This window comes from Lithobates pipiens, unplaced genomic scaffold (assembly GCF_037356315.1).
Source record: "Lithobates pipiens isolate NorthernLeopardFrog02 unplaced genomic scaffold, aLitPip1_a1.2 Scaffold_23, whole genome shotgun sequence".
In the NCBI taxonomy this organism is placed as follows: Eukaryota; Metazoa; Chordata; class Amphibia; order Anura; family Ranidae; genus Lithobates; species Lithobates pipiens.
In genome coordinates this window covers 68,234,389-68,378,567 of record NW_027507785.1, presented here as the reverse complement: position 1 = coordinate 68,378,567, position 144,179 = coordinate 68,234,389, and the positions used below count along the sequence as shown (strand labels likewise).

At 46.1% G+C, this 144,179-nt stretch overlaps 2 protein-coding genes across 2 annotated transcripts; one reads left to right on the top strand and one right to left on the bottom strand.

Annotated features, from left to right (window-relative positions):
- The first annotated feature begins 35,148 nt into the window (after window positions 1-35,148).
- Window positions 35,149-59,118, top strand: CCDC51 (coiled-coil domain containing 51). Its single transcript, XM_077451818.1, has 4 exons — window positions 35,149-35,483; window positions 45,008-45,335; window positions 48,242-48,406; window positions 58,294-59,118. The coding sequence occupies exons 2-4, from the start codon at window positions 45,036-45,038 to the stop codon at window positions 59,068-59,070; spliced, it is 1,242 nt and encodes a 413-aa protein (XP_077307944.1). The 5' UTR covers window positions 35,149-35,483; window positions 45,008-45,035; the 3' UTR covers window positions 59,071-59,118.
- A 4,603-nt stretch (window positions 59,119-63,721) lies between these two features.
- LOC143927635 (mitogen-activated protein kinase 12-like) lies at window positions 63,722-143,726 on the bottom strand. The gene is made up of 12 exons (XM_077451817.1): window positions 143,558-143,726; window positions 137,140-137,269; window positions 135,990-136,048; window positions 128,757-128,868; window positions 116,043-116,072; window positions 114,669-114,716; window positions 92,543-92,657; window positions 92,025-92,096; window positions 77,211-77,290; window positions 75,818-75,896; window positions 70,572-70,745; window positions 63,722-63,996 (listed from the first exon to the last, which is right to left on the bottom strand). Exons 1-12 carry the CDS (start codon window positions 143,674-143,676, stop codon window positions 63,935-63,937), a joined length of 1,080 nt encoding a protein of 359 aa, XP_077307943.1. The 5' UTR covers window positions 143,677-143,726; the 3' UTR covers window positions 63,722-63,934.
- Window positions 143,727-144,179: the final 453 nt, after the last annotated feature.

The window sequence follows — 144,179 nt, the reverse complement described above, 5'->3', positions numbered from 1 at the left end:
CATCAGATAGTGTTCCTCCATCAGATAGTGTCCCCCCATCAGATAGTGTCTTCCATCAGATAGTGTTCCTCCATCAGATAGTGTCCCCCCGTCAGATAGTGTCTTCCATCAGATAGTGTTCCTCCATCAGATAGTGTCCCCCCGTCAGATAGTGTCTTCCATCAGATAGTGCTCCTCCATCAGATAGTGTCCCCCCGTCAGATAGTGCCCCGCTTTAGATAGTGCTCCCCCATCAGATAGTGCGATAGTATCCCCCCATCAGATACTGTCCCCCATCAGATAGTGTCCCCCCGTCAGATAGTGTCTTCCATCAGATAGTGTTCCTCCATCAGATAGTGTCCCCCCGTCAGATAGTGTCTTCCATCAGATAGTGCTCCTCCATCAGATAGTGTCCCCCCATCAGATAGTGTCCGCCGTCAGATAGTGCTCCCCTGTCAGATAGTGCTCCTCCATCAGATAGTGTCCCCCCGTCAGATAGTGTCTTCCATCAGATAGTCTTCCTCCATCAGATAGTGTCCCCGTCAGATAGTGTCTTCCATCAGATAGTGCTCCTCCATCAGATAGTGTCCCCCCGTCAGATAGTGCCCCCCCGTCAGATAGTGCCCCCCGTCAGATAGTGCTCCCCCATCAGATAGTTTCCCCCATCAGATAGTGTCCCCCCATCAGATAGTGTCTCCCCGACAGATAGTGCGATAGTGCCTCCCATTAGATAGTATCCCCCCATCAGATAGTGTCCCCCATCAGATAGTGCCCTCCCATCAGATAGTGCCCCCCATCAGATAGTGTCCCCCATCAGATAGTGCCCCCCGTCAGATAGTGCCCCCCGTCAGATAGTGTCCCCCCATCAGATAGTGCTCCCCGTCAGATAGTGCTCCTCCATCAGATAGTGTCCCCCCGTCAGACAGTGTCTTCCATCAGATAGTGCTCCTCCATCAGACAGTGTCCCCCTGTCAGATAGTGCTCCCACGTCAGATAGTGTCCCCCCGTGAGATAGTGTCCCCTCGTCAGATAGTGTCCCCCCGTCAGATAGTGCTCCCCGTCAGATAGTGCTCCTCCATCAGATAGTGTCCCCCCATCAGATAGTGTCCCCCGTCAGATAGTGTCTTCCATCAGATAGTGCTCCTCCATCAGATAGTGTCCCCCCGTCAGATAGTGCTCCCCCGTCAGATAGTGTCCCCCCGTCAGAAAGTGTCACCCCGTCAGATAGTGCTACCCAGTCAGATAGTGCTCCTCCATCAGATAGTGTCCCCCCGTCAGACAGTGTCTTCCATCAGATAGTGTTCCTCCATCAGATAGTGTCCCCCCATCAGATAGTGTCTTCCATCAGATAGTGTTCCTCCATCAGATAGTGTCCCCCCGTCAGATAGTGTCTTCCATCAGATAGTGTTCCTCCATCAGATAGTGTCCCCCCATCAGATAGTGTCTTCCATCAGATAGTGCTCCCCCGTCAGATAGTGCTCCCCCGTCAGATAGTGCTCCTCCATCAGATAGTGTCCCCCCGTCAGATTGTGTCTTCCATCAGATAGTCGTCCTACATCAGATAGTGTCCCCCCGTCAGATAGTGTCTTCCATCAGATAGTGCTCCTCCATCAGATAGTGTCCCCCCGTCAGATAGTGCTCCCCCGTCAGATAGTGCGATAGTGCCCCCATCAGATAGTGTCCCCGTCAGATAGTGTCCCCCGTCAGATAGTGCTCCCCCGTCAGATTGTGCTCCTCTGTCAGATAGTGTCCCCCGTCAGATAGTGTCTTCCATCAGATAGTGTTCCTCCATCAGATAGTGTCCCCCCCGTCAGATAGTGTCTTCCAACAGATAGTGCTCCTCCATCAGATAGTGTCCCCCGTCAGATAGTGCCCCCCGTCAGATAGTGCCCCCCCGTCAGATAGTGCTCCCTCATCAGATAGTGCCCTCCCATCAGATAGTGTCCCCCCGTCAGATAGTGTCCCCCATCAGATAGTGCCCTCGCATCAGATAGTGCCCCCCCCATCAGATAGTGTCCCCGCGTCAGATAGTGCTCCCCCGTCAGATAATGTGGTAGTGCCCCCCATCAGATAGTGCCCCCCATCAGATAGTGTCCCCCCGTCAGATAGTGCTCCTCCGTCAGATAGTGCTCCTCCATCAGATAGTGTCCTCCGTCAGATAGTGCCCCCCCGTAAGATAGTGCCCCCTATCAGATAGTGCTCCCTCATCAGATAGTGCCCTCCCATCAGATAGTGTCCCCCCATCAGATAGTGCCCTCCCATCAGATAGTGCGATAGTGCCCCCGTCAGATAGTGCTCCCCCGTCAGATAGTGCTCCTCCATCAGATAGTGTCCCCCGTCAGATAGTGTCCCCCCGTCAGATAGTGCTCCTCCATCAGATAGTGTTCCTCCATCAGATAGTGTCCCCCCGTCGGATAGTGTCTTCCATCAGATAGTGTTCCTCCATTAGATAGTGTGCCCCGTCAGATAGTGTATTCCATCAGATAGTGTTCCTCCATCAGATAGTGTCCCCCCGTCAGATAGTGTCTTCCATCAGATAGTGCTCCTCCATCAGATAGTGTCCCCCCGTCAGATAGTGTCTTCCATCAGATAGTGCTCCTCCATCAGATAGTGTCCCCCCGTCAGATAGTGTCCCCCCATCAGATACTGTCCCCCCATCAGATAGTGTCCCCCGTCAGATAATGTCTTCCATCAGATAGTGTTCCTCCATCAGATAGTGTCCCCCCGTCAGATAGTGTCTTCCATCAGATAGTGCTCCTCCATCAGATAGTGTCCCCCCGTCAGATAGTGCCCCGCTTTAGATAGTGCTCCCCCATCAGATAGTGCGATAGTGTCCCCCCATCAGATACTGTCCCCCCATCAGATAGTGTCCCCCGTCAGATAATGTCTTCCATCAGATAGTGTTCCTCCATCAGATAGTGTCCCCGTCAGATAGTGTCTTCCATCAGATAGTGCTCCTCCATCAGATAGTGTCCCCCCGTCAGATAGTGCCCCCCCGTCAGATAGTGCCCCCCGTCAGATAGTGCTCCCCCATCAGATAGTTTCCCCCATCAGATAGTGTCCCCCCATCAGATAGTGTCTCCCCGACAGATAGTGCGATAGTGCCTCCCATTAGATAGTATCCCCCCATCAGATAGTGTCCCCCATCAGATAGTGCCCTCCCATCAGATAGTGCCCCCCATCAGATAGTGTCCCCCATCAGATAGTGCCCCCCGTCAGATAGTGCCCCCCGTCAGATAGTGTCCCCCCATCAGATAGTGCTCCCCGTCAGATAGTGCTCCTCCATCAGATAGTGTCCCCCCGTCAGACAGTGTCTTCCATCAGATAGTGCTCCTCCATCAGACAGTGTCCCCCTGTCAGATAGTGCTCCCACGTCAGATAGTGTCCCCCCGTGAGATAGTGTCCCCTCGTCAGATAGTGTCCCCCCGTCAGATAGTGCTCCCCGTCAGATAGTGCTCCTCCATCAGATAGTGTCCCCCCATCAGATAGTGTCCCCCGTCAGATAGTGTCTTCCATCAGATAGTGCTCCTCCATCAGATAGTGTCCCCCCGTCAGATAGTGCTCCCCGTCAGATAGTGTCCCCCCGTCAGATAGTGTCACCCCGTCAGATAGTGCTACCCAGTCAGATAGTGCTCCTCCATCAGATAGTGTCCCCCCGTCAGACAGTGTCTTCCATCAGATAGTGTTCCTCCATCAGATAGTGTCCCCCCATCAGATAGTGTCTTCCATCAGATAGTGTTCCTCCATCAGATAGTGTCCCCCCGTCAGATAGTGTCTTCCATCAGATAGTGTTCCTCCATCAGATAGTGTCCCCCCGTCAGATAGTGTCTTCCATCAGATAGTGCTCCCCCGTCAGATAGTGCTCCCCCGTCAGATAGTGCTCCTCCATCAGATAGTGTCCCCCCGTCAGATTGTGTCTTCCATCAGATAGTCTTCCTACATCAGATAGTGTCCCCCCGTCAGATAGTGTCTTCCATCAGATAGTGCTCCTCCATCAGATAGTGTCCCCCCGTCAGATAGTGCTCCCCCGTCAGATAGTGCGATAGTGCCCCCATCAGATAGTGTCCCCGTCAGATAGTGTCCCCCGTCAGATAGTGCTCCCCCGTCAGATTGTGCTCCTCCGTCAGATAGTGTCCCCCGTCAGATAGTGTCTTCCATCAGATAGTGTTCCTCCATCAGATAGTGTCCCCCCCGTCAGATAGTGTCTTCCAACAGATAGTGCTCCTCCATCAGATAGTGTCCCCCGTCAGATAGTGCCCCCCGTCAGATAGTGCCCCCCGTCAGATAGTGCTCCCTCATCAGATAGTGCCCTCCCATCAGATAGTGTCCCCCCGTCAGATAGTGTCCCCCATCAGATAGTGCCCTCCCATCAGATAGTGCCCCCCCCATCAGATAGTGTCCCCGCGTCAGATAGTGCTCCCCCGTCAGATAGTGTGGTAGTGCCCCCCATCAGATAGTGCCCCCCATCAGATAGTGTCCCCCGTCAGATAGTGCTCCTCCGTCAGATAGTGCTCCTCCATCAGATAGTGTCCTCCGTCAGATAGTGCCCCCCGTAAGATAGTGCCCCCTATCAGATAGTGCTCCCTCATCAGATAGTGCCCTCCCATCAGATAGTGTCCCCCCATCAGATAGTGCCCTCCCATCAGATAGTGCGATAGTGCCCCCGTCAGATAGTGCTCCCCCGTCAGATAGTGCTCCTCCATCAGATAGTGTCCCCCGTCAGATAGTGTCCCCCCGTCAGATAGTGCTCCTCCATCAGATAGTGTTCCTCCATCAGATAGTGTCCCCCCGTCGGATAGTGTCTTCCATCAGATAGTGTTCCTCCATTAGATAGTGTGCCCCGTCAGATAGTGTATTCCATCAGATAGTGTTCCTCCATCAGATAGTGTCCCCCCGTCAGATAGTGTCTTCCATCAGATAGTGCTCCTCCATCAGATAGTGTCCCCCCGTCAGATAGTGTCCCCCCATCAGATACTGTCCCCCCATCAGATAGTGTCCCCCGTCAGATAATGTCTTCCATCAGATAGTGTCCCCCCGTCAGATAGTGTCTTCCATCAGATAGTGTTCCTCCATCAGATAGTGTCCCCCGTCAGATAGTGTCTTCCATCAGATAGTGCTCCTCCATCAGATAGTGTCCCCCCATCAGATAGTGTCCCCCGTCAGATAGTGCTCCCCCGTCAGATAGTGCTCCTCCATCAGATAGTGTCCCCCCGTCAGATAGTGTCTTCCATCAGATAGTGCTCCTCCATCAGATAGTGTCCCCCCGTCAGATAGTGCTCCCCCGTCAGATAGTGTCCCCCCGTCAGATAGTGCTCCCCCGTCAGATAGTGCTCCTCCATCAGATAGTGTCCCCCTGTCAGACAGTGTCTTCTATCAGATAGTGTTCCTCCATCAGATAGTGTCCCCCCATCAGATAGTGTCTTCCATCAGATAGTGTTCCTCCATCAGATAGTGTCCCCCGTCAGATAGTGTCTTCCATCAGATAGTGTTTCTCCATCAGATAGTGTCCCCCCGTCAGATAGTGTCTTCCATCAGATAGTGCTCCTCCATCAGATAGTGTCCCCCCATCAGATAGTGTCCCCCGTCAGATAGTGCTCCCCTGTCAGATAGTGCTCCTCCATCAGATAGTGTCCCCCCGTCAGATAGTGTCTTCCATCAGATAGTCTTCCTCCATCAGATAGTGTCCCCCGTCAGATAGTGTCTTCCATCAGATAGTGCTCCTCCATCAGATAGTGTCCCCCCGTCAGATAGTGCCCCCCGTCAGATAGTGCCCCCCGTCAGATAGTGCTCCCCCATCAGATAGTTTCCCCCATCAGATAGTGTCCCCCCATCAGATAGTGTCTCCCCGTCAGATAGTGCTCCCCGTCAGATAGTGCGATAGTGCCTCCCATTAGATAGAATCCCCCCATCAGATAGTGTCCCCCATCAGATAGTGCCCTCCCATCAGATAGTGCCCCCCATCAGATAGTGAGATAGTGCCCCCCATCAGATAGTGCCCCCCGTCAGATAGTGCCCCCCCGTCAGATAGTGTCCCCCCATCAGATAGTGCTCCCCGTCAGATAGTGCTCCTCCATCAGATAGTGTCCCCCCCGTCAGACAGTGTCTTCCATCAGATAGTGCTCCTCCATCAGACAGTGTCCCCCCGTCAGATAGTGCTCCCACGTCAGATAGTGTCCCCCCGTCAGATAGTGTCACCCCGTCAGATAGTGCTCCCCCGTCAGATAGTGTTCCTCCATCAGATAGTGTCCCCCGTCAGATAGTGTCTTCCATCAGATAGTGTTCCTCCATCAGATAGTGTCCCCCCGTCAGATAGTGTCTTCCATCAGATAGTGCTCCTCCATCAGATAGTGTCCCCCCATCAGATAGTGTCCCCCGTCAGATAGTGCTCCCCCGTCAGATAGTGCTCCTCCATCAGATAGTGTTCCCCCCGTCAGATTGTGTCTTCCATCAGATATTCTTCCTACATCAGATAGTGTCCCCCGTCAGATAGTGTCTTCCATCAGATAGTGCTCCTCCATCAGATAGTGTCCCCCCGTCAGATAGTGTCCCCCCGTCAGATAGTGCTCCCCCGTCAGATAGTGCTCCTCCATCAGATAGTGTCCCCCCGTCAGATAGTGTCTTCCATCAGATAGTGTTCCTCCATCAGATAGTGTCCCCCCGTCAGATAGTGCCCCGCTTTAGATAGTGCTCCCCCATCAGATAGTGCGATAGTATCCCCCCATCAGATACTGTCCCCCATCAGATACTGTCCCCCCGTCAGATAGTGTGCGATAGTGCCCCCCCCATCAGATAGTGCCCCCCCGTCAGATAGTGCACCCCGTCAGAAAGTGTACCCCCATCAGATAGTGCTCCCCCGTCAGATAGTGCCCCCCGTCAGATAGTGCGATAGTCCCCCCCATCAGATAGTGCCCTCCCATCAGATAGTGCCCCCCCCCATCAGATAGTGTCCCCGCGTCAGATAGTGCTCCCCCGTCAGATAGTGTGGTAGTGCCCCCCATCAGATAGTGCCCCCCATCAGATAGTGTCCCCCCGTCAGATAGTGCTCCTCTGTCAGATAGTGCTCCTCCATCAGATAGTGTCCTCCGTCAGATAGTGCCCCCCCGTAAGATAGTGCCCCCTATCAGATAGTGCTCCCTCATCAGATAGTGCCCTCCCATCAGATAGTGTCCCCCCATCAGATAGTGCCCTCCCATCAGATAGTGCGATAGTGCCCCCGTCAGATAGTGTCTTCCATCAGATAGTGCTCCTCCATCAGATAGTGTCCCCCCGTCAGATAGTGTATTCCATCAGATACTGTCCCCCCATCAGATAGTGTCCCCCGTCAGATAATGTCTTCCATCAGATAGTGCTCCTCCATCAGATAGTGTCCCCCCGTCAGATAGTGTCCCCCCATCAGATACTGTCCCCCCATCAGATAGTGTCCCCCGTCAGATAATGTCTTCCATCAGATAGTGTTCCTCCATCAGATAGTGTCCCCCCGTCAGATAGTGTCTTCCATCAGATAGTGTTCCTCCATCAGATAGTGTCCCCCGTCAGATAGTGTCTTCCATCAGATAGTGCTCCTCCATCAGATAGTGTCCCCCCATCAGATAGTGTCCCCCGTCAGATAGTGCTCCCCCGTCAGATAGTGCTCCTCCATCAGATAGTGTCCCCCCGTCAGATAGTGTCTTCCATCAAATAGTGCTCCTCCATCAGATAGTGTCCCCCCGTCAGATAGTGCTCCCCCGTCAGATAGTGTCCCCCCGTCAGATAGTGCTCCCCCGTCAGATAGTGCTCCTCCATCAGATAGTGTCCCCCTGTCAGACAGTGTCTTCTATCAGATAGTGTTCCTCCATCAGATAGTGTCCCCCCATCAGATAGTGTCTTCCATCAGATAGTGTTCCTCCATCAGATAGTGTCCCCCGTCAGATAGTGTCTTCCATCAGATAGTGTTTCTCCATCAGATAGTGTCCCCCCTTCAGATAGTGTCTTCCATCAGATAGTGCTCCTCCATCAGATAGTGTCCCCCGTCAGATAGTGCTCCCCTGTCAGATAGTGCTCCTCCATCAGATAGTGTCCCCCCGTCAGATAGTGTCTTCCATCAGATAGTCTTCCTCCATCAGATAGTGTCCCCCGTCAGATAGTGTCTTCCATCAGATAGTGCTCCTCCATCAGATAGTGTCCCCCCGTCAGATAGTGCCCCCCGTCAGATAGTGCCCCCCGTCAGATAGTGCTCCCCCATCAGATAGTTTCCCCCATCAGATAGTGTCCCCCCATCAGATAGTGTCTCCCCGTCAGATAGTGCTCCCCGTCAGATAGTGCGATAGTGCCCCCCATCAGATAGTATCCCCCCATCAGATAGTGTCCCCCATCAGATAGTGCCCTCCCATCAGATAGTGCCCCCCATCAGATAGTGAGATAGTGCCCCCCATCAGATAGTGCCCCCCGTCAGATAGTGCCCCCCCGTCAGATAGTGTCCCCCCATCAGATAGTGCTCCCCGTCAGATAGTGCTCCTCCATCAGATAGTGTCCCCCCCGTCAGACAGTGTCTTCCATCAGATAGTGCTCCTCCATCAGACAGTGTCCCCCCGTCAGATAGTGCTCCCACATCAGATAGTGTCCCCCCGTCAGATAGTGTCCCCTCGTCAGATAGTGTCCCCCCGTCAGATAGTGCTCCCCGTCAGATAGTGCTCCTCCATCAGATAGTGTCCCCCCATCAGATAGTGTCCCCCCGTCAGATAGTGTCTTCCATCAGATAGTGCTCCTCCATCATTTAGTGTCCCCCCGTCAGATAGTGCTCCCCCGTCAGATAGTGTCCCCCCGTCAGATAGTGTCACCCCGTCAGATAGTGCTCCCCCGTCAGATAGTGTTCCTCCATCAGATAGTGTCCCCCCGTCAGATAGTGTCTTCCATCAGATAGTGTTCCTCCATCAGATAGTGTCCCCCCGTCAGATAGTGTCTTCCATCAGATAGTGCTCCTCCATCAGATAGTGTCCCCCCATCAGATAGTGTCCCCCGTCAGATAGTGCTCCCCCGTCAGATAGTGCTCCTCCATCAGATAGTGTTCCCCCCGTCAGATTGTGTCTTCCATCAAATATTCTTCCTACATCAGATAGTGTCCCCCGTCAGATAGTGTCTTCCATCAGATAGTGCTCCTCCATCAGATAGTGTCCCCCCGTCAGATAGTGTCCCCCCGTCAGATAGTGCTCCCCCGTCAGATAGTGCTCCTCCATCAGATAGTGTCCCCCCGTCAGATAGTGTCTTCCATCAGATAGTGTTCCTCCATCAGATAGTGTCCCCCCGTCAGATAGTGCCCCGCTTTAGATAGTGCTCCCCCATCAGATAGTGCGATAGTATCCCCCCATCAGATACTGTCCCCATCAGATACTGTCCCCCCGTCAGATAGTGTGCGATAGTGCCCCCCCCATCAGATAGTGCCCCCCCGTCAGATAGTGCACCCCGTCAGAAAGTGTACCCCCATCAGATAGTGCTCCCCCGTCAGATAGTGCCCCCCGTCAGATAGTGCCCCCGTCAGATAGTGCGATAGTCCCCCCCATCAGATAGTGCCCCCCGTCAGATAGTGCGATAGTGCTCCTCCATCAGATAGTGCCCCCACGTCAGATAGTGCCCCCATCGGATAGTGCTCCCCCGTCAGATAGTGCGATAGTGCCCCCCATCAGATAGTGCCCTCCCATCAGATAGTGCCCCCCGTCACATAGTGCCCCCCCATCAGATAGTGCCCCCCGTCAGATAGTGCCCCCCCCATCAGATAGTGCCCCCCATGTCAGATAGTGCCCCCCCATCAGATAGTGCCCTCCCATCAGATATTGCCCTCCCATCAGATATTTCTCCCCCGTCAGATAGTGCCCCCCCATCAGATAGTGCCCTCCCATCAGATATTGCCCTCCCATCAGATAATTCTCCCCCCATCAGATAGTGCCCCCCCGTCAGATAGTGCACCCCGTCAGATAGTGCTCCCCCATCAGATAGTGCTCCCCCGTCAGATAGTGCCCCCCGTCAGATAGTGCCCCCCGTCAGATAGTGCGATAGTGCCCCCATCAGATAGTGCCCCCCGTCAGATAGTGCCCCCCCATATCAGATAGTGCCCCCCCGTCAGATAGTGCCCCCCATCAGATAGTGCTCCCCCGTCAGATAGTGCGATAGTGCTCCTCCATCAGATAGTGCCCCCCGTCAGATAGTGCCCCCCATCAGATAGTGCTCCCCCATCAGATAGTGCTCCCCCGTCAGATAGTGCCCCCCCATCAGATAGTGCTCCCCCGTCAGATAGTGTGATAGTGCTCCTCCATCAGATAGTGCCCTCCCATCAGACAGTGCCCCCCGTCAGATAGTGCCCCCATCAGATAGTGCGATAGTGCCCCCCTATATCAGATAGTGCCCCCCCATCAGATAGTGCCCTCCCATCAGATAGTGCTCCCCCATCAGATAGTGCGATAGTGCCCCCCCGTCAGATAGTGCACCCCGTCAGATAGTGCTCCCCCGTCAGACAGTGCCCCCCGTCAGATAGTGCGATAGTGCCCCCCCATCAGATAGTGCCCCCGGTCAGATAGTGCGATAGTGCCCCCCCATCAGATGGTGCGATAGTGCCCCTCATATCAGATGGGGGGGCACTATCTGACGGGGGAGCACTATCTGACGGGGGGACACTATCCGAGCGAAGCCGTGCCCAAAGTGTGGCGAGGGGCTCTGTTACAAACTGCTGTTTTACAACATCGGGAGCATGTGAAAGGAAGGTACTATTAAGTGCGCAGACGCTGTTCATCTTCGGAGACTTTTGCCATCTCCTTTGTCCTCCGCACCGTGCAAGCGATGCGCCTGCACAGTATAGGGGGGACACTATCCGATGGGGGGGACACTATCCAATGGGGGACACTATCCGATGGCGGTGCAAACAAGACAGGGACTGTGTAGGTTTGTTGTGTTAAGTAGAATCTGTTTGTAATTTTCAACTGGTACATTTTTTAAAGTGTAGCTCTAGTCAAAAAATCAATTTTTAAGCTTTTTGGAAAACATAGGGAAGGGTTATCACCCCTGTATAATTTGTTTTTCCGTCCCTCTTTTTTCATCTCACTTCCTGTTGTCTTCTTCCGTTTGCAAGTAGGAGACGTTTGAAAGTTGGATGTTTGAAAGTAGGGGCCTGCCCTATATGCTCTGCAGAAATGGCGGAACAATGTGTTGGTGTTGCCACAACATTGTAAGCCCTCAAAGTGACTCTTGGTGGGCGCTGGAGCGACCTGCTGTGAACGATTATACTATCGTTCACAGTACACTATCCGATGGGGGTCACTATCCGAGCGAAGCCGTGCCTGAACTTCTCTGTCGCTCTATCATCTCTATCATCTCTCTATAATCTCTCTAGCTCTATCATCTATATTATATCTCTAGCTCTATGATCTCTATCTGTCATCACTGGCTCTATCATCTCTCTCTAGCTTTATCCTCTTTGGTTATACTCTCCGGCTCTATCATTCCTCTCTACAGGCACATCTCTCTGGCTCTATCATCACTCTTTTCTCTGTATCTCTCCGCTCTCTCTGGCTCTATCATCTCTCTGGCTCTATTATCACTATCTCTCTATAGCTTTATCTGGCTCTATGATCTCTAGCACTATCTCTCTATAGCTTTATCTGGCTCTATGATCTCTAGCACTATCTCTCTATAGCTTTATCTGGCTCTATTATTATCTATTTCTAGTTTTATTCTAAGCCTGAAGGTGCCAAGCAGACATATTTTTAGATTTTTAGCCGACCCGTCAGATTAGTCGACGGTCAGATTAGTCGACGGTCAGATTTGTTGACATGTCAGGTTAGAAAGATTAGGTGACTATCAGATCAGTTGCCAGGCGGACATCTTTTTAGATGATCAGGCAACCCGTAAAACTCCAGTCCAGTTTTTTTTTCAAATCCAGTCCATCAGTTTAGAAGATTAGTCATTTGGTCATATTAGTCGACCTGTCAGATTCCTCAACCATCATAATAGAGGACCGTCATAACAGAGGACCATCAGATCAGTCAACCCGTCAGGCTAGAAAGATTAGGCAACCATCAGATTTCATAATGGAAGTGAAGTTCTCTCTGGCACTATCATCTCTGGCTCTATCATCTATCGGTATCCTCTATCATCTCTCTTTACAGGCACCTCTCTCACTCTATCATCTCTATTATTATCACTATTATCTCTCTGGCTCAATCACCCTTGTCTCTATCAATCAATCAATCACCCTTGTCTCTATCAATCAATCACCCTTGTCTCTAATCTCTCTAGCTTTAGCTTCTCTGGCTATATCCTCTCTGTATCTCTCTGGCTCTATCATCTCTAGCTGGCTATCCTTGTCTCTACTAGGGATGAGCCGAACACCACCCAGTTCGGTTCGCACCAGAACGAACGGACCAAAAATTAGTATGAACTTTAGAACCCCATTGAAGTCCATGGGACTCGAACGTTCGAAATTAAAAGTGCTAATTTTAATGGCTAATATGCAAGATACTGTCCTAAAAAGGGTTTGGGGACCTGGCTCCTGCTCCAGGGGACATGGGTCAATGCCTAAAATGTTTTTAAAAATGGCCATTTTGGCGGGAGCACTGATTTTAATTACGATTAAAGTGAAAAAAAAGTGAAATATTCCTTTAAATATCGTGCCTGGGCCTGGGGGGTTGCAAAGTTTTATGCCCCGTACACACGGTCGGATTTTCCCACGGAAAATGTTCGATGGCGGCTTTTTGACGGAAAATCTGACCGCCGGTAGGCTCCATCGGACATTTTACATCAGAATTTCCGACACAAAATTTGAGATCTGGATCTCAAATTTTCCGACAACAAAATCCGTCGTCGGAAATTCCGATCGTGTGTACACAATTCCGACGCACAAAGTTCCACGCATGCTCAGAATCAAGCAGAAGAGCCACACTGGCTATTGAACTTCAATTTTCTCGGCTCGTCGTACGTCATCGCGTTCTTGACGTTCGGAATTTCCGACAACATTGTGCGACCGTGTGTATGCAAGATAAGTTTGAGCCAACATCCGTCGGAAAAAAAATCCCACGGATTTTGTTGTCGGAATGTGCGATCGTGTGTACTTAGTCTGTTTGCCTTTAGTAAATCAACCCCAATATGAACTAAAAATTTCTTTCATGACATGTGAACTTGGAAGACCAATTTTCTTCAAATCTCAGACAGTTTACATCAGCAAAATACATTACAAGCCGGTACAAACAGCCAAGTTTGTTTTTTTGCTCCTGCCACGTTTCCTTTATATCCACTATTAACCTCTGACATGAGAATAAAAGGATCAAGGTTCACAATCCTACAATGAGCTTGTAAAACCCCATTTGATGACCTTATATTCATGATAATATATATTTATTACAGACTCTGGCTGTCAGCGATCACTACCCAGTGGAAGTAGAACTACAACCATTGAAAGGAAAAGGTGGAAAGAAACAGTGATGGAACATACTCCAGAAATGTGATCTGGGACTGAATATCGTGTGCAGCAGTACGGCCCAACCTCCAGAACCACAATCTACCTCACTCACATTATTTCGTTTGCTGTCAGAATCATGGCAAAGGCAGCCATTTTGCCGGTGGTGAACCAATGTCCCAAAGAGCGAGGCCTAGATTTTTCACATGAAACCTTTATTGAGAGAAATATGGAGGCTGCAATTGCCAACTTTTTATTCTGTAAGCTCCATGTGGCTGTCATGCTGATTAGGTGGCTTCTAACAGAACTTAATTTGTTTTTAAATACATGTAGCCCAGCACTGTAAAAATTTGAGGTTTGTAACCACTTTAACCTGACATGAAATATGAACAAAGCATATCCTTCTATAGTGTGTACTTGTATCAGTCTAGAGCACTAAGTGTCATTTCTATCTGTTGCTCCCTTCCTCTGCTATCAGCATGAATCACGTCTCACAAGTTTCCCTGCCACCAAGAGACAAATAGTGACAGGGGAGGGACCTTCAGCTGATTGACAGCCTCAGCTCTATTCCTGTGTGCTGTGTGAATGGGGGTGTGTCCCTTCCCTCCAATCAGCTCTCAGAGCTCTCCTCACTAAACTTTGCAGAGTGTAAATTCAGCTCTCTGCACCTTTTTTTAACTCGCAGATAAGCTTTACAAATTCTGCACTTTGAACAGATGTAGAGAAGAGAAGACTGCAGATAAACAGATACAATGGGGGTTATTTATGAAAGGCAAATCCACTTTGCACTGCAAGTGCACTTGAAAGTGCACTGAAATGAGGGGAAGCTCTGCTGATTTTATCATTCAATCATGTGCAAGCTAAAATGCTGTTTTTTTTATTTTCCTTGCATATCCCCCTCAGATCTACAGCGACTTTACTTCCAAGTGCCCTTGCAGTGCAAAGTGTATTTGCCTTTAGTAAATAACCCCCATTGCATGTGAGAGGATTTGTTTCATCTCTGTGTATCACCTGAGGCCAGTCACTTCAACAGGTATTTGTAATGCCACGTACACACGATCGAATTGTCCGGCGTACTTAGTCCGCCGAAACGCATTTCACCGGACAATTCCATCGTGTGTGGGCTTCAGCGGACTTTCTCAGCGTAAAGTCCAGCAGACTTAGAAAGTATTTTTGCAGTCCAATCTTTCCGCCGGACTTAGGTTTCAGCGGACAATACGTTCGTCAGTATGCTAGTATGCTAGGAAGCTATTGGCTACTGGCTATTGAACTTCCTTTTTCTAGTCCCGTCGTACATGCTGTACATCATCACGCTAGCAAATGCCGGACTTTCTGTGTGTCCGTGTGTGGCCAAGTCCGTTCGGTAGAAAGTCCGCCGGACTATCCGCCGGATTGTTTGCCGGACTAAGTACGCCGGACAATTCGATTGTGTGTCCGCGGCATAAGGGTTTACAACTACTTTAATGCAGCTTTCACTGCACTATACACCTAGTCTTCAGCACTGTACAATGCAGACTCCGTTGGGTCCAGCAGCACTCATCTTCTGAGTTGAATGATGGCTAACATCACTCCACCTATTTCCTGTGAACCTAAGCTGTCATGGTGAACCCCTAGGGGGGGGGGGGGGGTGTGCATTACTACGTTGGTCTGGCCCCACAGCTGTAAACATGGCACTACTCTACAGTATTGAATACTGCATGCCATCTCTGGGGGGAGACCCAAACACAGGACACGACCAGCCAGAAAATACCTGGATTAAAAGTGTATCTAAACCTAGGAACAAAAGTATAATATATTTCAGCTTACTCATGCTTGGATGTGGCGGCTGCATTATTTTTATTTCAGGCTTCTACTCCCTTTATTTTTACCTGCCAATAACACAGTACTTACCCGAGTGACAATGCTTACTCACCGAGTGCTAGTAGGGGGATGATACATTTTTCTTAACATTCTGTTGTTCTGCTTCCAATAATTTTATTCTGATCTAAATACTGAAAGTTTTGAGTATAACGATCAGACCGCTAACAGCAAGCAATGGCATTCCTCATGTTTCTCTTAAGGTAAACCCAATATTTGATATTCCTGATATGTGCCTGCCGTACCATGTACTTGTATGAAAAACTATCCTGTTCTCTTTGAAATGCTTCCTTTGTATAAAATCCCTGGTGTTCGTGCCTGTTCCTCTGCTTTCCTAGCAAAAAAACTGATCACACTAGGCCTAGAGGCGATTCAGTTCGCATTGTGCGCTATACAAGTATTTCATTCATACGAGCACAGCGTGGTCAGTTTTCTGGCTGTGCTGAGAAATCAGCCTGCTCTCCTCCAACGATCAGACTTGTCCTAACACACAGCCCACCTACCCGCACAGCTATTCTCTAGGAAGACTAGTGTACTGCTGTTTTTCCTCCCCCCAGCTCTCTGGGCTCCTGATAGAGCTGAGAACAGAGGTTATGTAACCACTTATAAAAATTGTTTCCCTTTTTTATATCTATACACAAATGTTTTTTGCCTTTCATTTCTATTTTAAACTGAATGGGTTGTTTTACAAGGTGAGGGTTTACATATACAGTACTTTAAGAAAGGCTTCCTTTAATGATCTCTGAGGCCAAGAGACACATCAATGTCATTAAATGTCCATCAAAATATAATCAGTGTATTTTCATTCATTTGTTTTATAATGCTTGCAATGGAATATCTTTGATGTTAATGAATATAATAAAACATTTTTTGTTTTTTAACAGTGTGTTGTACAGGTATGTGTAAGGCTGGCTTGTATTTGTGGGAGGAGTCAGAGAGGGCTATTTAATCCTCCTCCTGTGTCATTTCCAGGTCCTTGCAGAGCTTTGTGTCAGCTGCAACAGTGGTGCCAGTGCCTCTCTCGGTGCTCCTACCGGGGAGTAGTTCCACAACAGCTGGGGGGCCCCAGGTTACCTATCCCTGGCCTATGCCAACAGAAGGGGTATAATTCAGCTTTAATCACATTACACAGTTGGCTTAATCAGATTCTGGGAAAGGCAAACTAAAGTAGGCCAGAGATTTTGCAACTTTCTTCCCTTCCACCACAGGTTGCTTGTTTCCCCCCCCCCCCATCATCATCATCATCATCATCAAGGGCCAAACTTTTTCTTAGCTTTGAGTGGGGAGGGATTAGGACAGTTGTCAGGTTTTTATTGCCGTCTGTGTCCCTATCAGTTATTACATTATGAGGAAAAAAAAATATGGACGCCACCACTGATATATTTAGAAAAGTGAGGTCATCCTTATCACCTGTAAGAAGCATATAGGACAGGAGATCAGACCTGTCTGCCCACTCATTATAGGGGAGTGATGAGGGAGGAGTAAGGATCAAGAGGACTACAACCCTGGATCAGTAATGACAGATCACATACGTTATGGAATACTACAGAGCGACATCTGCACAGGAATGGGCCAAAAGGAGAGGTCTGAATAGGTGCAGAGCTGTGCATACCTCGGCCACCACCAATCTGGTCACAGCTTTTTCTCGGATCAGTCCATTCTACAAAAATGGGGGCGCTCACCACTGCAGCTCATCCGATCCTCGCTGGATAATTGCCAATATCTGCAGAGCAAACATGTAATGGGCTCTCTGGGAGGAGTATCCCAGGAAGAGAAAGCATGCTGGCTATGCTGAAGGGTCAGTGCATGGATGGGGAAGAGGTGGGGGGGTTGTTAGGGGACAGGGTGATATGGCAGCATTCATACCTTCCAAAATTTGAACTTGTCAAAGTGGGACAATTCTTAAAAGGGGAGGAATGTGGCATGGTAAGTGTACACTGGCAAAATATGGGTGTTGCTGCCTCACTGGTTTAACACTTTTGCTGACAGAGCATTTCTGCCTCTTTTACTCTCGCTTAAAAAAAAAAAAAACACCATTATATATTTTGTCTGAAAGCAGACACCCTAGAGAATAAAACAGCAGTGGCTCCAATTGTTTATGACGATAAAACCACAAAGGCGAAATGAAACACATTTCAGAAAAAATTAAAATATATTACACTACAGTTAATTTCCAGGAACTCAAGCACAATAAAATTACAGCATTTTTGGTAAAATATAAAAGATGAGTTGGACATCTGTAAAGACAGCTGCTCCCACCATGCAATTTGTCTGGGACAGTTTTCGATTCAGGCTGCAAGTGCTTGGTAAAATGATTGTAACACTCATCCCTGTTGAAGGTATTTCCCCCTCAAGTGATGTGAATGGGGACATAAAAAAAAAAAAAAATAATAATTTATATGCATACACACACACAAAAAAAAAAAAAAAACACATACACCCTGGAGTACCAACACCTTCGCCACTCTACCAGCTGCAAATGGAGTGCAGAAAATGTCAGCAAATGTTGGTTGGAGGATACCCTTCACTAAGACACTCAACTTGGCAAGGTGACACTGGGGTTGATTTACTAAAATCATTTTGCATGCTCCAGTTTTAGTAAATCAACCCCATTGTCTCTTTAAAAGGATAAGTTCACCTTTCCTAACAAGTTACACCCATATTTAGGGTGTAACATGTTAGGAACAGACCGGCACCTGCACATCCCTGCTGTGACAGCTAGCGGGTTTCTTTTTCCCCGCTGTCACAATAGGAGGGAGAGAAAAGAACAAAAAAAAAAAAAAAAAAAAAAAGTGTCAGAGCAGGGCTCCACGCACCTGGCCACAGCCTTGTAGTTTTCAATGAACTACCACAGCACATGGAACGCAGTGGTAGTTAATTCAAGCTTACTGTTAGATTGTATCTGGTTACTTGTAGAGGCAAGCAGATATACTGGCTCTGCTGGAGACCTGCATGGCACCAACGATCTATTGATCGCTGGTGCAATGCTTTAGAGCAGTGATGGCGAACCTTGGCACCCCAGATGTTTTGGAACTACATTTCCCATGATGCTCCTGCACTCTGAAGTGTAGATGAGCATCATGGGAAATGTGGTTTCAAAACATCTGGAGTGCCAAGGTTCGCCATCACTGCTTTAGAGCAAGGGCCAGCAACCAGTAGATCGAAGACAGGTGACCGATAAATCGCAGCTTGCTGACTTGCCATTCCAGAGCATCAAACAGTGTGCAATGCAGAGGGACTACTTGTAAAGTTGGAGCTGTAGTAGGGAGCAAGAGCAACATAAGCCGATGCCTCCTCTAGTGCTGGCTCTCGTCCCATGCAAAGTCTCCACAGTGGTGGCATCAGCAGGAAAGAAGAGCTCTTCAAGTCAGTGTGAAGCAATACACCAGGCATAATAGTATAGGGCTGCTTTCACACTGATGTGCTGCAGTTTCCCCACACCGCAGTGTACCTGCACTTAGCCATAGACTAATTATATCTTGTGGGTTTGGGACACTTTCTGAATGCAGGAGTTTTGGTGTGCTTTTAGAAAGACTTCTATTATATCCTGCAGGTGTGGTGCTCTATGGCAAAGCACAGCCAACCTAGGAAGCTCACAAATGCAGTGCAGGTAAACCGCAGCACATACATGTGTAGGTGGCTCAAAACAGCAACACGCGATTGCTACACGGTAGTATGGCAATTAGAGGCGACACTGTGCCCTGTGATCTTTGACTTCTACCATGTTGTTCAGGTAGATCGCCACCTCTTCAAAAAACAGTTGCCCACCCCCGTTTTAAAGGCTCAGACAAAAAATAAAAAATAAAAAAAACTTTACCTGCAAAATATATGCATTATTTATTTGCAAAAAAAAGTAAACTTATCCTTTAAGGCTATGGCAGATAAACCCATTGATGTAATCCCTGAAATCTGTTTAAAAATGAAATAGAATTTCTTTACATATTTATTGGTTTGGGAACAAACATGTCATGGGAATTACTGGAATAATGAACATTGCTTTAGTCACAGATACTACGACATTCAAGACGAAGGGAGTAAAAACAAAAAAACACTTGTTTATTATCACTGTACACAAAACATACAAGAGATCCACAGAGCTGTCACTTTTGGCAGATCTTCGCAGTTCCAACGCCACAACCGGAACAAAGTCATGTAAACAATCTGCTCACTTCTTTCCCGATTTCTTTATCCCGCCGCCAGCTGAAAGAAAATAATGTGTGTTATTTCTTAATATTCCTTTTAGGCGAGCAAAGCTGCATATAGCGAAAGATGCCGCACAATGTCATTACAAGCATTCCCCCGTCATACAGGGAAATTCAGAATGGCTGGAAGATATTCTAGGGCAGTGATGGCGAACCTTGGCACCCCAGATGTTTTGGAACTACATTTCCCATGATGCTCCACTACAGTGCAGAGTGCCAGAGCATCATGGGAAATGTAGTTCCAAAACATCTGGGGTGCCAAGGTTCGCCATCACTGTTCTAGGGTAAGCCAGTTTATAGATAAATGGTGTTACAGGAGTCAGAAAATAGGATTACATCCAGATATGTAACTGAGCAAGCACAAAGTGGAAAGACAGCCAATGTCCTGACTAAAGTCTTCTAACACAGCGCTCAATACTGTATGTAAGATACAATTAATACAGCGCTGACAGCCACTGCACAAGTTAGTGAGGCCAATAGTTTGTTTGGACCATCTCGATTCAAATAAACTATTTAACGTTATAACCTTATAACCAAGACCCCTTTCACAAAAGGTGCCCCCTGTGAAGCAGAATCCGCTTGCTCCGCGGGGCGGGGGGGGGGGGTGTGTTTGTGTCTCTCTCTCCCCTGACCAGCACACTTACCACCTCTGTGCTGTTGGTTTTGCATGGAGTGGCCCCAATCCTCCTCTTCTGGGGTCCCTCAGCGGCACTCTTGGCTCTTCTCGAATGGTGGAAAGCCACTCTCCCTCGGAGCACTCGTGTGGGCGCGCTCCTGTGTCCTGCTACTGCTTCTATTGACGCAGACAGGACTCGTCCCCCCCCCCCCCCCATCGGTCATTGGATTGGATTGACAGCAGCAGGAGCCAATTGCTGCGCTGCTATCAATCTATCCAATCAGTACCCAAGACAGGGGGGCTGCTGCATCACAGGAGGTTTTTCACCTTAAATGCACAGAATACAAACCCTTTAAAAGGTAAAAAAAAAAAAACCTTTTGAGTACAGCTCCACCCCCTTATACTTACCTGGCCCTGAATCTTGATCGAGTGCTGTGCGTGAGAGCAGTGGCTCTTTCCCTTCTCGTAGACTCAAGAGACAGCTGTCAATCATGCCCAGTGAGGGGGAGGGACCGAACTGCATGCCGAGTCATTGAACACACAAAAGTACGGCTTGGGAGTGAGCCAACACAAGTACCCCCATTGCAAGAGTCTTGCAATGGTGGGAACTTGACAAGGGGGAGGTACCAGGAATGTGTTGCTCTGTGCAAAAGCATTGCACAGGGCAGGTATGAAATTGGAAAAAAAAAATAATAAATAGAAAAGAAAATAGGGTTTACAATCACTAAGACCAGTTGGGTTGAGGCCGGAATTCTACTTTAATGACTCAAATGGCAAGTGTTATGCTAAAGGGAAAGGCAGAATCTGGTGGGCTATGCCACCAGTCCCTAGCACCTCTCTTCATAACTTACAAACCCCACTGCTTCAGTTGCAATGTCCATTAATAAAAAAAATAAATAAAAAAAAAAAACCACACAACACACACTACAGGAAAAGGGGGAGGCTTTAGTGAAATGCCTGAGCAGTTCATGTACATCTGTCCCCCCTCATCTTGATCAGACAAAAGATGCATTTTATAACAAAGGCGATTTCCCTTGCTGTGAACATTTTATTATTGGGAGGACTTACTGAGAGGCCCCTTCTGGCAGGCCTTACTCTTCAACTCATCCAGCTTTTTCTGTTCTTCCTTCTGTTTCTGCTTAAAGGCGACATCTTCCTACAAGTAGAATGAAAGGTGTGAGAAATAAAATAATCGGCTGCTTAAAAGAATAACTTCTAAATGTATCGGGCCTTATAAAAGATGCAGGGACCAGATTTCAGTAAAGCTGTGGCCAAAAGTGTTGAGAACACCAAATATTAGATTTTTGTCAGATGTTATGATATGCTGAAGGATAATTACAAGCATTTTATAATTGTCAAAGGATTTTATTGACAATTACTGTATTTATCGGCATATAACACGCACCCTTTTCCCCTTAAAATCAGGGGAAAATCGTGGGTGCGTGTTATACGCCGATTCCCCCCCCCCCCCCGCTGATTCGGAAGAAAGGAGCCAAGATACAGAAAGCCGAGTGTACTTCAACTTTACTCGGCTCCTCTTGCAGTACCGCCCACCTCCACTGGTTGCGAGGAGCCGAGACTAGCCGAAGTACACTCGGCTTTCTGTAGGTTGTCGGCGCTCGCTCCTCTCCACTCAGTCGGCGCCAATTTTAAATCAGGGCAGTGCTGCAACTAGACATATTGCAAAGGCACTGGGCAAGGCTGCAATGATGGACAAGGCTGCAGATGGACACTGATAAGGCTGGATTGATGGGCATTTAATGCAAGTTGTTTTTCTTAATATTCCCTCCTAAACTTGGGGTGCATGTTATACGCTGATAAATATGGTACATTAAAGTGGAGGGCCACCCAAAAAAAAAAAAAAATCTTGATGATCCCATAAATGGTTGGTTTAGTTGCAATCTTAGTAGCAGCAATATGCTTTCCTGTGAAACCTATTTTGTGCAAAGCAATGATGACTGCAGGTGTTTTCTTGCAGGTAACCATGGCTAACAGAGGAAGAACAATGATTTCAAGCACCACCCTCCTTTCAAAGCTTCCAGTCTGCTATTCTAACTCAGGGATCTCCAAACTATGGCCTTCCAGTTGCTCAGGAACTACAATTCCCATCATGCCTAGTCACGTCTGTGAATGTCAGTTTTACAATGCCTTATGGGACATGTAGTTCCACAACAGCTGGAGTTCTAATGCAATCAGCATTAGGGCAAATTCTAGCCTTGTCTTCACCAACACCAAGTTCACATATATGCGAATTGGATGTAGGTTTCAACACATCCAATTCATACGACATCCGAGTGTGGCCAGCAGTTAATGGAGCCAGTTCACATGTCTGGGATGGCCATGGTCTGCATTCCAAAAGGGTCCTATGCGCATTTGGATCCAGTTCAGGTGCGAATCGGGTCCAAATTGTTGCCTGAATTCGCACCTGAACCAAACCCAAACATGCACAGGAACTGGGGAATGCACCAGACCCCATGCTGGGAACTGCGGCCGCACATGCGAATCCAGCCTGACAGTTGTGTTAAGAGAATCACTGACATGTCAGCTGATCCTTTTGTGGCAGGGCTGAAATGCAGTTGAAATGTTTTTTTGGGGATTACGTTCACTTTCATGGCACAGAGGGACTTTGCAAATAATTGAAATACATCTGATCACTCTTCACAACATTCTGGAGTATATGCAAATTGGCATCATAAAAACTGAGGCAGCAGACTTTGTCAGAATTAATATTTGCGTAATTTTCAAAATGTTTGGCCAGGGCTGCACAACGGTCACTTGTGACAGACATGACCCAGAAATCAAATCAGATCAGTACCCACACTCAAGCACCACCTAGGCAACTCATGGCTGTCATGCTGGAATCAAAACTCCAGGCACCAGTACAAGGTAAGGTGTCAGTTTATAAAATCTCATCCTTCCCCACAGCTGTCCTTACCAAGGAGTTAAACTGTAATGGCCATACATCTAGCTATAGTAGGAAAAGGTGTGCCTAATGCCAGAGGGTAGAACACTGGTCCATCCATGGGTCCCACTAACTGAAAAAAATAAGCAGGGGAATGCTCCAAAACCACAAAAAAGGTCTTGAGGTTGTCTCAAAAGCAGACCTATTACCAGCATTCAGATGCTAGAGAGAGTTTATGCATATCCCAGTGCCGGGAAAGTAAAAGCAGCTGGAATCAGATTGATGCAGCTAAGGAAGAGCAGCTTTGCATTCTGAATGATCTCAAACGGAGGTCAAATGCAGTTTGCTTTGGGTCACATTCTGTTTGCATTTGCCTATTGATGCAGACCCTAAAAAAACACATTGAGGGGGATTGACCACATCTGGAGCAGGGGTGCACAGCAATCAGATAAGTTCTTTCAAAGATTAACTGAACAAGCTGAAGAAAGAAGGCTAAAAGGTTGCCTTGCACACATGCTCCAGATTTAATAGATTCCCCCCCATTACTATTTGTATTAGTAGTATTCATTTGTGTAATTGTACAATAACAGCTAGCAGTAAAAAAAAAAAAAAGCAATTTTTTGGGGGCATTCTACTATTGTGGGTAACAGGAGTGCACGTAAAGTGGTGTTGCCACAAATTATATATATATACACACACACACACACACACACACACACACACACACACACACACCTCTAAATTCCTGTTTCTAGGGGGTCCCTTGTAGTCTGTCTTCTTCAATGCCTGGGCTGGTGACATAATTTCCCCTCGCGCTGCACAGTCATCTGGGACCTGTCACGTGTCCCAGATGACTGTGCGGTGTATCACTGCGCCGCTCGCGCATTAGGTGCCCGGCTGTGGCCACAGTAAGAATTCCGGCGCTGCGAGTGGAGAACGAGGGAAGGGACTTCGTTCCCCCGCAACGCTGGACCCTGGGACAGGCAAGTGTCCGATTATTGAAAGTCAGCAGCTGCAGTATTTGTATCTGCTGGCTTTTTTTTTGTGGGCACCCCACTTTAAGGCCCGTACATACGATCAGACTTTTTGACAACAAACATGCAAATTAGCGGTTTTGGAGCAACATCCGACCGTGTGTACGTTCCATCGGACAAACTTTTTCGGTTTTCATCTGACTTTTGTTAGCTGTGCGAACAGACAAACTTTTTGACAACATAAGTCCAATGGAGCAAAGTACGATCGTGTGTACACAAAACCCATCGGACTTTTGTACAAAGTACAAACACGCATGCTCAGAACCAATGCAAAAGATCAGACAATACAGAAGTTGACCAAAGGTGGCTCCTGAGTAATTGAACGTCCTCTTGACGTGTCGTCAGCAAGTTGAAACGTCACTACGTTCGTGTTTGTTGCCTAAAGAGACAGATCGTGTGTATGCAATACAAACTTACGGCCAATGCCCTTTGTACAAAAGTCCACGGGAAAGTTTGCACAAAGTCTGATCGTGTGTATGAGGCTTTACTTTTGCACTCCTGTGACCCAGAATCGGCTAAAGCCTGCTGTTAGCTGGCATCACAAAGTCGGTGCAGGCTCTGGAAGGATCCCGACAATGTTGGGATCCACCCAGATGTCTGACTGTCAGCTGGGTCAGCCTCTCCGCACGGTGCAGAGAGCCTGAGCCAGCCACTCCCACCCAAGCTACAACCCGACGCACCACTGGAGCATTGGAGGGACAGTCACCATTCTTTGCTCAAAGCTGAATGAGAACTGAGCGATCATGTGATTGCTCACTTCTGGAGCGTGGAGCTAGCAGGGGACATCTGCAGCAGCAAACCAATTGGTTTGATTTTCCACACATATCCTTTAAAACTTGTGACTCAAAAAAACAAAAAAAAAATAAAAAAAAACAGGGGGATGGCACAAGGGGCTAGCACCAAACACCATATCCCAACGTTTTATAAAAGACCCAAAAAACATCTCAAGTAGACAGGACTTTTAAGGCAGGGCTCGACAAATCCCAGGCGCCAGGTCGCCGTTGCGACTAGAAATTGTGCCCTGGCTCCTGGGTTTTTGTCACTGACAGGTGCCTCTGTGTCTGGTGTCTCCAAACACAGGGCACTGTCTGGTAGTCGGGATGGAGCTCAGCAGCCTCTGACATCCTCCTCCCTTCTCCACACTGTTGGCAGAGCAGCGCCGCAGTGTGTGAAACTGTGTGTGGAGAGCTGTCAAAATTAAGGCTGAATGTCGGGGTGGGCGGGACTCAGCTTTCCAACACCAGCCAATGGGGTGGGATCTGGGCAGGCTGATATGTGTATGTGGTGCCACCCCTTACGCCGCCCAATCATTGGCTGGATAGCTGCCGCGTCCCACCCACCTCTGCCATCACACTGAATTTGTCAGCTCCTCTCTCTCTCCATACAGTTTCACACAGTGCAGCACCGCAGGGAGCATTCAGTTTCACAGTTACACTATGCTGTGAAATCTGCCAGTTAATGCCACCTGCCAGTGTAAATCAATGCCACCTGACAATGCCAGTTAGTGCCACCTGCCAGTGCCGCCTATTGGTGTGCATCAGTGCAGCCTATCAGAGCACATTAGTGTAGGAGAAAGAAAGAAAAAAAAAAAAAATTATTTGCAAAATCTTATAACAAAACAAAAGTTTTTTTTTTATTTTAAAATAGTCCTTTTTTCTCTTGGCATCAGCCATGAGCAATTTTTATTGTCCGATGCCCCAGACATGCAGTTCTGGGCACTGGGCAGAGGACTGAAATAACTGGCTCCTAACTTTTTTAGCTGGCTCCTAGATTCTAAGCAAATTTGTCAAGCCCTGTTTTAAGGTACCATTGAGATAGCACAAAAAACACATCTGTGACCTCACTTTCAAAATTCATCTAAAATTGTGAAGAGTCCAAACAACTGCCCCCTTTTCTGGAGAGGGCCCCTCAATTCCTGGGAAGCTCTTGCCTATGTCATCACTTCTCTCTGAATGGGCAACTAGATAGCTATAGATGAGACCTGCTGAGCAAAGCAGCCATCTGTCCATAGAACAATTAAGCCCACAGTAAGGGACACAGCTGTAAACATCCAACAACATTCATTTTCCTGGTATGATCTGGCTCCGAGGCCCCTTTCACATGGGGAAGCATAGGATTTACTCAGCAGGGGACCTGCCGGTTAATCCCCTGCAGAGCAGACAGACACATGACAGGTCCATTTCCAATCAGTTTCTGCAGAGCGGACACAGAGCTTGCTCTGCACTATGGTTGGCAACTGACCGGCTGCCCTCCGATTCGCCTAGACGGCTCCCCTTCACTTTCTGCTTTAGGAGACCGGATTAAATTGGTGGCCGCTGGTCCATAGGGATACATGGACCATCTGAGGTGGTCTGCCTGAAAAACTGACAGCGGACCTCATCGGATCGCAAAAAATACATGCAAGGAAAAAAAAAAAAAAAAGCCAAATGTAAATGTATGGAATACTCTAAGGGCCGGTTTATACCTGAAACACACAGGAACATGGTCCGCATTCTTGTGCAATTGCAATGCGACTCATTCATTTGAATGCCAGCAAAACAATAAACTGAAAGTGACGAAATACTTGTTGCTTCATTTGTCACAGAGGAGAGGGAGGAAGCCCTGTGTAAGCGATTGGGCAGCTGCAGCCATGGTCCTGGTATGGTATATTCTTACACATAGTTACAATGGTCCATCTTGGATAAAGTAACTGTGTAGATACACCATATCTGTGGGATCCCCCCTGGAAATCACTGAAGCAGACCCCGCTACTCCGGTGATCTCCACTATCCACTCTACCCCATACATATGAAGAATATGGGAGATTGTTGTCACTTGTACCACACAGCCAGTATTTGCCAGATATTCCTGCAGCTTTTCTTCTCAATTTTGGGGGGACGTCCAGTCCTTGGTAATGTCACTGTTGTGCCACATTTTCCCCACTTGATGATAACTGTCTTCACTGTGTTCCATGGTATATCTAATGCCTTGGAATTTATTTTTTACCCTTCTCCTGACTGATACCTTTCAACTATGAGATGCCTCTACTGCTTTGGAAGCTCTCTGCGGGCCATGGCTTTTGCTGTACGATACGACTAAGAAAATATCAGGAAAGACCTACTAGAACAGCTGAACTTTATCTGGGGTTAACCAGAGGCACTTTAAAATGATGGCAGATGTGTACTGATTCCTAGTCCCCATTCACATTGGGCTGATTTGACATGTCAAATCTCCACTTCTTACAGGCAACGTCCAACTCGGTGCGACTCCCCAATTTCCAAAAGTAGTTCCTGCACTACTTTTTAGCAACTTCAAGGGAGATAGCAATAGACATCTGTGCAGGAACCCGCACAGATGTCTCTCAAATCGTCGCCCCCAAAGTCTGACTAAAGTGCAGGTTTGAGATTGTACGAGTTCAGCTGAACTCACACAATCTCAAACCAATGTTGCTTTGAATATTGTCCGTCGGATAGTGTCCGCCTTGTACTGTGCTTGCGCAGTATGGAGGACAAGGAGACGCCGAAGGTCCAGGTTCAAGCCCCACCATCCAAGTGGACACAGAGTTAGAATAAAAAAAATTGACGAGCGAAACAAGCCCACGAGGGGGCCTGTTACTAAGTGATACTGTATGTGCACTTGCATGGTGGGGCTTGAAACTGGACTCAGGGCAGAAGGTACTATCAAGTGCGCAGGCACTGTTCATCTTCGGAGACCCCTTGTCCTCCGTACTGTGCAAGTGCTGCTCCTGCGCAGTACGGGTGGGCAGTTTTGGGCAGAACACCAGCATTCAGCATGAACCTGGGCTTAACATGAGTTTAAGCGCGATTGCTTTATTCTGAACACAGCTACATCCCCAGTTATGGGTGTGCACACTTATGCAACCACATAAGTTTTTACTTCCCCCCCCTCCTAAAATATTTCAGTTTTTTGACAATAAACATGCAAATTAGCGGTTTTGGAGCAACATCCGACCGTGTGTACGCTCCATCGGACAAACTTGTACAGAGCGAGAGACAAACTGGTAAGTACCTCATCTAAATCCTTGGAGGCTTTCTTAGGCTGCTTCAGTGGCTTCTTCTTTCCACCTGCAAAATGAAAACATAAAAAAGGTACCTTAAAATGGTTTTGCTATCCAAAGATATTATGATGTCTGATTGGACAATCTTTTCAATAGCTTGGTCTATGTGGGGGTCAGACAACGTTTGGATCCTCCAAGCAGGCAATAGCCACAGAGTGCACTGGAAGGATTCCACCCACTGCTAGGAAACAATTGTTTTCTATCCACACCACAAGACAGCCTGGAGGCAGGGTGGATAAAAAACAAAAACAAAAAAAAAATTCTTCTTTTTAACCAAAATTTAGTTTAATAAAATGCTTTTGAAGTAAAAATCTATTTGAAAAGTTTTCTTTTTACGATATATTAATAAAATTTAGTTTATTCAGCATGAAAGAGCTTTGTTATGTAGCATGAGGCTGTGCATTCTGCAAGAGTTACATGAATCCAAGCTTTGCAAGCTGAGATAACATGCACTGCATTGATGCATTCACACCAACTACCAAGTCCTGACATTTAAAGAGCACCTGTCATTTCAGATCCATCATGGCAGCGCCTGCGAGCGGGATTTCCCACTTACCTGCTGCCGCCACGCCCCTCACCTTGTTGTGTCACTGCCGCCTCAACAGCTGTTCCTATTATAGTGAATGGGATGGTCGTTGAGTCAACAGCGGGTCATAGGAGGAGCCGCTGAGGGACAGATGAAAGCTGCTCTTTAAAAATTATGATTTTAACAGAGTTCATCTAATTCAAATCCACCCTCCCTTGGAGGTGTGCTGCAATGAGCTGCATTTTCTCACAGCTCACAGGACGGGATCACATGTCACTGTACAGCAGCACAGCGCACTGCCATAGAGTGTCACTCTGTACACATCAAATAAAGTTACATTTGGGTTAAATACTGCTTTAAAAAAAAAAAAAAAACATTATATTGCAGCTTACCAATTCTTGCATGTGACGGCTACATTAGTTTCCTTTCTTAGGCTTGCTTCTATTTTTATCTAGTGACCCAAACAGAAAGTCTGTCTTTCAAAAGAACAAGCTCTCTTCCAGCAGATGTAGCAGTTACAGGGATGAGGCAAACCAGCTTTTGTTTAGGCAAAACCGGCGGATGACAAGTCCGTCTCCGCTCGCTGTGCAGAGACGGACCCGTCAGTCCCGCTGTCCTCTATGGGGGGGATCGGATGAAAAACGGACAGGCTGTCTGTTTTCATCCAATCCCATTTGCTGGATGAATGGTGAACGTATCACCAGATGTCTGTTTTCAGAGTATCTTGTTGGATTGGATGACAGACGAGATTCAACCCCCACACGGTCTCAATACAGCATTTCCTTGATTCAGTGCAGAGTTCTCTGCTCACTCCTTTCAAAAAGGTAAAAAAAAAAAAAACACACACGCAAACAAACCAGGCAGTCTGCAAAGTTTATCAGACAGACAATCGCTCAGGTGGAGATAAAGAGAAACATTGTAACATTTAGTTCTTTTAGATTAAAAGGATAAACTTCATTCTCTAAAATTGGTTAATTTATTAACTTCTTCCTGACCGCCTCACGCAGATATAGTGCAGCAGAAGGGAACTTACAGACAGAATCGCGTACCTGTACATTGCCCTTTAAGAGGCGGCTTGCAGGGGCGCACCCGCCAGGAGGAAGAACGGGGAGATGCTAATGTAAACAAGCATTTCCCCATTCTGCCTAATGACACTGACCAGCTCTCCCTGCGATCAGGAGCTGTGATCAGTGACGTGTCACACCCCAGCCCCCCCCCCCCCACAGTTAGAATCGCTCCCTAGGGCACACCTACAGCGCCACATAGCGATTAACCCCTTCACTGCCAATGACTTTTTTACAGTAAAAAAATTTAATTTTTTAGCATTGATCTCTGTATTATTGCCAATGGTCCCAATATTGTGTCAGAATATTACTTAACACCCCCCCCCATTACACTAATAAATAAAATTTTAGCAGAGACCCCAGAGAATAAAACAGCAGTTGTTGCAATATTTTATTTGTCACACTGTATTTGTGCAGGGGCCTTTCAAGTGCAATTTCTTGGGGGGGGGGAAAAACAACACACACACACACACACACTTTAAAGCGGGATTCCACCCTAAAGTGGAACCTCCGCTGATCGGAACCCCCCTCCGGTGTCACAATTGACACCTTTCAGGGGGGAGGGGGGTGGAGATACCTGTCAAAGACAGGTATTTTCACCCACTTCCGGGCATAGACTCCCACGGGAGTCTACGCCATTTCCTGCCCTGCCGCGCTGTCTGATGGGACACACACGGGTCCCAGTGACAGCACGGAGATCTCCTATTGCGCGGCGCGGCTCGCGCATGCGCAGTAGGGAACCGGGAAGTGAAGCCGATTCGCTTTACTTCCTGATTCCCTCACCTAGAATGGCGGCGGCAGCAGCCGAGGCCCGAGCGGTTGATCGGCCTCGGCATCGCTGGAACCCGGGACAGGTGAGTGTCCATTTATTAAAAGTCAGCAGCTGTAGTATTTATAGCTGCTGGCTTTTAATATTTTTTTTGGGCGGAATCCCTCTTTAAAAAAGGAAAAAATAAAGTTAGCCCATTTTTTGTATAAAATGTGAAAGATAAGGTTATGCCGTGAGAATCGTGATCTTTATTCCAAGCAAAAAAATAAAATAAATCATTTTAGCCAGAATTGTGCAGTGCTACATTGTCTGAACACACGACACATTAAGCCTCGAAGCAGATGGACTACAGCAGCAACGGGTGCCACTCCTGTCAGCTAACAGGAAACTGAGGCTATAATTCACACAGGATCACCAAAACTGGTGAATAGAAAATTGGAAAAAATGTTGTCTGGTCTGATGAGTCTTAAAGGGGTTGTAAAAGGTAAACATTCTTTCACCTTAATGTGAAAAAACATCTGACAGTGCCGTCCCTTCCAGCCCCCATTTTACTTACCTGACCCCTCGAAAGTCCCACGCTCACCTACGTCATCCTCTTCGCCGCTCAGCCTGGCCTTTGATTGGCTAGAGTGGCTGGATTGAAAGCAGCACAGCCATTGGCTCGCGCTGCTGTCAATCACATCCAATGACGTGGCCCGCCTGGGGGGCCGAGTGATACAGTGAGCGGCTATAGCTGTATCACAGGAGCGTGCCCACAAGTACTTCACCATGTGAGGGAGCTCGCATGAACATGAGAATTACTTGCGGGGAGGAGCTGAGACAGCCGCCATGGGACCCCAGATGAGCAGGTTCGGGGTCACTCTGTGCAAAACGAGCTGCACAGTGGAGGTATAACATGTTTATTTAAAAAAAAAAAAAAAAAAAAAAAAATAATAATTCGCCTTTACAACCCCTTTAATTTCAGCTGCAACATTCAAATGGTGGGGTCAGAATTTGGTGTAAACAATATGAAAGCATGAATCTATCCTGCCTTGTATCAACGGCTCAGGCTGGTGGTGGTGTAATGGTGTGGGGGATATTTAGTACCAACTGAGCATCATTTACACACCACAGCCTACCTGAGTATTGTTGCTGACCATGTCCATCCCTTTATGACTACAGTGTCCCCATCTTCTGATGTCTCCTTCCAGCAGGATAATGCCCCATGTCACAAAGCTCCAATCATCTCACCACTGGACAATGAGGTCCCTGTACTCCAATGGCCGCCACACTCACCACATCTCATCCAATAGAGCAACATTGGGATGTGGTGGAACCGGAGATTGGCATCATGGATGTGCAGCGAACAAATCAGCACCTGTGTGACGCCATCATCATGTCACTATAGAGCAAAATCTCAGGAATGTTTCCAACACCTTGATGAATCTGTGCCACGAAGAATGAAGGCAAAAGGGGGTCCAACCCGGTACTAGCAACGTGTACCTAATAAAGTGGTTTATATATATATATATATATATATATATATATATATATATATATATACACACACACACACACTCCATAACAGGAGCTCAGACAGGGCTGAATACCTGGAATAGTGACACTTCCAGCATCCCCTGATGACAGGTTCTCTCTATCTGGGTATGAGATATTATATCTTCTCTCTCCCTCTCCTAAGGACTCTTTGTCAGTCCGGTGGGAAACCTGTGTGGTGATTGTAGTTCCGCTTCACCTATAGAGACATTGGAGGTGTGCGCTCTCCATCACCCTCATCTCCCACTCATCTCCCCCACACAGCCCGCGTACACCTCCCCACACCCTCCTTATCATCCCTCACACACAGGATGGCATCGGATCCCGCCACCCCCCCATTCAAGTCACATACCATCTCTTCCAGACATGTTTGCCGCGACTTCAGGACAAGAACCCCTCTGTGCACCGGAAATAGGTGTCCGCTGCACTGCCTGCGCGCGCCGCGCTCTGACTTCCGCCTCGCGCTTCTAATCGTGGAACACTATATATAACCAGTTCACTATTTTGACAATGAATATATTACACTATTTTTTTTATTAAAGTAATAAGCTTTGTTTGTGTGGAATATTTTAAGAGAAAAAAAAAAGTTGTCGGCCATATTGGTACACTGATACATTAAATTAGCACACCAAAAATGACTGCCTAAAGCCGCTGCGGTAGAACGCATGCGCAGTTGACGGAACGTCACTTCCGTCACATTATCCGACGGGCAGAGATATAATAATAGAACAGTGTCGCTTGTAACGCGCGGCCATATTGGTACTCAATGACAGCGTCTAAACAGAAGTGCGGCCATATTGGTACTCCCATGCATGGCGTTAGCTAAAGCCTGGCGATTTGGCAACTCGGCCACACTGGCACTCATTTACTTTGAGTTAGCTGAAGTCGCCAAATGCAGGAATATTGGTACATCTAATACATTGAGGAAGCTGACGAATGTAGAAGCGCGGCTATATTGGTACTCCCATACATGGCGTCGGATGCAGAGTTGCAGACGAATGGCAAAATTGGTATCATATTACGTTGCGTTGAAACCAGGTGTGAAGCCAAGACTTTGGCTTCACTGAACCCAAAGAGGTATGAGCGCGGCCACATTGGTACTCCAATAGCTGGCTTTAGGTGAAGCCGCTGTAGTGTCACAGTTTGATGCCTATCACAGGATGGTGCGGAAGTGACGTTGTTGCGTACTGCGCATGCGCGATGCGCTCCAAACGCTCGCGCCGTGCGTTCCAACATAGTTTCGGCAATACAGTTCAGCGAAACCATCACATAATGTTACGGAAGTGATGTTACACACAACACAAACACGGCCACGTTGTTGCGTACTGCGCATGCGCGATGCGTTCCAAACACTTGCGCCGTGCGTTCCAACATAGTTTCGGCAATACAGTTCAGCGAAACCATCACATAATGTTACGGAAGTGAAGTTACACACAACACAAACACTGGGCCGTTCGTTACAACACTAATACTTCCCTTGTTACCTAGTAGGTTTTGCATTGCTGGGACTTGTAGTGCCTATCCTGAGCTACATGCTTCAATGTTCAGTGTCCTCATCCCGATCCGCAAGCTTCAATGTTCAGTGTCCTCATCCTTATCCCTGTGCTTCAATGTTCAGTGTCCTCATCCCTATCCGCAAGCTTTAAATGTTCAGTGTCCTCATCCTTATCCCTGTGCTTCAATGTTCAGTGTCCTCATCCTTATCCCTGAGCTTCAATGTTCAGTGTCCTCATCCCTATCCCCCTGCTTCAATGTTCAGTGTCCTCATCCCTATCCGCGAGCTTCAATGTTCAGTGTCCTCATCCTTATCCCCCTGCTTCAATGTTCAGGGTCCTCATCCTTATCCCCGAGCTTCAATGTTCAGTGTCCTCATCCCTATCCCCCTGCTTCAATGTTCAGTGTCCTCATCCCTATCCGCGAGCTTCAATGTTCAGTGTCCTCATCCTTATCCCCCTGCTTCGATGAGGACACTGAACATCGAAGCATGGGGATAAGGATGAGGACACTGAACATTGAAGCTTGCGGATAGGGATGAGGACACTGAACATTGAAGCACAGGGATAAGGATGGACACTGAACATTGAAGCTCGGGGATAGGGATGAGGACACTGAACATTGAAGCAGGGGGATAGGGATGAGGACACTGAACATTGAAGCTCGGGGATAAGGATGAGGACACTGAACATTGAAGCAGGGGGATAGGGATGAGGACACTGAACATTGAAGCTCGGGGATAAGGATGAGGACACTGAACATTGAAGCTCGGGGATAGGGATGAGGACACTGAACATTGAAGCATGGGGATAGGGATGAGGACACTGAACATTGAAGCACAGGGATAAGGATGAGGACACTGAACATTGAAGCTCGCCGATAGGGATGAGGACACTGAACATTGAAGCATGGGGATAGGGATGAGGACACTGAACATTGAAGCACAGGGATAAGGATGAGGACACTGAACATTGAAGCTCGCGGATAGGGATGAGGACACTGAACATTGAAGCATGGGGATAGGGATGAGGACACTGAACATTGAAGCACAGGGATAAGGATGAGGACACTGAACATTGAAGCTCGCGGATAGGGATGAGGACACTGAACATTGAAGCACGGGGATAAGGATGGACACTGAACATTGAAGCTCGGGGATAAGGATGAGGACACTGAACATTGAAGCACGGGGATAAGGATGGACACTGAACATTGAAGCATGGGGATAGGGATGAGGACACTGAACATTGAAGCATGTAGCTCAGGATAGGCACTACAAGTCCCAGCAATGCAAAACCTACTAGGTAACAAGGGAAGTATTAGTGTTGTAACGAACGGCCCAGTGTTTGTGTTGTGTGTAACTTCACTTCCGTAACATTATGTGATGGTTTCGCTGAAATGTATTGCCGAAACTATGTTGGAACGCACGGCGCAAGTGTTTGGAACGCATCGCGCATGCGCAGTACGCAACAACGTGGCCCGTGTTTGTGTTGTGTGTAACATCACTTCCGTAACATTATGTGATGGTTTCGCTGAACTGTATTGCCGAAACTATGTTGGAACGCACGGCGCGAGCGTTTGGAGCGCATCGCGCATGCGCAGTACGCAACAACGTCACTTCCGCACCATCCTGTGATAGGCATCAAACTGTGACACTACACCGCCGGAAGTAGGAATGTGGCCATATTGGTACTCCTATACATTGAATTAGCTAAAGCTATTTGCTATAGGAATTCGGCCATATTGGTACGCCAATCGTGGCTTTTCACACTTTGATTTAGTCCTTGTAGTTACTCAGCTTGCTATGTTTACTTAAATGACGTTAGGCAAATTCTGTTAAGAAAATACCCTGACTATGGCAGTGCCACCCAGTGCAGGAAATGCTTGGGCCGCCATCTTGGTACACCCAGTAGTTGTAGGAAGTGTATAGAGTGCAGAGTAACCCTTCTGTCATTCGGATGAAGCGGACTGTAGACCATTGCAGGGCTCACAGGACAGAGAAATGACCCAGGACCAGCCTTTGATGAAGTCAGGTAACAGAGCAATGTGTAATGTCATATACAGGAGACACTGACAGCTTGTTATGCTGTTATAGACTCAGAGGGGTCATCACTATTTTCCAGCATTTCCTGTTATTGTGCTTATTTGTATGTTCTGTGACATTTGTATAATGTTCTTAGCTTGCACTCTATAAGTCATAAGTGACGGGAGACATGGTGGTGTGTCAGCACCCATACCCTGGGATGTTGTGTAGTGTGGGTGTGTAAGTGTGTGTGTGTATATATATATATATATATATATATATATCCATCCCAAACTTCTGGGCTCTACATGTGTCAGATCCTCCAGCCCAATTCTCTATAAAGTAGAAGAGTGAACAATGTCCCCACCCCCACATTTATGGAACTCTCCATTCAGTGAGGGTGTGCACTGTGGCGCGCTACTGTCGCCCTGACCAGAATGTGCGAAGCATGTATGTTTTTTGTTCACTTACGTTTTTTTTTTTTTTTTGCTCTAGGTTTTGCACCACCACGGACAAAAATAAATGAACAAAATGAAGCACCATGGTGTTTTCTTTCATGGGATGCACTGATGCCGAGTATTTTCACCAGTGCTCGTGTTTGTGAAAATGCTCCAATACCCAAAACCAATACTTTGCAATGCAATTTACGCCCATACAAAAATGAATGGACTCAAATCACACTGATAAGAATCGCATGCAATTTGAACAAGACTGCGGTGCGATTCCTGTTCCAATCAAATGCGCTTTTCCCCGCACCACTCCTGTGTGCATCCATGCTGAAATCACTATGATGAGCCTGGGGTACACACAGGAGCGGTGTGAAAAACATGTGATTTGGACAGGAATCGCACCGCATTCCTGTTCAAATCGAGTGCAATTCTTTGCAGCGATATTTGAGGCCATTCATTTTGGCACAAATCGCACCTTAGAGTATCAGTACTCGGTATTGGCGAGCGCTTGATCTGAAAGTATTCATACTCGCTGATTTTTTATTTTTTTTATTTTTTTTAAATGTATCGGTTAGGGATGCACCCATACCATTTTTTTTTTTACAATGAGTACGAGTACCGATACATTTTTTAGTATTCGCCGATTCCAACCGCAACTGTTTTGTTTTAACTTCAGCTGTCAGCAATGGTACAAAGCATTGAAAAGTTATTTACAAATGAAATAAATAGATTTTTTTTTTTTTTTCATTTAGCGCTTTTTCAATGTGAAATGTGTAAAAATATTCGCTAACAAAGCGAACAAAAAAAATGTATTATTTATCGTTTATAAAATAGACGTGAATAAAAGAAAAAAACAGGAAAATAATAATTAAATGGAGGAGAATAGGGAGTTAAAGCGGGAGTAAACCCGCGGATGTTTTTTTTTTTCTACATGCAAAGGAAAAGGCATAATGAACTAGTATGCACCGCATACTAGCTCATTATGAAATACTTACCTCAGAACGAGACCCTGACATCCCGGCCCCATCCACGCCGAGGGAGCTGACATGTTCCCTCTGCGTTTCTTCCGGGTATCGCGGCTCTGGCACTGTGAGTGGCCGGAGCCGCAAAATCGTCACTCCCGCGCATGCGCGCTGGAGATTTCTTCCCGGCAGCGCCCGTAGTCTGCTGGGCTTTCAGCCGGGAATCCCCTGTGCGCATGCGCCGCTGCAGTCAGCGGCGCATTGCGAGGGGAATATCTCCTAAACCGTACAGGTTTAGGAGATTTTTTTTTACCTACAAGGAAGCCTTATAGGCTTCCCTGTAGGTAAAAGTCCCAAAAAAGGCTATACAACCACTTTAAGGCTGATTAGAGTAAATTAGGGGTTAAGGGGTTAAACAGAGGAACATTTGTTCATCCCTTTGATCTGCAGATGAGGAAACGGAAAGCTACAAAAATAAACAGTGTTTCTTTTTATTTTAGTGTTTCAGGGCTGAGCAATGTTGTTAATAAACATTGCCGGCTGTTTTTATTTTTTATCTATTTATTTTTTTGACGGCTCCAATTACCGAGCTTCTTTAACACCGGGGAGACCCACTGACAGCCCAAAGAACCGAGCCTGAAAGTATAGTTTTCACGTATTGATGCATTTGCACGAGTACCGATACTTGTACAAATACTCAGTATCGGCACTGATGCCAATACTAGTATCGGTGCGCCCCTAGTGTTTTTATTAGGGAATGAATAAACCAAACACTGCGGCAGGAAGGGAAAGAGAGAGAAGGAAAAGACAATTGTAAGGAAAAGGGTCCCTAGTCCTGGTAATAGATGATTCTGACATATAATAGTATTAGCAAAAGAGAAATGTCTGGATGGATATAGTTAGATGCTAATTATTATATAGCCAAGGGCTCTTTTTTAGTGCATGCCCCTCGCATACGTGCGGCTGGGGGACAGAGAATACTTCCACCGTCTATGATTGGCTGTCGAGTTTGACAGCTTTCAAGTTCAGGCTCATGTCGGAAGTCTCCTGAGCTCATCTGTAGTGGTGAGAAGGTGACATGTCTCCTCAAACACCTGTTTCAATGCAATGCAGAACCACAACCGCGTGCATTGCATGTGGTCACAGGGTGGTTGCGGCACAACCTCATTCACCCGCATTGCCTGCCAAATGCAACGGGCAGTTTCATGTTTGCTTTTGCTGGTTGCATGCCCTTCTACAGGTGGGCATTTGGGGGGCGGGGGGTGTTAAACTGCGGCTCAGCCACCTGGGAACAAGCCCCAATACTAATCAAATGAGGACGGTGCAGCCAACTTTTCGAAGAGAGGAGGGCGAGCAAAACTGTACTGAAGTAAGGCCGAAAAGAACAGCATAAAGACTACAATAGTGTAGTATGTTAACAACCCGCTGTCCTTAGGCCATTTATAAACATCCTGGACTTTAAGGGGTTAGCTCCGATTCACACCAGTGCGACCTGTCATGCGTTTTGACAGTTTAAAGTTGCATGACAAGCCGCATCCTGTTTGTGCCAATGGAACCGTTCAAATTGGTGCAGCTCTGACTAGCATCGATTTTTTTTTTTTAAAAAGGTTCCTGCACTATTTTTGGCGATTTCATGTGTGACTTGCATGAAGTCTCACAGATGTCGGCAAGCCACAGATGAAATCACACTTGCTTTGACCTGTGCAATTGGTTTAGTTCCGAATTCGTTTTTTCTCAAGTCATCTTCCAGGACGGCACACCTGAGAGATGAGAGGCTCCTCCCTACAGGAAACACAATCAATCGACAGCTGTTTTAAGTCCCCACCCTTCCCCTTGATCCTCAGTTTTTGATTGTGTTTCTCCCTACACAGCGAAACTGTTTGTTTTTTTCCAAATGACCCGAAGCCTGGGGCTGGTGGTCTCCCCCTGGGAGCCGGACCACAAGCCTGGGAAGCCTCTGGGTCTGGTAGGATATTCTTGTCCTTCCTGGGGGGTTCCCCTATCTTTTCCTCAGGGCGGGCAGCAGAAATTGGAAGAGCCCCCCTGAGAGCTGAAGGACCCTGGGTACAGTGGTGTACCCAGAACTTCAGGGGCCATTATCCTGTCTCCCCCTCCTTACCTGTACAGGTGGCTGTTCAGACGGGGGTGCTGGCCATCGGTTCTTTCCAGGGGGATCTTGTCCCCGACTCCTGGGTCCCCGGTAGCTCGCGTGGGCTGCCGGAGAGGGCGTGGCAACAAGCACCCGCGTCATTTTCAAACTTCGGGAAAATGGCAGCGGCGTTCTTACCCAGGAGGGAAGGCTGAGAGTCAGTAGGAGCAGGCGCCCACATCCTCCTTTCTCTAGAGCGAGGAGGCACCAGTTTACTACGGTGTATGTCTGCCTTAACCACCTCAGATATGAAGATGGGAATGAGGAATGGAAGGCATTGCCCCCCCCCCATGTATATAGACTGACTGACTGGTACAGTGCAGGACACAGCCTAACCTAGCACCTCCCTATGGGGACAGCAGTTGGGGGGGGGGGGGGGGAGCACTTTGGCGGCTATCCTCCTTGCGTGTGGACCATAAGGATGGAAAAGCAAGCCCGCTGGCTGTGGCAAAAAGAGGAAGACGACAACGGTGAGTACTTTACTTTCCTTTTGCCGTGGGAAATTAGCTGCAAAATCCCCAATTCCAGCCAGAGGGTTCCTGGGCATTTGAGATCTCACCTGGGGTCTGGATTCAAATAGCCCTTAAGCTTCTGCTAAAAACACCAGCTGCAGCCCCTCTTACATCAGAGAAGCTGTATGGTGGACAGGTGGTGCAGAGGAACGAGTGTGCCTAAACCACCTCAGATGAGAAAGAGGTAGGTAGGCCATTGCTCCCCCTTCCCCGTGTATATACTGACTGGTGCAGTGCAGAACTTGGGGTCGGGATACAAATAGCGCAGACGCCACTGCTAAAACCACCAGCCACAGCTCCCTCTTACAGCAGAGACACTGTGGTTATCGCAGCAGTAGGTTGCCAGCCTCTCCCTACATGCCCAGTTGTGGTACATTTAGTAGGGATGAATATAGCGTACAGAGGGGACCTGGTAGATACAAAGTTACTTACAGGCCAGGTATACCACTGAACAGGTTATTAATTGGGCAGTGGTTGGTGGATTCAGAAGCTCCCCTGGTCAGCAGGTGCACTAGGTTACCGGCCCTATTAGCCCAGCTGCTAGGAATCTGAAGTTGCTTCACAATGTTTAAAAGCTGACCTAACATTCAAGGATGGGCAGAGACCAAGCTACTGTGTGGCACAGTAGGGGTTCCCTTGTCACAGATCCTCCTTTTGGGGGTTGCCTGCTATAGTTAACTTTCATAAGCTCCAACCTCCCACTCCACCTTTACACTGTGTTTATATTATAGTGTAGGAGGTAAGAAGAAACTTTTTTTATTGGTTTGGGCTACAATCCACTCAGTGGCAGATCTAAAGGCGATTCACCATAGATCGCTCCCTACATCCTTTTAATTGAGGATTTTCTGTGCAAACCTATGCAAGAGCTACATAATTGATTGCTTGAAGCCTGCAAATAGCTATTTACCTCCCAGGCTAAACTGGTAACCACCTCTTCTAGAGAGGTCTTAAATTGGTCTCTAGGGCTGGGCTCATTGAGACTTTAGTTGCTAATCAGCACCACCTGGATATGTGCTGGCTAGCGTTTGCTCAGTCTATGGAGGTAAGGTAGGACAACAACTACTACTAATAGTAGGGTGTCCAACCATTTTAGGATCTGTTCCTTCTCTGGTGGTGAAGGTTTAGTATCTACAGCCCAGGCTATGCCTATGAAATAAATTGCCTGCTGGTTATTTCATAAAGGGATAGACCATGACTCCTCATTGGCTGCACACCAGTAGACCTCAGTAGTGAAGGTTTGTGCTTGCTGGGATGTTTTTGTGGCACAGCAGAAATACACATTGAGCTTTGTGACATCTCTGCTTAATAAGGACTATATTGCTGTACATCAGAAATGCACTGCACTGAAGCTTGTTTTCTGTCCTTTATATACTAAAGGTACTGCTTTGTTTGGCTACAGATCAGAAGAATACAACAGTGAAGGTGGTCTGTACTTTCTGGTTTTGTGTTGCACAGCAGAAATGCACATCATTGAGTCTGGTGACATCTCTGCTCATAATGGTTATATTGCTGCACATCAGACATACACAAGATTGAGGTCTGTCTGTGGGGCTTTGTGTCCTGTTTTACTGCCTTGTTGGTTACTTATCAGAAAGGCAGCAGTGAAGTCTGATGGTCCTGATTTGCGTGGCGCTGTGCTGATTCAGACAGTGCTATTAACAGCAATGGCTGCCGAGTTTAAACATGCGATTTGACATGTTGAGTCGCATGACAAATCATTTCAATATGGATGTGCTATCTCTATTCATAGTGTTTTATTGTTGCACATCAGATTTATACAGCATTAAGGTCTGTGAGGTTTTGTGTCCTGTATTACTGCCTTATCAGAAAGGCAGCAGTGAAAATTGATGGTTCGAATTTGTTGGGCTACTTAGTAGAAATACAAATTGAACCCCTGCCAGGTGTAGTACATATACTGCCTTTGGTAATCCATGTAGCACCACAAAGTGGTGTTGTGCTGATTTTAGCCATGCGATTTGACATGTTGAGTCGCAAGGCCAAATCGCTTCAATATGGATGTGCTATCTCTATTCAGAATTGTTATATTGTTGCACATCAGACATATACAAGATTGAAGGTTGTCTGTTCTTTTATGTCTTGCATATACTGCCTTATTGGCTGCCTATCAGAAAGGACACAGCAGTGAAGATTGCTTGTCTTTTTCTGATTTTGTTTTTGCTGCTCAGCTGAGAGACACATTGAGGATGGTGGCCTCTCTGCTCAGTATTGGTATATTACTACACATCAGACATACACAAAGATTGAATGTTTGTGTCCTGTATGTCCTATATTTACTGCCTTATCGTTTGTATATCAGGCTAAGCAGTGTTTCTCATGGATCTACCTTTCTGCATCTTAGGGATACACAGCAGGGGTTTGTTGGCTGCAATCCTCCAGGGAGTCACAGCATTGGGGACCCCTTACTTATTCGACCTGAAAATTGCTATTTGTTTTTTTTTTCCCTGCGACCTGTGTAATCTTGAGGTCTGTGGATCCAGGAATCAGGGACTGCTGGTGTCGCACAGACACAAATGGTACCCATTGGAAGCCATAGTATATGACTTCTCATGCGTCTTGCAGTCCCAAGTCGCAGGTTGGGTCGCACGGGTGTGGGAACCCTAAACTTATCTGTCCCTTCTGATTGAGGTTTTGCTACACAGCAGGAATACTCATCATGACGTTATTGTTTTATTTTGCAGCAGACCAGAAAGATTGCAGCTGTAAAGGCTGTCTGCTTTTATGTTGTTGCACAGCAGAAATACTCAAGATTGAAGCTTGTTGGTGCTTTCTGTTTCAGAAAAACACAATGCTGCAGGTTGCTTGTGTCCTTTCTCAGTGTTGGTTCTATCTGAACTACACTACAGAAGTGCATGACAGAAAGGATTGTCTTGTGTTCCATATTTTTCCCTGTGGCATAGCAAAAATGCACAACACGGGAGTTGGTGTTCATATTAATCTTATAACTGTGGTGGTTTGTCAGAAATACACAACATAGAAGTTTGGGTCTTTCTGTCTTTATAGCCTTGTTTTGCTGTACATAGGTAAAGCACAACAGTAAAGGGGGTTCCTGTCCTTTCCGTATTTATATATCAGTTATGACCTAGCTAGCTGCACTAAAGAAATACGCAGCATTTAGGGTTTGCTTGAGTCTTAATGTTTTTACGTCTTGGCAGCACATCAGAAAACCAGACTATGAGGACTGTTTGTCTACGTTGAGGTTCAGATTTGGGTCTCTTCCCATATTTGATATATTGGTTTAGCTAGTCACACTCAGGCACACAACATTGTTGTCTATGCTTGTGTCCTTTCTGTCTAAATCTATTGTGCCGTGCCCACAATCTATGATCATTTTATTTGTGATATTAATAATGCATGTATCACCTTTTTGTATTTCAGCCTTCTTTTCCATGGAGGGGCCAGGAGTTCGGGCTGCAGCTGTCACATGTCAGAAAACCTTGACCACTTGCATTCAGGGATGCCAGAACCATTTCCTAGGGTTGAAGCCCTGTAGGGTTATGGGACACTGGAGGAAGGGGATAATGAATCGCCCTGTTTAGTAAGAACTTGGAGAGTTCTGTTCAGAGGAGTATTAGGGCCTAAGGATGAAGTATAAAGATGTATACCCGATCGAAGAGGTTTCGGCTCGGTGCATGGCCTTCATTTTGCCCTTTTAGCAAAACTAGACATAGCAATATGGGTAGTCTACTCCTGCTAGGGACTTTAATCTCCTGAAGAAGGCTCTCAGGCGTAAGTAAGGACATAGATTGGGGCGTGCCTTAAACCCAGGGTTCAAGCTTCTGTTAATCTATTTCCCTTAAGTAGGCTTCCCTTTAGTCTTTTGCTGACATAAAGATAAAAAGGAAGCAGTTTTATTTCCCTCAACAGGATAGTGTTAAGACAGGCCCTCTTATTGATTAATGTAGTGTCCTTGTCTTACACAGGTCTCTTATTTATCTTTTTAGTGGTTCTAAGTAGCACCTACAGGCATAATAGGCCATGGTTGTTAGATGTGTGAGATAGGCAACATTGCTAACCTACAAGTTTAACATGTTTTCTGATTCCATTTTTAAGAGCCCATTTCACCTAGATACTGCATCTGAAGCGGAAAAGGCAGGAACATCTGTGGAGCAGACCTGCAGATCAGCCGCATGATCCAGCTAAGATGCCTTCATCAAGCATATGAGCGTATGGAATGGAGGTAAAGCTCACTGCAGAGCCAAGGTTCGCCAAGAGGGTTTTGCAGTGGCCCCACCCTAAGGTAGGCCTGAGGTACTTGTTTATCCTCTCAGGTGTGCCGTCCTGGAAGATGACTTGAGAAAAGTACCAGTTACTTACCGGTAACTGTCTTTCTGGGAAATCTTCCAGGACGGCAGGCCTACTTCCCGCCCGTTGGAGGAGGGAAAATTCTAGAACACTAGAAGGTGAGTACCTATGAGGAATGATTTCCCTTGTGAACCTGGTTCAGGAGTTACTTCTCTACAAACTGAGGATCAAGGGGAAGGGTGGGGACTTAAAACAGCTGTCGATTGATTGTGTTTCCTGTAGGGAGGAGCCTCTCATCTCTCAGGTGTGCCGTCCTGGAAGATTTCCCAGAAAGACAGTTACCGGTAAGTAACTGGTACTTTTTAACAAATTTTGACAAATTCGTTAATTCCAATATTTCCGAAATCTTTCAATTTCAGAAATTTTCGAATTTCCAAATTTTCAAATTCCGAATTTTCAGATTTTCAGCATTCGTAAATTTGAAAATTTGAAAAAAAGAAAACAAATCAGAAATATTCTAAATAATGAACTATTAAATTATAGGTATTGGAATTTCCTTTCAAATTTAGCTGTTTGTGAACGTAAAGAGTACGAATTTATCCAAAGTTACGAATTCTCTAAAATGACAAATGCCGCATCTAAACGAATAGAACAGAACAAATAATAATTAATAATAATAATAATAATAAAACATTATTATTATTATTATTAATTTTGTTCCATTCCATTTGTTTAGGTGTGGCATTCTTTATTTCGGATAATTCGTAAATTCAGATACATTTTTATTGGTTATGTTCAAAAACTTAATTCCAATACCTATAATTTAATAGTTCATTATTATTTTGAATATTTCTGATTTGCTTTCTTTTTTTCAGATTTTTGAAATTTTAGAATTTTAGAACTACGGAAATTCGGAAGTGTGAAAATGTGAAAATCGAATTTTCGGATTTCCGAAAAAAGTAAAAAAATTAGTGAAAGGAAACTGAAAACAAACAATTTTTTTTACAGTGCACATGTCTACTGACAATGTTTTTAATGCTAGGGACATGCTGCTGTTTTTTCTGCTGTAAAACTAAATGAATTTAAAAATATAAATAATAAAAAAAAGTGTGTGTGATATATATATATATATATATATATATATATAATTTATAAAAAAATTTAGAGCGAAAAATAACTTGTATCTGTTTTACTTGCAGGTGTTGCGTAATTCTATAGCATCTCAGGATGACCCACATCTGTGTCATTAGCTCTATAAGACCTTCTCGCCAGTCCCCTCTTCTTAGAAGTCGAGTCACCCGTCTCTGTATTAGGACTGTTTGTTCTCCTGCGTCTAAACTTCCCGACACCAAACCCCCTGCGGAGGATCCCGGTGTGAGCCCCTTGCAGCGATGGAAGGATGTGGGGAAGACAATGGGCAGAAACACAATGCAGGCCGTGTCCACTACGGCCAAGAACTGGTGGGACCGATATGAAGAGTTTGTGGGCCTTGTAGAAGTTAGAGAAGCTCAGGGAAATGTTGCAGAGGTGAAATCATTTTATTTTATTCGAATTAACTTAAAGCGGTAGTAAACCCGCTGAAATTTTTTATTTTTTTTGGACCGCATACTAGCTCGTTATGAAATACTTACCTTAGAACGAGACCCTGACATCTCGCCCGATCCACGCAGAGGGAGCTGACATGTTCCCTCGGCGTGTCTTCCGGATATCGCAGCTCTGCCGCATGGGCGCGGGATATTTCTTCCCGGCAGGGTCCGGCGTCTGCCGGGCTTCCAGCCAAGAAACCCCTGTGCGCATGCGCCACTGAAGTCAGCAGCTCATTGCGAGGGGGATATCTCCTAAACCGTACAGGTTTAGGAGATATTTTTTTTACCTACAGGTAAGCCTTATTATAGGCTTACCTGGAGGTAAAAGTAAAAAAAAAAATACTTTACAACCGCTTTAAAGGGAATCCTGGTATTTCTATTAAAAGGAGTGCCAGGTCACTGTTCTCAATATGTAGATTCTCGAGAGACGCTGTCTCTTTGCTCATTCAAGGCAACGTGACAGCGTGGGAGATTTACTAAAACTGGAGCACTCAGAATCTGGTGCAGCTGTGCATAGTAACCAATCAGCTTCTAGCTTCAGCTTATGCGATTAAACTTTGACATTTAAAGCGGGAGGCCAATTGGTTTCTATGCAGAGTTGCACCAGATTTTGCACTCTCCAGTTAAGGGAAATCTCCCCCAAAATCTCTTGGAAAAACAGTCACCACCACCCATATATACTCACCCCCCTGCTTTACCATTACTTTGTCAGAGCTGGGTGGTCCAAACCCTGTGTAAATCCGGACATACACTGATGGAAATTAAAGCTCCAGTCTCCCCCCCCAAAAATTTTAAGTCAGCATTTACAAATACTGTAGCGGCTGACTTTTAATATAAGGACACTAACCTGTCCAGGTATCCAGCAATGTCAACACCCAAGCCAGTTCTTCATTCTGCATCAGGTGTAGGCATCGGCGGTGAAGCCTTCTGGAAGGAGGAGGGGCCAAACATCCTTGTAGATCACTAGCAGTGATACAGCAGCTCAGCTCCTCCTGCCCTTTCTCCCAGCAGTAATACAACAGTTCAAGTTCTCCTGCTTGCCCTCTCCCAGCAGGGATGCAGCAGCTCAGCTCTTCCTGTCCCCCAATCCCAGTAGTGATGCAGCAGCTCAGCTCCTCCTGTCCCCCCATCCCAGTAGTGATGCAGCAGCTCAGCTCCTCCTGTCCCCCCATCCCAGTAGTGATGCAGCAGCTCAGCTCCTCCTGTCCCCCCATCCCAGTAGTGATGCAGCAGCTCAGCTCCTCCTGTCCCCCCATCCCAGTAGTGATGCAGCAGCTCAGCTCCTCCTGTCCCCCATCCCAGTAGAGATGCAGCAGCTCCTCCTGTCCCCCCATCCCAGCAGAGATGCAGCAGATCAACTCCTCCTGTCCCCCCATCCCAGTAGTGATGCAGCAGCTCAGCTCCTCCTGTCCCCCCCCCCCCTCCCAGCAGTGACACAGCAGCTCAGCTCCTGCTCCTCCTCTCTCAGCAGTGATGCAGCAGCTTAGTTCTCTCAGTTCCCTCCTCTCAGCAGCCTTCTGTGGCGTTTCTTCACTTGCAAGTGCTATGACTGATGGCTACCACGTGCACGCCAGTCACAGAGCCGCAGTGCGCAGCCCCAGAAGGAAGAGGGGCAAAGATGGATGGGGCCATCACAGGTTTCGTTTGTAGCTAGGTGCCACCTAATGGGCTGGTATGCGATGCACACTGGCTCATTATGCTTTTACTTTGCTGGTAAAAATAGTGGAAGTAAAACCCATCAGGGTTTACTTTCTCTTTAAAGTGATTTAAAGTCTTGTTTTAATAATAAAAAAAAAATAACAAACAAGTTGTACTTACCTACTCTGTTGTAGAGGATTTGCACAGAGCAGCCCAGATCCTCCTCTTCTCTGGTCCCACTTCTGTGCTCCTGGCCCCTCCCTCCTGTCGAGCGCCCCCACAGCAAGTAGCTTGCTATGGAAGCACCCGAGTCGAGCTGCAGCTCAGTGTGTCCTTTCAGACATTGAGTTGTTGTTTGGCTGCCCCCTGTCTCTTCTGATTGTCTAACTCACTTTGATTGACAGCCATGGGAGCCAAAGGCACCGCTGCTGTGTGTCAGCCAATCGAGAGGTGAGCCCCGGATGGCCGAGAGACTTGTGGACATCGCTGGATAGAGATGGGGCTCAGGTAAGTATTAGGGGGGCTGCACACAGAAGGATTTTTATCCTAATGCATAGAATGCATTAAGTTAAACTTCTGACTTTCCAACTCCCTTTTAAGATGCTGGCACCAAAGACAGAAGATGAGATGTGGGAATGACTGGGGTGAGCCCACCGCTGGATCGTGGGGCAGGTAAGTGGCTGTTTTATCAAAACTCAGCAGCTACACTTTTTTTGCTGGTGACTTTTACACAGGAGCCTGGAGCTCCTCTTTATGCTGGCCATACACTAGTAGATTTTTTAACAGTTGTTTGCCTAAAAGTTCATATTAGTATTCAATGAGTTGACAAATGTCGTTGGAAAGTACTTCAAAATTTAGATGGCTTTTAACATTTGATTTTGGATTGAATGGACTTTCCCTAGTGGAAGCCACGTTCGTTCAAGAAAAAAAAAAAATTCCATCCTACTCCTAAATTTTCTCATCATTATGGTTGAAAACGAACATTGTTCTGAACTCATTAACTATTAGAAAATGAAGCAAATGTTCTTAAAATGAAAAAGTTTGAAGAAAATCTACTAGTGTATGGCCAGCTTTACTGTGAGCAACAAAAAAATCACTACAAAGGTACAACACAATCTTTGATTTATTGAAACTAAACCTTTTCATTGAGTATTCTGAGACTACAGTGTAATGAAGAACAACATCCTATGTCAAATATTCAATCCTCAGGCAGAGAAAGACTTCATGGTGGCCCGTGGGATAGTGCGAGAGGCCCGCGAGAACGCCGAACGCCAGCAGGTAAAGCTGAAAGAAGTTCGGGATCGATTGGACCGCGTGTCCCGGGACGATGTGCAGTACTTGGAGCTGGCCACTCTGGAGCATAAACTACTGCAGGTACAACATTCCACTAGTCTGCTACTTGTGTCCTCCATGAACCCTGGCATGAAAGGCAAACTGTGTCTTCATTTTATAATAATATATCCTCTAAAAGGATAATAAAAAAAAGAAAAAACAGGCTGGGTGCATTTGTTTTATAACCACTTCACCTCCGTAGGACGTTATATGACCTCTTGGAATTTCAGTGGTTATACTGGGATGATACCGGCACCTGCAGGCATCATCACTTTATCAACATTTTCAGCAGCCAATGGTATGTAAAGTAGAAGTGATTTGAGTGGCTATAGAGCCACTCAATTACTTCTACAGTGGCAAAAAGGAGGTCCATTCCTGGGCTCTCCCATCCAATCAGGGACCCCCTGGGAACACTTCAACCGGAGGCATCTGATGCATTGAACAGAGAGGAACTGATACTGTTCCTCGCTCTCTGTGAGGTCATGAACTAGAAGCGACTAGGATTCCGTCACTTACGGTTTCGATTCTTTGTTTACCTGGCTGTTGCCAGCCAGTGAAACAGCCGATCAGACCGATCTGTGTCTGATCGGCTGCATTGGAGATCCCAAATCTCTCCATAATTAAAGCGGAGGTCCACCCTAAAGTGGACCTTCCGCTCATTGGAACCCTCCCCCCCTCCGGCGCCACAATTGGCACCTTTCAGGGGGGAGGGGGGTGCAGGTACCTGTACAGTACAGGTATCTGCACCCACTTTCGGCATAGATTCTGCAGAAGGTACGCCCCTTTCCGCAGAATCTACGCCCCTTTCCGAAGGTCCCCCGCTGCCTGCTGGGAAACACACGGATCCCAGAGACAGCGGGGACCATCCTGACTCGCGCATGCGCAGTAGGGAACCGGGAAATGAAGCCGAAAAGGCTCCACTTCCTGATTCCCATACCCAAGATGGCGGCGGCAGCACCCGAGAGACGATGCCGACATTGCGGGAACGCTGGGCGGGTAAGTGTCATTATTTTAAAAGTCAGCAGCTGCAGTATTTGTAGCTGCTGGCTTTTAAAAAAAAAAAAAAAACGTCGGACTCCCGCTTTAAGACCTGTCGTGGCCCATGCTATCACAAGGGATTTTGTTTATCCCTTGTGATGGCAATAAAGTTGATATAAAAAATGTAAAGATAAAAGAGTGTTACATTTTTTTTTATTTTTTTTTTAAATGGGATGGGAAGCAGATAATAAGAGAACCTCAGTAAGGATACAAAAAAAAACAGGCTGGGTGCATTTATTCTTTTATGATAAATAGGAAGATGGTACTTAATTAATGTGTAATTGTATGAACTGCAGATACAGTGCCTTGCGAAAGTATTCGGCCCCCTTGAGTATTCGGCCCCCAGTTTCAGGTCTTTTGCAGACTCCAACAGGTTTTCATCCAGAATGGTCCTGTATTTGGCTGCATCCATCTTCCCCTCCAATTTTAACCATCTTCCCTGTCCCTGCTGAAGAAAAGCAGGCCCAAACCATGATGCTGCCACCACCATGTTTGACAGTGGGGATGGTGTGTTGAGGGTGATGAGCTGTGTTGCTTTTATGCCAAACATATCGTTTTGCATTGTGGGCAAAAAGTTCGATTTTGGTTTCATCTGACCAGAGCACCTTCTTCCACATGTTTGGTGTGTCTCCCAGGTGGCTTGTGGCAAACTTTAGACGAGACTTTTTATGGATATCTTTGAGAAATGGCTTTCTTCTTGCCACTCTTCCATAAAGGCCAGATTTGTGCAGTGTATGACTGATTGTTGTCCTATGGACAGACTCTCCCACCTCAGCTGTAGTTCTCTGCAGTTCATCCAGAGTGATCATGGGCCTCTTGGCTGCATCTCTGATCAGTCTTCTCCTTGTCTGAGCTGAAAGTTTAGAGGGACGGGCAGGTCTTGGTATATTTGCAGTGGTCTGATACTCCTTCCATTTCAAAATGATCGCTTGCACAGTGCTCCTTGGGATGTTTAAAGCTTGGGAAATCTTTTTGTATCCAAATCCGGCTTTAAACTTCTCCACAACAGTATTACGGACCTGCCTGGTGTGTTCCTTGGTCTTCATGATGCTCTCTGCGCTTTCAACAGAACCCTGAGACTATCACAGAGCAGGTGCATTTATACAGAGACTTGATTACACACAGGTGGGTTCTATTTATCACCATCAGTTATTTAGGACAACATTGGATCATTCAGAAATCCTCGCTGAACTTCTGGAGTGAGTTTGCTGCACTGAAAGTAAAGGGGCCGAATAATTTTGCACGTACCACTTTTCAGTTTTTTATTTGCTAAAAAAGTTTAAAATATCCAATAGATTTTGTTCCACTTCACAATTGTGTCCCACTTGTTGGTGATTCTTCACAAAAAAATAACATTTTATATCTTTATGTTTGAAGCCTGAAATGTGGCAAAAGGTTGAAAAGTTCAAGGGGGCCGAATACTTTCGCAAGGCACTGTAGGTGATCGCATCCTTACTGGGCTCCCTGACCGCTCAGGAGAGCCCAGTAAAGGCAGTGGCAACCTGTAAAAGTGACCGAGTGGCTACATAACCGCTCCAATCAACTTTGTAGGGGATCGCCGACAAAAAAAAAAAGAAATGAAATAAAAATATCTTGATGATTGCTGCAACAAAGACAAAGATATTACTGCTCCCATCCAAGGACGTATATGTCTTTATGGTGGATGGGAAGCCGTTTAAAGTGCGGGAACTTGCTGTGAGGTCAGTGGCTGGTGAGGCACTGGATAGTATCAAAGCCAGATACACACAGGTTACATACTTCGAACATTAGAGTGAGAGCAATAATTCTAGCACTAGACCTCCTTTGTAACTCTAAACATGTAATCTGTAAAAAAAAAAAAAATGTAAGCGCCGCCTATGGAGATTTTTAAGTATTGAAGTTTGGCGCCATTCCACGAGCGTGTGCAATTTTTTAAAGCACGACATGTTAGATGTCTATTTACTCGGCGTAGCATAATCTTTTGTAGTATACAAAAAAATCAGGCTAACCTTAGTGTTTTTTTTTTTTTATTTTTTATTTTTTTTTTTTATTCATGAAACAGTTTCTTTAAAAAAAAAAATGCATTTGAAAAATTGCTGCGCAAACACTGTGTAACATAAAAAGTTGCAATGATCACCATTTTATTCCCTAGTGTGTCTGCTAAAAAAAATATATATATATATATATATATATATATATATATATATATATATATATATATATATATATGTATGTTTGTTTAGAGGTTCTAAGTAATTTTCTAACAAAACAATGATGATTATCACATGTAGGAGAGAAGGGTGGCCAATTCTGTAAGTAATATACAAATAATTATTATATATTTGTTTTTAAGGTAATTTACTATATTTGCAAAAAGTGTTCACAAGCAGGTGGCTTAATGGAAAAATTACTGTATTTTGAAGTTATAACTTCCAACCAGTAATTTCACAGAAAATAGATACATTTATTATCTTATAACATATAGCATAATAATATGATTTAGCTTGTACCTTTTCAGCAGCAGCAGATTCTAATTCTCCCTCTTAATTGCCTGAGAAAAGCATGGGATTGTGGGTAAATCTTATACCCATAAACCCGTGTTTTTTTCCTTGTAATTAAGAGGGCTGGGCTGGAAGGGAGCATGTGTCTTTTAGACACATGCCCCCTTCTATGACAGTGCAGTGAGAGGCCAGCCTCCACACTGCAGCATTTTTATTGGACAGCTTGGGCTAATGGTACTTTACCACTGGTCCAAGACTCCAAGCCTGTCCAGCTTGTATTTAAACTGGCCACTCTGTATGTAGCTTCTTACAATCTGCACAAGGAGCCCCGTATCTCTGGAACCACAGATCGTAGGAGCCCCAAATTTTGACCAGTGGTGGGGTAGGACTGCTCTGTGACCCCAGGTCACCGAGCTACGACCCTCAAAGTCGATAGTTTTTTTTGTTTTGTTTTGTTATGCTCATGGCAGATGAGGCTCTGCCTTTGTGAATTATCCCTCTTCTTTTCTTATAGAGTAACCCCTCGGATTGCGCGTAACAATAAGGCAATACGAGCTATTTTTTTTTTTAATCCTGCTGTCTCACAAAATAAGCAGGGTTTAAGCCTCTGCGGTGTGCAGTACCGCATTTGGCCAGAGGTGTGGGGGTGCCGGTGACACTCGGAGCCTCTTGGATGCACTTGAAGCCGCTCGGAAACACTCCGTTCCCAAGTGTTTCCAAGTTTCCGAGTGTCCGGCGTCCCCACACCTCTGGCCACATGCGGTACTGCATACAATAGAAGTCACTGTGGAACGAATTATCTGAGTTTCCATTGACTTCTATGGGGAAACTCGCTTTGATTATACGAGTGCTTTGGATTCCAAGCATACGTTTGGAACAAATTCTGCTTGAAATCTAAGGTACCGCTGTATCTGTAAGGAGAGCTATTAACAAAATAGTAGTATGACACATACTCTGTTCATAGATCTGTAAGGGGAGCTCTTACCATACAGCACAATAATAGCATGACATAGTCCCTGAAGAGTAACAGTCTGTGTGTTCCACCAATTCCCCTGACACATCCGTTATTACCCATCTTCTTTTATAAAGTATTTTGTTTTCCGTTTTTTGAAGAAAAAGGAAAGCGGCGCCCCCCCCCCCCCCCGGGATCTGTTTTAAAATGAGAACAGTTTGTCAAACTGATTTTGGATTATCAGGGGAGATGGAGATCTTCCTATGTTTCCTGTGATGTTCTCCTCCTCTCTGAGATCTTACTGAAAAAAAGCCAGTGAGTCAGCCTCAAATATGTCATTTATTAATCAAATTTATTCCATGCAGGCCGTAGCTAATCCGATAAATGGCCTCATGTCCAACATGTGTTCCGTATTTCCAGCTTAAAAGTTATTTAATAAAACCCTAATGGGACAAGCTGCAGGCACATGTTAACCACTTAGATGCAGTTCTGATCTGTGACTTATTTACTGAGGAGTGCTTCTGGTAGCGCACATGCCCAACTTTATGTAGAATATGGATCTGTAAAATAAATAGTTCCTTTTAACCACTTCAGACCTAAGAATTTACCCCCTTCCTGTTCAGGGCACTTTTTGCGAAACGGCACTGCGTCGCTTTAACTGACAATTACGCGGTCGCGCGACGTTGCCCCCAAACAAAATTGACATCCTTTTTTTTTCCCCCACAAATAGAGCTTTCTTTTGGGGGTATTTGATCCTCTGCGGTTTTTATTTTTTTGCGCTATAAACAAAAAAGGAGCGACAATTTAGAAAAAAAAAAAAAGCAATATTTTTTACTTTTTGCTATAATAAATATCCACAAAAAAAAAAATATATATATATATATATATATATATATATATATATATATATATATATATATATATATATATATATATATATATATATATATATATATATATATATATAAAATGTATTCAGTTTAGGCCGATACGTATTCTTCTACATATTTTTGGTAAAAAAAAAAAAAATTGTATATTGATTTGCACAAAAGTTATAGCTATCTACAAAATAGGGGATAGATTTATGGCTATTTATTTTAGCTATTTATGGCTAGATGTATGGCTATTTTTATTTTATTAGTAATGGCGGCAATCTGCAATTTTTTTATTTTTTTTTAAATATAGTGACTGCGACATTGTGGCAGACACATCGGACACTTTTGACAATATTTTGGGACCATTGTCATTTATGCAGCGATCGGTGCTGTAAAAATGCACTGATTACTGTATAAATGACACTCACAGGGAAGGAGTTAAACACTAGGGGGTGATCAAGGGGTTAAGTGTGTCCTAGTGAGTGATTCTAACTGAGAGGGGGGGATGGGCTACCACTGACATGGCAGCGATCACTGCTCCCGATGACAGGGAGCAATAGATCTCTGTCTTGTCACTAGGCAGAATGGGGAAATGCCTTGTTTACATGGGCATCTCCCCGTTTTGCCGCTCCGTGACACGGTTGCGGGACACTGGCAGACATTGTCACTAACACTGGAGTCCACGGGTCCCACGGTCATGGAGCACCCGGCGAGCGAATGCGCCCACAATGCTGCTTCTTAAAGGGGACGTACCTGCCCATTTGCGCATCTGTGCCATTGTGCCGATGTATATCGCCCTGCACTGCCCGGCAAGCGGTTAATGTAGAACTATAGGAAATTTTATTTTATTTTTTTCATTTTGGATAGAGTAAGGGAGGGTTATAACCCCTGTCACATTTTTTTTTTTTTCATTATCTGTGTCCCATTACAGAGATTTCCCTTCCTGTCCCATAGCCAGACAAGAATAGAGTTAAAATCCCTGCAAATTAAGGGAATTTCTTGGCGACCCCCAGGTCACCAGACCTAGTGTCTCCATTGGAAGAATTCCCCTCTATTACTTTTCTGGGAACAGCCCAAAATTTGGGATTTTCTTTTCCTTTCACGTTCAATGATAACAGTAATCAGGACAAATGGAGAGGGTGAAACTCCTTAAAGTGGAGTTCCACCTAAAAGTGGAACTTCCGCTTTAATAAATCCTTACCCCCTGACATGCCACATTTGGCATGTCATTTTTTTGGTACCTAGTTTTTACAGGTACCCAGCTCCCACCCCACTTCCGCTCCTGCAACCTGGAACGGAAGTTCTCCTCTCCTCCACCGCCCCCCCCCCCGTAATCTTCTGGGACATGTGACGGGTCCCGAAAGATTGCCCTTCCATTCAGAACGCGCAGCGCGACTCGAGCATGTGCAGTGCGCACGCAGTTGTGAAACTGCAAGCTGTCACAGCTGGGCGCCCACATTTGCAATGCCGGTGTTTCGTCAGATTAGGCAATCCGTCAAAATTTGTAATGAAATTGACATTTGGTCGCCGCCATCTTGCTACACCCTGCAGTCCTCCACAGTAAGGATACACGAGGAGGGGCAAGCGGACATCTTGTTACACCCACCTGAGTTTTTTATTTCACACTTATTTTTAACAGAAAACGGAGCTTATAAGGTCAAATACAATATTTAGAAATCTGACGGACTGTTTAGATGTTCAATTTTAAAAGCAGGGACCCGTGCAGGGCTGTCTTTTACTGGCATTGGGGTGCACAGGTGTTGCGTGTCTGTCCTGTGCTGTTTTTTAACAGTGAAACCGAATAGAAATTTACACATCAAATAAATAATGTGACTTGTCTGTAGTCCGAGCCAAAATATTGTGTAAAAATTTACTGAATCTGGTTAGTATTTTAAACTCAGAAGTAAAGTGAGTGAAGATATTTTTCCTGAATGTCTTTATCACTTTACCTTCTAATTTTACTTTCTACTGCAATTCTCTTTTTAATTTTCTTTCCTGTAATTCTGTCATTTTTAAAAATATTCCACCAACAGGAAACGGGTATATGTGACTCTGAGCTTGTATTTCCATTTCAAAATTGAGGCCGCCACAAAGTGTATATCGCAGTCTTTCTTAACTTTTTTACCCCAGGTGAACCCTTAAAATAATTTTCAGGTCTCGGGAAACCCCTGATAAAACCCATTCATTGGGAGTCAGTGGGAACAATGCCCTTTACTTTGGTGGAGAAAAATGCCCTTTTTTACAGTGGTGGTAAGATTGCCCCCCTTACAAAGAGCTGTAAAGATCATTGGTGTCATACCACTGGCTCCTCCAAGTGGCATTGGCTCAGAACTATGTAGGCACCACCAAACAGTAGGTAAATCAGCCACAGCTCAAGGAACCCCTGGCCACCTCCTGAAGGAACCCTGGTTGAGAATGGCTGGTATATAGCTTTCTTAATTGCTGCTGTACCCAGCCTGTTTTCAGTTCGGGGTGGGGGGGGGGGGGGCTATACATTAAAAATGGAATCATTGACACTTCCTTCTGTGTCAAAATCTCTTATTTCCTCTTGCCTTCTAAAAATCCACCCCCCTCTTAACCATTCATAAATAAATAGCACCAAGGCTGTGATCTGGAGCTGCTCTCCTGCACACAGCCCCGGCCAAAATATGACAGTTGGGCCTATTTCTTTACATACAGTGGAGAAAATAATTATTTGATCCCCTGCAGATTTTGTAAGTTTGCCCACTTACAAATTTTAATTGTTATCATCTGTGTATTTTAATCGATAGAGACAATATCAACCAAAAACCCAGAAAAAACACATGATACAAATGTTGTTATAAATCGAGTTGCAGTTCAGTGAGTAAAATTAGTATTTGATCCCCGAGCAAAACATGACTTTGTGCTTGCCAACAATGGTTTCTTCACCAAGTATGGAGGTAAGACGTTTCTTGTAGTTGGTGACCAGGTTTGCACACATCTCCAGAGGGATCTTGGTCCACTCTTCTTTACAGATGTTCTCGAAATCCTTAAGGTTTCTTGGCTGTCACTTGGCAACTCCGTTTCAGCTCCCTCCATAAATTTTCAATAAAATTAAGGTTTGGAGACTGACTAGGCCACTCCATGATCTTAATGTGCTTCTTCGGTATGTTTTTCATCCATGACCCACCTTCTGTTTTCTGGTTGAGGAAAGAAGGTTCTCCTCCAAGATTTTACAATCATGGCCCTGTCCATTGGTCCGTCAATGTGGCAAAGTCAGCCTGTACCTTTTGCAGAGAAACCGCCCCAAAGCATAATGTTTCCACCACTGTGCTTGGCTGTAGGGAGGGTGTTCTTAGGGTCATAGTCAGCGTTTTTGTTCCGTCAAACACGGCAAGTCGTGTTAATGAAAATTGAGCAAATTTGACATTACTCGACTTGCTGTGTTTGGAGGAAGAAATCTGAAACTGCCAAGTGACAGCCAAGAAATCTTAAAGCAGAGCTCCACTCAAAAGGGGAAGCTCCGCTTGTTTGCTTCTTCTCCCCCCCCCACCCCCCTACAGTGCCATATTCAGCAGCTTTTGGTGGGGGGTTAATGTGTACTTATTTTCGACAGGTACCCATCCCCACTTCCGGGAGACCTGGCTGCGGTGAGGTCCTCCAGTGGTTCGCCCCCCTTCTCCTTGCTCCACCGTCGGGCCAGTTAGAAAGTGCAGGGCACATCATGCATGGACATTAGGGAAGCGGCTGTGAGCCCGAAAGGCTTCACTGCCAGTTTCCCTTACCACAAATGATGGTGGAAGCCCCCGAGAGCCTTTCGGAAAATTGACTTGGGTGCGGACATCGCTGGATTTCAGGGCAGGTAATTGTCTTGATATTAAATGTCAGAAACTACAGTATTTGTAGCTGCTGACTTTTAATTTTGGGGGGGGTGGAGCTCCACTTTAAGGATTTGGAGAAGGTCTGTAGAGTGGACCAAAATCCCTCCTGAGATGTGTGCAAACCTGGTCACCAACTACAAGAAACCTCTTACTTCTGTGCTTCCAACAAGGGTTTCTCCACCAAGTACTAAGTCATGTTTTGCTTGGGGATCAAATACCTATTCTACTCACTGAACTGAAACTCACTTTATAACATTTGTATCATGTTTTTTCTGGATAGATTTTTGGTTGATATTCAGTCTCTGATAAAAATTATATGCCCTTCATTTCTTTGTAAGTGGGCAGAATCTGCAGGGGATCAAATAATTATTTTCCACACTGTATTGTGAGGTTATGGTTAATATGGAGGAAGGATCAGTGGAGATGAGACTGCTATTATGAGTAACTAACGAACTGCTTGCCTCTTGTAAGCCGTGTTGTAGCAGTTCAGCCTGATAATGGAACCAGAACCTGTCGGGTCGTTGTTCTCTGCCACGTCCATGGAAGGCTGCCACTGGCCAGCTTCCAGATGTGGTGCTACGTAACCTCATTCCACGGCTAGGACACATGCATTGGAATGAGCATGGCTTCTGGGAGTCTGGCAATGGCAGACCTTTCTTGGGATCCTGATCTGTGTTGGGTAGGGCCATCATACTAGGATCACTTTGTCTTTCTGATGTCAATTTATACTTTTCCCTTTAAGGAAGAAAAAAGGCTGAGAGCATCGTACACCCATGCAGAGGAGAGCGAAAGAGAGAAGTTTGCCCTTTTTTCCGCTTCTGTCAGGGAGAGTCATGAGAAAGAGAGGACCAGAGCAGAACGGACTAAGAACTGGTCTATCATCGGATCGGTTCTAGGGGCGGTCATTGGGGTGATGGGATCTACTTACATCAATCGCGTTAGGCTGCAAGAACTAAAGTCTCTGCTTCTAGAAGCTCAGAAAGGACCAATCAGTTTACAGGAAGCCATACACGAGCACGCCTCGGTGCATGAGGGCCAACAGAGGGACCTGGGTGATCTCATTTTATTGTTAAGAGATATGGTACCAACTGCGCTGCCCCGGAGCCAAGAAACACAGATAGGAGGGCCTGCAGTTCCGGTAAACTTATCGGGTTCAGCAGATCAGGCATTAAAGGACATTAAAGAACACATGACCTACACTAAGGAAACGGGGAAACACTTGGAAAATTTACAGCAGCAATACAGTAACCTAGAAAAGAGTATTAACAAAATAGCAACAGATGTGCAAAACATCAACTCGAAGGTTTCTATGCGGACTGCGGAGCTACCGGTTACCGCTAACATTCCGAGGGATGGAAGTCGAGAAGCACCCCTGCAAAACGTCATTCTTGAATTGGCTGATGCGGAGCAGAGACTGGGAACACAGATTAACAGGAATTCCATATACAGCACTGCACTGACTTGTACTATGGTCGCATTAACATTTCCAGTAATGTATGTCCTACTCAAAGGGAACTAAATATGGCCAAACTAGAAATAAAGAACTTCAAATCTCTGTTTTAAAATACATGCTTGTCTTTGTTGTGGTTTTTTTTTTTTCTACCCTTTTGTTTAAAGAGTGATTCCATTTTTGTTGAGTAAAAAAACATTCCCCTCTGGTTGATCTATGTACATTGCAGGGATTTTGTCAAACTTTGTTGCAGAATCCAACCTTTTGTTATTCTGAAGAAATAGCTGTTTGTCTGTGTCCATATGTAGAGTGAATCTGTATTGGAGTGATTTTATTATTATCAATCAGCTGTTGGGTTCTAATTGAGAAACTGGCAGGGTCTGCATCCCTTTAGATGTGAAACCCTGAGCCCAGCGCAAAGCCAATGTATAGATGGATATTGTGATGGACCCCCGTACTCAAGAGGAGTATGTCCGCCATATGAGCTTCCCTTGTCTGGTACCAGGATGATCCAAGATCCCTTAGCCCACCCAGTCGCTTGTTGAGACATCAGTGTAGGGTGGTGGAAAAGACATATGACTGTTTATTCAAACACAGGTACAAAGGAGAGATACACTCAGGGGACAATCCCCCTTCTTTATCCAAACTTTACCTCCATGACACACAGGTGTATTCAACTTTCCAACAGTAGACCATCTTTAGAAGGTGCTGCTGGAGAACCCCCCGCCCCCCCAGCTTCTAATCCACGTACACATATACATCCCATAATACTTTGCTCCAAAGGCCGACAGAAACAATAGAAGAATGGGATACAGGCACTAAACAAACACATAACCCCCATCCCACCTCTAACCATCTAGCAATGGTCTGAGGCGAAATGTGGAATTTATCTTCGCATATTTGAGGGATATTGTTCAGAATTTATTCATGTCCCAATTGAAAGAACCGCTTCATTCTTTCAATACAAACCGCACTTCTAGAACCCCGGATAAAGGTTAACACCAAAATGCTCAGTCTGGTGTGGTTGTACGGTGAGTCTCGTTAGTGCAGACCTGATGGGTTCTCAGTCACCCTGTGCCCCTGACAGACACAGGGTAACTTACATATAGGAGGGGACGGGGGAGCTGGACAAAGAATTTCCTGGCCTCTCTAAGGTAAGCTGGGTTCCACAAGCCCCCCGCCCAAAGTGACTCCCATCACAGAGATGTGTTTGAAATGCCAATTCCACTGCGGGAAGGGGGACCAAAAAGTCCCAACAGTGGCATTAAAAAATAACATACAGGGAACATTTTTGCTCAATGTCCAGATGTGAACAGTGCTGATGCATGTAAATCCATCAATGAGATAAAGTCACTTACATGAAAGGATTAACCAGCTGCTCTATCTGCAACAAACTGTGCCAGGTGTAGCTGAGACTCATACCGCCTGTGGCCACCAGGGGGATCAAGAGGGAACATGGGGGGGGGGGTGGTGCTGCAAAGAGTGGTAAGTTGGCTGGCGATGGTATATGCTCCAAGAAGGCAGAGGACACAGAGCTGCTGGTCTGCTCCAACCATGGCAGATCAGAAGTGACATCACCAGAAGTGATGTCCAATTGTATGGTCCTTCTGAGGAAGGTGTCTCCGGATTTACAGAAGCTAAGCTTGGTCTCCATGGCAACTTTTCGAAGGGCACCTGCCTCTTTCTCAAGCCTTTCCCACAAAAGTGGAGTTACCTTTTAAATAAGAAAGCTGAACTCCAGACAAGGAGCTAAATGCATAAATAAAATACATACACTATATTGTCAAAAGTATTGGGACACCTTCCTTTACATGCACATGAATTTTAATGGTATCCCAGTCTTATGCCCCGTACACATGATCGGAAATTCTGCCAACAAAAGTCAGATGAGAGCTTTTGGTCGGAAAATGCGATCGTGTGTATGCTCCATCAGACTTTTGCTGGCAGAATTTTGCCCAGCAAAAGAGTGAGAGCATGTTCTCAATTTTCGGTCGGAAAAAGTTCAGATCGGAAATTCCGATCATCTGTACGAATTCCTACGTGCAAAATTCCTACGCATGGTCGGAAGCATTGAACTTAATTTTCTCGGCTCGTCGTAGTGTTGTATGTCACTGCGTTCTTGATGGTGGAAAGTTCAGAGAACATTTGTGTGACTTTGTGTATGCAAGGCCAAGCTTGAGCGGAATTCCGTCGGAAAAACCATCCAAGTTTTTTCTGACAGAAAATCCGCTCATGTGTACGGGGGGGCATTAGTCTGTAGGATTCAATATAGAGTTGGCCCACCCTTTGCATCTATAGCAGTTTCAATTCTTCTGGGAAGGCTGTCCACAAATTTAGAAGTGTGTCTATGGGAATGTTTGACCATTCTTCCAGAAGCACATTTGTGAGGTCAGGCACTGATGTTAGACGAGAAGGCCTGGCTCACAGTCTCGGCTCTAATTCATCCCAAAGGTGTTCTATTTGGTTGAGGTCAGATCTCTGTGCAGGCCAGTCAAGTTCCTCCACCCCAAACTTGCTCATTGATGTCTTTACGGACCTTGCTTTGTGCACTGGTGTGCAGTCATGTTGGAACAGGAAGGGGCCAACCCCAAACGGTTTCCACAAAGTTGGGCGCATGAAATTATCCAAAATGTCTTGGTATGCTGACACGAAGCCCAACCCCTGAAAACCCCACACCATAATCCATCCCCCTCCACCAAATGATTTGGACCAGTGCACAAAGCAAGGTCCAAAAAGACATGGATGAGCGAGTTTGGGGTGGATGAACTTGACTGGCCTGCACAGAGTCCTGGTACAGTGTTCAGCTCCGTCCAGCCTCTGTCATTGACTATTATAGGTGCAAGGCCGGGGGGGTGGACACAGCCCCGTGTGTCAGCAGGATGCAGCTATATGCCCTCATGTGCAAGGGGCTTTACAGTTAATGAATAGGCTGCACCACCACTGACTGAACACTGAAAGAGAAGCAGCAGACTGATTAGGGCATCCCACTGCCCTGCACGCAACAAACTTGATTAGGCTCAAATCTTGCCCCTTCCTCTTTTAGGCTGAGTGCTGCTGTGAAGAGAATTGCTGGAGGGTGTTATCAAGTCATATTCAGGTACACTATTTGCATTTGAGACCTCATTAACACAGGCATACCTCTCCGTACACATGTGGGCTGTCTATACATGCACAGGCATTCCATACATCTGTATGCAGGCAGTCTCATTGATGACTATTGGGATACAGAGGAATTCAAGCCTCTGTGATGTGCAGTACCACATTTGGCCAGAAGTGCAGGGGCACCGTGACACTCGTAACGGATCGTTCGGAAATACTCAGAATCATTTGGAAATACTCAGTTTCCGAGTTCAGCCGAGCTTCCCCGAGTATTTCAGAGGCTCTCTGGCGACCCCCAACTTCTGGCCACATTTCATTAATGCATGCAATAGAAGTCAATGCGGAACAAATTATCTTTGTTTCCATTGACTTCTATGGGGAAACTCGCTTTGATATGCGAGTACTTTGGATTACAAGCATTCTCCTGGCACGGATTATGCTCGTAATCCAAGGTTCCACTGTACCATACTTAGCTGATGCCCCTTAAAGATGGAAATCACAGAAGTAGACACTGTTGCTGTGATTTGTGCAGCCAGTCTAATGAATTGTGGTTGGCTGCTTGGCATGGGCGTCATTCAGAGAATCCTTTGCATTTTCTTAATGAATGCAAAGCATTCTCTGTTTGGACAAGGCGGAGGGTGTGACATCAGCGCCAAGCCTCTTAACCTCGATCAGTCATAGTTATATTGCTGGACCTATGTAAAGATATACTATGCTTGGATTTCTTTTTTAATATATTATAAAGTAAATATTCAACAATGAACATGAGATCCCTTTAGGCTGGGTTCACACTTATTTGAATTGGATGAGGGTTTTCCCGCATCCAATTCGCATGGCAGGAGAGTGTGCCTGGCTCGCAATGGAGCAGATTCACACAGCTCCGGGGCGGCCATGGTCCGCATTTGGAAAGGGTCTTGTGCATCTTTGCTTCTGAATCAGGTGAAAGTTCAGGCAAAAATTTGGACCTGATTCGCACTTGAACCGGTGTTCAGGGACACACCAAACCCCTGGCCGCAGAATGTGTGAACCCAACCTTAGGTTCCATTCACACTTGTAGGACTCCAAAGTTCAGAGAGTTTGGAGTGTAACTTTGGTGCATCTTTGGGTAGGTGCGACTTGGATGTGGCTTTGACCAATGATAATGGACAACTGTTGCATGTATGACATCCAGGTGCGACTTTTATGCAATTTTTGAGGGTTTACATTGCAGTCTATGGCATACAAGTCGCATGAAAGTTTGACCAATGATAATGGACAACTGTTGCATGTATGACATTCAGGTGCGACTTTTATGCAATTTGTGAGGTTTACATTGCAGTCTATGGCACACAAGTCGCATGAAAGTTGGACCAAAGTAGTGCACTTGTCACTGCAACTTTAAGTTGCACATATTTCAACAGCTGTCATGCAACTTTAGTGCCCAAAGTTGCATAACAAGTTGCACAAGTGTGAATGGAGCCTTTTTTTGGCTGAAGCAGGTGGGTACAGAGATCTCGATGATGTAGTCCCTAATAGTCATAAGAAGGTATTGAGTGTCTCAGTCTACCAACACCCATCCAAAACAGAAATAAAAGTTTGTTTGCTGAGGCTTGTATGTCCAATAACACTGGAGCTCCACAGGTTGTAAAAAGACACATTCATGTTAGAAATATACGCAATACATTTTTATGTTCATAGACCTATTTGGTCCGTGACAAAAAAAGAGGTCTTTCCATTAGCAAGTTGGATCCATCGTTGGTGAACAGGCTGTTCTTTGCTCTGATTCAGTTCTGGAGCTTCTTCAAAGTTCCATGATGCGGCCCCTAGCAGACAACAAGGACCTGCGCCGGTGTGGTTAAGTAGCGCGTTGGCTCGGGGTTTTCGGATCGAATGTCATGACTTCCATGTGACTTAAACCTGTGAAAACACGAATGAGAAATGGAATTTTGCAAACGTCTTGGAAGATCTGCTGACAAAATAAATCTTATTTAAAATTGCCCTTCACAAAGTAAATACATTGCTAGATATTTAGTCTCTCTGGCAGAGCTAAAATGTTTTTTTTTGTTACCTATGTGTCTCCTGGACAAAAAAATAATATTTTCAGTATTTTATTATACAGGATTTATATAGTGCCAACAGTTTACGCAGCGCTTTACAGTTATAATACAATAAAATACAAGAGGATTAAGCCCTTGTGCACACGGTCGGACATTCTGACAACCAAATCCGTTGGATTTTGTCCGACGGATTTTGTCCGAAACCGTTGCATACACACGGTCGGACAAAGTTGTCAGAAAATCCGATCTTTCAGAACGTGATGGCATAATTTCGTTACGACGGGACTACCTTCAGGCTAGTAGCCAATAGCTTTGATGTAGGAATTTGATCTGAGCATGCGTGGCACTTTGTCCGATCGGAATTCTCTACACATGATCGGAGTATGTCCTATCAGACCAGTTCGTCTGAAAATATTTCCAGCAAGTTGAAAAATTTGGTCCGACGGATATTCCAACGGAAACAGTCCGATGCAGACCACACACAGTCGGATTATCCAACAAAACGGTCCGATAGGACACATTCCGACGGATTCTCCGACCGTGTGTACAAGGGCTTAGAGGGCCCTGCTCAGAAGAGCTTACAATCTAATAGAATTTGAACTAAAATGCTTGGATTAGTGAACTTGTAAAAAATGTTTGAGAAGTGATTTCTGTACCGGCAATAACAATTCTCATTGATTGGCAGAACCTAAAGTTGAACTCCCAAGCAAACAGCAAAACTATGAAATACAGTGGGTAAAATAATCGCATTTTGTTGCTTTGCAGCCTGAAATTAAGCCAGACACAGTTTTTATTTTATCCAGCTGTATGTGGGGTTGAACGGGAGCCGTTTTTTTTCTCCCAGCCTCCACCCCCTGTCATTCTGATGGGGAGGGGTGTTGGGCGGGAGCTGCCAAAGTTTACTGTTTTGCAATACGGCACTGCGTCGCTTTAACTGACAATTGCGCAGCCATGTGACGCTGTACCCAAATAAAATTGATGTCCTTTTTTCCCACAAATAGAGCATTCTGAAACACATATAAAATTGCATCAGTGTGAACCAGGGCTAATCAGTGGTTTTCAACCTTCCCGCGCAAGTGGACTCAAGTGTGGCACCTGATATCATGGCTGTACATAACATGCTATTAATGTAATGCTACAAAAATCTGTCAGACTTTGCAGACAGGAGATGGTCAGAGACTGCAGGCATGCCACAAATGATGGTCAGAGACCAAGGTCATGCCACAAATGATGGTCAGAGACTACAGGCATGCCACAAAGGTTGGTCAGAGACTACAGGCATGCTACAAAGGATGGTCAGAGACCAGGGGCATGCCACAAATGAGGGTCAGAGACTACGGGCATGCCACAAAGGATGGTCAGAGACAACGGGCATGCTACAAAGGATGGTCAGAGACCAGGGGCATGCCACAAATGAGGGTCAGAGACTACGGGCATGCTACAAAGGGATGGTCAGAGATTACGGGCATGCTACAAAGGATGGTCAGATACTATGGGCAAGCTACAAAGGATGGCCAGACACTATGAGCATGCTACAAATGATGGTCAGAGACTACGGAGAAGCCACAAATGATGGTCAGAGACTATGGCATGCTACAAAGGATGGTCAGAGACTACAGGCATGCTACAAAGGATGGTCAGAGACTTCGGGCATGCTACAAATGATGGTCAGAGACTATGGGCATGCTACAAAGGATGGTCAGAGACTATGGGCATGCCACAAATGATGGTCAGAGACTACGGTAATGCTACAAATGATGGTCATAGACTACGGGTATGCTACAAATAATTGTCAGAGACTACGGGCATGCTACAAATAATTGTCAGAGACTACGGGCATGCTACAAATGATGGTCAAAGACTACGGGCATGCTACAAATGATGGTCAGAGACTACGGCATGCTACAAATGATGGTTAAAGACTATGGGTATGCTACAAATGATGGTCAGAGTCTATGGGTATGCTACAAATGATGGTCAGAGGCTACGGATAAGCCACAAATGATGGTCAGAGACTATGGGCATGCTACAAAGGATGGTCAGAGACTACGGGCATGCTACAAAGGATGGTGAGAGACTACAGGCATGCTACAAAGGATGGTCAGAGACTTCGGCATGCTACAAATGATGGTCAGAGACTACAGGCATGCTACAAAGGATGGTCAGAGACTATGGGCATGCCACAAATGATGGTCAGAGACTACTGTCATGCTACAAATGATGGTCATAGACTACGGGTATGCTACAAATAATTGTCAGAGACTACGGGCATGCTACAAATGATGGTCAGAGACTACGGGCATGCTACAAATGATGGTCAGAGACTACGGCATGCTACAAATGATGGTCAGAGACTACGGCATGCTACAAATGATGGTTAAAGACTATGGGTATGCTACAAATGATGGTCAGAGTCTATGGGTATGCTACAAATGATGGTCAGAGACTACGGGCATGCTACAAATGATGGTCAGAGATTACGGGCATGCTACAAATGATGGTCAGAGACTAAAAGTATGCTACAAATGATGGTCGGAGACTATGGGTAGGCTATAAATGATGGTTAGAGACTACGGGCATGCCACAAATGATGGTCAGAGACTACGGCATGCTACAAATGATGGTCAGAGACTACAGCATGCTACAAATGATGGTCAAAGACTATGGGTATGCTACAAATAATGGTCAGAGTCTATGGGTATGCTACAAATGATAGTCGGAGACTACGGGCATGGTACAAATGATGGTTAGAAACTACGGGCATGCTACAAATGATGGTCAGAGACTACGGGCATGCTACAAATGATGGTCAGAGACTACGGGCATGCTACAAATGATGGTCAGAGACTACGGGCATGCTACAAATGATGGTCAGAGAATGAGGACATGCTGTTGGAGTTGTTGGAAACTGGGGAGTCATAGACTAAAGACATATTATACAAGTCTGCTAGAGATACTGTTTTTACAACCCTTTTATAAATCAATACTCCTACAATGTGCTCCCTTCAGACTCCTTAAAAATGATTTGTGCAACATTTGATATTTCTTTTAGTAGACTCATTATAAAAGATCAAAATTAAAAAAGCATAGGCAGCACATAAAAAGAGGTATACTGGGAAAGAAATAAAATAGATTGTTTAACCATTAGAACCCAGAATATCTTTCCCTCGCTGGCCTGAAGAAGCACCTAGGCGAGGTAAAGTGATTACTGTCTGCAGGGACCCCCTAAGGGCCACACAAGGAGTAGCAAAGGGCCGATGAGCGAGTAGCTTAGGTATTCCTTTAAAGCCGGCCATAGACAGATCGAAATTCAGCAAGTTTCATTGAATTTGTTGATGGGGAAATTGAGCCATTTTCTTTCCTTCAAGCCATGGTTATTGTTAGGAATTTCCCTTGTGATCAGTAAAAAAACTTCAGGTGTTCTGAGAAGCAGGAAAATTTATTTCTGATGTGGCCCACAACAGAGAGACATGCTTACAGCACGAAAGCTGAAGAAAAATGTCTCCCAAAAAACCGTGTTACGCCCTCACATACCCCATAAGAATAACATCTCTGTGCTTCTATTGGCTGAGGGAACATAAATAACGTTGTCATGGCACAGGCTGGCACTTTATTAGCTATACATGTTCCGTACATTCTTAGGCTATCATATTTAGTTAAATCTAATGATTCTACAACTTACTATGGAGTTAATTAAGACAAAACAATACAATGAGTTAATACAATAATGTGCTCAGAAGTAAGCTTTTTAACAAATCAGTCTCAGGACTATTGTTTTTCTAATAGTCACACAATAAACATTTAAAACTTTTCTAACAGTTATGGCCTGCTTAACCCCTTCCTGCCAATCGCCCCCCGACTCTTTAAGAGTTCTAAAAGCCGGGGGTGGGCATTCCGGGTCATGTGACCACTGTGATTGGCTGTCACAGTGGTCAAATGATCTGAAAGCACCCAATCGCAAGTATGCATTGGGAGCTTGCTGGTCCAGGCTTACCCACCTGCCAAAAGGCCACATATATGCGTACTGTCGGCCTCAAGGAGTTAAGCATTGCTGCCACCTAACAATAATTATTGTGTATGTTTCATGGCCAAGTTTAATTTCCCCATTGATTTTAGATGATCCCATAATCTACTTGGCTGCCATACATGTGATCTGGTTTCAATACTTCAAGTCACTGACTTAGAACAGGTCTAGAGCTCAGGAGTTCTGCCTTTAATGTGCTGAATGTTTGTTTCTGAGTTAAATTATTGTTGGCCAGATACAGCCAGGGAAATGGCATTTTTCCAAAGGGTAGTTGGGTTGAAGGGTGGCTCTGGATTTGAAAAAGTTTTACAGATTGGAAAGGTCTCAATCTTTAATATCATAATGGAAGGAAGGTCAGTCTTGTGGCATAAACATAGTGACTAGGCTGATCCTTGGACCACAATACCACCAACCCCTGGGGGATATTGGGTGAAAGCTTGAGGTACAGAAGATAATAGAAAGCCAAGGGTCAGTCAGGCAATGGAATGTGTTCAAATCTTTACCTAAGTTGGCCATAGATGGATCAAAATGGGCAGGTTGGTGTTACTGAAGTTGATGTATCAGTTGACTACAGTACAACCAGCCTGTTGGGTTTTTTCTTTGGATCACTGCCGGCAGTGATCATTGTATTCTGCCGGCAGTGTGGCGAAGGGATTCCTCCATCAATATGATCAGTGTGGTTGATGGAAAGAAAATTGCTTACTGTATGGCCTTCCCTAATTATTTGACTGATCTTTCCTTTGGTGCTCCAATATCTTCTGCTCCTTCTTTGTACCAATGCAGGAGAACACTTGGGAGGAATGGACTGGAAGGTTGTCCCCCATTACAGAAAGTCCCTGAACAAGAACCTTCACAAAATGATTACTGGGTATTATTTTAATTGAAGCTTCGAATTTTAAGATACTGAAAATTACTTTTAAATTGAAATTGACATGTTAACATTGAGGCTCGTTTCACACTGGTGCGATCCAGGAAACCCTGCGAATCTAGTGCGGGTTCCTGCATCGCAATTGAATCGCCAGCGGTTCACACTGCCCTCTGAGAACCACAAGGTTTAGGAGTGTGTCTATGGGAATGTTGGACCATTTTTCCAGAAGTGCATTTGTGAGGTCAGGCACTGATGTTGGATGAGAAGGCCTGGCTCACAGTCTCCACTCGAATTCATCCCAAAAGTGTTCTATCGCGTTGAGGGCAGGACTATGTGCAGGCCAGTTCCTCCACTACAAACTCATTCATGTCTTTATGGACCTTGCCTTGTGCACTGGTCCAAATCATTTGTTGGAGGGAGAATTATGGTGTGGGGTTGTTTTTCAGGGGTTGGGCTTGGCCCCTTAGTTCCAGTGAAGGGAACTATTAAGGCGACATTTTGGACAATTTCATGCTCTCCACTTTGTAGGAACAGTTTGGGGATGGCCCCTTCCTGTTCCAACATGACTGCGCATCAGTGTACAAAGCAAGGTCCATAAAGACATGGATGAGTGGGTTTGGGGTGGAGGACCTTGACTGGCCTGCACAAAGTCCTGACCTCAACCCAATAGAACACCTTTGGGATGAACTGGATCAGAGACTGCAAGCCAGGTCTTTTCTCGTCATCAGTGCCTGACCTCACAAATGCGCTTCTGGAAGAATGGTCAAACATTCCCATAGACACACTCCTAAACCTTGTGGACATCCTTTCCAGAAGAGTTAAAGCTGTTATAGCTGCAAAGGGTGGACCAACCCGATATTGAACCCTATGGACCAACACTGGGATGCCATTAAAGTTCATATGTGTGTAAAGGCAGTCGTCCCAATACTTTTGAAATATAGTGTATATTTTTTTATATTCTACTCCTATATTCTATACTCTATTTTATTCTATTCTATTTTCTGTATTCTATTATATATTCTAGTCTATAATATATTCTATTGTATTCTATTTTCTTTATTCTTTTCTATTTTATGCTCTATTCTATTTTATATTCTTTTCAATTTTCTATTCTGTTCTATATTCTACTCTACTCTATGTTCTATTCTATTTTTCTATTCTTTTCTATATTCTATTCTGTTTTCTATTCTATTCTATTCTATTCTATTCTATATTCTATTTTATATTCTGTTCTATATTCTATTCTGTTCTATGTTCTATTATATTCTATTCTATATTCTATTATATTCTTTACTTTCTTTTATATGTTTCCTCTTCCCTCTTTTCTTTCATTTCCTCATTCGGCTCTCTATTTTTCCCTTTCCTTTCTTCCTTTTTCCTCCTCACTCTCCATTTATTTTAAGTATTTAAATATATAAAGGATCTTGTACTCCACTGGAGCTTTCTCATTAATCTGCATTCTTTGAGCCTAGCCTTCTGCTTTGTCTTTTTATTGTGTGATCCCGGCTGTGTTTAGATTAATAATAAAACACGGGTACGTTACTTTTCCACTCCGCGATACCAAGGTCCAGGTTCTCGAAGGAATCATCGTATTTCTCTGCAGGCGGGTCAGGGTCCGAGTCCTGGAATTCTTCTAGGTACGGATGTGCCAGACATTCGGTAGCCGATAACCTTTTTTCTGGGTCCAGTTCCAGCATTTTCTCCAGCAGATCAATCTCTGGTGAGACAGGAAGGAAATAATCCGTCAGCTACCTGTCTAGATTGTAAATGCCAATTCAAATATTGACTGCGGGTGACTCATGTTGGATTGAAGGGTGATTCTGTGCACAGCTGCCCGGTGCACTCACGCATTTCAGTTTTAAGACACTTTTGCCTCAATTCGGGAAGCATTTCACAAGGATAAGGATCTTTATGTGACTGTTGTTTTCAAAATCTCATTGAAACCACTCAGAATATTTATCACTTTTTTTTATTTTTATTTTTTTATTCAAAATCCTTTTATCATAGCTCCCAACTGTCCCTGATTTTGAGGGGCTGTCTCTGATTTGGATGTCCCTCTGTCCCTCTTTCCTCCTCATTTGTCCCTCATTCTGGTCCCATCTATTTAGTTGTATATAAAATGCACTTTTTATCTTTCAAAAAGTGTTCCCCAGTGCTAAACCTTTCGTCCAATTTCTAAATTGTTGCATTTGTAAATTTCAAAAGCCAATATAATGGAATAGTAGTGTTAAAAAAAAGCACTTAAATTCTCCTTTAACCCCTTGCCGACTGCTGAACGCCGATATACATCGGCACCATGGCAGCAATGGGCAAATGGGCGTACCTGTACATCCCCTTTAATTGGCGGGGCTAGTGGGCCCACATGTGCCCGCCACGTACAGCGTGACCGTGCTCGTGGGTCCTGTGGACTCGATGTCCGCCTGTGTCCCGTGATCGCATCACGGATCTGCAGAATGGGGAGATGCCTATGTAAACAAGGCATTTCCCCATTCTGCCTTGTGACATGACAAGGATCTACTGCTCCCTGTCATCGGGAGCAGTGATTGCTGTCATGTCAGTGGTAGCCCATCCCCCCCCCCACAGTTAGAATCACTCCCTAGGACACACTTACCCCCTTGATCGCCCCCTAGTATTTACCCACTTCCCTGCCAGTGTCATTTACACAGTAATCAATGCATTTTTATAGCACTGATCACTGTATAAATGACAATGGTCCCAAAATAGTGTCAAAAGTGTCCGATGTGTCCGCCATAATGTCGCAGTCATGATAAAAATTGCAGATTGCCGCCATTACTAATAAAAAAAAAAAAATTATCATAAAAATGCCATAAATCTATCCCCTATTTTGTAGACGCTATAACTTTTGCACAAAACAATCAATATATGCTTATTGCAATTTTTTTGGCCAAAAATATGTAGAAGAATACATATCGGCCTAAACTAAGGAAAAAAATTGTTTTTTTTTATATTTTCGGGGGATATTTATTATAGCAAAAACTAAAAAATATATTTTTTTTTTCCAAAATTGTCGTTTTTTTTTTGGTTTATAGCGCAACAAATAAAAACTGCAGAGGTGATCGAAAACCACCAAAAGAAAGCTCTATTTGTGGGAAAAAAAAGGATGTCAGTTTTGTTTTGGTGTAACGCCGCATGACTGCGCAATTGTCAGTTAAAGCGAGGCAGTGCCGAATCCCAAAAGGTGAGGAAGGGGGTACAATCTTACAGGAGCTGAAGCAGGGGGGTATGTCCTATGTCTAAATAGTTTTGCTAATAGGTGTCCCTCGTTCCCATCTCAAAAAGTTGGGAGGTGTGCTTATATTGTTGTGCCAGTTTTGTGAGTTGAGTTTATTGTTTTCAATGTACAAAGTATTCAATGCAGAACACAGAAGATATTTTACAATGGACGTCACTATTTTCGTCCATTTCAGATGGGATTTCCTGTTCCCCATTATCAGATTATAATGCCCAATGTTGTGCGGAGAAGAAACTCCCATTCCAACAGTACAGTTATTTCAAGCGGGAGTCCACCGGGACTCCGCGTTTTTTTTTTTTTTTTTAAAAGCCAGCAGCTACAAATACTGCAGCTGCTGACTTTTAAATAGTGACACTTACCTGTCCAGCGCGCCCGCGATGTCGGGACCCGAAGCCGATCGCTCGCTCGGCTGCCGGGTCCCGCCGCCATCTTGGGTATGGGAATCAGGAAATGGAGCCTTTCGGCTTCATTTCCCGGTTCCCTACTGCGCATTGCGGCGCAATCCGGACGGTCCCCGCTGCCTCTGGGAGCTGTGTGTTTCCCAGCAGGCAGCGGGGCACTTGCTGAAGGGGGCGGGCGCTTGCGGAACGGGGGCGTAACGTACGCCCCGTTCCGCAGAGAGCTAGCCCGGAAGTGGGTGCAGTTACCTGGATTATCCAGGTAACTGCACCCCCCTCCCCCCTGAAAGGTGCCGATTGTGGCGCCGGAGGGGGGGGGGATTCCGATGAGCGGAGGTCCATTTTAGGGTGGACCTCCGCTTTCAATACAGGTTCACTTCAACAATCGTTTTTCTTTAGGGCACTTTTCTTCTTTCCCTAAGAAATGTATGTACTTTTGGCTTAAAAAAAACTTCTCCTGGGTTCCTGTCTTCATTTTTTTTTTTTTTTTTTAATCACATATAGATTTCACTGACTTTTTATTGGGATCTGTAAGCCACGCGACCACCTCCATCCCTTCCCTAGTATAGCATGAGAGAAATATGGGGACTGACCCTCGGGTTCACTGACCTGGAAAAGTATGAGGATTAGAAAAGTCAGAAGACCTGATTTCCATACTTGTCCTAGAATGGTGACTCTAGATTCAAGTGCTGAAACAAGATGACGCCATGACAGCCAGGTAACTAGCACTTTCATAAGCAGGGGGCTACAATGGCAGCCTCCATGGCTCTCATGACAGGTTCGCTTTTAAAGATAACTGTACTGTTGGAGAAGCCTAACCCCTACTATCTACCCCCTCACCACCCCCGTACAGTGCTGGGACAAGGTCATCCAGCACCCAGGGCAAAGATGCCAAACTGCACCCCTATCCCTACAGTAAACCACTGCACCCAAGGCAGACGGCCCGCTCGTCCACCTCTTGTCCCGGCCCTACCCCCATGTACACTAAATTACCAAAAGTATTGGGCCACCTGCCTTTACAACCACATGAACTTTAATGGCATCCCAGTCTTAGTCCGTAGGGTTCAATATTGAGTTGGCCCACCCTTTGCAGTTATAACAGCTTCAACTCTTCTGGGAAGGGTGTCCACAAGGTTTAGGGGTGTGTCTATGGGAATGTTTGACCATTCTTGCAGAAGCACATTTGTGAGGTCAGGCACTAATGTTGGATGAGAAGGCCTGGCTCGCAGTCTCCGCTCTAATTCATCTAAAAGGTGTTCTACCGGGTTGAGGTCAGGGCTCTGTGCAGGCAAGTTCCTCCACCCCAAACTCGCTTATCCATGTCTTTATGGACCTTGCTTTGTGCATGGGTACAAATCATTTGGTGGAAGGGGATTATGGTTTGGGGTTGTTTTCAGGGGTTGGACTTGGCCACTTAGTTTCAGTAATGGGAACTCTTAAGGTGTCAGCATACCAAGACATTTTGGACAATTTCATGCTCCAAACTTTGTGGGAACAGTTTGGGGATGGCTTCTTCCTGTTCCAACATGACTACACACCAGTGCACAAAGCAAGGTCCATAAAGGCATGGATGGACGAACTTGACTAGCCTGCACAGATTCCAAACCTAGAACACCTTTGGGGTGAATTAGAACATAGACCGTAAGCCAGGTCTTCTCGTCCACACCAGCGCCTGACCTCACAAATGCGCTTCTGGAAAAATGGTCAAACATTCCCATAGACACACTCCTAAACCTTGTGAACAGCCTTCCCAGAAGAGTTGAAGCTGTTATATCTGCAAAGGGTGGGCCAACTCAATATTGAACCCTACAGACTAAGACTGGGATGCCATTAAAGTTCATGTGCGTGTAAAGGGCAGGCGTCCCAATACTCTTGGTAATATAGGGTATACTTACTTCTTGAATTGGATGGCTGTGGCTCACCTGAATCTTTTGAGCCTCTAGTCAAAGTTTTTATTTCTGGCCATATCTGCATGGTCAATCTCTATAGGCCTCTGTTGAGGCATCTCACAAAATGGGGGTTCAACTGCTCAGGTGGGAAGAAGATTTGAGTCAAAGGCTCTTCCGATTCCTTTGGGCCCACAGCTTCCAGATTTAGAAAAAAAAAAAAATTCACTCTGCCTAGCACAAATCCCCCCTAAAATTTCCCCTAGTACACACCTTCTCCCCACCACTTCAAATCCCCACTCCCAGGACAAATTCTCCCAATTCCACCCCATAGCACAAATCTCCTTCGCCATCCTCCTCCCAACACAAATTCCCCTAAATGACCACTTATACCCCCACCACTTCCCCTCCAAGAACAATACTTATCCCCTGCAGCCCCCCAAATTCCCCTTTCCAACACAAATCCCCTCCCCCTTGCCTCCTTGTGGTGCCTCACCACCTTACATGATACCACAGTGCCCAGGGCAGCCCCTCCTGCCCACCCCTTGTCCTGGCCCTGCCTGCTGGATTTTGTCTTTGCTGTACTGGGTAGATGTATCCTCTCTATTTGTCGTGGTTACCACTATCTTGGAATTTTTCATCAAATTTTTGCAGTTGTCACTATACAAAGAGGTAAGGAGAAATCTTCCAATGGGGACATCTGATGACAGTTGTCTAAATCCCCATACACACGATCAGTTTTTCTGCTGAGTTTTTCCTTCAGATTTACCAAAACCATATAATATGAGGTCAAACCTTAGGAATTTCAATTTCTATGCAATCAGGCAGGCCCTTGTACTACATGGTTTTGGTAAATCTGAAGGAAAAAGTCAGCAGAAAATCTGATAGTGTGTATGGGGCTTAAGAGAGAATTTTCCCTCTTACTTTCTGTATAGGACAAGTGAAGGGAAACCTCCATAAAAAATGAACTTGCACAGATTTGAATGGTTCAATACACAATCCAAAACTAAAAGAAAAGTTTGGCTATACACACACTTTAAGTAATAGACGGTGGGAAGAATGCTGGATATGGACATTTCTGACAAGGTCCTGGCTGGACCTGCGACACAATATAAAAGAAAAGAGGAACTACCCAAATATTACAGTAAGGTGAATTTAGAAAACATCAAGACAGAGCACACCCAGATCACAGATGATCTTTTTGTGCTATTATGGCTGAATAATGGGATGTCTCATTGGGCGGTTTTCATACCTAGTGCATTCATTGTCGGGAAAACCTCTTTAAAATTCTTCTTTTGCTTGTGTGGTAGCATTTTTAAATAGTCTTGAGCCTGTAAAAAGAAATAAAGGGCCGTAAATCATAATCAAATTGGCAAGTACTAAAAGATATTTGAAAAAAAAACTATATATTAACTGATAGCCTATAAAAACAAAAACAATCAATGTCAAAAGAAACCTCTAATGAGAAAAAAATGGAAGCTGCCATTGCTGATTTCTTCACATAAAAATGTGACTTGCCCAGCAGTCATATTGCCCCCCCACACTTGCAGAAAAGGACAGAAAAGTAATATGCCTTTGCTCTAACTTTTCTGATCTGTGTCCCTGTTCCAAGTCAACAGCTTATAAAATATTAAAGCCAGCGACCACCAGGAAGTTAGCATTTTCAGGCGGAAGTATGCAAGGAGCGTTCAGGATTCCTTAAGTTTAAGAAAATCTGTCACTTTCAGGGTAAAGTGTTAGGTTTATTTGTAAGGACAACCCAACCCACTAATACAAACCTTCACCACTCTCCCCTGACACTCTGTTCCTCTATCAAAACATAACAAATTCCCCTGATGGCGTCATATATGACGAAACATATAGGGTGGCGCCATGCACACACTTTACCACGCATGTGCGGCCATTACTGGAGGAAGACTCTGTTCCCTTCTATGTCATTATGTTTTATGACATGTCTTTTATTACCTGCTAAATTGTAAATGCATTTTTTCTCTTTTTAAATGCAGCTCACTTTACAATACTACACTATGAGGATCCTTTTTATTTTATATACTCTATGATCCATCTCAAGCCTTTTGGGCTACGCCGGGTAATGGAGGAGTTTCGGTGTACTAGAAAAGTGAGCTGTGCCTGTATCGCCATTCCATCCTTTGACTCTGACCAGGGGGTCACTGGTATTTCGTTAAGCCTCTGGTGTTTGTTTTCACCTCAGCTATCCTAACAGCCATTTTCCAGCTTCATCACGGAGTGTGGGACTCTTCTTCTTTTTATGTTATCAATGTTCACCTTTTTCATTTCTCTGGTGTTCTCACAGTTTGTGATTTTGGACATTTATGCAAACATCATTGTTTTGTTTACTTTATTGTTTTTTTCTATGTTCAATTTAAGTAATGTTGCAATTTACATATCATTTATGGTCACTGTCTAGTTTATATGCACTGCACGTTTTTTGGATCTTTATGGAACACAACAAAGACCTGGTTCTTCTGGGTATAGGGGGGAGTATGTGATCTCCCTCCAGGATGCAGCGTTTTCACCTCCAGCAGCCAATCGTTAGTCCCAAACACTTCCATATTAAGACTAGATGCAAAATTATGGCCTAAATGCCTAGCCAACGTCGATCTGTAGAACATATAGGTACTTACATGTTTGCTTTCCATCTTGCTGATTAACGATGGTTGGGGACTTCCTATTACCTCAATAATTTTGTTCAGTTCATCAAAATCTGAATGTACATTAAGTAAACAATTATTCCACAACACATACAGAGAAAAACCTTTTTCCCCCGCATTTTAAACGAAAACTATAATGGTTTTGGGTCATGATTTGACACTATTGTGTCTTGAAGTGACGTATAACTTAGTTGGTAGTGATGGACGAACTTCCGACGGGACGTTTCGCGAACGCGAAACGCGAACGGACACAAACGTTCGCGAAAACGACCGTTCGCCGCGGGCTCCATTGACTTCAATGGGAGGCGAATTTCGCAAACCTTTAGGTCGAATTTGCGGCCACGGGGTAATTATTAGGGGGTAGCACGTAGTCCCACCACCTGGACAATAGCATAATACATGTATGAGGTGAATTTGGGATCGATAACTACAAGCATTTTTTTTTTATTTGGGAAATTGTTCTGACAATTCAGGACTATGGAGCTAATGAAGGCAATGGAGGAGAGGGAAGGTCAGGGACCAGGGTAGGCAAACAAGAGGGTGCAGGAGATACAGAGCACTGACAGCAGCACCGTAATACAGAGCACTGACATCAGCACCGTGACATACAGCGCTGACAGCAGCTCCGTGACATACAGCGCTGACAGCAGCTCCGTGACATACAGCGCTGACAGCAGCTCCGTGACATACAGCGCTGACAGCAGCTCCGTGACATACAGCGCTGACAGCAGCTCCGTGACATACAGCGCTGACAGCAGCACCGTGACATACAGCGCTGACAGCAGCTCCGTGACATACAGCGCTGACAGCAGCTCCGTGACATACAGCGCTGACAGCAGCTCCGTGACATACAGCACTGACAGCAGCTCCGTGACATACAGCGCTGACAGCAGCTCCGTGACATACAGCGCTGACAGCAGCACCGTGACATACAGCGCTGACAGCAGCTCCGTGACATACAGCGCTGACAGCAGCTCCGTGACATACAGCGCTGACAGCAGCTCCGTGACATACAGCGCTGACAGCAGCTCCGTGACATACAGCGCTGACAGCAGCTCCGTGACATACAGCGCTGACAGCAGCTCCGTGACATACAGCGCTGACAGCAGCTCCGTGACATACAGCGCTGACAGCAGCTCCGTGACATACAGCGCTGACAGCAGCTCCGTGACATACAGCGCTGACAGCAGCTCCGTGACATACAGCGCTGACAGCAGCACCGTAAGCAGCCCCAGGAGGAAGTCAGCACAGCACAGGGATGGTGTGATCCCCTCATAATAAGAACCCCCAGGAGGAAGTCAGCACAGCACAGGGATGGTGGGAGCCCCTCATAATAAGAACACCCAGGAGGAAGTCAGCACAGCACAGGGATGGTGGGAACCCCTCATAATAAGCAGCCCCAGTAGAAATATGACACCGCTCAACCTCTTCAAAGAGGAGGGTAGGGGCATATAGTACGGTGTGCTTTTTTGGGTCAGGGAAGTGAGCCAAATGAATTAAGAAGGTCTGTGTGCTTGATTCCAAAAATTGTTTATAGACATATACATGGTCTACTGATCACATGTGTTGAATTCCTCCGAGATCCATGCCTCATTCATTTTTAGAAATGTGAGGTAGTTAACACTGTGGTGAGCTAGGCGAGTACGCTTATCGGTCACAATCCCCCCTGCTGCGCTGAACGTCCTTTCGGACAGGACACTGGATGAGGGGCAAGCCAACAGTTCGATTGCAAATTGGGCAAGCTCTGGCCAGAGGTCAAGCCTGCCCACCCAGTAGTCTAGGGGTTCATCACTCCTCAGAGCGTCCACATCGGCCGTTAACCCAATGTAGTCGGACACCTGACGGTCTAGGCGTTCCCTGATGCTGGATCCGGATGACACCTGTCGATGGGTCGGCTGAAAGAATGACCTCATATCCGAAGTCACCAACACATCTTCAAACCGGCCTCTTCTTGCAGGCGCTGTTGGATTGGTACCCGCAAATCCTTCTCTGGGAGTGGGAATTGCTCCTCTGCCAGCGCACGCAAAAGCAGAATGCAGCATTTCTCGAAGCAAGGCCTGGAAGTGCTGCATTCTGACAGCCCTCTGCGACGGCGGTAACATTTCCGCCATTTTGTGTTTGTACCGGGGGTCTAAGTACGTTGCCACCCAGTACTGGTCCTTGACCCTCATGCTTTTTATACGGGGGTCCCTATTAAAACACTGGAGCATGAAGGCCCCCATTTGCACTAAAGTGGAAGCGGTGTGGTGGCCTGGCTCCTGCTCATCATCCAGGATAATGTCGTCCTCTTCATTCTCCTCTCCCCATCCTCGCACAACAGGGATCCCAGAAAGGTTTAAAGCATGCTCTTCTTGCTCCTGCTCATCCGCCCCGGCACCATCCTCCTCTGACTCCTCATCAGACTCCTGTTGTTGACTTGTCTCAGATAGAGTAGCCCCCCCTGGGAATTCATCCAGCATTGCGACTTCCTCATCTTCCCGCTCCTGCTCCTCCACAGCCTGATCAATGACACGACGCAATGCACGCTCCAGAAAGAAGGCATAAGGTACCATGTCACTGATGGCGCCATGGCTGCGACTGACCAGTTTGGTGATCTCCTCAAATGGCCGCAGAAGTCTGCATGTGTCGCGCATGAGCAGCCACTGGCGCGGTGAAAAAAAACCCAGCTCCCCAGAACCGTTTCTTTCGCAGAGTTCATACAGGTAGACGTTAACTGCACGTTTCTGCTGGAGCAGCCTATCAAGCATATAGAAGGTTGAGTTCCATCGCGTCGGGCAATCGCAAATAAGACGTCTGACCGGCAGATGGTGTCGCCGCTGAATGTCAGCAAGGCGAGCCATGGCCGTGTAAGATCTTCTGAAATGGGCCGAGATTTTCCTTGCCTGCCGCAAGATGTCCTGGACCCCAGGGTATTTGACAAGGAATCGCTGCACGACCAAGTTTAAGACGTGTGCCATGCACGGCACGTGCGTGATTTTGCCCTGTTTCAATGCGCTAAGCAGATTGGCACCGTTGTCACACACCACTTTACCAACTGTCAAATTGAGCGGTGTTAGCCACTCATCTGCCTGTGAACGCAAAGCTGAAAGGAGTGCCGGGCCAGTGTGGCTCTTTGCTTCCAGGCACAACAGACGCAGCACGGCATGGCAACGTCTCACCTGGCATGTGGAATAGGTTCTGGGGAGCTTGGGCGGTGCAGTGGAAGAGACGCTAGCAGCGGAAAAGGAGGAGGCAGCTGAGGAGGAGAGGGAGGAGGATGGAGTAGGAGGAGGAGAAGAAGAGTCAGGCCTGCATGCAATCCGTGGCGGTAAAACCAAATCTACACGGGTGCCACGGGTTACATGCTTGACGGCCGTCAGAAGGTTCACCCAGTGGGCAGTAAAACTGATATACCTTCCCTGCCCGTGTTTGCTAGACCACGTGTCTGTGGTCAGATGTATCTTGGCACCGACACTGTGTGCCAGAGATACATTCACTTGCCGCTGAACATGGCCATATAGCTCTGGGATGCCCTTCTCTGAGAAATACTTCCTTCCTGGGACCTTCCATTGTGGTGTTCCAATGGCCACAAATTTGCGAAAGGCCTCCGAGTCCACCAGTTTATATGGCAGTAGTTGGCGGGCTATGAGTTCTGACAAGCCAGCCGCCAACCGTTGGGCAAGAGGGTTATCCGGCGTCATCATTTTTTTACGCTCAAACATTAGGCCCACGGAAGCCTGCCTTTTTGCAGAAAAATGTGAGCTTGGCGTGATGGAAGGTGGAGTGGAGGACAATTGTGAGGAGAGAGGAGAAGGAGAAGTAGAAGACGAGGCTGGACGGTGAGAGCCTGCAGTGTGGCTTTGTGTGTTCCGTTGCTCCCACTGGGCTCGGTGATGGCTGCTCATGTGCCTTCTTAAGGCGGTCGTCCCTAGGTGAGTATTGGGCTTACCGCGACTAACGCGTTGACTGCAAAGATTGCAGATGGCAACGCTATTGTCAGCAGCGGACACGTTAAAAAAAGCCCACACTGCGGAGCCATGTGCCGGTGTCCTGGGAGCGCCAGATGTGACCGTACATGGTCGATGACTCGCTCCTGATACATTTGCAGTCTGCTTTGTCCCTGCTGTGCAATGTAAGTCATTGCTGCTTCTCCTCCCTATCTGCTGGTCCATATCTCCCTCTGAACTCCCCTCCTCTTCCTCTCTTGTGGGCACCCACGTGACATCACTAGACACGTCATCATCAACGTCACCTTCCCCACCGCTATAAGTAGAGTAGGCAGCAACACCGGGGACCAACCTCCTCCTTGGGCTGATCTGGGTACTGGCGTCAGACTGCTGAGTAGCGCTTGTTGCTACCTCCTCTTCCTGATCCAATACCAAGAGTGGCTGCGCATCAGAAATGTCCTCTTGATATGGATCGGAAAATAATTCCAGTGACTCAAGCGGAAGGTATGTGGTGGTGGTGGTGGTGGTCGTGTTGTTGGTGGTAGTGTCTTTGGGGGTGCACATAGCAGAGAGTGAAGAAGAGGGTGCAGATCGAGAGGATGAGGAGGGTGCAGAAGAGTAAGGCTGAGCGAGCCACTCAACCAAGTCTGGTGCATCCTTTAAAGTAATTGAACGCACCTTCTGCAACTTCCCACTTTGGCTCAAGCCTGTTGCTCCTGCCCTACCCCTACCACCCCTGCGGAAGGGCCTGCCTCTTCCTCTGCATGTCATTTTTTAAATGACCCTGTGACAAAACTCTTAGTCCCTATACCGCTGAAGGACTGCTGCAGTATAGGTGAGCGGTCAGCAGTGGTGCACGTCAACCCTATCTATTGTGGACCTATAGCGGTCCTTACAGAACAGCAGACTGTACCGCACTCAAGCCTATGTACCGTAGCACCCTATACCAAGTTACCAGTCCTTATAAGAACTTTTGTGGACCAAGCAGGTTGTGTATTAGTGTTTAGCAGACTGTACGTCAGTCCCTATACCGCTGAAGGACTGCTGCAGTATAGGGCAGCGGTCAGCAGTGGTGCACGTCAACCCTATCTATTGTGGACCGATAGCGGTCCTTACAGAACAGCAGACTGTACCGCACTCAAGCCTATGTACCGTAGCACCCTATACCAAGTTACCAGTCCTTATAAGAACTTTTGTGGACCAAGCAGGTTGTGTATTAGTGTTTAGCAGACTGTACGTCAGTCCCTATACCGCTGAAGGACTGCTGCAGTATAGGGCAGCGGTCAGCAGTGGTGCACGTCAACCCTATCTATTGTGGACCGATAGCGGTCCTTACAGAACAGCAGACTGTACCGCACTCAAGCCTATGTACCGTAGCACCCTATACCAAGTTACCAGTCCTTATAAGAACTTTTGTGGAACAAGCAGGTTGTGTGTTAGTGATTAGCAGACTGTACGTCAGTCCCTATACCGCTGAAGGACTGCTGCAGTATAGGTGAGCGGTCAGCAGTGGTGCACGTCAACCCTATCTATTGTGGACCGATAGCGGTCCTTACAGAACAGCAGACTGTACCGCACTCAAGCCTATGTACCGTAGCACCCTATACCAAGTTACCAGTCCTTATAAGAACTTTTGTGGAACAAGCAGGTTGTGTGTTAGTGATTAGCAGACTGTACGTCAGTCCCTATACCGCTGAAGGACTGCTGCAGTATAGGTGAGCGGTCAGCAGTGGTGCACGTCAACCCTATCTATTGTGGACCGATAGCGGTCCTTACAGAACAGCAGACTGTACCGCACTCAAGCCTATGTACCGTAGCACCCTATACCAAGTTACCAGTCCTTATAAGAACTTTTGTGGACCAAGCAGGTTGTGTATTAGTGTTTAGCAGACTGTACGTCAGTCCCTATACCGCTGAAGGACTGCTGCAGTATAGGGCAGCGGTCAGCAGTGGTGCACGTCAACCCTATCTATTGTGGACCGATAGCGGTCCTTACAGAACAGCAGACTGTACCGCACTCAAGCCTATGTACCGTAGCACCCTATACCAAGTTACCAGTCCTTATAAGAACTTTTGTGGAACAAGCAGGTTGTGTGTTAGTGATTAGCAGACTGTACGTCAGTCCCTATACCGCTGAAGGACTGCTGCAGTATAGGGCAGCGGTCAGCAGTGGTGCACGTCAACCCTATCTATTGTGGACCGATAGCGGTCCTTACAGAACAGCAGACTGTACCGCACTCAAGCCTATGTACCGTAGCACCCTATACCAAGTTACCAGTCCTTATAAGAACTTTTGTGGAACAAGCAGGTTGTGTGTTAGTGATTAGCAGACTGTACGTCAGTCCCTATACCGCTGAAGGACTGCTGCAGTATAGGTGAGCGGTCAGCAGTGGTGCACGTCAACCCTATCTATTGTGGACCGATAGCGGTCCTTACAGAACAGCAGACTGTACCGCACTCAAGCCTATGTACCGTAGCACCCTATACCAAGTTACCAGTCCTTATAAGAACTTTTGTGGACCAAGCAGGTTGTGTATTAGTGTTTAGCAGACTGTACGTCAGTCCCTATACCGCTGAAGGACTGCTGCAGTATAGGGCAGCGGTCAGCAGTGGTGCACGTCAACCCTATCTATTGTGGACCGATAGCGGTCCTTACAGAACAGCAGACTGTACCGCACTCAAGCCTATGTACCGTAGCACCCTATACCAAGTTACCAGTCCTTATAAGAACTTTTGTGGACCAAGCAGGTTGTGTATTAGTGTTTAGCAGACTGTACGTCAGTCCCTATACCGCTGAAGGACTGCTGCAGTATAGGGCAGCGGTCAGCAGTGGTGCACGTCAACCCTATCTATTGTGGACCGATAGCGGTCCTTACAGAACAGCAGACTGTACCGCACTCAAGCCTATGTACCGTAGCACCCTATACCAAGTTACCAGTCCTTATAAGAACTTTTGTGGACCAAGCAGGTTGTGTATTAGTGTTTAGCAGACTGTACGTCAGTCCCTATACCGCTGAAGGACTGCTGCAGTATAGGGCAGCGGTCAGCAGTGGTGCACGTCAACCCTATCTATTGTGGACCGATAGCGGTCCTTACAGAACAGCAGACTGTACCGCACTCAAGCCTATGTACCGTAGCACCCTATACCAAGTTACCAGTCCTTATAAGAACTTTTGTGGAACAAGCAGGTTGTGTGTTAGTGATTAGCAGACTGTACGTCAGTCCCTATACCGCTGAAGGACTGCTGCAGTATAGGTGAGCGGTCAGCAGTGGTGCACGTCAACCCTATCTATTGTGGACCGATAGCGGTCCTTACAGAACAGCAGACTGTACCGCACTCAAGCCTATGTACCGTAGCACCCTATACCAAGTTACCAGTCCTTATAAGAACTTTTGTGGACCAAGCAGGTTGTGTATTAGTGTTTAGCAGACTGTACGTCAGTCCCTATACCGCTGAAGGACTGCTGCAGTATAGGGCAGCGGTCAGCAGTGGTGCACGTCAACCCTATCTATTGTGGACCGATAGCGGTCCTTACAGAACAGCAGACTGTACCGCACTCAAGCCTATGTACCGTAGCACCCTATACCAAGTTACCAGTCCTTATAAGAACTTTTGTGGACCAAGCAGGTTGTGTGTTAGTGTTTAGCAGACTGTACGTCAGTCCCTATACCGCTGAAGGACTGCTGCAGTATAGGGCAGCGGTCAGCAGTGGTGCACGTCAACCCTATCTATTGTGGACCGATAGCGGTCCTTACAGAACAGCAGACTGTACCGCACTCAAGCCTATGTACCGTAGCACCCTATACCAAGTTACCAGTCCTTATAAGAACTTTTGTGGAACAAGCAGGTTGTGTGTTAGTGATTAGCAGACTGTACGTCAGTCCCTATACCGCTGAAGGACTGCTGCAGTATAGGTGAGCGGTCAGCAGTGGTGCACGTCAACCCTATCTATTGTGGACCGATAGCGGTCCTTACAGAACAGCAGACTGTACCGCACTCAAGCCTATGTACCGTAGCACCCTATACCAAGTTACCAGTCCTTATAAGAACTTTTGTGGACCAAGCAGGTTGTGTATTAGTGTTTAGCAGACTGTACGTCAGTCCCTATACCGCTGAAGGACTGCTGCAGTATAGGGCAGCGGTCAGCAGTGGTGCACGTCAACCCTATCTATTGTGGACCGATAGCGGTCCTTACAGAACAGCAGACTGTACCGCACTCAAGCCTATGTACCGTAGCACCCTATACCAAGTTACCAGTCCTTATAAGAACTTTTGTGGACCAAGCAGGTTGTGTATTAGTGTTTAGCAGACTGTACGTCAGTCCCTATACCGCTGAAGGACTGCTGCAGTATAGGGCAGCGGTCAGCAGTGGTGCACGTCAACCCTATCTATTGTGGACCGATAGCGGTCCTTACAGAACAGCAGACTGTACCGCACTCAAGCCTATGTACCGTAGCACCCTATACCAAGTTACCAGTCCTTATAAGAACTTTTGTGGAACAAGCAGGTTGTGTGTTAGTGATTAGCAGACTGTACGTCAGTCCCTATACCGCTGAAGGACTGCTGCAGTATAGGGCAGCGGTCAGCAGTGGTGCACGTCAACCCTATCTATTGTGGACCGATAGCGGTCCTTACAGAACAGCAGACTGTACCGCACTCAAGCCTATGTACCGTAGCACCCTATACCAAGTTACCAGTCCTTATAAGAACTTTTGTGGAACAAGTGAGTTGTGAATGTTTAGCAGACTGCAGCAGAAGGGCAGCAGTCAAGTATAATATCCTTTCTATATTTGGAAGAAAGAATATTATACATGTACAAGCCTATTACTGTACCACTGATACCAGTCCTGAAAAGAACCTTTGTGGAACTAATAATAACAGCAAGTCTTTAAAATTACCCTCACTGCCTGACAACACTGCTTCCTTCCTGTCCCTATACAAATTGGCAAAAAAAGAGAACGATTAGTGGTTACTGGAACAGCTCTTTTGTGGACCTTGATAGTAACAGCTAATGATGATGATGATGATGATGATGATGAAAGACTAATCTGGCTGTCCCTGTAGCATACACCGTCCTTTCCCTTTCTCTAAACTAACAAAAGACACTCAGGCTGCTGCAAGAATCAGCAGCACAGCAAACCTATCAACACCTAACACCTATACCAGTCCTGAAAAGAACTTTTGTGTACCAAATAGCTAGTGGTTTATCTCTCCCTACTCCACACAGGAACCTGTCCCTATCTTAACAGAAGAAAGAATGTAAAATGGCCACCGGATCGGGTGTATTTATAGGTTAGGGGGAATGTACAAGTGTCCATGTGCTGTCATGTCTCAATTGGCTGTCCTGTATCACATGATAAACGTGTCACCAAAGGTTAAAGTTCTTGTATACATTAAACACGTAAGTCCGCCGCGGCGAACGACGGAAAAAGGCGTTCGAACGTGCGGACCGCGAATGTCGGAAATTCGCCGCGAAACGACCGCCGGGCGAACCGTTCGGCCATCACTATTAGTTGGCAAGATATACCACAGAGTTCAGCCGGGGACCCCAAACATCATTCAGAACTCCTGGAAGTGACTGTTTGAGAAGAGATTTTAGTGGAGCATTTCTGTTCAATGGGAAGGTTTTTGGAGGTGCAGACAACAGGAGAGGTGAATTTTTACTTTGGTACTGTTTTTTTGAGCTAGTTGATACTGTTAACTTGTCCATGCAGCTCCCATTCTCATAACCTGGCACATCAAGAATTTAAATAGTCAATCATCTAGGGCAAGGTGTCTTAGGAAAATGCATCCATGACTCCCATATTCTCACCTTACTTGGTACCTGGTATACCTCACCTTGGTATGGAGAACATCTGACCTGCTTTCCTTGTGATGGAGCTGGGGCTTAGCAGCCAACCACTAGGCCCCAGCACTGTCACATGACCATTGAGTAAAATCACCATTGCCTGGGTTGCAGAGTAGCAAGAAGCTGTGAGGTAAGATGAGTATAAGGATATTGGGAGTATCCTTTCCAAAAACACCGCCACCTTGCCCTAGATTTTGTTGGAGTGCGGCCATCCGGATCGAAAAAAAAAATTCATATACCTTTCCCTAGATACTTGGCAAATTCAATTCTTGCTGTGTCAGGTTATGAAAATGGGAGATTGCAATGCAAAATTGTCAGAAAGGGCATACCAGTATACGAAATGGTACATCGGAAAAATGTTGGTGCAGGCCCACACATAGGAACACATGCGAATACTGTACGCATGCACAAGAAAATGCACACATGCCTATCACTAATTATAGCACCACGCAGGCTATTTATTGATCTGCTGCACATGATCAGTCTTGTCTACAGCGTTCCTGTAAAACTTGCTATTGACCTGGCCTGACTTGACTACTTTTAAGCCCTTGTACACACGGTCGGAAAATCCGATGGAAAATGTCCGATCGGACCGGGTTGTCGGATAATCCGACAGTGTGTGGGCTCCATCGGACTGTTTCCGTCGGAATATCCAACGAACAAAGTTGGAGAGCTTGGCTATAAAATTTTCAGACAACATGATCCGATCGGACCTTGTCCGATCGTTTGTAGAGAATTCCGATTGGACAAAGTGCCACGCATGCTCAGATCAAATTATGAGACCAAAGCTATTGGCTACTAGCCTGAACGTAGTCCCGTCGTAACGAATGAACGTCATCACGTTCTGAACGATCGGATTTTCTGACAACTTTGTCCTACCGTGTGTATGCAATGCAACACCAGTTTCGGACAAAATCCATCTGAAAAAATCAGACGGATTTTGTTGTCGGAATGTCCGACCGTGTGTACAAGGGCTAATATCTGCTTGTACCGACCCTGGCTTGCAATTAGACCACGCTTCTGCCTCCTCCTTCCCTATTCAGTGTCCAGCCTGAATTCCACGGGATTACACTTGATCAGACGCAGGAGGAGGTAACGCAGTTCATAACCTCGCTTTTAAAAATTCTAATCCCACAGACTGTATCGATTTGTTTGCTGGGCCTGGTGCGCACCGCACACAAACAAGACCCTCATAAGACTATTGCTCTTTTATGCCCGTAAAGAAATATTACTAACATGGAAACAATCAGAGGCTCCCTGCCTGAATTCTTGGAAATCTCTGATCAATTCTGCAATTCCATTAATTAAAACAACATATCACTCTAGTGGGTGTAATGCTAAATTCGACAACGTGTGGAAAATATGTCTGGAATTTATCTCCACTAATGCTGTTCAAGAATAGGGGTTATATCTGATGTGCTCTAATTACTCTTACTATAAGATGACCAGCTAAAACTCTCACAATATTCCTCTGTTTCAATCCCTCGGAATACTAGGCCTAGTACAAAAGTTTCCTCTTGGGACATTTCCCTCCTATTGAAGAAGTGCAGCACATTCTAATTCCATCGCTTTTTAAAATGGAAAGATAGAGCAGTTGAATTTTAGGTTGATCTGTTGTATTGTTGGGTAGATAACCTGTTATCTACCTGTTTATAAGTTGTATTTCTCGAGCTGGACAATGCTCAAAGGCTCTGTATTGTAACTTTCTTACTTCTTTGGAAATACCAATGAAGAGAATTAAAAAAAGAAAAAAAAAAAAAAAAGGTCCCTTAGCATGGACAATGTGGCATGCGCATATATTTGCAAATGTGTGCAAACAAAAATCCTCTGTTTTTAACGTAAACTCTTAGGCCGCGTACACACGGGCGGACTGTCTGGCCAACTAAGGCCGTCAGACAATCCGACAGACAGTCCGTCCTACTTTTGAATGAACGGACTTGACCACACACGATGAACAGACAGTCCGCTGAAAGCTTGCGCGATGACGTGTACAGCACGTACGACGGGACTAGAAATACGACGTCCAATACACTGCAATGCAACCTTCGGCCGTGTAAATCCTTTCTGAGCATGCACCATACTTAGTCCGTCCAACTTGCCTACTCACGAGCGGACTGTCCGCTGAAACCAAAGTTGGACGGACAATATTACGGAAATTCCGAAAGACTTAGTCCGCCAGACTGTCCGCTGAAAAAGTCTGCTGAAGCCCACACACGAGCGGACTGTCCGCTGAAACACGTTTCAGCGGACCAAGTCCGTCAGACAGTCCGCCCGTGTGTACGCGGCCTTAGATGGGGTCAATTTGGTTGTTTTGTAGGCTGGGTGGTAAGTGTGCTGGGAAATATTTTGTTTGTTTGTCATGTGCATTAAAGCTGCGTACACACGTAGCGGTATGTCCGACGTACTTAGTCTGGCGGACTTCCCGCCAGACTGTCCGTCGGACTTTCCGAACGGGCTACTTGCCCACACACGGCACTTTTTGAGTGGACTAATACGGCGCACTAAGTCCGCCGTACTATCCGCCCTACTTTTGAAATGAACGGACTCGCCCACACACGCGGAGGAAAGTCCGCTCATTTGGAGCGCGTCTCCAGGTAGGCGGGGCCCGCGAAGGAGACGTCGCTGGCCCCGCCGCCTGGTATGGACTTAAAGGGGAACCCCAACGCCGAAAAAAATCGGCGTGGGGGTCCCCCCCAAGTCCACAAAAGACCCTTGTCCGAGCACGCTACCCGGCCGGCCAGGAAAGGGGGGGCGAGCGAACGCCCCCCCCTCCTGAGCCGTACCAGGCCGCGTGCCCTCAACATGGGGGGTGCCTTGGGGAAGGGGGGCCGCGCGCCCCTCCACCCCAAAGCACCTTGTCCCCATGTTGATGAGGACAAGGGCCTCTTCCTGACAACCCTGGCCGTTGGTTGTCGGGGTCTGCGGGCGGGGGGCTTATCGGAATCCGGGAGCCCCCTTTAATAAGGGGGCCCCCGGATACCGGCCCCCACCCTATGTGAATGAGTATGGGGTACAATGTACCCCTACCCATTCACCTGTAAAATAAAAGTACAAAAAAAAACACAACACACGAGATAAAATACTTTATTGCACAGCTCCGGGGGTCTTCCGTCTTCGGGGGTCTTCTCGCCGGACTCCTCCGCTATCTTCTTGTAGCTCTTTTGCTAGCAGAGGAGCCCGGCTTTCTTCCTCGCCGCCGGCCTCTTCTTCCGACTTTGGGGGTCTTGTCCCCCTCTTCGGTTCTTCTGCCGGGCCACCGCGCCTTCTTATAGCTCTTTTACAGGCGGTGGCCCGGTCTTCTGTCGCCGCCGCCTTCCGTTCTTCTTCTTCTTCTTCTTCTTCTCCTTCTTCTCCTGGAGATGTTGACTCGACGATCTCTCCGGCCGCAATGCCAGGGACGCGCTGCGCTGCCAATTATATAGGGACAAGGGGCGGTGTCACATGGGTTTATGTCACATGGGTTGGGGTCACATAGTGACCCCGCCCCCTTACGATGTCACAGTCCCGGAGGATGCTGGGACTGTCGCCATGTGTCATCAACCCATGTGACCAACCCATGTGACATAAACCCATGTGACACCGCCCCTTGTCCCTATATAAGTGGCAGCGCAGCGCGTCCCTGGCATTGCGGCCGGAGAGATCGTCGAGTCAACATCTCCAGGAGAAGAAGGAGAAGAAGAAGAAGAAGAAGAAGAACGGAAGGCGGCGGCGACAGAAGACCGGGCCACCGCCTGTAAAAGAGCTATAAGAAGGCGCGGTGGCCCGGCAGAAGAACCGAAGAGGGGGACAAGACCCCCGAAGTCGGAAGAAGAGGCCGGCGGCGAGGAAGAAAGCCGGGCTCCTCTGCTAGCAAAAGAGCTACAAGAAGATAGCGGAGGAGTCCGGCGAGAAGACCCCCGAAGACGGAAGACCCCCGGAGCTGTGCAATAAAGTATTTTATCTCGTGTGTTGTGGTTTTTTTTGTACTTTTATTTTACAGGTGAATGGGTAGGGGTACATTGTACCCCATACTCATTCACATAGGGTGGGGGCCGGTATCCGGGGGCCCCCTTATTAAAGGGGGCTCCCGGATTCCGATAAGCCCCCCCGCCCGCAGACCCCGACAACCAACGGCCAGGGTTGTCAGGAAGAGGCCCTTGTCCTCATCAACATGGGGACAAGGTGCTTTGGGGTGGGGGGGCGCGCGGCCCCCCTTCCCCAAGGCACCCCCCATGTTGAGGGCACGCGGCCTGGTACGGCTCAGGAGGGGGGGGCGTTCGCTCGCCCCCCCTTTCCTGGCCGGCCGGGTAGCGTGCTCGGACAAGGGTCTTTTGTGGACTTGGGGGGGACCCCCACGCCGTCTTTTTCCGCCGTTGGGGTTCCCCTTTAAGTCCATACCAGGCGGCGGGGCCAGCGACGTCTCCTTCGCGGGCCCCGCCTACCTGGAGACCCGCTCAAAATGAGCGGACTTTTCTCCGGGCGGGAAAAGTCCGCTCATTTCAAAAGTATGGCGGACTGGCATACACACGGCCAGATTGTCCACCGAAATGCGAGTCCGGCGGGAAGATTGGAGTGCAACACGGCATTCTAAGTCCACCGTACTTTCGGGTCAAAAAAGTATGCCAGAGGCTACACACGGGGGGATTGTTTGGCGGACTTGAGTTTGCTGGACTTTTCCACCGGATTGTTTGATCCTGTGTACGCGGCATTACTTTCCATGTGCACCTTGCTGCAAAGACCAGTTGTAGGGTGGGGTGGTTGCCACTTTTTTGTACTTCTCTGATCTTCTGCCTGCTGCCCGGTCTGACTCTGCTGATGTTCAGCCTATCAACTCATTCCAACTGCTGCCAAGAACTATGAGGCACTCATGCCACTCCATGCCCTTGCACCACCTGTCACTTTCCTGGGAGCCCTGAGCGGAAGGTATAGGAGAGGTCATCCACATCACTTCAGGTTCCTCTACCAGAGACATGACAGCCACTTCCAAAACTGGCCCTTACTGACATTTATACAAAATTCTCACAAAAGGATACAGTCTCCTCCTGGAAACAGAACACGGCCAGTGATCATTTCAGCCAAGATGCATCCAACAGACCAAATGTCCACTGTAAAGAGAGCAAGAGTTGGGTTAGTATGCCTGAGGGCCTTGTATATTCCTTTTTTCTAGTCTACTGACATACATAACACTGTTTTGAAGCTGCCTGCACATGATGTCTTTCTTTATGGTCACTATACAGTGTTTTCAGTTTCTTCCCATATGTGCATGGATTTCCTTGAGGTGCACCATTTTACACCCAAAATGCAGGTCAATCAGGTTTTGCCCAGATTGAAGCAAGAGCATTTGTACGGTAGAGGCAACAGATTTTAAGCTCATTTGATAGTAAGAACTGGTGTAAATGGTTCATTGCCATCTCTAATGTGGCCCTATATATCTTGCCCATACTGGTACTTCTCAGTTGGTTACTCTGTCAAGTTACACTTTTGCCTCAATTTTGCAAAATGCATGGCATTTCTGAAAATCCTAATGAAGTCCTAATGAAGTCCCAGTCACCTGTTTGGTTGTAGTGCATCCAATTTAAAATAATTTCCGGCGCTCTGTACCAGCGTGTCACCACGTATCCAGTCATTTCACTCTCCGTTTGGCGAGCCAGCCCGAAATCTAAAATCTAAAAACAGAAATTATTCTCATTGCTATACAAAAAAAAGCTTCATTAGACATAATTAGATTATAATTATTCTGGTCTACAAGCATGCCCCTAGGCTACTGCTGAGATTTCCATATAATGTACTATTCAATGCAAAGAAATAAATACATTAGAATAATGTGGTTAATGAACCAGTCTCTATGTTTCAATTTTTTAAATGCAGACATTTTTTGGACTGTTTTTGGTTTATTTTCTAACTCACTGCAAAGAGCAGCAATAATATGCAGTTCGCTAGCCCAAAACTTTATAGTTCTATCAGTGATAGGTGATTGCTAATCGGGTATTATGGCTTGCTCCATTTTATGGATTGCTCTTTGCTTTGCTGAATAAGTGCTGTAAAACCCTGGAATTGTGTGTCTTTGATGGTATTATAAGTTAACAAATTATCTTGGATGATTTGTTTCCTTGCCAAATTTCATTAAAATCATATTGTTCACCCCCATCAAATCATTCTCTGCAGCTATTACCTTTTGTACCACCACCCCCTCCCTTTAGAATGTAAGCTCTATGAGACGGGCCCTCCTGTACCTTTTGTATTGTACTGTAATTGTGTTGTCCCCCCTATACATTGTAAAGCGCTGCGTAAACTGTTGGCGCTATATAAATCGTTAATAATATTGTGAGAGGCTAAAACCCAAAAGCAAACATTTATTGTATTGCAGCATACCAATTCTTAGATGGCTACATTAGTTTAAAATTTTAGGCTTTCTTTCTTCTATTTTCATCTGGTGATCCAGCCAATACATCTCTTTTTCAATAGAACAAGCAGTTATAGGGATGAGACAAATCATTTAACACTGGCAGGGGTCCTTACAATGATCTGATTTTATTAATGTAAAACCTTTATCCCAAAAGTAAAAGAAATGTTGCTGTAACTTATCATAAAGTATTATCTGGAGTATGACTTCAATTTGTTGGTGTCTTTAAATGTGCTAGTGCATCTAACACTCCCCGCCCATCAGTGCAGCTTATTTGTGCCCATCAGTGTCCAACAGTGTAGCCTCATCAGTGCAGCCTCATCAGTGCCCATCAGGGCACAGCCTCATCAGTGCCCATCAGCGCAGCCTCATCAGTGCCCATTAGTGCAGCGCTATCAGTGCCCATCAGCGCAGTCTCATCAGTGCCCATCAGTGCCGCCTCATCAATGCCCATCAATGCTGCCTCATCAATGCCCATCAGTGCAGCCTCATCAGTGCCCATCAGCGCAGTCTCATCAGTGCCCATCAGCGCCGCCTTATCAGTGCCCATCAGTTCCACCTCATCAATGCCCATCAGTGCCGCCTCATCAGTGCCCATCAGCGCAGCCTCAATTCCGCCTCATCAGTGCCCATCAGCACAGCCTCATCAGTGCTTATCAGCGCAAGACCTCATCAATGCCCATCAGCACAGCCTTATCAGTACCCATCAGTGCAGCCTCTTAGGCCGCGTACACACGCGGGGACTGTTCGCCCAACTTTGTTCGTCAAACAGTTTGAGCGGACAGTCCGCTCAAAATTAGCATGGACGGACTTGGCCACACACGACGAACGAACAGTCCGCTGAAACTTGCGCGATGACGTGAACGGCACGTACGACGGGACTAGAAATACGACGTCCTATACACTGCAATGCAACCTTCGGCGTGTAAATCCTTTCTGAGCATGCGCGGAACTTAGTTTGACGAACAAGCCTACACACGGGCGGACTGTCCGCTCAAACCAAGTTTCAGCGGACAGTTTTACGGAATTTCCGAAAAACTTTGTTCGTCAGACTGTCCGCTGAAACTGTCCGCTGAAGTCCACACACGAGCGGACTGTCCGCCGAAACACTGTTCAGCGGACAAAGTTGAGCGAACAGTCCCCGCGTGTGTACGCGGCCTTAAGCACACATCAGTGAAGAAGAAATATTTATTATTTGCAAAATGTTATAACAGAAACTAAAAAAAAACAATTTTTTGTCTTTTTTATTTATTTAGCAAAAAATAAAAACACCAGTGGTTATATACCACCAAAATAAAGCTTAATCTGTCTAAAATAATAACGAAAATAAAATGAAGTGTTGCATGCCTGAGTAACTGTCATTCAAAGTGTGACAGCACTGAAAGCTGAAAATTGGCCTGGGCAGGAAGGGGGTGAAAGTGGTTAAATATGCTTGTCCAGATTAAAGCTTACACTAGACCATCTCCCACCCCCATGTGACAGCACTGGGCCAATCATAAAGTACCAGTGCCGTCACATGAGAGAAGCTGCAGTAAGTTGCATGCTCCTACCATATGTGAAAAGAAAGACGGGGAGGAGCCATTCAATTAAACCTGTTACTTTCCCATGCATGGGCAAAGCTTAGGTTTGCATTATGTTCCAATCTCCAGGAACAGCTATATATATATATATATATATATATATATATATATATTTATCCTATTATTTAATACCCACATTAAACCTACTTTAGTGGCTCTCTAAACTCCACTGAGCGATTCTGATATGATTGTACAGCAGGGACTGCAGATTTGGCCCTCTGCTGTATCCAAATGGTGCCTATGAACAACGCCAGTTATGGTGTAGTACCCCCATGCCCTTCACACTGCTGTGCTATTCACAAAGGAGTTGTAATTCACAGGCATGGCCAAGACAGTAAAGACTTGCAGCTCTGGATGTAGAAAAAAAATGGCAAAGCTGCATTCATAAGATCAAGCAAAGCTGCATTCATCAGATCAAGGTAAGTATGCGTTTGTGGAGGGTTGGTTAGGTTAGTGGGAGAAGGCAAAAAGGATAAGTGCATTTTGTTTTAAAGTGCAATTCCTTTTAACAGATATACGGTCAGAATTATCATGGTTTAGCTGTTTACACCAGGGTTATCTTTAACCTATAAACATTTGTGGGCTGGTGCCTGGGAAGAGCAGAGGGGCAGCACTGAACCTCAAATTTTGCAAAGTATGATAATTATTTAGTCAGCTGTCATCCCCGGTAAAAACAAGTTTATATGAATTGATATGAGTTTATATGAACTCAAACATGGCTAGAACGAATGCACACTCTGATTTGAGAAAATCACTATATCTCATTGATATACAGGCTAACCCAACATGGCCACTGGCTGGATAGAGGACACTTTCTATCTGTGTTGTGGATCAAAAGGTCTTTCTTTAGTTGGACCTCTCTAGTGGGACCCATTTAGGTTCCCCGGTTTTTCTGCCAGCCCTTTTCTGGGGAAAATAACTGCCTCCACTCTAGATGTAAACACTGTTGTGCAGAGTATTGAAACGTGCTGGAAGCTTCTTGTATACAGCAGAACACCTTTACTTTCATGGAGGATATCATTATCATGGTTTTACATCATGTAGACAGAAACAGGAAGCCATGATAAAGGTATCATAATTATCATAAAGCACCAGTGCCGTCACATGAAAGTAAAGGTGTTCTGCTGTATACAAGAAGCTTCCAGCGCATGTTTCAATACACTGTACAACAGGTCATGGGTCCCTGGAACCCAGGCATTGGAGAGGATACTACAAGCCAAACAGGCACTGGAAAGAATTCTACAGTGAGTCAGTGAGTACTGTATACAAGCTACAGGAAGATGGCAAGCAGTTCAGATGTGAAGTTTGTAATTGCAAAGGTTAACAATGCCAATTACCAGCTGTGGAAGTTTAAACTGGAAGTGTTTCTCAGCAAGGATGACTTATGGCAAATGCTGACTACAGGCAGACCAACAAATGGAGAAACGGAGGACTGGGATAGGGAGGATAGACAGGCAAAAGCGACCATAAACGTACTAGTGGAAGATGACCAGCTTATCCACATAAGACAGAGAAAATGGCCAAAGGTATGTGGACTTCATTACAGAAACTGCATGAGTGTTCAAGTCTAAACAGCAAGCTAAGAAAGTTGTATAAGATGAGACTAGAAGAAGGCCAGCATATGTGTGACCACTAAAAAGATAGAAATCATAGAGCAGCTACACGCCATTGTAGAGGACATCAAAGATAACCATATTGTTACCCTGCTCCTCTACAGCCTTCCAGAGACATATACTGCTCTTATTAACACTTTATAAACCAGACCCGAGCAGGAACTAACAAGCATGGCCAATGGCGCAATCACTGGAAAGGTCGCCAACATGTTGCCATTTCCAGGATGGAGAGCTCTTCACAAAGGAGTTGTAATGACAGGAACCCAAATGGCAGAGGGTCCAGGAAATTATGGGGTGAGGATACTTGTGATATCATATGATGCCATAATAAGGAAGAAAAACTTCAATTTATCAATTGGCAAACCCCTTGTTACAAATTGTAAATAAAAGAACAAAAACTATTATATTTATCCTTTAGAACCCTTTCACACTGAGCCGCCCCGGGCCACATCTGTAAAGCGGTGCTATTTTTAGCTCCGCTATACCGTCGTTTTAGTGGGGCTATTCGGCCGCTAGCAGGGTGGTTTTAACCCCCGCCAGCAGCCGAAAAGGGGTTAAAACCGCCCACAAAACGCCGCTGCAGAGGCGCTTTGCCAGTGGTATAGCAGCGCTGCCCCAGTGATTTCAATGGGAAGGAGTGGTGGAGGAGCTCCTACACCGCTGCAAAGAAGCTACTGGCAGGACATTTTGTGACGCCCTGCCAGCACAGCGCCCCAGTGTGAAAGCACTTGGGCTTTCACACTGGGTTTGCAGCTGAGGCTTTTTTCAGGCGCTTTACAGGCGCTATTGCTAGCACTGTAGCGCCTGATAAACGCTTCAGTGTGAAAGGGATCTTAAGAACAATATCAAGTCTAGGACTGATCAGTAGTGATGGACGAACTTCCGACGGGACGTTTCGCGAACGCGAAACGCGAACGGGCACAAACGTTCGCGAAAACGACCGTTCGCCGCGGGCTCCATTGACTTCAATGGGAGGCGAATTTCGCAAACCTTTAGGTCGAATTTGCGGCCACGGGGTAATTATTAGGGGGTAGCACGTAGTCCCACCACCTGGACAATAGCATAATACATGTATGAGGTGAATTTGGGATCGATAACTACAAGCATTTTTTTTTTATTTGGGAAATTGTTCTGACAATTCAGGACTATGGAGCTAATGAAGGCAATGGAGGAGAGGGAAGGTCAGGGACCAGGGTAGGCAAACAAGAGGGTGCAGGAGATACAGAGCACTGACAGCAGCACCGTAATACAGAGCACTGACATCAGCACCGTGACATACAGCGCTGACAGCAGCTCCGTGACATACAGCGCTGACAGCAGCTCCGTGACATACAGCGCTGACAGCAGCTCCGTGACATACAGCGCTGACAGCAGCTCCGTGACATACAGCGCTGACAGCAGCTCCGTGACATACAGCGCTGACAGCAGCACCGTGACATACAGCGCTGACAGCAGCTCCGTGACATACAGCGCTGACAGCAGCTCCGTGACATACAGCGCTGACAGCAGCTCCGTGACATACAGCACTGACAGCAGCTCCGTGACATACAGCGCTGACAGCAGCTCCGTGACATACAGCGCTGACAGCAGCACCGTGACATACAGCGCTGACAGCAGCTCCGTGACATACAGCGCTGACAGCAGCTCCGTGACATACAGCGCTGACAGCAGCTCCGTGACATACAGCACTGACAGCAGCTCCGTGACATACAGCGCTGACAGCAGCTCCGTGACATACAGCGCTGACAGCAGCACCGTGACATACAGCGCTGACAGCAGCTCCGTGACATACAGCGCTGACAGCAGCTCCGTGACATACAGCGCTGACAGCAGCTCCGTGACATACAGCGCTGACAGCAGCTCCGTGACATACAGCGCTGACAGCAGCTCCGTGACATACAGCGCTGACAGCAGCTCCGTGACATACAGCGCTGACAGCAGCTCCGTGACATACAGCGCTGACAGCAGCTCCGTGACATACAGCGCTGACAGCAGCACCGTAAGCAGCCCCAGGAGGAAGTCAGCACAGCACAGGGATGGTGTGATCCCCTCATAATAAGAACCCCCAGGAGGAAGTCAGCACAGCACAGGGATGGTGGGAGCCCCTCATAATAAGAACCCCCAGGAGGAAGTCAGCACAGCACAGGGATGGTGGGAGCCCCTCATAATAAGAACACCCAGGAGGAAGTCAGCACAGCACAGGGATGGTGGGAACCCCTCATAATAAGCAGCCCCAGTAGAAATATGACACCGCTCAACCTCTTCAAAGAGGAGGGTAGGGGCATATAGTACGGTGTGCTTTTTTGGGTCAGGGAAGTGAGCCAAATGAATTAAGAAGGTCTGTGTGCTTGATTCCAAAAATTGTTTATAGACATATACATGGTCTACTGATCACATGTGTTGAATTCCTCCGAGATCCATGCCTCATTCATTTTTAGAAATGTGAGGTAGTTAACACTGTCGTGAGCTAGGCGAGTACGCTTATCGGTCACAATCCCCCCTGCTGCGCTGAACGTCCTTTCGGACAGGACACTGGATGAGGGGCAAGCCAACAGTTCGATTGCAAATTGGGCAAGCTCTGGCCAGAGGTCAAGCCTGCCCACCCAGTAGTCTAGGGGTTCATCACTCCTCAGAGCGTCCACATCGGCCGTTAACCCAATGTAGTCGGACACCTGACGGTCTAGGCGTTCCCTGATGCTGGATCCGGATGACACCTGTCGATGGGTCGGCTGAAAGAATGACCTCATATCCGAAGTCACCAACACATCTTCAAACCGGCCTCTTCTTGCAGGCGCTGTTGGATTGGTACCCGCAAATCCTTCTCTGGGAGTGGGAATTGCTCCTCTGCCAGCGCACGCAAAAGCAGAATGCAGCATTTCTCGAAGCAAGGCCTGGAAGTGCTGCATTCTGACAGCCCTCTGCGACGGCGGTAACATTTCCGCCATTTTGTGTTTGTACCGGGGATCTAAGTACGTTGCCACCCAGTACTGGTCCTTGACCCTCATGCTTTTTATACGGGGGTCCCTATTAAAACACTGGAGCATGAAGGCCCCCATTTGCACTCAAGCGGAAGGTATGTGGTGGTGGTGGTGTTGTTGGTGGTAGTGTCTTTGGGGGTGCACATAGCAGAGAGTGAAGAAGAGGGTGCAGATCGAGAGGATGAGGAGGGTGCAGAAGAATAAGGCTGAGTGAGCCACTCAACCAAGTCTGGTGCGTCCTTTAAAGTAATTGAACGCACCTTCTGCAACTTCCCACTTTGGCTCAAGGCTGTTGCTCCTGCCCTACCCCTACCACCCCTGCGGAAGGGCCTGCCTCTTCCTCTGCCTGTCATTTTTTAAATCACCCTGTGACAAAACTCTTAGTCCCTATACCGCTGAAGGACTGCTGCAGTATAGGGCAGCGGTCAGCAGTAGTGCACGTCAACCCTATGTATTGTGGACCGATAGCGGTCCTTACAGAACAGCAGACTGTACTGCACTCAGGCCTATGTACCGTAGCACCCTATACCAAGTTACCAGTCCTTATAAAAACTTTTGTGGACCAAGCAGGTTGTGTGTTAGTGATTAGCAGACTGTACGTCAGTCCCTATACCAATGAAGGACTGCTGCAGTATAGGGCAGCGGTCAGCAGTAGTGCACGGCAACCCTATGTATTGTGGACCGATAGCGGTCCTTACAGAACAGCAGACTGTACTGCACTCAGGCCTATGTACCGTAGCACCCTATACCAAGTTACCAGTCCTTATAAGAACTTTTGTGGACCAAGCAGGTTGTGTGTTAGTGATTAGCAGACTGTACGTCAGTCCCTATACCAATGAAGGACTGCTGCAGTATAGGGCAGCGGTCAGCAGTAGTGCACGTCAACCCTATGTATTGTGGACCGATAGCGGTCCTTACAGAACAGCAGACTGTACTGCACTCAGGCCTATGTACCGTAGCACCCTATACCAAGTTACCAGTCCTTATAAAAACTTTTGTGGACCAAGCAGGTTGTGTGTTAGTGATTAGCAGACTGTACGTCAGTCCCTATACCAATGAAGGACTGCTGCAGTATAGGGCAGCGGTCAGCAGTAGTGCACGGCAACCCTATGTATTGTGGACCGATAGCGGTCCTTACAGAACAGCAGACTGTACTGCACTCAGGCCTATGTACCGTAGCACCCTATACCAAGTTACCAGTCCTTATAAGAACTTTTGTGGACCAAGCAGGTTGTGTGTTAGTGATTAGCAGACTGTACGTCAGTCCCTATACCAATGAAGGACTGCTGCAGTATAGGGCAGCGGTCAGCAGTAGTGCACGTCAACCCTATGTATTGTGGACCGATAGCGGTCCTTACAGAACAGCAGACTGTACTGCACTCAGGCCTATGTACCGTAGCACCCTATACCAAGTTACCAGTCCTTATAAAAACTTTTGTGGACCAAGCAGGTTGTGTGTTAGTGATTAGCAGACTGTACGTCAGTCCCTATACCAATGAAGGACTGCTGCAGTATAGGGCAGCGGTCAGCAGTAGTGCACGGCAACCCTATGTATTGTGGACCGATAGCGGTCCTTACAGAACAGCAGACTGTACTGCACTCAGGCCTATGTACCGTAGCACCCTATACCAAGTTACCAGTCCTTATAAGAACTTTTGTGGACCAAGCAGGTTGTGTGTTAGTGATTAGCAGACTGTACGTCAGTCCCTATACCAATGAAGGACTGCTGCAGTATAGGGCAGCGGTCAGCAGTAGTGCACGGCAACCCTATGTATTGTGGACCGATAGCGGTCCTTACAGAACAGCAGACTGTAACGCACTCAGGCCTATGTACCGTAGCACCCTATACCAAGTTACCAGTCCTTATAAGAACTTTTGTGGACCAAGCAGGTTGTGTGTTAGTGATTAGCAGACTGTACGTCAGTCCCTATACCAATGAAGGACTGCTGCAGTATAGGGCAGCGGTCAGCAGTAGTGCACGGCAACCCTATGTATTGTGGACCGATAGCGGTCCTTACAGAACAGCAGACTGTACTGCACTCAGGCCTATGTACCGTAGCACCCTATACCAAGTTACCAGTCCTTATAAGAACTTTTGTGGACCAAGCAGGTTGTGTGTTAGTGATTAGCAGACTGTACGTCAGTCCCTATACCAATGAAGGACTGCTGCAGTATAGGGCAGCGGTCAGCAGTAGTGCACGTCAACCCTATGTATTGTGGACCGATAGCGGTCCTTACAGAACAGCAGACTGTACTGCACTCAGGCCTATGTACCGTAGCACCCTATACCAAGTTACCAGTCCTTATAAAAACTTTTGTGGACCAAGCAGGTTGTGTGTTAGTGATTAGCAGACTGTACGTCAGTCCCTATACCAATGAAGGACTGCTGCAGTATAGGGCAGCGGTCAGCAGTAGTGCACGGCAACCCTATGTATTGTGGACCGATAGCGGTCCTTACAGAACAGCAGACTGTACTGCACTCAGGCCTATGTACCGTAGCACCCTATACCAAGTTACCAGTCCTTATAAGAACTTTTGTGGACCAAGCAGGTTGTGTGTTAGTGATTAGCAGACTGTACGTCAGTCCCTATACCAATGAAGGACTGCTGCAGTATAGGGCAGCGGTCAGCAGTAGTGCACGTCAACCCTATGTATTGTGGACCGATAGCGGTCCTTACAGAACAGCAGACTGTACTGCACTCAGGCCTATGTACCGTAGCACCCTATACCAAGTTACCAGTCCTTATAAAAACTTTTGTGGACCAAGCAGGTTGTGTGTTAGTGATTAGCAGACTGTACGTCAGTCCCTATACCAATGAAGGACTGCTGCAGTATAGGGCAGCGGTCAGCAGTAGTGCACGGCAACCCTATGTATTGTGGACCGATAGCGGTCCTTACAGAACAGCAGACTGTAACGCACTCAGGCCTATGTACCGTAGCACCCTATACCAAGTTACCAGTCCTTATAAGAACTTTTGTGGACCAAGCAGGTTGTGTGTTAGTGATTAGCAGACTGTACGTCAGTCCCTATACCAATGAAGGACTGCTGCAGTATAGGGCAGCGGTCAGCAGTAGTGCACGGCAACCCTATGTATTGTGGACCGATAGCGGTCCTTACAGAACAGCAGACTGTACTGCACTCAGGCCTATGTACCGTAGCACCCTATACCAAGTTACCAGTCCTTATAAGAACTTTTGTGGACCAAGCAGGTTGTGTGTTAGTGTTTAGCAGACTGTGCGTCAGTCCCTATACCGCTGAAGGACTGCTGCAGTATAGGGCAGCGGTCAGCAGTAGTGCACGGCAACCCTATGTATTGTGGACCGATAGCGGTCCTTACAGAACAGCAGACTGTAACGCACTCAGGCCTATGTACCGTAGCACCCTATACCAAGTTACCAGTCCTTATAAGAACTTTTGTGGACCAAGCAGGTTGTGTGTTAGTGATTAGCAGACTGTACGTCAGTCCCTATACCAATGAAGGACTGCTGCAGTATAGGGCAGCGGTCAGCAGTAGTGCACGGCAACCCTATGTATTGTGGACCGATAGCGGTCCTTACAGAACAGCAGACTGTAACGCACTCAGGCCTATGTACCGTAGCACCCTATACCAAGTTACCAGTCCTTATAAGAACTTTTGTGGACCAAGCAGGTTGTGTGTTAGTGATTAGCAGACTGTACGTCAGTCCCTATACCAATGAAGGACTGCTGCAGTATAGGGCAGCGGTCAGCAGTAGTGATGGCCGAACGGTTCGCCCGGCGGTCGTTTCGCGGCGAATTTCCGACTTTCGCCGTCCGCGGGTTCGAACGCCTTTTTCCGTCGTTCGCCCCGGCGGACTTACGTGTTTAATGTATACAAGAACTTTAACCTTTCGTGACACGTTTATCATGTGTTACAGGACAACCAATTGAGACATGACAGCTCATGGACACTTGGACATTCCCCCTAACCTATAAATACACCCGATCCGGTGGCCATTTTACATTCTTTCTTCTGTCACTGTAGGGAAAGGATCCTGTGTGGAGTAGGGACAGAGAAAACGCTAGCTATTTGGTACACAAAAGTTCTTTTCAGGACTGGTATAGGTGTTAGGTCAGCAGCCTGAGTTTCTTTTGTCAGTTTAGATAAAGGGACAGAGCGCTGTATGCTGCTATTTTAGGGACAGCTCAGCCAGATTAGTCTTTCTTCATCATCATCATCATCATCATCATTAGCTGTTACTATCAGGTCCACAAAAGAGCTGTTCCAGCTAATCGTTCCAGCCTACTCTTTTTTGCCAATTTGTATAGGGACAGGCAGGAAGCAGTGTGTCAGGCAGTGAGGATAATTTTAAAGACTTGCTGTTACTATTAGTTCCACAAAGGTTCTTTTCAGGACTGGTATCAGTGGTACGGTAATAGGCTTGTACACGTATAATATTCTTTCTTCCAAATATAGAAAGAATATTATACTTGACTGCTGCCCTTCTGCTGCAGTCTGCTAATCATTCACAACTCACTTGTTCCACAAAGCTCTTTATCAGGACTGGTAACTTGGTCTGTCTAGGGTGCTACGGTACATAGGCTTGGGTGCGGTACAGTCTGCTGTTCTGTAAGGACCGCTATCGGTCCACAATACATAGGGTTGCCGTGCACTACTGCTGACCGCTGCCCTATACTGCAGCAGTCCTTCATTGGTATAGGGACTGACGTACAGTCTGCTAATCACTAACACACAACCTGCTTGGTCCACAAAAGTTCTTATAAGGACTGGTAACTTGGTATAGGGTGCTACGGTACATAGGCTTGAGTGCGGTACAGTCTGCTGTTCTGTAAGGACCGCTATCGGTCCACAATACATAGGGTTGCCGTGCACTACTGCTGACCGCTGCCCTATACTGCAGCAGTCCTTCATTGGTATAGGGACTGACGTACAGTCTGCTAATCACTAACACACAACCTGCTTGTTCCACAAAAGTTCTTATAAGGACTGGTAACTTGGTATAGGGTGCTACGGTACATAGGCTTGAGTGCGGTACAGTCTGCTGTTCTGTAAGGACCGCTATCGGTCCACAATAGATAGGGTTGACGTGCACCACTGCTGACCGCTGCCCTATACTGCAGCAGTCCTTCAGCGGTATAGGGACTGACGTACAGTCTGCTAAACACTAATACACAACCTGCTTGGTCCACAAAAGTTCTTATAAGGACTGGTAACTTGGTATAGGGTGCTACGGTACATAGGCTTGAGTGCGGTACAGTCTGCTGTTCTGTAAGGACCGCTATCGGTCCACAATAGATAGGGTTGACGTGCACCACTGCTGACCGCTGCCCTATACTGCAGCAGTCCTTCAGCGGTATAGGGACTGACGTACAGTCTGCTAAACACTAATACACAACCTGCTTGGTCCACAAAAGTTCTTATAAGGACTGGTAACTTGGTATAGGGTGCTACGGTACATAGGCTTGAGTGCGGTACAGTCTGCTGTTCTGTAAGGACCGCTATCGGTCCACAATAGATAGGGTTGACGTGCACCACTGCTGACCGCTGCCCTATACTGCAGCAGTCCTTCAGCGGTATAGGGACTGACGCACAGTCTGCTAAACACTAACACACAACCTGCTTGGTCCACAAAAGTTTTTATAAGGACTGGTAACTTGGTATAGGGTGCTACGGTACATAGGCCTGAGTGCGTTACAGTCTGCTGTTCTGTAAGGACCGCTATCGGTCCACAATACATAGGGTTGCCGTGCACTACTGCTGACCGCTGCCCTATACTGCAGCAGTCCTTCATTGGTATAGGGACTGACGTACAGTCTGCTAATCACTAACACACAACCTGCTTGGTCCACAAAAGTTCTTATAAGGACTGGTAACTTGGTATAGGGTGCTACGGTACATAGGCCTGAGTGCGTTACAGTCTGCTGTTCTGTAAGGACCGCTATCGGTCCACAATACATAGGGTTGACGTGCACCACTGCTGACCGCTGCCCTATACTGCAGCAGTCCTTCAGCGGTATAGGGACTGACGTACAGTCTGCTAAACACTAATACACAACCTGCTTGGTCCACAAAAGTTCTTATAAGGACTGGTAACTTGGTATAGGGTGCTACGGTACATAGGCTTGAGTGCGGTACAGTCTGCTGTTCTGTAAGGACCGCTATCGGTCCACAATAGATAGGGTTGACGTGCACCACTGCTGACCGCTGCCCTATACTGCAGCAGTCCTTCAGCGGTATAGGGACTGACGCACAGTCTGCTAAACACTAACACACAACCTGCTTGGTCCACAAAAGTTTTTATAAGGACTGGTAACTTGGTATAGGGTGCTACGGTACATAGGCCTGAGTGCGTTACAGTCTGCTGTTCTGTAAGGACCGCTATCGGTCCACAATACATAGGGTTGCCGTGCACTACTGCTGACCGCTGCCCTATACTGCAGCAGTCCTTCAGCGGTATAGGGACTGACGCACAGTCTGCTAAACACTAACACACAACCTGCTTGGTCCACAAAAGTTTTTATAAGGACTGGTAACTTGGTATAGGGTGCTACGGTACATAGGCCTGAGTGCGTTACAGTCTGCTGTTCTGTAAGGACCGCTATCGGTCCACAATACATAGGGTTGCCGTGCACTACTGCTGACCGCTGCCCTATACTGCAGCAGTCCTTCATTGGTATAGGGACTGACGTACAGTCTGCTAATCACTAACACACAACCTGCTTGGTCCACAAAAGTTCTTATAAGGACTGGTAACTTGGTATAGGGTGCTACGGTACATAGGCCTGAGTGCGTTACAGTCTGCTGTTCTGTAAGGACCGCTATCGGTCCACAATACATAGGGTTGACGTGCACCACTGCTGACCGCTGCCCTATACTGCAGCAGTCCTTCATTGGTATAGGGACTGACGTACAGTCTGCTAATCACTAACACACAACCTGCTTGTTCCACAAAAGTTCTTATAAGGACTGGTAACTTGGTATAGGGTGCTACGGTACATAGGCTTGAGTGCGGTACAGTCTGCTGTTCTGTAAGGACCGCTATCGGTCCACAATAGATAGGGTTGACGTGCACCACTGCTGACCGCTGCCCTATACTGCAGCAGTCCTTCAGCGGTATAGGGACTGACGTACAGTCTGCTAAACACTAATACACAACCTGCTTGGTCCACAAAAGTTCTTATAAGGACTGGTAACTTGGTATAGGGTGCTACGGTACATAGGCTTGAGTGCGGTACAGTCTGCTGTTCTGTAAGGACCGCTATCGGTCCACAATAGATAGGGTTGACGTGCACCACTGCTGACCGCTGCCCTATACTGCAGCAGTCCTTCAGCGGTATAGGGACTGACGTACAGTCTGCTAAACACTAATACACAACCTGCTTGGTCCACAAAAGTTCTTATAAGGACTGGTAACTTGGTATAGGGTGCTACGGTACATAGGCTTGAGTGCGGTACAGTCTGCTGTTCTGTAAGGACCGCTATAGGTCCACAATAGATAGGGTTGACGTGCACCACTGCTGACCGCTCACCTATACTGCAGCAGTCCTTCAGCGGTATAGGGACTAAGAGTTTTGTCACAGGGTCATTTAAAAAATGACATGCAGAGGAAGAGGCAGGCCCTTCCGCAGGGGTGGTAGGGGTAGGGCAGGAGCAACAGGCTTGAGCCAAAGTGGGAAGTTGCAGAAGGTGCGTTCAATTACTTTAAAGGATGCACCAGACTTGGTTGAGTGGCTCGCTCAGCCTTACTCTTCTGCACCCTCCTCATCCTCTCGATCTGCACCCTCTTCTTCACTCTCTGCTATGTGCACCCCCAAAGACACTACCACCAACAACACGACCACCACCACCACCACCACATACCTTCCGCTTGAGTCACTGGAATTATTTTCCGATCCATATCAAGAGGACATTTCTGATGCGCAGCCACTCTTGGTATTGGATCAGGAAGAGGAGGTAGCAACAAGCGCTACTCAGCAGTCTGACGCCAGTACCCAGATCAGCCCAAGGAGGAGGTTGGTCCCCGGTGTTGCTGCCTACTCTACTTATAGCGGTGGGGAAGGTGACGTTGATGATGACGTGTCTAGTGATGTCACGTGGGTGCCCACAAGAGAGGAAGAGGAGGGGAGTTCAGAGGGAGATATGGACCAGCAGATAGGGAGGAGAAGCAGCAATGACTTACATTGCACAGCAGGGACAAAGCAGACTGCAAATGTATCAGGAGCGAGTCATCGACCATGTACGGTCACATCTGGCGCTCCCAGGACACCGGCACATGGCTCCGCAGTGTGGGCTTTTTTTAACGTGTCCGCTGCTGACAATAGCGTTGCCATCTGCAATCTTTGCAGTCAACGCGTTAGTCGCGGTAAGCCCAATACTCACCTAGGGACGACCGCCTTAAGAAGGCACATGAGCAGCCATCACCGAGCCCAGTGGGAGCAACGGAACACACAAAGCCACACTGCAGGCTCTCACCGTCCAGCCTCGTCTTCTACTTCTCCTTCTCCTCTCTCCTCACAATTGTCCTCCACTCCACCTTCCATCACGCCAAGCTCACATTTTTCTGCAAAAAGGCAGGCTTCCGTGGGCCTAATGTTTGAGCGTAAAAAAATGATGACGCCGGATAACCCTCTTGCCCAACGGTTGGCGGCTGGCTTGTCAGAACTCATAGCCCGCCAACTACTGCCATATAAACTGGTGGACTCGGAGGCCTTTCGCAAATTTGTGGCCATTGGAACACCACAATGGAAGGTCCCAGGAAGGAAGTATTTCTCAGAGAAGGGCATCCCAGAGCTATATGGCCATGTTCAGCGGCAAGTGAATGTATCTCTGGCACACAGTGTCGGTGCCAAGATACATCTGACCACAGACACGTGGTCTAGCAAACACGGGCAGGGAAGGTATATCAGTTTTACTGCCCACTGGGTGAACCTTCTGACGGCCGTCAAGCATGTAACCCGTGGCACCCGTGTAGATTTGGTTTTACCGCCACGGATTGCATGCAGGCCTGACTCTTCTTCTCCTCCTCCTACTCCATCCTCCTCCCTCTCCTCCTCAGCTGCCTCCTCCTTTTCCGCTGCTAGCGTCTCTTCCACTGCACCGCCCAAGCTCCCCAGAACCTATTCCACATGCCAGGTGAGACGTTGCCATGCCGTGCTGCGTCTGTTGTGCCTGGAAGCAAAGAGCCACACTGGCCCGGCACTCCTTTCAGCTTTGCGTTCACAGGCAGATGAGTGGCTAACACCGCTCAATTTGACAGTTGGTAAAGTGGTGTGTGACAACGGTGCCAATCTGCTTAGCGCATTGAAACAGGGCAAAATCACGCACGTGCCGTGCATGGCACACGTCTTAAACTTGGTCGTGCAGCGATTCCTTGTCAAATACCCTGGGGTCCAGGACATCTTGCGGCAGGCAAGGAAAATCTCGGCCCATTTCAGAAGATCTTACACGGCCATGGCTCGCCTTGCTGACATTCAGCGGCGACACCATCTGCCGGTCAGACGTCTTATTTGCGATTGCCCGACGCGATGGAACTCAACCTTCTATATGCTTGATAGGCTGCTCCAGCAGAAACGTGCAGTTAACGTCTACCTGTATGAACTCTGCGAAAGAAACGGTTCTGGGGAGCTGGGTTTTTTTTCACCGCGCCAGTGGCTGCTCATGCGCGACACATGCAGACTTCTGCGGCCATTTGAGGAGATCACCAAACTGGTCAGTCGCAGCCATGGCGCCATCAGTGACATGGTACCTTATGCCTTCTTTCTGGAGCGTGCATTGCGTCGTGTCATTGATCAGGCTGTGGAGGAGCAGGAGCGGGAAGATGAGGAAGTCGCAATGCTGGATGAATTCCCAGGGGGGGCTACTCTATCTGAGACAAGTCAACAACAGGAGTCTGATGAGGAGTCAGAGGAGGATGGTGCCGGGGCGGATGAGCAGGAGCAAGAAGAGCATGCTTTAAACCTTTCTGGGATCCCTGTTGTGCGAGGATGGGGAGAGGAGAATGAAGAGGACGACATTATCCTGGATGATGAGCAGGAGCCAGGCCACCACACCGCTTCCACTTTAGTGCAAATGGGGGCCTTCATGCTCCAGTGTTTTAATAGGGACCCCCGTATAAAAAGCATGAGGGTCAAGGACCAGTACTGGGTGGCAACGTACTTAGACCCCCGGTACAAACACAAAATGGCGGAAATGTTACCGCCGTCGCAGAGGGCTGTCAGAATGCAGCACTTCCAGGCCTTGCTTCGAGAAATGCTGCATTCTGCTTTTGCGTGCGCTGGCAGAGGAGCAATTCCCACTCCCAGAGAAGGATTTGCGGGTACCAATCCAACAGCGCCTGCAAGAAGAGGCCGGTTTGAAGATGTGTTGGTGACTTCGGATATGAGGTCATTCTTTCAGCCGACCCATCGACAGGTGTCATCCGGATCCAGCATCAGGGAACGCCTAGACCGTCAGGTGTCCGACTACATTGGGTTAACGGCCGATGTGGACGCTCTGAGGAGTGATGAACCCCTAGACTACTGGGTGGGCAGGCTTGACCTCTGGCCAGAGCTTGCCCAATTTGCAATCGAACTGTTGGCTTGCCCCTCATCCAGTGTCCTGTCCGAAAGGACGTTCAGCGCAGCAGGGGGGATTGTGACCGATAAGCGTACTCGCCTAGCTCACCACAGTGTTAACTACCTCACATTTCTAAAAATGAATGAGGCATGGATCTCGGAGGAATTCAACACATGTGATCAGTAGACCATGTATATGTCTATAAACAATTTTTGGAATCAAGCACACAGACCTTCTTAATTCATTTGGCTCACTTCCCTGACCCAAAAAAGCACACCGTACTATATGCCCCTACCCTCCTCTTTGAAGAGGTTGAGCGGTGTCATATTTCTACTGGGGCTGCTTATTATGAGGGGTTCCCACCATCCCTGTGCTGTGCTGACTTCCTCCTGGGTGTTCTTATTATGAGGGGCTCCCACCATCCCTGTGCTGTGCTGACTTCCTCCTGGGGGTTCTTATTATGAGGGGATCACACCATCCCTGTGCTGTGCTGACTTCCTCCTGGGGCTGCTTACGGTGCTGCTGTCAGCGCTGTATGTCACGGAGCTGCTGTCAGCGCTGTATGTCACGGAGCTGCTGTCAGCGCTGTATGTCACGGAGCTGCTGTCAGCGCTGTATGTCACGGAGCTGCTGTCAGCGCTGTATGTCACGGAGCTGCTGTCAGCGCTGTATGTCACGGAGCTGCTGTCAGCGCTGTATGTCACGGAGCTGCTGTCAGCGCTGTATGTCACGGAGCTGCTGTCAGCGCTGTATGTCACGGAGCTGCTGTCAGCGCTGTATGTCACGGAGCTGCTGTCAGCGCTGTATGTCACGGAGCTGCTGTCAGCGCTGTATGTCACGGAGCTGCTGTCAGCGCTGTATGTCACGGAGCTGCTGTCAGCGCTGTATGTCACGGAGCTGCTGTCAGCGCTGTATGTCACGGTGCTGCTGTCAGCGCTGTATGTCACGGAGCTGCTGTCAGCGCTGTATGTCACGGAGCTGCTGTCAGCGCTGTATGTCACGGTGCTGCTGTCAGCGCTGTATGTCACGGAGCTGCTGTCAGCGCTGTATGTCACGGAGCTGCTGTCAGCGCTGTATGTCACGGAGCTGCTGTCAGCGCTGTATGTCACGGAGCTGCTGTCAGCGCTGTATGTCACGGAGCTGCTGTCAGCGCTGTATGTCACGGAGCTGCTGTCAGCGCTGTATGTCACGGAGCTGCTGTCAGCGCTGTATGTCACGGAGCTGCTGTCAGCGCTGTATGTCACGGAGCTGCTGTCAGCGCTGTATGTCACGGAGCTGCTGTCAGCGCTGTATGTCACGGAGCTGCTGTCAGCGCTGTATGTCACGGAGCTGCTGTCAGCGCTGTATGTCACGGAGCTGCTGTCAGCGCTGTATGTCACGGTGCTGCTGTCAGCGCTGTATGTCACGGAGCTGCTGTCAGCGCTGTATGTCACGGAGCTGCTGTCAGCGCTGTATGTCACGGTGCTGCTGTCAGCGCTGTATGTCACGGAGCTGCTGTCAGCGCTGTATGTCACGGAGCTGCTGTCAGCGCTGTATGTCACGGAGCTGCTGTCAGCGCTGTATGTCACGGAGCTGCTGTCAGCGCTGTATGTCACGGAGCTGCTGTCAGCGCTGTATGTCACGGAGCTGCTGTCAGCGCTGTATGTCACGGAGCTGCTGTCAGCGCTGTATGTCACGGTGCTGCTGTCAGCGCTGTATGTCACGGAGCTGCTGTCAGCGCTGTATGTCACGGAGCTGCTGTCAGTGCTGTATGTCACGGAGCTGCTGTCAGCGCTGTATGTCACGGAGCTGCTGTCAGCGCTGTATGTCACGGAGCTGCTGTCAGCGCTGTATGTCACGGTGCTGCTGTCAGCGCTGTATGTCACGGAGCTGCTGTCAGCGCTGTATGTCACGGAGCTGCTGTCAGCGCTGTATGTCACGGAGCTGCTGTCAGCGCTGTATGTCACGGAGCTGCTGTCAGCGCTGTATGTCACGGAGCTGCTGTCAGCGCTGTATGTCACGGTGCTGCTGTCAGCGCTGTATGTCACGGAGCTGCTGTCAGCGCTGTATGTCACGGAGCTGCTGTCAGTGCTGTATGTCACGGAGCTGCTGTCAGCGCTGTATGTCACGGAGCTGCTGTCAGCGCTGTATGTCACGGAGCTGCTGTCAGCGCTGTATGTCACGGTGCTGCTGTCAGCGCTGTATGTCACGGAGCTGCTGTCAGCGCTGTATGTCACGGAGCTGCTGTCAGCGCTGTATGTCACGGAGCTGCTGTCAGCGCTGTATGTCACGGAGCTGCTGTCAGCGCTGTATGTCACGGAGCTGCTGTCAGCGCTGTATGTCACGGTGCTGATGTCAGTGCTCTGTATTACGGTGCTGCTGTCAGTGCTCTGTATCTCCTGCACCCTCTTGTTTGCCTACCCTGGTCCCTGACCTTCCCTCTCCTCCATTGCCTTCATTAGCTCCATAGTCCTGAATTGTCAGAACAATTTCCCAAATAAAAAAAAAATGCTTGTAGTTATCGATCCCAAATTCACCTCATACATGTATTATGCTATTGTCCAGGTGGTGGGACTACGTGCTACCCCCTAATAATTACCCCGTGGCCGCAAATTCGACCTAAAGGTTTGCGAAATTCGCCTCCCATTGAAGTCAATGGAGCCCGCGGCGAACGGTCGTTTTCGCGAACGTTTGTGTCCGTTCGCGTTTCGCGTTCGCGAAACGTCCCGTCGGAAGTTCGTCCATCACTAGTCAGCAGTAGTGCACGGCAACCCTATGTATTGTGGACCGATAGCGGTCCTTACAGAACAGCAGACTGTACTGCACTCAGGCCTATGTACCGTAGCACCCTATACCAAGTTACCAGTCCTTATAAGAACTTTTGTGGACCAAGCAGGTTGTGTGTTAGTGTTTAGCAGACTGTGCGTCAGTCCCTATACCGCTGAAGGACTGCTGCAGTATAGGGCAGCGGTCAGCAGTAGTGCACGGCAACCCTATGTATTGTGGACCGATAGCGGTCCTTACAGAACAGCAGACTGTAACGCACTCAGGCCTATGTACCGTAGCACCCTATACCAAGTTACCAGTCCTTATAAGAACTTTTGTGGACCAAGCAGGTTGTGTGTTAGTGATTAGCAGACTGTACGTCAGTCCCTATACCAATGAAGGACTGCTGCAGTATAGGGCAGCGGTCAGCAGTAGTGCACGGCAACCCTATGTATTGTGGACCGATAGCGGTCCTTACAGAACAGCAGACTGTAACGCACTCAGGCCTATGTACCGTAGCACCCTATACCAAGTTACCAGTCCTTATAAGAACTTTTGGGGACCAAGCAGGTTGTGTGTTAGTGTTTAGCAGACTGTGCGTCAGTCCCTATACCGCTGAAGGACTGCTGCAGTATAGGGCAGCGGTCAGCAGTAGTGCACGTCAACCCTATGTATTGTGGACCGATAGCGGTCCTTACAGAACAGCAGACTGTAACGCACTCAGGCCTATGTACCGTAGCACCCTATACCAAGTTACCAGTCCTTATAAGAACTTTTGTGGACCAAGCAGGTTGTGTATTAGTGTTTAGCAGACTGTGCGTCAGTCCCTATACCGCTGAAGGACTGCTGCAGTATAGGGCAGCGGTCAGCAGTAGTGCACGGCAACCCTATCTATTGTGGACCGATAGCGGTCCTTACAGAACAGCAGACTGTACCGCACCCAAGCCTATGTACCGTAGCACCCTAGACAGACCAAGTTACCAGTCCTTATAAGAACTTTTGTGGAACAAGTGAGTTGTGAATGATTAGCAGACTGCAGCAGAAGGGCAGCAGTCAAGTATAATATTCTTTCTATATTTGGAAGAAAGAATATTATACGTGTACAAGCCTATTACCGTACCACTGATACCAGTCCTGAAAAGAACCTTTGTGGAACTAATAGTAACAGCAAGTCTTTAAAATTATCCTCACTGCCTGACACACTGCTTCCTGCCTGTCCCTATACAAATTGGCAAAAAAGAGTAGGCTGGAACGATTAGCTGGAACAGCTCTTTTGTGGACCTGATAGTAACAGCTAATGATGATGATGATGATGATGATGAAGAAAGACTAATCTGGCTGAGCTGTCCCTAAAATAGCAGCATACAGCGCTCTGTCCCTTTATCTAAACTGACAAAAGAAACTCAGGCTGCTGACCTAACACCTATACCAGTCCTGAAAAGAACTTTTGTGTACCAAATAGCTAGCGTTTTCTCTGTCCCTACTCCACACAGGATCCTTTCCCTACAGTGACAGAAGAAAGAATGTAAAATGGCCACCGGATCGGGTGTATTTATAGGTTAGGGGGAATGTCCAAGTGTCCATGAGCTGTCATGTCTCAATTGGTTGTCCTGTAACACATGATAAACGTGTCACGAAAGGTTAAAGTTCTTGTATACATTAAACACGTAAGTCCGCCGGGGCGAACGACGGAAAAAGGCGTTCGAACCCGCGGACGGCGAAAGTCGGAAATTCGCCGCGAAACGACCGCCGGGCGAACCGTTCGGCCATCACTACTGATCAGTATTGCAAATACCGGATTTTGAAGTGGGTTGGTCCTTTACCTTAATCTCATAGTTTTCATTCACACCCAGATTGCTCGGTTTTAAGTCCTGAAATACAGAAAACAAGCATATGATACAATATTCTTAATGAGGGCACAGAATAACTAAGCAATATACAAACATTATTGAATGACCATATTTTCAAGATTCAGAAACATGTTTTTAATAAATATTATATTTGAAATTAGAAAGTGGAACTAAACCTAACGGTTTAAAAAAATAGTAAAGCCCCATACACACTATCAGTTTTTCTGCTGAGTTTTTCCATCAAGTTTACCAAAACTATGTAGTGCAAGGGCCTGCCTGATTGCATACAAATTGAAACTCCTAAGGTTTGACCTCATATTATATGGTTTTGGTAAATTTGAAGGAAAAACTCAGCAGAAAAACTGATAGTGTGTATGGGGCTTTACATTCTAAGCATGCCCGCAAAGCCATTACATTTGCTTGTGCTGTCAATCAAACAGTCAAACCATCAAACGGCTGGTGTCATAACTGATCACATGACAGTTACAGATCAAACAGCGGCCAAGACGGCAGCTCCCTTGGCTGAAAAAGATAGGAGGGTTTAGTTCCGTTTTAACAGTTTCAAAACACAGTTACATTCCCAGCATGCTTGGAATTCTAACTATCACATTTACTTGTGCTTTCAACATAACCGTCGAATTATCAAATAACTGGTGCCATAACTAATCACATGTGCAGCACCATGGCAGTTGCAGATCAAACAGAAGCCAAGATGGCAGCTTCCTTGGCTGCAGAGGATGGGCCGGTTTAGTTACGCTTTAAAGCCCAACAATGGACACCAAAAAAACCCAATCATTAAAGTGGAACTGAAGGTATTTTATAACAAATTGCAAGCAGGCAGGCATGCTATGTATCACAAAAAATACATGCAAGGATCCTTCTGCAATAGAACACTACTTGTACTTGCTTGCTCGGGTCTTTTGCAGAACTGCTTACGGTCAACGCGTTTCTGCTGCTCAGGCTTTACTCATGACTCATAAGGCCTGAGTGGCAGAAACACGTTGACACTTTTATGGCTGTAGTCCTCTGTATGTGTAAATAAAGTACACACTCCGCTGCTGTATGCATTGTGCCGGCTTTCTTCTGTGCATCGTATGGGCGATACATGTCTCACTTGATCTGAATGGTCAGAAGACTGCAGCAGCTAACAAGAAAGCATACTACAGGACATTTTCCTATGTGCGATGGCCTTACTCAGCACATTGCACCAATCAGATTCCCTGATTTGTTCAACACTTTCAGTCAAGGGTTGTCCACTCCTCCATCTTAAATACATGTTGCTAAGACAATGATAGAAAGTCATTTTGTGAGAGCGATGGAAAGTAAATGAATGTGTAAGGAACTTACCCTGTGCACGACACCCACAGAATGAATATACTGGAAAAAATATAAATATATAATTAAAATATCATCAATAAAATGTGTCTGATGGTACTTAGTATTTACGGTCACGTCATTTCAAGCATAATATGGCAATAAGGGGTCTATTTATAAAACATTTGTTACATAACTGTCAGAATCATTTGTGCAAGCTGAACGAAATGTCACTGTATGTTCTCTAATAGATGAATTCTTGTATCATCAGCTTCATCCAGTGGCCAAAAGGCAGTATAGTTTTCTGAAATACCTCAATGAGGAAATCTACTGCATTTTGTCCACTAGATGGAGCTGGTTATACAGGAATTAATCTATTAAAAAACAGTGACATTTTGTTCAGCTTGCACAAATGTTTCTGACATTCGTTGAACAAATGTTTTATAAATACACCACAAAGTGTATTCTGGGCAAAATAAAAAAGCACATATAGTCCTGCAATAAATGCATTTATGCATGTTGTCTCCTTATAGGCCTGTGTAGATGGGCTTGAGGTTGTGTCTATGGCATCAGCCTGAGTGCTGGTTCTACAGTTGCCACCTCATCCCTTAAACTCAAACACATATGAGTTACACAGGTTCTGAGGCTAATTAAATGCAGATAAGGCACCGAGTGAATTTAATTACCACCTTAATTAGCAACAGAACCTGTGTAATTACTATGTGTTCTGGTTTAAATGGATGAGGTGGCAACCATAGCTGGTTCCCACCAGAACCATTGGGCTGCTTTAGGCAGCATTGGCCAATACCTTTTCCGCATAGCCAATACCGCATAGACAAGACAATTGGCCTTATATCCTATTGCTTCAGTTTACACCAACATGCTGCGTTGGTGTACGCTGAAAATAAATAGGACTTGTTGAATTTTTGCACAAAAAAATTCTGCCACACGTAGATTTAAATATAAGTTTAAAAAGGGGCTGGGGGGGCGGCAAGAAGGACTCTTATTAGCATGTGCACGTTATGCTCACCTTAATGTACACCCCCTGGTGTGTAAATTAGCCCTTAGATGCCTACAGAATTTATTGATAGCTGCAGTTGACCCCCTTTCTGACCTGCTTTAAAATGGAACTAAACGCAGCACTATTTATCTCTGCTCCAACAGTTCTGCTAGGTCCCTCACTGGTATCTTCTCCTGGCTTCCTCCAGGTGCCAGTCTTTGTCAGTCTTGATTGGCTGGTGCGGCATGCATGGAGTCCTTCATCCCGGGAAACACTAGCTCCATGACGGAAATGTAAACTGAGCTGTGCATGCGCAGCTCAGTGTACATTCTTCAGAAGATTACGAACAAGAAGCTCAAGTTTTGATGCAATCGGCACACTATCGCGTCGCGACACAATCGCAACAGAATCGCATCGCCTTGGGGTGCCATTAAAGAATAAGTGTAATGAACCCTTATGCCGCATACACACGGCCGGACTGTCCGACGGGAAATGTTGGATGTGAACTTGTTGGCGGAAAGTCCGACCTTGTGTATGCTCCATCGAACATTTGTTGTTGGACTTTCCACCAACAAATGTTTGCCAGCAGGTTCTCAAATTTTCCGCCAACAAAATTTTGTTGTCGGACTTTCTGATCGTGTGTACACAAGTCCATCGCACAAAATTCCACGCATGCTTGGAATTAAGTACGAGTCGGAAGCGCTCGGTCTTGTAAAACTAGCGTTCGTAATGGATATATCACATGACTATTGAACTTCCTTTTTATCGGCTCGTCGTACGTCTTGTACGTCACCACTGTAATGGAAATTTGTAAGTTCTGTATATAATTGTATTCTATTTTATATGTATTGCACAATGCCCTCACTGTGCAGACGGCACTAATAGTGCTTTCGGTACATGTTTTGCATGCTTTCGAGTCCTGATTAGAGTGAGCCTGCCTATGTTACGCCCCTTGTTACCATAAACGTACAATTGTAATATTAATGTGATACCTACGTAATCATGTGTATAAAAACCTTCAAATGTGTCATAATAAAGGAGAACAGTTATTTGGAAAGATGCTGAGCGTATCTTTTGTGTTTGTTCCCTACTGCAGTAGTTATTAATTTGGAACCACTAATCAATATGAGGATAGGAGTTGCTTATCTATAAAATATCTAAGTCACCACGTTCCCATGTTCGTAATTGTTGGCCAACATTTCTGTGACCGTGTGTATGCAAGACAAGTTTGAGCCAACAACCTTCGAACAAAAATCCACGGTTTTGTTGGCGGAAAGTCCGATCGTGTGTACGGGGCATTAGACTTGTGTAGGAGTACAAAAGTCATCTGAAGCAAAGAAAAATCCACCAACACAGGCCCTAAAAATGCTGCAAGTACAGAAAAGACCCATTGATGTGGATGCACAATATATACTGTATATAAAAATCTGCGTAAATTGTCGGCGATATATTAATAACTTCCTGTTTGCGCTGACAACACTGCACCACTGATACACTGAGATCCCAAGTAGTGTTGTCAGTCCTCCCTAATTCTATTCTGCTGGACTACAGAACAGCTCCCTTTTCTGCCTATCGGGAGGAGACGTTTTCTAGTGTTTGCTAAGCCTTGTTTGTATGTGACTGGGTGTACGCGATAAGAATATTAGATTGTAAATGCATTTGGAGAACGGTTCTATATACTTGGCTGTCTGGGCTATACAAATATGAGAAATATAAAATATATAACAGAAGGTCTGGCTGGGTACATGAACAGGAGCACTTTGTGAGGCCTGCTGACAGCCGTGATGAATGTCCCTGGCATTGGAGGATCAGATAAGCACAGCTAGATTGGGGTGGAATGTACAGTGATCCCGGCATTCCTCTCTGATACGGTCCATTTATCGAGTAGGAGGCAACTGTAAACATACAGGAGCAAGATTGATATTATTTCTGTCTCTACTCCCTCCAAGCAATAAATATCTCCTAGGAATGTGCTTCCTACTAGCACTGGGGTGTTAGACCTTATGATAAACGCATTTATTGATTTCCTTACTGGACAAAACAGGATCACCTACTGCGGCATAAAAATGCTAAAAGTTTAAACCTTTTTTTTTCAAGCCTAAGCTCCATGTTCTATAGCAAGCTGTATAAATGATGGTACATTCTCATTTAGTAAGTGAAAATATAGCCTCAAAATAGCAATGATGGTATACAGAGCCCAGAAAACCTTACAAGGTATGTATGCTATTTGGCCAATGACCATTGCACCTATATTATAAGGCTATTAAGATTAAGTAACACTTAAAGTGGTTGTAAACTCTGTTACAGCACTTGTACCTACAGGCAGTAGCGGCTGGTGAAGTTTTAGGATGGGGGGGGGGCGCCAGACCCCGCCCTTCCTTTTTGACCCCTCCAACTTGGTGAAAACGGGTGTGGTTTCAATGAAATAGTCAGCGTGGCTTAAAGGGTGTGGTCCTAAGGGGTGTGGTTAGCGTCTGAGATGAACAAGGGAGGGAGAGAGGGAGGGACAACAGGACCAGATCCTACACAACAATAGAAATATGTATATTCTACAAAGTTTAACAATCAGCAGATAAAGATACTCCAAACACCTGGTGTTAGTGCTTTAATCATCCCAGCCCCATGGTTGCTATGGTGTTAGGATAATTGAAGTGCATTATTTCTAATATTACATTGTAATATAAAATTAAATCATTAAACTCACCATAATGCGGAATCAGTGGGAGCCCTGAGCGTGTCATTAGCCACATCGCTTGCCACCAGGTGTCCCCAGCTGAGTTTGTCCTTACATCAGGTGCCCCCAGCAGAGTCCCACCTTACATCATGTGCCCCCAGCAAAGTCCCTCCTTACATCAGGTGCCCCCAGCAAAGTCCCTCCTTACATCAGGTGCCCTCAGCAGAGTCCCTCCGTAGCATATAAAAGGGCTATATACCCTATCTGTATTGCTGGGCTATATACCCTATCTGTAATTCTGGGCTATATACCCTATCTGTAATGCTGAGCTATATACCCTATCAGTAATGCTGAGCTATATACCCTGATCTGCAAGGCTGATCTTTATACTCTGTCCTGTGATGCTGAGCTGTATACTCCTGATACTATGGGTGGAAGCAAGTAAAATACATGGGACGGAGTGGGTGGATTCTATAAGGGGTGGGGTTTATGAGAAGTGGGAGGGGTCAAAAAGGAAGGGCGGGTTCTGGCACCTCCCCATCCTAAAACTTCACCAGCCATCACTGCATGGAACCCTGGTTGAGAATGGTTGACTTATATCAATAAAGCATGCTATCGCTCCAGGTTAGCTTAGGCCTATGTGCCGCAGTCAGGTGCTCCTACAGCTGGTCACTGGCAATCTCTACTACAGAGAAGATGGATAACAGCACGCACACATATACCAAAGCGTCTTATTAATTGATCCAAAAACTCAAATATATAGGAGATGAGTAGAGACTTCTAACATGTTTTGCGTACACAAGTACTTCATAGAAGGCTATTCTTGGACCCCTTTCACACTGGGGCGGTTTTCCAGTGTGAAAGCCGCAGGGCTTTCACACTGGAGCGGTGCGCTAGCAGGACGGTGAAAAAAGTCCTGCTAGCCGCATCTTTGGAGCGGTGAAGGAGAGGTGTATTCACCGCTCCTAAACCGCTCCTACCCATTGAAATCAATGTGACAGTGCGGCAATACCGCCGGCAAAGCGGCGCTTTGCGGGCGGTTTTAACCTATTTTGTCCGCTAGCGGGGGTCAAAACCACCCCGCTAGCGCCCGCAGACCGCCGCTAAAACAACGATAAAGCGCTGCCAAAAATAGCGGCGCTTTACCGCCAACGGCCGCACTGCCCCAGTGTGAAAGGGGCCTAACTCATTCTATGACTAAGCGCCTGTGTACATGAAACATGTTAGAAGTCTCATCTTCCATGTATTTGATTTTATGGATCAATAAAGAGCTGCTCTGGCATACATGGGTGTGCCATTATCGATCTTCTCTGCTATAGTACAAATATATTCTTCCAGTTATTTAATCGTTAATGTGATTTGGAGCATCCGGTGTTAATTTATAACTAAAGACAAAACTTTTTTTTCCGTTTTGGATAGAGTGGAGAGGGATTAGAAAACCTGTCAGTTTTATTGCTGTCACCTTCTCTATTTGTCCTGTTTACTGTTATTATTGAAAGTGAAAGTAAAAGAAAATCCTAAACTTTGGGTTGTCCCCAGGAAGGTCCATAAAGACATGGATGAGCGAGTTTGGGGTGGAGGAACTTGACTGGCCTGCACAGAGTCCTGACCTCAACCCAATAGAATACCTTTGGGATGAATTAGAGCAGAGACTGCAAGCCAGGGCTTCTCGTCCAACATCAGTGCCTGACCTCACTAATGCACTTCTGGAAGAATGGTTAAACATTCCCATAGACACACTTTTAAACCTTGTGGACAGCCTTCCCAGAAGAATTGAAGCTGTTAAAGCTGCACAGGGTGGGCCAACTCAATATTAAACCCTACGGACTAATGTCCTGTACACACGATCGGACATTGATTGGACATTCAGACAACAAAATCCATGGGATTTTTTCCGACGGATGTTGGCTCAAACTTGTCTTGCATACACACGGTTGCACAAAGTTGGTCGGAAATTGCGAACGTCAAGAACGCTGTGACATACAACACGTACGACGAGCTGAGAAAAATGAAGTTCAGTAGCCAGTGCTGCTCCTCTGCTTGATTCCGAGCATGCGTGGTACTTTGTGCGTCGGAATTGTGTACACACACGGATTTTGTTGTGGGAAAATTTTAGATCCAGCTCTCAAACTTTGTGTGTCGGAAATTCAGATGGAAAATGTCTGCTGGAGCCCACACGCGGTTGGAATTTCAAACAACAAGCTCCGATCGCACATTTTCCGTTGGAAAGTCCGATCGTGTGTACAGGGCATAAGACTGGGATGCCATTAAAGTTAATGTGCGTGTAAAGGCAGGAGTCCCAATACTTTTGACAATATAGTATATAATGGAAGGTCAGGAAGGGTATTACACAATTTATATTTCTGAAACATCAGCTTGTTCTGACACTCTGATCTTGATAACAGCAAATGAAGGGGCCGCCATGAAACTTCCTGGGTGAACACTCTGCTATTAATCATTTCTCATAGGAAATACACCAAAATAATCCTTTGAGATTCGACTTCCTTTATTATTATTACACGGCTCCTTCCGATTGATTTTCAGCAGTCTTGCCATGCAGGGGTGTTCATAAATTTACTGTGTGGGAACAAATCGATGAATACGCGGCCATAACTCTTCCTCTCCACATAGGACCGAAAAGTTTACTCCTGACAACTCTGCTACAGGGGAATGACTTGTTTGTTTAAAACAGTCATCTCATAAATGAGGACATTAAACATATTTCTTCATACTAATGACAACGCCGAGCCATTGGCCACCATTTATTTATTGTAGGTTTGTACGCAACGTATGTCACTGCAGTCATATCACCGCAGTCCTCAGCTGCCATTTAGGCCTATTTCTAGACATTTGTAGGCATGTTTAGGCAATTCGTTAAGTTTCTAATTAGTTTTTTAAAGAATTTTGACAAATTTGTTAATTCCGAATTTATAATTTCCGAATTTTTACATTTCCAAATTTCTGAAAATTCGGAAATTTTACATTTCTGAAGTTTCTGAAATTTGTAATTCGGAAATTCGAAATTTTGGAAATTCGAAATCTGGAAATGTGAAAATTTTGGAAAATTTCAGAAATTTTCGGAAGTTCGGAATGTCAAAAGTTCGGAAATTCGAACTTTCGGAAATTCAAACTTTTGGAAATTTGAGCTTTCGGAAATTCGAACTTTCGGAAATTCATAATTTGGGAAATTTCAAACTTTGAAAATTCGAAAATCTGAAAATTAAAAAATTCTAAATTTGAAAATCGAAAATTCGGAAATCCGCAATGTCGAAATATGGAAATTCTAAATTCCTGAAGTTTTGAAAATTCGGAATTTTGAAATTCTAAATTTTGGAAATTCTATATCTGGAAATGTGAAAAATTTAAGAAATTCGAAATTTCAGAAGTTGCGGAAATTAGAACTTAGGAAAATGTGGAATTTCGGAAATTCAAACTTTCGAAAATTCGGAATTTGGAATTTCGGAAATGTCAAAATTAGAAAATCTGAAAATTCAAAGATCGAAAATGGAAAATTTGAAAATCCGGAAATTTGAAAGTCCGAATTTTCGAATTCAAAAAAACAAATAAAACTAAAAAAGTGCACGTCTACCTATTTCTGCCAAGCTGAGGTTGGTAATGCTGGCAGAGTTCAGGAAAATTTAAGTGCCTTAATGCTGAACTCCAGGAAAACAGCTAAATACATATAAGTGAGCTTTACCTGCAAACGTGTATATCTGTCCCTCCAGACCTGAGATTTGCAAGGCTCTGCCACACAGCATATGAGGCAATGTGATTTTTTTTTTTTGTAGTTAAAGTAGTTGTAAATCTCAGACATGAAATATTAACAAGGCACATCCCTCTATAGTGTATACTTGTCTCATTTCATGGCACTAAGGCTACTTTCACATGGAGGGGCTTTTCAGGCATTTTAGAGCTAAAAATAGCGCCTGTAAAGCGCCTGAAAAGCGCTTCTCAAGCCACCTCGGTATGAAAGCCCGAGTGCTTTCACAATTGAGTGGTGCGCTTGAAGGCCTGAAAAAAAAGTCCTGCAAGAAGCATCTTTGGGGCGGTGCGGGAGCGATGTACACACCGCTCCTTCACCGCCCCCTGCCCATTGAAATCAATGGGCAGCGCTGGCAAAGCGGCTGCAAGGCGCTTCGGCAGTGGCCCTTTGCGGGCACTTTTAACCCTTTATTGGGCCGCTAGTGGGGGGTTAAAAACCCCCACTAGTGGCCGAGAAGTGACACTATAACAGTGGTAAAGCCCCGCTAAAACTAGTGGCGCTTTACCACTAACGCCCCACCGCCCCAGTGTGAAAGAAGCCTAATGCTGGCCATACACTGTACGAAAAATCAGCCAAACCCATTTTCGAAAAATGGATATTCGGCTGTGAGAGAAAACGATAGCGCCATCATGTAATGACCGATAAATCGTTCAGTGGACATAAATGAATCCTTTTTTTTTTTTTCACATATACCTAGTGCAAACAGTTTGGACGGGAAACCCATTAACCTTTCAATTTATTTTTCGTTCGGCATAGAATTTTCAAACTTGTCCTTCGTTTTTCCCGGCATCAAAAACATCCGAGCGATGTGCAGAGTGTGCAGTGAAGTCAGAGAAGGCAATTTCAGAAGAGCAGAGAAGCCGGTACAACTGTGCAAGACTGAAGGGGGAGCCCCCGGAGTTCAGCTTTAAATATCCGCTCTGGTCTGATATTTGTTATTTGTATTTTCGATCATTTGTAGGTTCGATCAGGTGAATGCGGACCTGGCAGACTGACTCACATTTACCCTTCCACCAGTCACATTCCTGCGGCTCCTATAAACGTGGTTTTATTTTTCCAGGACTTGTTTTGTGGCGGGCGGGCGGATGGGCGGCGAGGTGTCTGAACACGTAGATGGAATGCTTGCTGAGTATTTTTTTGTTTGGAGCTGATGATAAGATGGGCCGGCTGACAACCGGGGGGGTTTAATTAATAAAAGGGGGAGGGGCTGTCAGCGATCACAGGGGAAGGTCTGTTCTGTGCCCCCCAGTCCTGGGATGTTTCCTTCTCCTCCATCGTCCCCTGACAATATCTCAGTTATGTTCTCATACGAAAGCCTGACCCCAATGTACTAAGATCAACATCTGTTTATTGGATAATTGTGCCTTTTCTGTGGGAATTCCTTAAAGTTGACCTCCAGTCCTCCCTCCAGAGTTGCACAGTTCTACAGACTCCTCTCCTGTACTGAAATGGCTGATATCACTGCACACTGTGAGCTTCTCACAATATGCGTTAGAAGCTGCAGCAGGTCATATAGAGCTTGCCTCATTTTTTGTATGAAGGAACGTCCAACATCATCTAGATCAGGCATCACTGAATGGCGGACCGTGGCCCGGACCCAGACTGAGAAACAGGTCTGTCCATATCACCGTGGCCGCAACATTTAGCTACCTGTGTCCACTCTGCCCTCCATCCAGACCGGCCAGCACTGCCATCCTCTGCCCCGCTGTGAAGGTTATGCTGCGTACACACGACTTTTTGACGGACTAGGTCCGACGGTCTTCCTGACGGACTTTCGGCGGAGGTCAGACGGACTTTCTGAACGAACGGACTTGGCGACACACGACCGGACTAAGTCCATTCAAAAGTCTGTTCGTTTTGAATGTGATGACGTAAACAGGATTAAACAAGGAAGTTCAATAGCCAGTAGCCAATAGCTGCCCTTGCGTCATATCTGGTCCGTCTGACCAGCATACAGACGAACGGTTTTCCCGATTTTTAGTCCGTCGGATAGATTTGAAACGTGTTCTATTTCAATATCCGTCTGACTTTTGGGGAAAAAAAGTCCGCTGGAGCCCACACATGATCGAATTGTCCGATGGATTCCGGTCCGCTGGACCAAGTCTGCCGGAAGGTCCGATCGTGTGTATACGGTATAACACTTTCTGGATAGAGTTGGACTGGTCTGGCTAGAGTGCAAGAGAAGCCTAGTTATGATTGGTTACTACGACACAGGGCGGTCCTAGCAACCAATCACCTACTAGTTATCAGGAAAACCTGGAAAGTACCCACCCTCCTTTCAGACCTGATACACCTTCCGCCCCCTGCCCTGCTGTGTAAGGTAGCAATCGGTGCAATGTAAAGGGGGGACGCTACTGTTTAGAGGGGACTGTAATGTAAAGTTGGGGACTGTGATGTAAAGGGCTATTGCAATATATTTATCTGTATTTATTACAGGTACTTATACAGTGCCGTCAATTTTATGCAATGCTTTACATATACATTGTACATTCTCATCGGTCCCTGTCCTCACAGAGTTTACAATGTAAGGTCCCTAACTCACATTCATACACACACATATTGGGGCCTATTTAGACAGGATCCGATTAACCTACCGGCATGTCTTTGGAGTGTGGGAGGAAACCGGAGTACCCGGAGGAAACCCGCGCAGGCACAGGGAGAACATGCAAACTCCAGGCAGATAGTGTCGTGGTTGGGATTCAATGGGGGGTACTGTAACATAAAGAAGGGATGTCATGTAGAGGGGTAGCATGATATGTAAAGTGTGCACGTGGGGTGGGGGGGGCTGCATTGTAAAGGCTGCAATATAACACAGGCTTGTATTGTAAAGGGGAGGCTGTAATGTAAAGAGGAAAACTGTGATGTAAAGGGAGGACTGAGATGTTAGGTGGGCTGTGATATAAAGGGGACCACTGTGATGCAGACTGGGGTACTGTGATGTAAATGGAGGGCTGTGATGTAAAAAAAGAGGACCGCAATATAAGGGGGGGGGGGGCTGTTATGTAAATGGGGGGCTGTGATGTAAAAAAGAGGACTGCAATATAAGGGGGGGCTGTGATGTAAATGGGGGGCTGTGATGTAAAAAAGAGGACTGCAATATAAGGGGGGGGGCTGTGATTTAAATGGGGGGTTGTGATGTAAAAATGAGGACTGCAATATAAGGGGGGGGGGGTGTGATGTAAAAGGTGGATGGTAAAGTAGGGGATGTATAATGTAAAGAAGAGCACTTTGATGTAAAGGGGGGACTCTGATGTAAAGATGGGCTGCTAGGAAGTAAAGGGGGACTGTGATGTAAATGGGGGGATGTTGATGCGAAGGGGAGGACTGATGTAAAGAAGGGACTGTGATGTGAAGAGGGAACAAATACTCTGATGTAAAATGGAGGTTTGTGTTGTGAAGGATATGAGTTGCACAATAAATATACGATTCGGACCTCTCCTGGAAGACAGTTTTAATGATTGGATAATATTATATATTTTTTTATAATATTATATTATATATTAATAAATATAATAAAATATCAATAAAGGTAAAATGTATTAGTATGATGATCAAGGGGAGATGAGGAACCTGATTATTCAAAATATAAACGGATTAAACGTAATCCCTTAAAGCCCACTTTTAAAGCAACTCCCACCAGTCATGATATCCCTTAGACATGTGCACTGCTGAAAAATTCATTAGTTTTCCTTTCATTCGCTTTTTGTTTTTGTTTTTTTGTTTTGTTTTTTTCATTTTTCGGGTCATTCGAAATTCGTAAATTCGTCAAAATTACGAGAATTTGTAAATTCACTAATTCAAAAAAACGAAAATAGGAAAGAAAATCTGAAAAATAGAAAAAATAAAAATCCAAAAATTCAAAATAATAGCTAACTAACTAATAATAACCTGAAAATAAGAATGAAAATCCAAAAAAATTAAAATCTAAAAAACAGAAAATTTGAAAAAATAACTAACTAATAATAATTACTATTACTAACGATTAAATTATAGGTATTGGAATTTCCTTTCAAATTTGGCTGCTAGTCAACGTAACAAATAGGAATTTATCCGAAGTTAGGAATTATCTGAAGTAACGAATGCCGCATCTAAACAAATGGAACAGAATGAATTCATGATAAATAATAATATTAATAATACCGTAAAACGTTTTTATTCTATTATTATTATTGTTATTTATTATTATTAATTTGTTAAGTTCCATTCATTTAGAAACATCATTAGCTATTTTGTTTATTTCTTAAGCATAAATTCATATTCGTTACTTTAACTAAGAGACACATTTCAATGGAAATTCCAATACCTATAATTTAATAGCTAGTAATAGTTAAGTTACCGTATTATTAGTTAGTTATTATTTTTTGCTTTTTGAATTTTTAGGTTTTCAAATTTTCGAATTTTCACATTTTCGAAATTTCTAATTTCCGGATTAAAATTTTTTTTTTCTGGATTTCCGAATTTTGAATTTCCAGGGTTTTGAATTTCGAATTTCTGGATTTTTTTAATTTCTGGATTTTCGAATATTCGAATTTACGAATGAATGAATTTCGTTAAATTTTTTTTTTAAAAGAAAACGAATTGCACATGTCTAATATCCCTGCTTTGCATAGAGAAGCACAGAAACCCAGTAGTTACTTTGCTGGGACTAAAATGAGGTATATAGTGAAAATGGAAAGATTTTATTTACAAAAAAAAAAATATTTAGTACTGTATGTTAGAGAGTGAGGGCGGAAGTTACCAAGGAAGGCAAACTATAGGCTAAATAAACTTCAAAGGACACTAAACTTACAAAAAAAAATGCTATTTTATGCTGCAACACCATGCAGTTTGGCGCATGTAAAAATGCACCCATTAGCCAATCCATGGGGGTGTCAATAACATTTACTAGGCCCATCACGTGTCCGCTAAAGGGCAGTGCATTTCTATGTTTGTCGGGAAAGTGCGCAATTTTGTGCGTGTTCCCAGCAAGCACAAAGTGTGACCCTAGCCCTAGAACCCCTGTCAGGTTTTATCGCTCTCTGTGCCCCTGCTCTAACCTCTAACCATCCTCCCGGTGACCAGCTCATAATGTGTTGGGACCACCCTGCACGCAGTTGTGGTGCAGGTTTTTAGGGTTAAAACATAGGCTGCATAATGCCCCCCCCCCATCAAACACCCTTTGAAAAGCGATCTACCATGGATCGCTCTTCAGAGGGCAGTGCCAGTGTAAATTAGCTCTTTGAGGAATTTCCTCTCACTTAGCAAAGATTCTCTCTTACAATGAATGTTATTATGTTATTAGGCAATCAATCCACGCACACCATGCCTCACCTGTAGTCCTCGGAGGATCTGGTAGAGGAGATAGACAATCATGCTGTGGTTTAGTTTTTGTATCTTCATGACCCGCGACAGGTCCAGGGGAATGTATGGCATGACAAGGTAACTAGGAGAGAAGAACACATATATATTATATTCAGGCCATACCAGGCAACCATGTCTTCCCCCCTTTGGCATCAGTTTCCAGGGCTGAAGGGAGTCTTGGGGGGGGGCGAAGCAAAGGTGAGTATTCAATGGGAAAAGGGCTCATGCGTTGTGCAGGAGCAGTGAGAGGCAGTGTGATACATTGTTACTTTTTCTTTTTTTTTTTTATAACTTTAATGAAGCGTCATAAAATGGCCCTTTAGGCTATATTTCCACTATTGCGTCTATATTTCCCCCAAAGTCGCACGATTTTACCGCACTTTTTTGCTGCAACTTGAAGCAATGCCTGTGTATTCTTGAGGTCTATTGACCTCAAGTCGCATCAAAGTGGGTCGAAAGTAGTGCAGGGACTACTTTGAAGTTGCCGTGTCTTGAAGTTGCACAGATATGAACGATACTCATTGGAAATCATGGGGTACGACTTGTCATGCAACTTTTCAATCCCAAATCGTATGAAAAGTCACACTAGTGGAAACCGAGGTCTATTCAATTCTATGCACCGCAGCATTTTTTTGCAGCTCAAGTCAGTAAAGCCAAATATTTATTATATTGCAGAGAAAAATAACCCAATCTGTAACAAGAAAAACGAATAATGCCGCGTACACACGATTGGAATTTCGGCCAGCAAAAGACTGATGAGAGCTTTTCATCGGAAATTCAGATCGTGTGTATGCAATTCCGACACCCCAAAACTCACGCATGCTCAGATTTAACTACGAGATGGAATTGTTTGATTTTATCCGTCCCTTGGGGTGCCATTTTATTCGACACCAATAAAGGGCACAATTCCTCCCAATGATACCAATGATGGGGCCCAATGATACCAATAATAGGGCAGAATTACTCCCAATGACAATAATGTGGCACAATTCCTCCCATTGACACCAGTGATGGGGAATTTTGTACTGCTGATGGCCCCCTTAAAGTCTGAGGCTGGATTCACACCTATGCATTTTTAGTGCTTTTTGTATTTTTCAGATTTGCTCTACAGAACGTGTTCCATAGGAAACCAATGTTAAATGGACTGTAGTGCAAATCTGCAAAATGGAAAAATGCACTGAAAATGCCACAAGTGTGAATCCAGCCTGAAGGACGGTAATCTGGCCCTTTGTTTAGCAAGTTTGGCAAATTTGGCAACCCCTGTGATAGACCAACACAAAGTGGCACATAATTGTGTAAAATTATAAATGATTTTCCAAATTGTTTACAAATAAATATGTGAAAAGTGTGGCATGCTTTTGTATTCAGCCCCCTTTATTCTGTTACCCCTAACTAAAATCTAGTGGAGCCAATTGCCTTCAGAAGTCACCTAATAAGTAAATAGAGTCCACCTGTATGTAATTTAATCTCAGTATAAATGCAGCCCTCAAAGGTTTGTTAGGCCGCGTACACACGGGCGGACTGTTCGCCCAACCTTGTCCGCTGAACAGTGTTTGGGCGGACAGTCCGCTCGTGTGTGGGCTTTCAGCGGACAGTTTCAGCGGACAGTTGGACGGACAAAGTCTTTCGGAAATTCCGAAAAACTGTCCGCTGAAACTGTGTTTGAGCGAACAGTCCGCCCGTGTGTGGGCTTGTCCGCTGTACTTTCGTAATGAGCGGACTGTTCCCGCTCGGAAAGTCCGCCCATTTCGAGCGCGTGTACAGGTAGGCGGGGCCCGCGAAGGAGACGTCGCGGGCTCCGCCGCCTGGAATGGGCTTAAAGGGGAACCCCAACGCCGAAAAAAATCGGCGTGGGGGTTCCCCCCAAGTCCACACCAGACCCTTGTCCGAGCACGCTACCCGGCCGGCCAGGAAAGGGGGGCGAGCGAGCGCGCCCCCCCTCCTGAGCCGTACCAGGCCGCGTGCCCTCAACATGGGGGGTGCCTTGGGGAAGGGGGGGCCGCGCGGCCCCCCCACCCCAAAGCACCTTGTCCCCATGTTGATGAGGACAAGGGCCTCTTCCCGACAACCCTGGCCGTTGGTTGTCGGGGTCTGCGGGCGGGGGGCTTATCGGAATCCGGGAGCCCCCTTTAAGAAGGGGGCCCCGGATACCGGCCTCCCACCCTATGTGAATGAGTATGGGGTACAATGTACCCCTACCCATTCACCTGTGAACTAAAGTACAATAAAAAACACAACACAGAGAAAAAATATTTTATTGCACAGCTCCGGGGGTCTTCGGGGGTCTTCTCGCCGGACTCCTCCGCTATGTGTGTGTAGCTCTTTTGCTAGCGGAGGAGTCCGGCTTTCTTCCTCCCCGCCGCCGGCCTCTTCTCCCGACTTCGGGGGTCTTGTCCCCCTCTTCGGTTCTTCTGCCGGGCCACCGCGCCTGGTCCGGTGGCCCGGGCTTCTGTCGCCGTCTTCCGTTCTTCTGTCGCCGCCTTCGGTTCTTCTGCCGGGCCACCGCGCCTTCTTGTAGCTCTTTTACAGGCGGTGGCCCGGTCTTCTGTCGCCGCTGTCGTCGCCGCCGCCTTCCGTTCTTGTTCTTCTTCTTCTCCTGGAGATGTTGACTCGACGAGCTCTCCGGCCGGAATGCCAGGGACACGCTCCGCTGCCACTTATATAGTGACAATGGGGCGGTGTCACATGGTATATGTCACATGGGTTGGTCACATGGGTTGATGTCACATGGGGACTATGACATCGTAAGGGGGCGGGGTCACCATGTGACCAACCCATGTGACATATACCATGTGACACCGCCCCATTGTCACTATATAAGTGACCGCACAGCGCGGCTCTGGCATTCCGGCCGGAGAGCTCGTCGAGTCAACATCTCCAGGAGAAGAAGAAGAACAAGAAGAAGAACAAGAACGGAAGGCGGCGGCGGCGGCGACGGCGGCGACGACAGCGGCGACAGAAGACCGGGCCACCGCCTGTAAAAGAGCTACAAGAAGGCGCGGTGGCCCGGCAGAAGAACCGAAGGCGGCGACAGAAGAACGGAAGACGGCGACAGAAGACCGGGCCACCGGACCAGGCGCGGTGGCCCGGCAGAAGAACCGAAGAGGGGGACAAGACCCCCGAAGTCGGGAGAAGAGGCCGGCGGCGGGGAGGAAGAAAGCCGGACTCCTCCGCTAGCAAAAGAGCTACACACACATAGCGGAGGAGTCCGGCGAGAAGACCCCCGGAGCTGTGCAATAAAATATTTTTTCTCTGTGTTGTGTTTTTTATTGTACTTTAGTTCACAGGTGAATGGGTAGGGGTACATTGTACCCCATACTCATTCACATAGGGTGGGAGGCCGGTATCCGGGGCCCCCTTCTTAAAGGGGGCTCCCGGATTCCGATAAGCCCCCCGCCCGCAGACCCCGACAACCAACGGCCAGGGTTGTCGGGAAGAGGCCCTTGTCCTCATCAACATGGGGACAAGGTGCTTTGGGGTGGGGGGGCCGCGCGGCCCCCCCTTCCCCAAGGCACCCCCCATGTTGAGGGCACGCGGCCTGGTACGGCTCAGGAGGGGGGGCGCGCTCGCTCGCCCCCCTTTCCTGGCCGGCCGGGTAGCGTGCTCGGACAAGGGTCTGGTGTGGACTTGGGGGGAACCCCCACGCCGATTTTTTTCGGCGTTGGGGTTCCCCTTTAAGCCCATTCCAGGCGGCGGAGCCCGCGACGTCTCCTTCGCGGGCCCCGCCTACCTGTACACGCGCTCGAAATGGGCGGATTTGCCTCCGCCTTACGTGGGCGAGTCCGTTCATTTCAAAAGTTGAGCGAACTGTTTGCCCAACCTTGTTCGTCAAACAGTCCGCTCGTGTGTGGGCAAGTCCGCTCATGCAAATTTTGAGCGGACTGTTTGATGAAACTGTTTGCCGAACAAGGTTGGGCGAACAGTCCGCCCGTGTGTACGCGGCCTTAGAGAACCTTAGTGAACAAACAGCATCATGAAGACCAAGGAACACACCAGACAGGTCACGGATAAAGTTGTGGAGAAGTTTAAAGCAGGGTTAGGTCATAAAAAAAATATCCCAAGCTCTGTTCAATCCATCATCCAAAAATGGAAAGAGTATGGCACAACTGCAAACCTATCAAGACATGGCCGTCCACCTAAACTGACAGGACGGGCAAAGAGAACATTAATCAGAGAAGCAGCCAAGAGGCCCATGGTAACTCTGGAGGAGCTGCAGAGATCCACAGCTCAGGTAGGAGAATCTGTCCACAGGACAACTATTAGTCGCGCTCTCCACAAATCTGGTCTTTATGGAAGTGTGGCAAGAAGAAAGACTTAAGAAGTCCCATTTGAAGTTTGTCAGATGGCATGTGGGGGACACAACATGTGGAAGAAGGTACTCTGGTCAGATGAGACCAAAATTGAACTTTTTGGCCTAAAAGCAAAATGCTATTATGGTGGAAAACCAACACTGCACATCACCCTGACCACACCATTCCTACCGTGAAACCGTGCAACCGTGAAACATGGTGGTGGTAGCATCATGTTGTGGGGATGTTTTTCTTTAGCAGGGACAGGGAAGCTGGTCAGAGTTAATGGGAAGATGGATGGAGCCAAATACAGGGCAATCTTAGAAGAAAACCTGTCTCTGCAAAAGACTTGAGACTGGGGTGGAGGTTCACCTTCCAGCAGGACAACGACCCTAAACATACAGCCAGAGCTACAATGGAATGGTTTATATCAAAGAATATTCATGTGTAAGTCCAGACCTAAATCCAATTGAGAATCTGTGACAAGACTTGAAAATTGCTGTTCACAGACTCTTTCCATCCAATCTGACAGAACTTGAGTTATTTTGCAAAGAAGAATGGGCAAAAATGTCACTCTCTATTTGTGCAAAGCTGGTAGAGACATCCCCAAAAAGACTTGCAGATGTAATTGCAGTGAAAGGCGGTTCTACAAAGTATTGACTCAGGGAGGCTGAATACAAATGCACGCCACACTTTTCACATATTTATTTGTAAATGAAATTGAAAATCATGTATCATTTTCCTTCCACTTCACAATTATGTGCCACTTTGTGTTGGTCTATCACAAAAAATCCCAATAAAATGCATTTATGTTTTTGGTTGTAACATGACAAAATGTGGAAAATTTCAAGGGGTGTGAATACTTTTTCAAGGCACTGTATATGGAATGCAAAGATATATGCCAGTTCCCCCTCAGGAAGTGGGCTTTGTCCTGTGAAAGTACAAGCAAAAGAAAAAGCTCTAAGCTCTGTTGGTGATATACATGTGATGAGATACATATGATGAGACAAACCATTTACTGCTAACAGGGGTGCTTACAATGATCAACTTTTATTTATTTATATGAAACCTTTATTCCAAAAGGAATGAACTGTTGGCTTATAAAGTGTGAGCTGGAGTTGGCTTCAATATGTTAGTGTATCTAAATCTGCTAGTACATCTAACACTCCCCTCCCCCCAGATTGGCAATGCTGCTGTCCATAGGTGCCCCTTGCATCCAGAATGGAGGAATTCTAATGCAGGAGGTGTGTTGCTGGCCAGATCACCAAAGGAAAATGATTGCAGCCACCACATCAAATGATTTGTAAACTGCAATATATTTCAATATTGGTTTTGGGTTTAATACGATTTCAACTTATCATTATGGTGAGAAAAGGGCTAATAGAGAACAATTGTTTACGTTACGCCCTTGCATTGAGTATGCATTGATCTATGCAGATCAACACAACTTCATGGACACTGACTACAGAGTAATTTTGATAGATACCGTGTCGAGCGCAAATTCTATCCACCAGCAATTTAATATACACATTCAACATTACACTGTACTCTCTACAACCTGAAGGTATGTAGGTAAGCTTCTGTAAACTACCCAAAGCTGTATGGTCCAGGCCCAGTCCCTAGGAGGGTTCTGTTACGCAGAGGGTCCTAACATAGGGATCCTGCCACTTACAAGGGCAAACCATAAAGCCCCAAGTCCACCTTGCCAACAGAACCTCCGTCACCGACCACCACCGCCCCTTCTCCCGAGATGGCTGCTCCTCTTTCCCTTTACTTCTTAATCTCCATTACCCAGAAGGTTAACAAGAAGGTTACACTTCATTCCCCATGCCTATTCACTGTAGGAGCACACTCTCACTCTTCATAAAGTAAATCAGGCTTCGAATAAAAGGTTATTAAATCAATGATTCCATTGTATTTCCACATTACAGTTCTCCAATTGTTACATACCTTTTCTTCGCTTTCTATTAATGATATGCTGCTATACTCTATTTGGGCTATGCTGTGGTGCACATACTTTTAGTTTGTGATCATTTCCAACAAAAAAAATATGGCTGAAGACTCAGTAACCCATACCTCCCAACTTTTTGAGATGGGAATGAGGGACACCTATCAGCAAAAGTATGCAGGCATAGGAAATGCCCCCTGCCACGCCCCCTTAAAAGGAGAATTGTACAAAAAAAGAAGATTGGGTAAACCCACAAGTGCTTTTTTAAAACTACTATTCCTTTATATTGGCTTCTGGAATTCACAAATGCAGCAATTTAGGAATCAGATGAAAGGTTTAGCACTGGAAAACACTTTTCGATAGATAAAAAGTGTATTTTATATACATCCATATAGATCAGACCAAAATGAGGGACAAATGAGGAGGAAAGAGGGACAGACGGACATTGCTCGAAATCAGGGACAGTCCCTCGATATCAGGGTCAGTTGGGAGCTATGGTAACTCCACTCACCACACTCACTATGCAGCACTACATCTCCACATGTATGGTCTTTCCAACTCCCATGACCGACAACCCCCCTGGCTCATGCACCCTCCATTGCTATATATATATATATATATATATATATATATATATATATATATATATATATATATATATATATATATATATATATATATATATATATATAATGTACGTATCCCCACTACAGAAAGCATCACAGATAGAGTTGCTACCTCATCCCTTTAAATTTGAAACACATATGTATTACACAATTTATTGCAGATAAGGAACCAACTGAGTTTAATTACCACCCTAATCAGCCATAGAACCTTTTTAATGAATAAGTGTATGGTTTTAAAGGGATGAGGTGGCAACCCTAATCACAGACCAAAAAGGGCCAACTTAACATTAACCCCATGAGCACATGAAATAATGTAATAGGCACCTGCCTACATACTTACAATGTCTGAAAAGTTTCCAAGGAGTCATCAGCGCTGAAGACATTTAGCAGAGAGATAACCTGTAAGAGAGTGGTGAGAGCTCAGCTATCATTAATATGAGGTCAAAATGGACAATTTTAGGCTAAATTAAAGAGGAACCATAGCCAAAACTCTATGTTGGCCGAATGCATTGAGGGGAAAACTAGTACACCAAAGTTGTTGTCACCATAACAGGAACAATGTAAACCTAGTAGAAGGTCTAAACCAGGGGTGCCAAACTCAATTTCATAACGGCTGCATCAGCAGTATGGTTGCCCTCAAAGGGCCGGTTGTATCTGGGGTGTGCTATTTACAGAGTGCAAGAGTTCAACATTACGCTACGTACAGATTGCAGAGTTTGGTAGTGCACTATGTACAGAGTGTAGCGTTTAGGGGTGTGCTACGTACAGAGCTCAGTTCCAGGGGTGACCCTTTGCAAAAAGTGCAGGGTTTGCGTGTGTACTATGTACAGAGTGCAGAGTTCAGGAGTATGCTATGTACAGAGTGCAAGGTTCAGGGGTGTTCTGTGTACAGAGTGCAGGGTTTTAAGGGTGAACTATGCACAGTGTGCAACCCACAACCCCTGTGTTTACAAGTGACAGTGAGGAGTGAGAGCTGGAGTAGGTGGAATGGAGTTCCTCCGTGGTCCGGCACAAAACTGGGTGTGAGGGTCACATGACAAGGCCTAGCAGGCCGGATTCAGCCCATGGGCCTTGTGTTTGACATATGCGGTCTAAACCTTTGATGCTGTTTCCAAAACTAGAATAAAATCTTTTGTCTTTAGATATACTTTAAGTGCTTGGGGGTGTTTTAGTGTAGGGGATGGTTTTTGTTTTTTGGAAGAGTCCTTTGTGGCCCTTTTTTAAATCTACCAATCAATCACCCCAAAATACATGTACTAACACATGTGAAGAAAATGCAACACTTCATGCAGTCTTCCAGTTCTAAGGTATAAACGAGTCTCACACCTAAATGATAAGACATTTTGAAAAGGTCGGCGTGCATAGAAAATTGTAATCATTATTAATTTTAATTTTAAATTGTACACCAGGAACATAATAGCTGAAATCTGGCTGCTCTCAGCAACACCACCATTACTCACATTATGTCTGGTCTAGATATGTGGACTTACATTGTCATGGTTCATATGTTTTAGAAGGCGTAGCTCCCGGTAAGCTCTCTTGGCATGAATCAGAGACTGGAATGGGCGCAGCAATTTCTTAATGGCAACACGTTCCCCGGTCACAGAGTCCTTAGTTGAGCTGTAGGAAGATACTGTATGTTATTGTATTTATCACTTGCAACCAGCAGGGGGCTAGATCAAGGCTACAATTCCAGTTTTTCTGAAGCCTCATTTACTGCTAAACTGTAAATAAAAAAACAAATTTAATGCTGTATTAATAACTACTGACCCACATTAACATTTGTCTTTTTATTTGCCTGGAGTTAGGTTTTAAAATACAAAATACCAAGTGGCTACCTGCCATTATATAAGTTTATTTACTGCTGAGTGGAAGGAAATTCTGTTTTAAAGTCGGTTGCTCAGGGATATATGTCCTCTAATGATTCACGGTAAACGTCAGCAGTTTTTCAATGTAATGACTGTTTAATTGCGGCCTAATTACCGGCAGCCTCTGCAGAATCACCATTCAGGCTTTGTTTAATGGGCCGCACTGTACGGCGGAGCCAGACAAATCATCTTCCATATAACTGAGCAGGTTATATATGGAAGAGGCCAGGCATTGCAGGAACATGAAAAGCCCATCCACGTAATGCTATTTTCATGCTGCACTGAGCAGTCATCACTGCAGGTCGTTAGCTTAACTTATAATTACTCCCAATGTATTTATCTGTGTAAGTACGAGATTTGCCAGCTGCTTGCTCCCAGTAATTTGGCAACGGAAGTACTCATAGCTTCTTCCATTCTCATGGGGCTGGAAGGGGTTAAGGGACAGGAATTTGTTTCATAACTTCCTATGGGAGAGGGAAATTGTGACACCTTTAAAAGCATTTTATATATGTAATTGTGTCCAACTTTAAACGTTCTATCTGTGACTAGCAATGAGCAAAATCAAAAAATTGGGTTTTAGATCATTTTTTTTTTAGAGTACACATATCAAAATACTAAAAACAGATGGCCAGTTTGAATACATACTCCTGGCTCTGATTAGAGCTGATCCTTTAAAGAAGAGGTATCACTACAATTAGAATATCCTTGTAGAATCCCCCAGGGGACCCATTGCATGTAGCAGTTGGTCCCATTCTGATCTGTGCTCTTATTTTGCATTAAAACACCCTTCCTTATTTCTGTTTGTGTAAGCTGTCAGCTCCACCCCAGAATGAAGCCCAATTTATGGATATTTGCATGTGGGTGTTACAGCACAGCACTGAAGCCACAGCCTCCCTCTATTGTAAATGCAGCCTGTACTCACAAAAGTAAAGGACCAGTCAGCACTGGTGGGGCTGTGTGATCTATCTGCTGGCTGCTAGTAAACATCCCCCCACACTCACAATAGATATTGATCAGTCAGGGTTGGTGGGGCTGTGTGATCAACCTGCCTGGTGCTAGTAAAGTTCTAAAGTACTATGCAGCGAATGTTTACTAGGAGTTGTCAGATCGATCACACAGCCCTGTCAGCTCTGACTGATCCTTTACTACTATGAGAACAGGGTAATAGTTATTAGCAGCCAGCAATTACAGTTATCATTCCTTGTGTTGTGATCCATGGGTCCCCCCCCCCCCCCCCCCCCGCTGTGCCAAGTGCTTGTGCACCTGCTACCAGAGATGAAGACTGTCAATCAGCACTAGTTAGTTATCCATTTCCTATAAAGCTGTGTGGTGAGACAGTGGTACGGAGAGGGGGGTGCATTGTTGACCACTCTAACTGTGGATCCATTGCACCAATCAAAATGGGACTAAGTGCATTTAGGATTTTTGGAGGAAAGGATGCAGAAAATTTTGAGCTGGCGAGACATATTTTTTAGATCATAGGGCATACCACAAAAAAAGAGAAGGAATTTACACAATAATATATAGAAAGTATATGGACAAGCTTGAGGAATCCCATAATAGATAAGTGGGGGTTGCTGGCTCCCTACACTTATCAAGTTCTTTATACATTGTATTACTGTCAGCAGCTATAATTACATTTTTAGCCTTGAGTCGTGAAAGAAACACCCTGATCGTCCATTGGCTATACAATTTGATTGTCTGTTTCCCCTGGAGGCAATGTGCCAGCATGAGCTATGTGAATGCAAATGCAAATTCATGGAAACAAATCTGCATCATTCTGACTGAACGATAACAGGGCCATTAAAAGGGAATTACTTTCTCTGCGTTTGCTGATAATGGACGGTTTCCAGCATAGCTACCCATAAATCTTTGCTAGACTAGACTGCTCTCTGGTTTCCTGGGCTGAATCCATCATGGTTTATCTGAGACGAGGGATGAGAAAGGGAGTTTTACTTCCCTAAAAACTGAGCAGAAATTTGAAGATTTGGGTGAAATTTTAACATTTTGGTAATATACGTTGGAGTCAATGGGCAATTGAAAATTAAGGTGGTTTACAAAGGCACAATGGGCATTAACTGGCTCCTCGGGGTTACAGAAGATCCTTTTAACTATCTTTGACCTTTTCTTGTGCCAGAAAATAGCAGAAAGAATAAAAGAGGTAATAAAAAGATACAATTAAACAATATAGCAACAGATCACAAATACAAAAAGCATTGAATACCCACCTAACCACCTGTCCCCTGGACCCTGTTTCCTCGCAAATGCTATGGTCACCCTCTGGCTCTACCCTACACACTCTAACTCACATCTTCAATCTTTCCCTCTTTTCTGGCATCTTCCCCAACTCTCTAAAACATGCCCTAGTCACCCCCATTCTTAAAAAGCCTTCCTTGGACCTCACCAATCATAACCAATCATAATAATCTTTGCTCCATCTCATTGCCCCCCTTTTCCTACAAACTCCTTGAACAACTGACTGAGCAACCATTTTACTGAGAACAACCTTCTTGATCCCTTCCTACAGTCTAGATTTTGCCCTCAGCACTCCACAGAAACTGCTCACCCAACTAATTAAATTCAAAATACTAACAAAAACTTACAAAGCCATCCACAACTCAGCCCCCACCTACATCACTAACCTTGTTTCAAAATGCCAACCTAATCATTCTCTTTGTTCCTCCCAAGACATTGCTGCTCTCTAGTTCCCTTCTCACCTCCTCCCATGCTCGCCTCTGGGACTTCTCCCAAGCCTCTCCCATCCTCTGGAGCTCCCTACCAAGATCTGTCTGACTATCTCCTGCTCCGTCTACTTTTAGACGATCCCTGCAAAACATTCTCTTCAGTGAGGCCTACCCAGCTCATCTCCCACAGTTAAGACCCTTTGTATCTCTTGACCCTCCCTCTTAGATTGTAAGCTCTAAGGCTGGATTCACACATAAGGGCAGACAGTACAATTACAATACAAGTTAATACAGTAGGAATCAGAGGGCCCTGCTTGTAAGGCTGGATTCACACCTATGCAGTTTTTGTGCTTTTTGCATTTTGCAGATTTGCACTACAGAACGTGTTCCATAGGAAACCATGTTAAATGGACTGTAAATCTGCAAAATGCAAAAAGCACCAAAACGGCATAGGTGTGAATCCAGCCTTACATGCAGGGGTCTCTGATTCCTACTGTATTAGCTTGTATTGTAATTGTACTGTCTGCCCTTATGTTGTAAAGTGATGCGTACACTGTTAGCGCTATATAAATCCTGTATACTACTAATAATAATAATAATTGTCAATAAAACCCTAATGTTTACTTTTCTGGAAACCCAGCAATCTAAAATTGCCATTTTGATTTGGTTTAATTTTTCCACGTTCCAGGCTAACTCAACTATAGTTCCTGTCTGGGCAAGAATGAGATCCTGATGATGTAAAAAGCCAAGATGTCAGACCCAGCGTGCAGCATGGAGTGGTGGATCACAGCGAATCAATAATGGATTCAACTACCATGTGAGTATATTTTTTGAAGATAGCCCAGCTATAAGGGTAAGAGGAGATTAAAATATACACAAGTTGAGATTAAAGAGGAAGTAAAGGCAAATTTTTTTTTTTTTTAAAAAGCACACCCTGTAAGGCAAAGGCATAATGAGCTAGTATGCATAGCATACTAGCTCATTATGAATAACTTACCTGAGAACGAAGCCCCCGAAGCGGTCCTCCGTCTTCCTCTTCGCCGCTGCCATGGATCCCGGAGCGACTTCCGATGACGTCACTCCCACGCATGCGCACGGGAGCCGACACTCGCGGCATATCGCCACGATCTGCAGCCTGCCCCAGTGCGCCTGTGCCGCTGTCTACGGCGCATGCGCCGTAGACAGCGGTGGCTGTCTTCCGGCAAATATCTCCTAAACCGTATAGGTTTAGGAGATATTTCTTGGACCTACAGGTAAGCCTTAATCTAGGCTTACCTGTAGGTCAAAGTTGGTTGTAAGGGTTTACAACCACTTTAAGTTCCTCTTTAAGGCTGGATTCACATATGTGCCGCCATGGTTCACAGCATGGGGTCCAGTGCGTCGCTGTTCACCGGTTCCGAATTTTTGCCTGAATTTGCACCTGAACTGGACCCAAAGATGCAAAGGACCCTTTTGGAATGTGGACTGCGGCCTGAATGCAGGGAATTGCGAATCGGATACAGTGAAACCCACATCTAATCAAATCAATTCGCATCTAATACACTTTTTTTGTGTATTATAGTTCACATATGTGCGAATTGGATGTGGATTTCCCTGCGTCCGATTCACATATATGTGAACTCTAATACACGAGAAAAGTCAATTTTTTTTTCAAGCAATCTTTACATTTTCAAAAATTGTGCTTTGGTGATTTTTTTTTTTTTTTTGTGATATTTTTGGTGATATTTTGTGGCAAAAAAAATGTTGCCAACATTTTACTACTCATCTCTATCACAGATAATCACACAGTAGTCAAGAGTTACACTATGTGCATCCTGAGGGTGCTCATTCCTGGTTATATGGGGTAACAACAGACTGAGACTACAGGCTTGACTAGATGAAATACATTTTATCACCTAATATCATAATACAAAAAGTAGTTGTAGTTTTGGCAAGAAAGGTAATAATCCTATTTCTATCGGTCCAGCAGGCTTCTGCACTAGGCATGCCTTGCAGGCACTGTACACAGAGTATATGGTATCACACTGTTTACCTTTTTGAAAAAAAAAAACTTTATTGAAATATCAATATGACATTTAATTCAACTTTACGCACTGCAGCAGGGTAATGCATTGCAACACTGCAGTAAGCTATGGTGAAAAAAAAAGTAGAGCATATCCTCCTTTTTTAGTGCACATCACACCAACGCTGTGGTGTGAACTGAATACACAGAACTCAAGGCAAATTGACTTGCCTATTTAGGGGGCTGAGTTAGAGAAGACTGCCCAGCACATAGGGTTGCCACCTCATCCCTTTAAACCCAAACACTGTTTACACAGGTTCTGTGGCTGATTAAGGTGGTAATTAAACTCACATAGTGCATTATCTGCATTAAATTATCCTCAGAACCTGTGTAATTCATATGTGTTCGGGTTTGACACCAATTGGATGAGGTGGCAACCCTACTAGCACAATGTGTCTTGAACGGGACCTAAAGTTTGGAAATTGCTTCCATCGCTTGCACCGTGTACATAGCTCCCAACTGTCCCTGATTTCGAGGGACTGTCCCTGATTTGGAGTAAAGTCCCTCTGTCCCTCTTTCTTCCTCATTTGTCCCTCATTTTGGTTAGATCTATATAATTGTATATAAAATGCAATATTTATCTTTCAAAAAGTGTTTCCAAGTGCTAAACCTTTTATCTGATTTCTAAATGGCTGCATTTCTAAAATGTAAAAGACAATATAAAGGAATAGTAGTGGTTAAAAAAACGCCCTTGCGGATTTAACTAATCTTTTTTTTCCAGGTAATTCTCCTTTAAGGGAGGGGGGCGTGGCAGGGGGCATGTCCTATGCCTACATACTTTTTCTAGTAGGTGTCCCTCATTCCCATCTCAAAATGTTGGGAGGTATGTAAATGGAATATACATAGTACACGTAATAATGGAAGACATTGCTGACAATGTAAATAGTTGGTGTTAGGGCAATCTGCAAATAAAAATCACTATCTAATCATTTTTATATAATTTGAGCTGGGCAACCCAGTCAGGTCTCCTGTTTAGTCCCAGTCCGGCACCCTTACAAGTGTTACTGGTCATCTTTACTGGTCTTCTAAAGGAAAGGTTTCATAAGAAAAACATATGGGCTACCATTGCTGACCTCCTTCTGAGTTTTCTGATCCAGTGGCTTCAACGCTTCCAGTGTCACTGACCTGCAAGTATGCAAGTCAAGAGTTCTGACTTTACTGGCTAAAGCTTGTTCCAGATCCGAGATGGAAGCCACAAAACGTATAAGGTCAGCGATGGTAGCCTCAGTATTTCTTTAAGTACAGATCTGAAAAAAGTTTGAGTTGACGCAACTCCCTAGTTCTGAGGACTTACCAGACGGTTCCGTAAGCTCCAGAGCCGATGGCTTTCAGTTCTTTGTAGCGCACAGGAACCTCCCATTTTGTTTTATTGATCTCCTGAGTGTAGAAGCCTTTCCTGTGTGCTGATTCCATGATGTGTATATTCTGACTGAGGTTTTATCTGAGCAGCTCTAGTAAGGTGAATCTTATCTCTCCCCCAGGGAAAGGGGCCCCTCCCACCTCAGGTATGTCATGTAAACAGGCGCACTTCCTCCGGTTTGTATATGAAAGGTTGTACAGATGGAATTTACTGCTTTAGGGACTGTAGGGGTGATTACAGGTAGAGCTAATAAAGACTTGTCATGACACATCCAAGAATTGATAAAGGCCTGAAATTGAAACTAAAACCTGCCACGGCCTCACTCTCCTGACTTTTGCCCTTGTTAAGCATTACAAAATCCCATAATGAATTCCTTCCAAGCTATAAAACCAAGAACAGTGTTAATTCCCTCAATGAAAATATTTTAGTCGAGGAAATGAACACTATTTTATTTGACTAAAATACAACTGAAACAATTAAGATGACTAAAATAAGACTACAACTAAAATGACATTTTATTCAAAAGACTATGACTAAAACTAAATTGAAATTTGAG

Coding starts and splice junctions, on each gene's coding strand:
- LOC143927635 (XM_077451817.1), bottom strand. CDS start 143,676: ATGGAATCAGCACACAGGAAAGGCTTCTACACTCAGGAGATCAATAAA. Junction 114,717..116,042: donor CTGTGGGTGTCGTGCACAGG/GTAAGTTCCTTA, acceptor TCTGTATTTCAG/GACTTAAAACCGAGCAATCT. Junction 63,997..70,571: donor TGGTATCGCGGAGTGGAAAA/GTAACGTACCCG, acceptor GTGTTTTCACAG/GTTTAAGTCACATGGAAGTC.
- CCDC51 (XM_077451818.1), top strand. CDS start 45,036: ATGACCCACATCTGTGTCATTAGCTCTATAAGACCTTCTCGCCAGTCC. Junction 45,336..48,241: donor CTCAGGGAAATGTTGCAGAG/GTGAAATCATTT, acceptor TTCAATCCTCAG/GCAGAGAAAGACTTCATGGT. Junction 48,407..58,293: donor TGGAGCATAAACTACTGCAG/GTACAACATTCC, acceptor TTTCCCTTTAAG/GAAGAAAAAAGGCTGAGAGC.